Genomic DNA, 137,412 nt, shown 5'->3' with positions numbered 1-137,412 from the left:
TAGAAGACATAATGTTGATCTACCATTCTTTTCGTCCTGATATTCAAAACCACAACATGTGTTTCACTATTCACTTGATATTTGATCAAACAATGCTCAAAAATATTAAAAATACTACCCACATAAATTTTTTGAAAAATATTGCAAAATTTATACTTTGAAGATTTCAGTAAAAATTTCATATTTGCATAATTTCACATTTAATTCTTATATTGGTAGATACAAATTATTTCAGTTTGAAATTACAAATTATTTAAGAATTCAATAGTTTTTAGAAAATGACCAAATACCCAAAATATTGGTATTCGTAATTAATAAATTTAAATTAAAACTCAATTCATCTGACTGACTTGAATGTTTTTTATATCTGTTATTATTTATTTTTATATAGATATTCATTTCCATTTCATTTTGATTTTCTATTCTTTTTTAGTTTGTGGATGGATGAGCGAGCTTTTTTCTTGGGCGATTGCTTTTTGTATGAGGATTTTAAGGTAGCATTCAGCTTTTCATACTTTATGATCAGTCACTGTGATTTGTATGAATTTTAAGGTGATTTACAACTCATGGAGAGAAGAAGCTGTTGATAAAGATAGCATGACATTTGGTATCGGTAATTGGCAATGGAAGGCAGCGATAGAGCCAACTTTAAAGAAGGTCATGGATAGGTTTTCAATCCCGGGATTGATTTATATGCAATCCCGATTGAATTGATTACATACATTTTGATCCCGATTGAAAACTCTAGTCATGGACCACAATTGATCTGAACGACCAGCGAAGTAAGTGAGTAAGGTTAATTACAGTTTCCTTAGTGAGGGTTCGCTAGACTGTTGTTTAATTTTAGACCAACAATTTAAAGTTGGATCCGAAATATAAATTTAAGTACATTCCTGTCAATATACCTTAAAAGCAGGCTATACGATTCAGTTTAAGAATAGTTTGTCAAAAATTGCAGGCAATTTACAGGTCTGCGCATCCAAAATGAAGAAAATGCAAGACTGTGGTTCTCGACCGAACTCTTAAATTTAGTTAATATTTTTAGATTTTAGAATTTTAGCGCATGAAGCTAACTATTCAAATTGAAGACTACTACCCCAAAACCCTTTAGACACGCTTTAAAAAAATAATTTAGGACTATCAAAAACGAACAGGCATTTAGCTCTATTTAAGTAAACACCGCTAAACTATCGAGTCAATTCAGATTTAAATTATTGATGAGTTGTCGACAAGTTGACGATTAAGATTAAGTTTTGTTACGTTCAGATACAGAATTCAATAATACAATACATAAGGTACTAATGCTGATCACAAGATCCAAGTTCGATTCTTCAAAATTAATTAAAATTCTGATCTTGGTTTCAAAATTGATTTTTTTTTGGTTTTTACCTTAGGGTAATGAAAAAATACAAATTTTTAGAAGCCCACCTCCCTCCCCTTTGGTTACAAAATGGCCATACAAAAAAAGGTTTTTGTTTAGACTGTTACTAAATCCCAGACCGTCACTGCCCCACATAACCTCATGAGCGATAGATAAATTCATTTAGAATCAGTACCATTTAAGTCAATCATCGCAAATGTAGCAACATCTCACAATTCCTTTTCCATCGAATAACCAGCAATTTTATTTAATTTGCACCAAGAAAGGTAGTCGCTGCAATCGAGCAGCATTCATTATTCTCACTCTCAGTGAAAAATTAACACTGCATCGCGGCATTTAATGCTTAATGAATTTTTTTTCATTTAACACAACAAATTTATTAATTGTTTTAATTTTTTTTTTAATTTTTCGCCTTACAACACACAAACACGTTGAGTGGAAATTGCCCATATTATTCATGCCACCCGTAAACATCGTCATTTATTTTCATTCCATTCAATTATTGAGCGAATCAGTGTTGATGGCAATTTACAATGAAATTTACCACAATGAAATTTTTATGTTAATTGATGCATTTATTACCTTGGCTGCACATTCGAAATTGTTCGTTGAATTAATTAAATAAAATATTGAGTTAAAAAAAAATAATATGTTAAGTGATAAATATTTATGTGGGGGTATTTAGTTGGAGTTATGGGATGTTTAGGGCGCATTTTGGGGTGCAATATTGGATTTTTGGATGGGAGATGGTTGTTTTGGTCTTTATAAATGAGTATAGGGGGTCATGGATTGATAATGTTGAACTTTAAGAGCTCTAGAACTGCTTTATGACAATCTAAAATTGAATTGAAGAAAAATTCTAATTTAAATGGGTTTTATAGATGAAATTGACTCTGTATTACTAATTTGTTGGAAAGGACGCTAGAGTCCTTAATATCCCGAACTGGCAGAAGGTTTCGAAGGATAGAGCTGTCTTCAGACAGCGCGGTAATGGGCCCTCGTCCGCCCCAGCCAAGGAAGTAAGTAAATAAGTATTATTAATTTTAACCTAACCTCTTAAGCATCTAATTGCACTTCATTGCATTGCTTCATCAATTGTTATAAGCCCCAAATAGCACAATTCGGTTAAAATCTCAAAATTCGGCTCTAGCCAGACTGACGTAACTCTTGTGTAATGTGGCATGCCGGATTTATATCAAATTCCACAATTAGTCTGACTAACACTTGTCAGGAGAGGATTTTTGCTATTTGGAAAGGACAAATTATGTCATGATGCCAGACTTATATCGAATGCCCCACTCATTCATAGTCACACTGGCCTAGGAGCGAATGGTTGCTTTTCGGGAAGGATAAGTTGTGTTAAATTCCTTTCCTAAGATGATGCCTTTGGTATTGGACATTGACAAATGAAAGCCAATGTTAAAGACAGCTTGAGATGTCATCTGAGGAAGACCATGGCTCATAATTGACCTGTATAACTACCATCTTAAGATTGCATCTGATGCTGGCTATCTCTGGCTAATCATCAGCACTTCATCACCCAGCCCACCCAAAATGCCTTTAAAAATCACTTAAAATATCCCAATTTTTAAAAAATACTCTTTCAGCCACCGATGTGTGGCCTGCTCACTTGCATCTACTCTCGTGCTGCAACACTCTTTCATTGTTGAGTCGAGATAAATATGAAAAATAAATTATTATTGAGAGATATTGCGTAATTATTTATTTTAATTTTTTATTTATTATTAATTTGAATTGCGTTTATTGTGTTGTGCCATAATTGAATGGAATATAAGAACATATGGTGTGAATTATTGAATTATCGATGATACTTAAATTAAATAACCGAAAAATAAACCGCGTGTGAGAAAAAATTGGGTATTCACATTTTTTTAATTAATAATAATTTGGCAATACGCAATTTGGATTCGATTTTTGGGTGATGTAATCGACATTTTATGGAATATTAAATTTGCATTAAAAATTATTTTGAGAAAGGAAAAGTTGAAAGAAATTGAAATTATTAATTTATGTATCTTAAGATGATTATTTTGTGATTTGCAATTTTGTTGGTAAGTTGAGTTTGCAATGAAATTAATGGGAAGATTAGACATTATGTGGCATTATGATGGGCTTATATAGAGTCATTAGGATAGTAAGGAAGATCATTGACCCAGAAAGCACACTGAGATAGATGAATGGCTAAAATCCGGCCTAGGTTGATTTGAATTTGGCCTCAGACCAGATTTCATCGAATATGCTAAAGGCGCTAAAGTCACGCTGGTCTGGGGTCATTTTTTCGGCCATTTCTACACCGTGTAGCTTTCAGGAACTGAAAATGATGCATTGTATATTATCCCCAGAAAGTACAATGTTGACTTAACTCTGAGTTTGAAGATGAATATTATCAAATCTGGCTAGGGACCAGAATTACGTTAGACTTGGGTCTGATTTTCAGCTTTTTCTAGGTCATATGCCTTCAAGTAGAGATACACACCCTACTTTAATCCTTAAAATTGATTTTATGACTAAATAATCTTAAAATAATATCAGAATTTGCAAAAAAATTCAACAAATTTGACTAAATGTTCTTATGGCCATATCTTGGTCATATCCAATAAAACCAGTTTAAATTGTACTTTTATACATTAAAATATCATTTGATAATTTCTTGCATATTTATTATAATTTTAATAAAATTAATAAAATTTTTGTTCCCAATTAATATTGACTTTATTAACTCCAATAAAGATAATGAAGATTTTACAATGCACATTACTACTACTTTTTATTGCATTTAACAAAAATGTTTATTGAATAAAAGTGCATTAAAAATTGTATTTTGCTGAAGGAAATTCGAGTCAATTCATTAACAGGAAAGATCGAATGAATATTGATAAAGAAATTTATTTTAAATTAATTGAGTAAATTAAAGACACAAGAAATAAGAAGAATAAGACACATAGCAGTAAAGTCAGTGGTGGGGAACTTTTAATATTAGTGGTACACCTGGGGGTCGTTCACTTGTTACGTTCAATTTTTAAGGGGAAGAAAGAGGATCTTCGATTTTGTAACAGCTCAAAAATGGGTTTAAAAATAAGTGAATGGTTCCTTCTGGTGGTCAGCTGCACACGACATATGGTTCATAATATTTCCCGCAAAATTCTAGAGGCACACAAGTGGACCGCAATAGTATTTTAGCTGGGGAAGAGACACAAGCTTGCTATACCACGCTTGACTGGAATCCACAAGGAAAATGCGTCCTGGTGCTCCAAGAGCAAATATGGTGTAGGAAGTAATGATGAAATGCGATTTTGATGTCAAAACTAAGAATTTGTACAATTTTTGATGTTCGGCCAGCAATAGAGTCAAATAGAAGGCCTTTAATATCAACTTAGACTCCAAGTCAGAGCATGGTTCCATTAAATAAGTATGTACTAGTGTCCCGCGGCACACACATTGCGCTCCGTTAAGTAAAATGCTTGATCAAGATCACACCTTAACCTCACATATTTTATGACAGTTTTTCAAACAAAATTCTGCATTTTTCTTTACCATTCAACTTCCATTTACCTCAACATCCACTCAACATTCTTCCAACGCAATTTATCACTGCATTTTGCACAACTTTTAAAAATGATGAATGCAATCCCATTATTTTATACATACTTAATATTGTTAAATATTGCATTTTATTTCACATTAATCAAATCAGCCTAACAAACTTATAAAGCCCAAAAAAGTACTTTATACCTTCAAAAAATGATGCCACAACAACAACAAAATATAATCATTTCCCATAAATTTATTTCATTTAACATACGATAAATAAGCTCTTTTAAGTAGCCACAAAACATAAATTGTGATGAACAAATAAGTTTTTTTTTATTCATTTCCACAGATGCTCTTTATTTTTTGATGGTCATTTAAATTCGTATGATTATGTGAATTATCGATCAATGTTGAGTGGATTGAATGGAAGTTGTTGATGTTTGCGTGTGTTTGTGTTGTAAAAAGGAAGACGATCGTTATACTGTCAAGACTTTTTATATATTTTTGTATTCAATTTACTTTCTTTGTTTGTTTTTTGAGTAAATTGAATTTGGATATTTTGTTGAGTTGAGTTTGGGAGATTTTATGATAACATGGAATGTATGGTAATTATTTGGACTTATTTTTATGAAAGTCAAAAGTAGCACAAATCATTAAATTGAACAAAAATCTAGTCTAAGAACAGCATTACTCTGATTTGGTTGATTCGGATTCAATCCGGCACCATACCAGAACTACCCCGGTCTAGTAACAAATTTTGGATCGATTAATTCACTTGTGTTATTCGTGGTAAAGCTTCCCGAAGTCTCGGTCTCGACAAACTTTCAAAACCAGGACAGAGACCGAGAATACTAAGAGGCCGTTCACTTATTACGTTTGCTTTTTAGGGGGAGGGGGGTCTAGAAATTCATTTATTTGCGTTACGTAATAAGTGAACTAAGGTCTTTAGGCTTGATAACTCTTCATTAGGGCTGTATATTGGCTAATTTATTGATCTACTTCTCTTTCCCTAATCCATTGTTTTCCATTTCAATGGAGTATCATGATTTACCCAGCAATACCCATAGTATGAAGCCTATGAAGTCCCAAAATGGACAAAATTTCATTATAACTAGTTGATGACAACTTAATGTCCATTTAATGACCAATTCTAATGTAATTTTGTCCACTCGAGATCTTCTTAATGCAACCTTTGCAATCATAATCTTAAGAAGCTTAGCAAGGCCTCTTAATGAGGATTGTGTCCTCCCACCACGTATACTAAGCCTTTCTTCTCATTATAACCTGTTCAGCCCCTCTATAGAACCGTTGAATGGATTTGAATCATTTAGAATAGAATAGAATAAAGACCAGGGTCCATCGATGACGAAAGAACACTGCGATCTACGACCTTTGTACTATGCATCATTTAACAACCTATTATATTCTTTACAAACAGTTTCAAATACCACAAAAAAGAATTAAAATCCCCAGAAATAAATCCACAACAATTACCATTTTTCCCATTAATTCATTTATTAAAAAATACAATTAAGTTGAGTCAAAACGTCAACTCAATTATTCAAAAATGTCATTTAAAAAAGAATCAACTATTTCAAATTCATGCAGCACCTATTCACATTTGAAATTATTATTATTATTATTATTATTTTAATATTTTATTCAATTTTTTTATTATTTCTAGCAATATTTTATAGCTCTTTTGTATATGCGAGTATTACGTAAAGAACACGAAGAAATAATAATAATTTATATTGTGATTATCGTTATTATTATTATTAAAAAACAAAAAAAAAAATAATATAATAGCGCTGACTAGTAAGTAAGTACAACAACAAATAATAAAAAGAAACCTTAGTGCCTATAAGATATTATTTAATTTCCGGTTGAAAATTTACTTTTTTTTCTCTATTCATGTACAATACACATTAAAATATATTTTATATTAATTATACTTATTCTTTATTTCTCTCGACTGTTATTATTTTCATTTATTTTATATGTGCTGTTTCTTAAGATGTTTTGAGTTTGGTTTTGTTATGTTTTGATTTGGCTGTCATATTTTGGGAGGATATTGGGAATTATTTATAAGATTGATGTGAATATTTGGAGATTAAGTTGTAGTTTCAGCATTAAGATGCAAAATTAAAGGAAATTTTGAACAAATTTGACTAAATTGTGCTACATTTATGTAAAATAATGCAAAAATTGAAGGAATTTAAGTAAAATAATGCTAAATTAGATAAAATAACGCAAAATTAGACTAAAATATCCAAAATCAAATTCAATTTTAAATAAATGATGCGAAACTGAACTAATATGAGGCAAAAGACATAAAACTGAACTCAAAATTTAACAAGATGACGCAAAATTGAAGCTAAAGTTTGACTAAATGATGCAAAAGTGAAGCTAAAGTTTGAGCAAATGACGCAAAATTGAAGCTAAAGTTTGACTAAATGATGCAAAATTGAAGCTAAAGTTTGACTAAATGACGCAAAAGTGAAGCTAAAGTTTGACTAAATGACGAAAAAGTAAACTCAAAGTTTGACTAAATGACGCAAAACTGAAGCTAAAGTTTGACTAAATGTCCCAAAATTGAAGCTAAAGTTTGACTAAATGATGCAAAAGTGAAGCTAAAGTTTGAGCAAATGACGCAAAATTGAAGCTAAAGTTTGACTAAATGATGCAAAATTCAAATTTAAATTTTGAATTACAATTTGGAATAAATTATGGAAAATTGAACCAAAAAATACGGAATTAAATAAAAAGTAATTAAAAAATGCGCTCTAACCCCCTCAATCTAAAACCAATTAACTCAATAATTCACATTCTAACTTTTTTCTCGTATTTTATATATTTTATTCACGGCAAAAAACCCGACTACAAAATAAAACAGAGGTGGAATGAGTGATTACAACAGAACAGATAATGTCGTTATCTAAGATACAATTTCAACTATGTATACTTAATATTAGTACTGTAACTATATATATATATGTACAAGTAGCGTATTGTTGAACAACAAAGTAAACGAAAAAAAGGTAAAATAAAAAATCTTTAAACAGAAGAAATAATAAATTATGAGCGTAAATTGAATACGCCACACACAAGAAATGAAGAACTATTTTGAAAGTATGTAATTATTATTGTTTTGCTGATTCACATGTCTAATGTAAAAATAATAACAATAAAAATAATAACAATATATATAAAAAAAAATTTTTTAATGTTTTTTCGTTCATACACAAAAAAAAAGCAAATAATAAATATATGAAATTATAATATTAAATTCATTTTTGTTTTCCTTTATTTTACGTCTTCCACAAGCGCGTTTTTTTTTTTATTTTATTGAGAGTTGAGCTGTATAGAATAACATTATTGTTATTATAAAAAAAAATTTATATTTATACAAATTCACTAGAATTGGTGGCTTATTAAGATGTGAGTTGCATTATTGAGTGAATAAAAATACATTAGAATTAGACATCAACTGGATATGACATCAGCTAGATGGCAACATATAAGATGTGATAATCAGTAGTAAATTTGGATTTTTTAGTATTTTTTGGGGAGATTTGAGGTATGAATTTGTCATTCAAGGTGTTTCTTGAGTTTTCAGTCATTTAGGCAGGAAAAATGTCTTTAAATTATTAATAGGACTCAAAATGAAGATCACTAGCTTTTAGTATCCTTCTTGAATCATCTAAAAACGCCAAAGATCCTCAGAAAAATGTTAAACTACTAGTTATACCTAATCCTACTTCATAAACATATTGATGTAAAATTAATCATTACCCAAATTTTTGCTAATGTTCTAGTAATGACTCTTAATATTTTGACTTTGGTTAACAGTTAAAATCGATTAAGAATCGAATCTGAATCAAGATTACATAAGAGTTCCCAATGATTCGATTCCAACATACCTTTCTGGACATTCCTGAATTGTCTCGAAAACAATCTTGCATTATCTAAATCTCCTTGTCATAAGGACAACAATTTATATAATGATTCAAAAGATAGGCTTCTGATAGGAATTGAACCAATGTTCTTACAAAGAAAATTCCAGATACGATCTGTTGGCTTACAAATCTGTCAAAGAGGCATTACTCATACATTGGCAGAATCGCCTATATATGGTTCGATACCCCAGATTCAACTCTAACATGAAACCATAATGAGAAGACCTTTAATCCAATGGTGAGCAACTTTTACTTTTCGCGGTACATTTTACGATAAGTCTGGACCGAAACTGCACATGAGCTTCGGTTTATGACATTTCCAGAAATTTTTGGCGGCACACTAGTATGCCACAGCACAAATATTGTTCACCACTGCACTAACCATCCACAATTGTTGAAAATTATACAAACATTAATATATATATAAAATTTAATTCTTTTTTTTCGGGAATAATAAAAATAAGAAAAAAAAATGTAATTTAAATGTACGTAGTATAACATAAGTCATAAATACAGCAAGAAAAAAAAAAGCAAGAGTAAAATTGTATTAAAATTATTGCCTTGGCGTCAGACAAACATTAAAAGGGTTCGGCATTAGATAGATGTGGATGAAAAGAGAGCATAAACATGAAAATGTTTTTTCTATAAATGAAATTTTTATGATTCTTAGAAAATAAAAAAATTTATTAAAATTAAATTTGTTTAATGGAAAAAAAATGTAAAGGAATGCATTGCAGCCCTGTGTGCATGACCTCCAGTACGGGTTGGATCATTTCTTCCGCTTACACTTCATGCATATGAAGCAACGAACAATGTTGTATGAATATATTCCACATTAAATATTATAATATTTATTTTATTGTATTTATTTTGATAATTTAAATATTAAGTACTGTAAAAAGATCTGTAAATAGCAAGTAAAGAGAAATATCTTATCTTTGTACAGTTCACAAGGTTTTTTTTTTATTTTCTATTAAATAACTTCTTATATGTGAGCACTTTGTGTACACAACAACGTAAATGACGTGATTAAATATATATTTCTATTACTTTTTATTATTTTTGAGATTTTTTTATTTTAAAGATTGTCAAGATTTACTGTCGGTCGGGCTCTGGATGACAAAATTAACGGAACTTGGTCATTAAATTTATTGAATAATAAAAAATCTTTTTTAGTGGCAAAAGAACAAAAAATTTTAAAGACATTTATTGCATTTTTATATGAAATGTTTGTGGTACTTTTTGATTGTGTCTAGTCCAGGGGGGCTTTTTAGGGTATCCTGAAGTTTCGGGTTTGATGAAATTTGAGAATCGAAAAGAAGACACAGACGGAGACTAAGAAGGATACTGAGACCGAGACAAAACCAGGACCGAAACCGATATTTTGGCCACAAACCGAGATAGAACCAAGATCGAGGCCGAGATCTATACCAAAAACGAGGTCGCGAGAATCCGAGACCAAGACAGAGACCTATAACGATACACAGTACAAGATTGAGACCAAAACCGAGATCGATACCGAGACCGAGACCGAAAACAATGCCGAGTCCAAGACACAGATCGAAATCGTGATCGGGACTGATATTGAGATTAGGAACCGATCTGACCGAATTTGAGAACGATATTGCAATTGAGACTGAGACTTAGAACGGATTTTGCTGAGTCCGAAGATGAGATCATTGCCAAAATCGAAATAACGACTGAAGCCGGGATTCGGACTGAAGTCAATTCGGACTTCTAGACATTCTCTTGAATTGTTGGTAATGGTCTTAGGAATCCTTAGGATCTTTATGTGTTCAGTAATCAAAACACATTCCAAATTTGGACAAAATTCTTCAATTTGCTAGATTTTATCCAAAATAATTCCGAAGGCTCTGTCTTCTAAAAATGTCAGATTTTGCTCTTGTGTCCATTCATAGGCTAAAGAACTCATGGAATCAAGCTGTCGATAGAGATAGTATCACACTTGGAATTGGTAATTGGCAAGCGGTAGCCAGCGATAGAGCCAGCTTCAGGAGCCGACTAAGAGAGGCAATGGATCACACTTGATCTGTACGGCCAGCGAAGTAAGTAAGTAAGTCCATTCATTTGAATCACCGATCAGAAAATCAGTCGGCTAAGCAACAAGCCCCTCTCAACTCTACTAATAAGCCGCTTCGCTTCCTTTAATCTTTTTTTATTTTTCATACAAATTTCATAAATATATTGATAAAGTTCATAATAAGAGAGCAATCAAACAATATGTCTATAATAAAAATTGAATTTGAAATGATTAAAAAAATAAAAATAAAAAAATAAACAAGATGATAAGGATTTATTATCGTATTTTTGATAATTTTGCTCTCACTATAAATATTATTGATGTGTGTTTGGAATTTTTAAAAAAATAATATTGAAATTGATTAAAATGTTGTGAAATTTTTGCTATTTGAAATTTGTTGATTTGAGAGATTAGAGTGTGATTAGTGATCGATGACGTCATTGTAGAGTGAGATTTTATTATTTTGAAATAATTGAAAACAAAAAATATTTTTAAAAATTGTTTGAAATTTTTTGAAAATTGTTTAAATTATTTAAAAATTTTAGAAATGTTTAAAAATTATTCAAATTATTTTAAAATATTTTAAAATTTATTTAAATTATTTTTAAAAATTCAAATTTTATATTTAAATATTTTAAAATTTATTCTAATTAATTTTAAAAATTTTAAAATTTTATTCAATTATTTTTAAAATTTTTAAAATTTATTTAAATTATTTTTAAAATTTTTTAAAATTAATTTCAATTATTTTAAAAATTCAAAAAAAAAGTTTAAACCAAAATTCAAATTTAATAAAATCAATTTTTATATTCAGAAATTCCAATTTAAACTCCCTCAAAAACGCATCTCAAGTGCTTCTCATGCGGTTCGAAACTCAATTCCTCATTCCCATAAGTGTCATTTTACAGTTCATTAACTGCCTCAAAAATCCAGTCAAAAATCATAAAAACTTCACTTCAAACTGATTTTAAAACTCTTTTTCCATTAATTTTTCTCTCCTAAATTCCATTAAAATTTACTCAACAGGCATTCATATCTCTCGATAAAGTGTAAAATTCAATTCTGGTTAGGTCAATATGCAGCATTTTTTTTATTATATTTATTTTAAAGAGAAATAATTATCTTGAACAATATTTGATTAGTGATAAGTGCAATCTTAAACGTAAATTCTAATATATATAATATATTATTAAAGTAGCAAGTGTTGTTAGAGATGAGTGTAGGGTGCAACATTGTTATGTCAAGTGAGTGATAAGTAAGTGAGGAGTAATGTGAGAATTTGATTGATGATAATTACTTGAATGGAATAATAAAATGTGTAATAATTGAATTAAAGTTTCTTGATTTTTACATTTTTAATCAATTTTTGAAATTTTAAAAATTTTTAATTTTTAAATTTTGAAATTTTAATAAATTTTTAATTTTAAATAATTATTAGAATGTTTTAAATTTTAAATATTAAGGGAATTCCAAATTATTATACCTGATAAAATTTAAATCATTTTTAAATTTTAATGAATTTTTCAATTTCAACTAATTTTAAAAATTTAAATTTAAATTTTAAAATTTTAAAAAATTATAAAGATTTCAAATTTTAATAAATTTTCAAATTTTAGTAAATTTTCAAATTTTAATAAATTTTCAAATTTTAATAAATTTTAAATTTTAATAAATTTTCAAATTTAAATAAACTTTTAAATTAATATTCTTAACATTCTTTAAAATCTTCAAATTTAAATTTTCAAATTTAAAAAAAATCGTAAATTTTCAAATTTTTAGAAAATTTCAAAATTTTCAAATTTAAAAATTTAAATTTTTAAAAAGTAAAAATTTTAAAGTTTTAAAATTTTCTATATTTTTAAATAATCTTTTAAATTCATAAATTTGCATAAAATTTTTAATTTCAAAAAAGTTTAAATTTCAAATTTTAATTGCAATAAATTTTCAATTTTATGAACTTTAAAATTTAAAAATTTTAAGTTTAAATTTTATAATTTATTTAATTTTTATTTCAATTTTTTTAAATTAAAGATTTAAAAAATTCTAGAAACAAAAATTATTCAAAATACAAAAATCCTTGAAAAAACCCTAAAAATCACTTCTTCGCTACCCCATTCAATTGACACTGTCCATCAAATTTCCAACAAAATGCAACAAATCATCAAACCAAGACATCTCTTGAATATGCTTCCATTCTCATCCACAAACAAAAAAACCACCAAATCAACACAAAACAAGACTCAAAAAGTCAATTCCATTGATTACATCCATAACTAGCAATCGCATTCAGTTAGTAACAAATTTGTCTAGACCACATGCCGTTATTCATGTTCTTAAAAACATTAAAAAAATAAAGAACGCGATTGAAAAATAAAAGATTAAAGCTCAAAGCATTTAAATATATTATAAATAATATTAACTATTAGACTATAAAAAAATAAGAAATAAGAATAGAAATGAACAGACACTTCCAACTAGTTCATCGTAAACTATTTGATTATAATAAAACACAAGAAAATTGTAAAAAAGAAGTGAAAAATAAAAGAATCTCAAACTGTCTGTTGTGATAAATATCAAAGGAACCCTTTTATGATTTTACCGCCCGTCTTCGTACACATCACACACAGCGACGACTGATCTGCTGCACTGTGTGAGTGAGCGTATATGTAAATAATATTTGAGTATGTGTTCCTCAATCCACCCGCAATTCACATGAAAAATTGTTATTTATAAAATATAAAAAATTTCATTTTCATCATCAACATCATCATCGTGTACATACATATGTACATAAATGTAAACATACCACATGCATTTTTCTCTTCCTCTTCATTTTCGGATGATTTTTCATTAAAGAATTCTCTTTTTTATTTCATCCTCACATGTATTTAAGATTTATATTAAATCCGTATATATAAAATGATTTACTTTGTTGTAAATAGACTACTTCAAAAGAAACAAAAAAAAAATTATATCTGAAATCATTGAAATTATTTTTTTTTTCTCACTCCTTTCGTGACTGATTATTTTGAAAATGAATTTTAGTTTTATTGGCAGTTTGGATTGAGTTTCTCTGAATAAGACAAAGTGCATCCAGCGATAGAGCCAATTTAGACATTAACTGAGAGAGACAATTGAGCACAAATCAGTTAATCGATTCAAAATTTGGCAAATCGACCGATGTCGGCGGCGATGCCGCAGTTTTTTATCGGCCGCCATTTTGAAAAAACAAACGGCTTGCCGTTTTAATCACTCGCCGTTTTTGGCCGACCGATAAAATCTGGCCGTTTCACAACTCTGCTCGATTTTAACCCGCAATTTAGCAACAATTCAGATTCACACCGTATTTGTGCCGGATTAAAACCAACTCAGGTACTAAGTTGGAATCACACCTGCCTGGGGTCAGGTTTTTGATCGATGAACCGATTTAAGCTATTTGGGGTCTATGAATTTGCTTTGAAACTTAATTATTAGCAATTGCAAATGAGGTATTTCGATTAGGAGCCGTTTTAAATTCATTCAACATGTAATTCAGTATGAATTTAAGTTTATGACAATTTTACGTCATTCATGAATGAATTCTTTCAACTAATCCACACTTGTGGTGTCTCATAGGAGTGGAATTTGGAGTATCGAGTCATAAATAGGAGAATTTGCCAGTCCGAAAGTTAAGGCATCTTTAGTCGAGTGTTAAGCAACAGATCGGATGTCTATATATCTCGATTGTGAATCTGTGGTTCGATTCTCACCAAAGAGCAATCTTTCAATCATTAATTCTTCTTCACTTCGCTGGCCCTACAGATCAATTATGATTCATGGCCGATCCCTCAGATGGTGCCTAAAACTGTTTCTATCACTGACTACGGTTTACTAGGCAACGAAATTGTCAATGGTCAAGTGGTTAGGGCGTCGAACTGGCTACGACTTGCCGATTTCCAGACTTATGTTCGACTTAAGTCGACCTGACTCCAACATAAAATCGAGTAGACTTCGAGCTCTGTCAATTTCTGATATTAAATGCAATTAAAATTAAATCACTTTCGATTATTATATAATTATGCCATCAACATGCTAATACTATGCATCCTTGATGCTATGTATTCTACCAGAATAAGTGATGACATTACGACTCCATATTATGATGAAATTCTTCTATTAAGGGTAGTGCTGTTCGGCAAATAATTTGAAACTAAAAACCCAATAAACAAGCGTAAAAAGCGTTCAAAGAATCAAAAAATATTTAAATTTGTTACTTCCTCATTTTTCTTACACATTTATTATTCGTAGAATTATATTTATAAATGAGAAAAAAAAAAGTATATTTTTTTGTGTAGCCAGTTATATGTTGTATAGATTTGAATAATTAAAATTGAGTTTTGTTTATATTTTAATTTCTTTCATTAGAATTCTTTTTTTCTTTTTTTTTTGCTTCTTTTGCTCTTCTTTAAAACTAACAGCAACAGCAGTAGTAACAGCATCAAGGTTTATATTTTTATGTAAATTATATTTTTTTTTCTTCTTTTATTCTTTTGATCATGATTTCTTGACTTATTTTCATTTCGATTTCTCGTACGAAAATTTTCACACCTTATAAATCATCACTGTTTGAGATATTCTGCTTCTTATTTCACATCTTTGCTTATTTTTTAAATTTTTTTTTGTGTCGGATGGTCTCAGAAAAAATGAATTTTTTTTTTGGGATATGGTTGGTCATCCATCGTGTGATTAATTATTATGAGTTGTGAATATTTTTGATTAGATGAATGGAAAAAAAAGGGTTTTTGAAGTTTGAGGATGATGTGCAGCCTGTGGTGCAACTAGCAAGCTGTGATTAGGTTCTCTTTTGATGTTGGTATGAATGGACTAATTGCATCAACATCTATATTAATTTTATTATAAAACATAATATTAGTGTGAAGTTGGTATGAAGCTATGATCATGTGTTGGATGCAATTTTGAGGAGTTTAACACATGATATGTCTCAATTGCTAGGTAAATTCAAGGATTTACTAGTATTTGAATCAAAGTTGACAGGATTCAATAAGAAGGTGCCTCCAAAAAAGGAGCCGCCTCTTTTGAGTCTGGCTTTTTGGATTTTGGAGTCTCCTAACTATCATCTGAATGATTTTCATGTATCTGAGTAATTTTCTTGGCAAAATTTTGCACACAAAAATTGTAATTAGGCTCATTGCAGAGTCCATCAGGTTCATGACGTTCTCGTGTTCTTATAATGTCTAGATGTCCCTAACATGAAAAAAGACCGATTTTAGGTACCTTAGTGTATCTGTAATCTGTACAGTGAATTTGTACCAGGTGCTGAGGATTTCAAGTCGTTCGTGTTTGATTTTGTGTCTTAGTCCAACATAATCATAAGACCTGTGCAATGAAATTGTATAGAGAAAGAAAGTTTAAGTGAACAATGTGCAACACTCTCTAGAAAGCATCGGTAACTCAATAGGTAAGAGCACTTGACATGTAATTGAAAGAAGGTGGGCTCAAGCCTCATTTGAGCTATGTTTCGGTGTACTGAACAGCCTAAGTTGAAGTAAGATTTCAACAGCTTGGATCACTATAAACTGTGGGTCTAAAGTGTTAAACTTCATTCACTCAAGTTCAGAGATAGCGTCTTCAGATCAGACAACTAAGCTCTTCAACCATTTCACCTAATATAGCCAATCTCAAAATTACATCTTAAAGACCCCGAAAAACAACACCGTGAACTGCTTAAATTCATTTATCTACAAATTTGTCCATTAACAAATGTGTTGTTAATCAAACTTTTAATTTTTTCTCCTCATTTTATTTAAAAATTAAAAAAAGTAAGAAATGAACTGAAGTGTGAAGGAGACAGCATGGAGATTAAATGGATGCGATAAAGAAAAATTTCAGGCACTTAATATTTTTTTTTTTTATTCCACATGCCACTTTAATTTAAACGCTCTTTTATGTTATCAAAATAAAGCCTGCCTTAATCTATTCTCGGATCTATCTTTTTTGTTTGTTATTAGTTACTTTCATATTGTCACGTGGTACCCAGAATAGAGACACAAAAATAAAAAATTAAATTCTCGTCCTTCATTTATTTCTTACGGGAAATGCACACATAAAGAATATTTTTTTGATTGTAATAAGAGGGGCTAGTGCCGATGCTTGTACAATTAATTTAAATCTTCTTGTCGTCTTCGAAGAAATTTTTTTTTTTTGCTAATTACAGTTTAATTAAATTTCTTTATTTCTGTCAGATGAAACGAGGATGGGGTGGCAGAAGGTTCTAATCAATGTAGATGGTAGTGGAGGGTTTGAGGGGGGAAGTGTATGAAGTAAGGAGGGATGGATGTGAATTAAGCGCATTTATTGAGAATTTTTGAATTTTTTATTGGTTTTAGATTTGAAATAAATTCTGTTTTTGCAGAAATATAGTTGTTTTTATTGTACATCTTACAAAATGTACCTGAGCAGCACAACCTGGTACCTGAGGTCACCCTAAGTCACCCAGCATTACCCAATGTCACCCAGTGTCACCCAGTGTCACCCAGTGTCACCCAGTGTCACCCAGTGTCACCCAGTGTCACCCAGTGTCACCTAGTGTCACTCAGTGTCACCCAGTGTCACCCAGTGTCACCCAGTGTCACCCAGTGTCACCCAGCGTCCCTTAACATTAACGACTAGTTGCTCTTATGGCATCAAAATGGCTAGTTTTCATACATTTCATAGCAAAAATTTAAATTTGCTGTATTGATCCGCTCATCGAGCAGTTCTTAAATGTAATCAAAAATAAATACATGTCTAGACTACCATATAATGCCAAAAATACCTACTATATGGTATTAAGACAGAATCGAACTAACTTAGTGCCTTTTATTTGCAATATTCGGCTTTACATCGATCTGACCCCAACCTGGTACTGAATATTTCACCTTATTATTTCAAGGCACTTCCCTAACAAAGTCCTTTACCCATCCTTAACTTTCCCAAAACGCAGATTCTTCCCCATCATCTCTCAGACTCTTTTTCGTTGTTTTTCTTTGCACAACTTTCCACAAAATGGTGAAAAAAAGGAAGAAAAAATTTTTTTTTGTTAAATAAAATAAATTATATTGGAAATTAATTATGGACTTTGACGTAAATAAAGGAATGGTTGAAAAAATAGCATTTGGGTAGTTAAGTTAAAAAAAAGGGAGAGTTGCTTTTAATAAAACAAATGAAATTATTTTTTTTATTCATTCTACCAATTGTAATTTATGTATTTCAACAATAAATTCTTTTTTTTTTTTCATTTGTTTTTTCTTTTCTTTTTTTTCTGTCGAGTGATTTAGAAAAAAAAAATTGAATTTTTTTCATACTGTTCCAATATTGAAAAGTCCTTTCAAAACAAGAGAGCAAAAATAGAGTTTGGTGTGGGAATTGTGGGGAAAAAATACGAGAGAAAAGAAAACAATTATTTTAAATTATTTATCTTGGGGTAGATTTGTTAATTACGAGTACGAGAATATCTTGTTGAAATTGGCGTGTATTTTTAAAGATAATTGTTTTTTAAGAGATATGTTTGACTAGCTAAAGAGACGTGTTTTTTTAAGGATTTGAATTATTTTTTAATTAATACAATTCCATACAGTTCTATATTAAATTTAAATTTTTGAAAGAACTGTCAATATCAAAGCATTGAGTAGGGTATTGCTACTGAATTACCACGACAGAAATTATCAAATTGATCTGAAGAATTATCAGAATTAAGTTCATATTATACCTTATCGCGTCCAGTACAAACATAATTTCGTCTTACTTCTGATTCCTGGATAAAGCATATTCAAGTTTGAGTGATTTATAGGGTTTGCCAAAATTGGATGCGCATAGATGAACAGATGCAGAAAACTGCAGGCCTGCGCATCTGGGCGAACCCTAGTGATTTATGTCGTCCTACTTCAGGTTTTAAAATAGCTAATTTTTAGAACAATTGCTCACATCAAGCTGACTTCAAGGTAGTGACTTGTAAAGCATCGTTAAGAACATAAAGACCATGAAATCCCAAAGAATCTTCCCTGACATTATTACACTTAGGATTAAAAAATTGTCAAGTAGTAGTCAACGATTAATACACATTTCTGCTCCATCTAAGAAAGACCATAAATTGCAGTTGATCTGTTAAACCAGCTTACACGCTTACCCAAATAGCACAAGTCAGTTAATTGATCAAAAATCCAGCACGAGACCCTCAAGACTCTGAACTAATGAAAGACTTAGTTTAAATAGAATCAAACTGTCCTGGTGTCAAATTTTGGATTGATTAGCCAATTTATGCTATTAGGGACACTTCATTTGGAGTTAATCCAATTGGTTGGGGATACATCTGGGGCAGACGCCCTCAGATGGAGCTTTTTACTGGCTATTTTACTGGATTTCGTTAGCAAATTTGCAATACCAAGTATGTCTCTATCAACAGCATAAATTAAGTACAAGTAGAAACTCCCTACCAGCATAGTATGCAGTTAAAAGCAAGTAAAAGTAAAAATTTCTCCATAAAAAAAGTCATGTCTGATCCCATTAAACCATTGCAGCATCCCAAACATCTCAATTTTAAAGCCCATCATCCATCAACTACTGATTAAATACCCTCAAAAAAACTCAATCTGTATTATTAACTCATTTCATCCTTTAAAGCCAATGATTTTCATCAACCGCATGATAATTGCCATTCAACAACAACAAAAAAAGGTAGCCCACAATTAAGCTTTCCCATCCACTTTATCATGTCCACAAGATATATAAAAAAATTAATAATTTTTTCATCATTCAAGTCAATAAGCCCGACTTGTCATGATGATAAACAAGAGTTTATCAAGGACTGAGAAAGTTCCCAAAAATTAAAAAAATGAAAATTCTTACCAGATATATTTGATGGTGCAGCACCTAGCCATGCTGAATTCTCCAATAATTTTGCCTGCAAAAAAAAGAAATAAGAGATAAAGATAGCCTTTAGTGGTTTTGTTCCTTTTAATATATAATTTAAGTAGATATTGCATATTATATGTTTATGATATGATTCCCATCGATCCCTAATATTTAATTGTTTCTTATCTCACTTCAACCTCATTCATTCATCCATTCAATTGGCTACAATATCTTCATACATACATACATATATAGACACTTATCAATAAGTATTACCTTTCAATTTTATTATTGAAAAGACTTAAATATGTGTACAGCCACACTCACATGAGTGTGAGGTATGCATTTGGAGAAGTATTATTGATGCATAACATGCAAACCGATTTTCAATATTATTTAATGCTCAATTCAATAATATATTGTTATTAACTCTGAAATTTAATAAGACTATCGATAAAATGACGTTGAATGCAAATTTTTCAATGAGCAAAAATTACACCTTACAATAACTTTATATATAGATGTGAATGTATATCCTTTAGCCATTAAAATGCAAAAAAAAAAAAAATATTGTTCATTATATGATTTAGAGAAGAGGGGAATAATGGAAAAAAAATAATATAAAATCTCGAGAAGTCGATAAGTTGTGGTTTAAAACAATTTTTATAGCTAGTGATTAAAGCGCAATTCTAACAAGAAAATATTATTCAGAATTATGAGTTATTTGGAATTTTTATTAATGATCGAGATTTAAACGATCGACCTTAGGCTTGTTGAATATTCACACTAATCTGTAATGATATAGATCTGAGGTCTATACAATTTGAAGTTTTGTAATTTAAAGTTTGACTCCTAAACCCTCTTTTGAGTACGCTCCTGATAGTGAAGAAATAATTTCACGAAATTTATTGTCTTCAAATTCACACTAGTCTTATGCCTCATTTTTTGCCATTTCTTTGTCTTGTGCGTTTTCGACAAGAATTCTGACAATTTTATTGTCATCTTCCACACTCAATAAAGTTTTGAATTCAGATCTCAAAGTTTAGTCAAATTTTATTAATGTTGAGTCAATTATTAATCATAGCTATTATGATACCTTTTTGACTTGGCATACCTAGCAATAGCTTCATTAAGATTCTTGATAAGTATTGAAAATTCAATTTTGAACGTTTTTAATAGGTTTTAATTTTTAAGACATTTATATAAGACAATATTCTACTAAATGTTTCTTGATAAAGCTATCAGTTAACGTTTCATAGGCACTTATGCATAGATTGGTAGCGAAACTAGCAATAAGACACTTTGAAAAGTACGAACAATTTATTTTATATTTTGCATCGTATTAATTAAAAATTGCAAAAATTACATATTTCGACAACTCTACTCAGAAAATTTAAATTGAGTTTATGATTTCATATTCTAATTATCATGCTGTAAAATGAATTATAGCGACAAAACTGCAAAAGCTAATACCAAAACATTAATATGTTCTGCGAAAGCCCCCAAAATATGTCCTTTGTTAATTAAATGTACAGTAATATTTCTTATGCTAACAGACAAAGAGCATGGTTTCATGGTTCACAAATATCACTACATTCTCTAAATTCTAGGTTGGCCAGAGAATTTTCAAAATATGGGACTCAAAAAATCGGGACATGTCTAAGTTTGACACTATTCGGATTCTTTTTAACAATTCTGAGTATTAAAATTCAAGAAATTATTTAAATTAGGTTTGAAACTTGCAAAAATCTCATTAAACTAAATTCGGTCCATTTTCCTATCAGGGTTAATTACTATAAATCTAATAAAACTAGCTAGATAATATTTTAATTTATTTTAATATATCCAACATAAGTTCCAATTTATAGCAAATTTCAAAATATTTTCCACATAATCCCTCCAATGTCAGTCAGTCAATCCAATTTCATAACCACAATTAACTGCATTAATTTTTCACATTAAAAAAAAAATCAACTTCACAACAATAATAACAAGTAATATCAATAATAATAAACTCAAAAGAGTCAATCAGAGCAAATATGTATAAAAAAAAATATTTTAATTTGTGATTTTTATTGTAGCATTCGAGCGATTTAAGATTTGCATTTAATTGATATCATAAACCTTTTTCGTAGAACTCAATAAGCAATTAAATTAAACCTTTACTCAACAAGCAAGTTTTGCCTGCTTTTAGCTTGCAGCACCAAGTGTGAGGTGAAAATATATCTCGCAGATATATATATGTAGGTAGATATTTATATACAATTAATAATAATTATCATGTTTTCCCATTAAATTTGTTACCAATATCAATTTGAGATTATATTATAATGTCATGTACATATATACATGGTGTGTATGTCTACAATTGACAAGAAAATTTATTTTCTGACATTTGAATATATGATAAGTGTATTTTATGCCTAATTATCATTTTACTCATCCCTATCCCATACCCTCACCCCCCTGAACCTGATGCTGAGGCAAAATGCACTCTTTTAATTTTTAATATCGGAATCATTATCTAATTGCGAATTATTATTGTGAAAATCTTATAATGGTGTCTGCAATCTCACTTTTAGCTATAGCATTTCATATTAAATGTCCTCAATTAACTAATTATTTGACATATACACTACAATTTTGTATGGTTTTGAAAATTATATGACAGTTTATGGGCTGCTATTTTGTGTACTTGTGTGTGAATTTTATGCGATGTATGAAAAGAAATGAAATAAAGAAAAATATGTGATTGAAAATTGAATTATGAAATTATACGGATATTGCACTTTTACAGAAAGAATAGCAATAAAAAAAATGCATTGCTGAAAATACGGTAGGTTGGTGTCATGACCTTTTTTTTAAAAGTATTGAATGACTTTGGAGTGTATTTTTTAATTTGCTGGAGGCTTTTGTGTTGGTGTGAAGTAGTTTTGTAGATACTTTGTGATTTATATGAATTTATAATGATTTTTCGAATTTAGGAACTGATAATATTGGGAAATATTCTTGTTTTGTTGATATTCAGTTGATAAATTAGGATGATCAGGTAGTGTTAGGTACTAGAAGAATTAAATTGTGAACAGTATCAAAAAATTCTGATTCTAAAGAGTACTAGAAAAAGGAATTCCAGGGAGTATTCAATTAAACAAGTTCTAAGAGTACTAGACTAACTTATCTAGCCCCAAGAAGTATCAGATGAATCTATCTAGTTGTTAAAGTACTAGATTAAACGAAGATTTTCTAATCTAAAGAATACTAGATTAATGTATCTAATTCTAAAAGGCACTAGATTGTTCAATCTACTTCTAAGGAGTACTAGACTAGCTTATCTACTCTTAAGCAGTTACTAGATTAATCTATATAGTTCTAAAGAATACTAGATTAATACATCTAGTTCTAAAGGAAATAGATTGATCTATCTAGTTTCTAAGGAATACTAGATTAGCTTATCAATTCTAAGGAGTTAATCTATTTACTTCATAGAAGTACTAGATGGATCTACCTAGTTCTAATAAGTCCTTGATTAATCTATCTAATTTTAAGAAATAGTAGATTGTTCCATCTATAGAGGACTAGATAGTTTATCAGGTTTTATGGAGTAGCAGATTAATCTATTTAGTTCTAAGAAGTACTAGTCAGTTGAATCTAGTTCTAAATATTACTAATAAACTATTATTCAGTAGAATCATAAACACTCATGTTTATGGAGAATCAGAAGAATCTAGTCCAATAAGGGACTAAAAGACCTAATTCTTCGAATTTCGAATTCTTAATGGATAGTTTTCATGTTTCAAGAGGATAATGCGGTAAAAAGAGCAATTATACCCAAGGTTGGACCAAGTTGTCATAGTTTTTACCTTCCAGTTACACACTCTAATCAAACCAATTCCATAAAACTCCAACTAAATCCCCTCAAAACACATTCTCCAATCAACATAAAATTGCACGAAATCTACATAAAAGCGTAAAATTATCAATGACATGCCATTTAATAAATTTCACGCAGATCTACAATTCAATTCGTCATTCACATTGACATACACAATTATTCTTTAAACCACCTCAATAATATCATTATTAACTGAAGAAGTGAGCACCAATTTTCTACAAATTTACAGATCGTGTCAATAAATTTCGAGGCAATAAAGGAGTGCATCAATATTAAGACTATGTTAAAGTGCCAACAGCAAACAACAATCAACAATAATAATGACATTAAAAAATAAAAAAAAAAATTGTATAAAAAGACTTAAGACATCAAATTGATGCTAAAAGCACACTCGGCTGATGGTAATAAAGATTGAATTGCTTTATATAATAGTTTTGAAGGTGCATGATTGATTAAAAATGTAATTTATATAGAAAAAAGCAGGGAATGACGAGATGATCGTAAAACTTTTATTTTATATTTATATGTGTACATATTTTAAACAACAACCCCATCACATGAAAACACGTGAAAAGAATAGAAGTAGAAAAAAAGGAAAAACAGAACATTTACATCCGTTCCAAAAAATACTCAATAATAATGCTCTTAAAAAGAAACTCCGTAACTGTTCCGTTGAAATATGAAATGTAATAAATTTTTATAGAATTTTTTTTTTTTATTATTTTGTTTTATTGCAACTTATAAAAGTGGTTCGATATTAAAGAAAAAAATTTATATTTATATGAAATAAAATTTATATATGTATAATGTATATGTATATCGTTTTTAATTAAGTTTATATAAATTTTTTTTTTCTCTTTTTCTTTCTTTTTTTCGTTTTTTGAAGTTATATTAAATTTTTATGGCACATTTTTTGCGAGATAAATGGTTTATTGGAGGCGGATTGGAATGAGGATAAGATTTGGGTAATGATCTCAGTTTTAATTTCTACAATAAAACAATTTTGTTTTAAAAATTCGAATTGATTGTGATAATAAAAATTAATTTAAATTTAGTTTAGTTGAAGTTGAGTAAAAGTCACTTTGAGTTAGTGTAATTTCTTAATAATTTAGCTTGATTCAGTTGAAATTCAGTCAAAATTTAGCTACAGTTTTGCTGAATTCAGCTGCAGAATTGCTTAATTTAGTTGCAGTTCAGTTAAATTCAGTGACAATACAGCTTAATTCTTCAAAAATTCTGTTTAAACTAGCTACAATTCATCTCAATTCAGCTACAATCTCGCTCAATTAATCTAGAGATTTACTTAATTAAACTACAATTCAGCAGCAACTCAGCTAAACTAATTCTCATCTGGATTCAATTAACCAAGGTAAATTCATCAGAAATTTAGTTTAAATTCAACTCTTTTCAGCTGCAATTTAGCCTTTAAGCAACAGTTTTAGTTATTTAAGCAAGAATTAAGCTCAAATAAGTTCAATTTATGTTAAAATCTACTCAATTAAGCAAAAATTTAGCTCAAATCAGTCATAAAATTGCTTAACTAAATCGCAATTCAGCTGTTTTGTAGCTCAATTCCATTTTTAATGTATCTCAATTTAGGAATAATTTAAATCCAAAATTTTGTATAAGTTTGACATATTGAAGTGCAATTCAGCCATAAGTATCTAAATTCAGCAAAAGTAAGCAACAATTGATCTTAATTCAGCAAAAATCGGCATTAATTGCTCTCATTTCAGCTGAATTTGACAACAATTGTTCTCAATTCAGCTAAATTCAGCAACAATTACTCCTAGTTGATATGAATTCAGCAACAATTCCTCTTGATTCAGCTTAACTCAATCACAATTTAATCAAGATTGAACCCATTTCAGCCATAATTCAACAATAATTCAGCTACCAAAATTTCCCATAGTTCACACACACAAAATTGCGCTTTAGTCATCAATTTCATTCAATAATTTAATAAAATTTTTTTCTCCTTCTTTCTTCACTCTAAAGAACTCTGGCGCCGTCTGAGTTGTTACAATTTCTCTTCTTTTCATTATATTTTATTACTTATATATATAAAAAAATATAAAAAATTTTGATGAGTGTACATTAAACTCTATGAATTTATAATATCCATATATATAAAAACGATATTTTTTTTTTGCTCATTCATTTCGTTATATTTTATTTTATTTTTGCATATCAACTGGAAGAGAATGCCAAAAGAGGAAGAAAAAGAGTGCATATTGCAAATGTGCAGGACTCGGCTTGGTTTAATAGTTTTATTGTTTTTTTATATGGTTATATGGATAGGAAGAAAGCCTTTGAATTTTAAATTTTGTTCACTTTTTTAATGGATGCATGATAAGGTCAGGTTGGCTTGTTAAGTGCTGTTTTACTTTAAATGAGAATTGCTATACAAATTCATTTAATTTCACTTCGTGTACACCTTGTATAGTATAGTTAATGTTGTATGATATTAAGTATGGAGGAGGGGAGGGGCAAGGGAGAGGCAAGGGAGGGGGAAGGGGAGGAAGGGAGGTCGGAGTGGAAGTCAAAGTTGATATTAGATTAGTGGTGGGCATGGACAATCTTTTATTTTTCGCGTTAAACCTTAGCATAAGTCATGACCAAAACCGCACAAGACTTATGGTTTATGGGATTTTCAACCATTTTTGGGGTCACATTACCGACATGCAGGTTCCCCACCACTGGATTAGATACTCAAAAATTGATAATAAATCCAAAAGTAGCTAGATTCATCCAAATTTGAATCAATTCAATAAATTCCAATAAGATCTAAATTTCATTCCAAAATTGACCCCCATCAGAACCCCTCCTACACCCACCCCTGCACTTTCAAATTTCCCATATAAAAAAGCTCAATTTCAAAGTCCAAACATTAAATAATTCTATAGATGACACTAGGAATAGTAAGTGAACACAAATCACTTTATTCTGACAATTATGACGTGCATCAAACATTCTCATGATATATGTGAATGTGACCACGTTTCCGTTGCTATTTTTCTTACTCGTTTTTTAGTTTTATTATATAACATAAAACTATTTCTTTATATGAATTGAATTTATTATGTTTTGAAACAAATTTAAAAAAAAAAATTGTGAAATAGCGATAATAGTTTATGGGATGATGTGGAAGGTGAGATGAGGAGGGGGGAGTTGGGTGTGGAGTGATGTAGCGTGGATTAACGATTAGGAAATTGAAGTTGTGAATATTTGAGGAATTATTGATGAATTGATGAATAAATTGAATAATTTAGCATTAAATGTGAGTTTGATTGCTCAAAACTAGAGTTTTAGAGAAAAAAATGACAATTTCCGACAACATAGCCCCAGTGGGACTCAAGCCTACGTCCCCTGAGTCCCCATCAAGTGCTCTTACCTACAGAGCTACTGTAGGTTGCTGGAGAGTGTAGCATTAATGAGATTATGACTCTATACAGTGCTTATTGCACTACTCTCATCATTGTATTGGACCAAGGCATAAAATCTAGGGTTCGTCAAAACTGTATGGGCATATGCGTGCATACGCATACTGTATGCGCATACATTTGTACTGCATGCGCATGTATGCACATGTATGCGCATATTTGTCGAACCCTACTAAAATCCAACATTAATTCTAGATTCTAAGCTATTCTAAGCTTCTATAAATGCACTACTAAGGTCCCAAACTGATTATTCTCTCACAAGCTAAAAGCATGCATTTTATGGAATAGAACTACCACTACGGTATCTAAAAACGGTCTATTTGCCTGTTAGAGACCCAATTCTATACCATTAAAGTCCAACAAACATTTCCACTCAAAATAAAACGCGTTAAAATCATCTTCACAATTTGATGCATTATTGAATTCAATGAAATAAAAATTTAAATTCTTTACTTTTCATTATTACCAAATAATAAAAAATGAAAAAAAAAAAAATTAAATTTTTTATTCTACGAGAAATGGACATTAAAGTTTGATTGATAGCAAAATTGCTATTATTGAGGAAATTATTGTAGTTAATTGAATGTCTTGCCGGATATTATGTACAATGAAGTGAGTAAGTGAGTGAGAGAATATAAAAAAAAAATATTAACTGAATAATAAAAAATAGATAAATTGTCCATTCAGTGCCGTATGGAAATGCCCTTACAACCCATATCCACTCGGTAGTGACGACGTTGATGACGAAAATTTAATTTTATTTTAATTATTATTTATTTTTTTTCTACTTTACATTGTCTTCTCTTTTTTTGCATTTTCTATGGCACAATTTTAAAACTATCCATTAACTTGCGATGAATTTTATTTTTTTATTGTAAATATTTAATGAAGAAATAGATGGAAGGTGATCGTTGAATGATAAAAATATAATTTTATTCCACACCTTCTTGTATATTTAATATTCAGTTCTGATGAATCAGATTGAAAAGTTAAAGAGTTTCGATAAAGGTAGATAAGGTGAATGGAGTGAAGAGAGACTAAGGTGCATATTAAAGTTTGAATTTTGAAATTAAATTTAAAAAAATAAAGAAAAATTTGAAATTAAATTTAAAAATTTAATTAAATTTTAAAAATTTAAAATTAAATTTGATATGAAAGTTTAAAATTGATAGATTTTACAAAATAAAATTAAGTTTTAAAAATTTAAATCTAAATTAACAAATTTTGAAATTTGAAATTAAATTAACAAATTTTGAAATTTGAAATTAAATTAACAAACTTTAAAATATGAAATTTAAAAAAAGATGAAATTTAAGTTTTATTGAAAAATTTAGAAAATAAATTTTAAAAAATTTGAAATTTAATTTTCAAAAATTTAAATTAAATTTTAAAATATTGAAATTAAATTTAAAAAATTGAAAAATTTGAAATTGAATTTAAAAATTTGCAATTAAATTTAAAAACTTAAAACTAAATTTAAATTGAAATTCAATTTTAAAATTGATATAAATTTAAAAATTTAATAATTTAAAATATTTTAAATAAATTTAAACTAAATTTAAAATTTTGAAATTAAATTTTAAAAAATTGAGAAAAATTTCAAAAATTGAGAAAAATTTTAAAAATTGGAAAAATTAAATAAAATTTTTAAAATTTAAAAAATAAAACTTATAAAAATTTGATATTAATTTTAAAAATTTAAAACAAATTTTAAAAATTTCAAATTAAATTTATTAAAATTGATATAAAATTTATTTGAAGATTTGATTTATTTTGAAGTTTAAAAATTAAATTAAAAAATTTTAAAATTAAGAAATGAAATTTTAAAATTTGAAATTGAAATTTTAAAAATTTAAATCAAAATTTTAAAATTTGAAATTGAAGAGAAAATTTGAAACTAAATTTAAAAATTGAATGAAATTTTAAAAAATTGCAAAAATATAAAAAATTTAATAAAAATTCAAAAAATTTAAATTAAAATTAAATTAAAATTTGAAATTTCAAAAAACCCACCCAAGCCACCTCAAGACAAACCAACCACATTAATCATTATAACCCTCAAAATCACCTCCAACTTTTCACTATAAATTTCACTAAAATTATACATTTATTATAAAGTAAATGAATAGCTAATCAATATCGATTATTCTCTCCATCTCCCTTCCCATTATCCGTTTATTCAGTTTATCAATAATTGAGTGATTAAGAAAAGTCACTTAACTTTATGTCAGTCTATCGCTAAGTGGAATATATATATATTTTTAAACTTGATTAAATAAATACAAAAAAAAAAGTTATTCTTCATGTTAAATGAGGTATAGATGTATGTATATGTATGAACATTTATTTATAGCGATTAAATTGAACAGAAATGAAAAAAAAAATTCATCAAAGAAGAAAAAATTTTCTAAAGGAAAAATTATCAATTAATAAATTTTATTTAAGAAACACAACCCACCGAACATCACATATAATAAAATATAATGTTCATAACGTAATCGCTCACAACTTTTTTTTTATTTCTACCTCAATAATTGATTAGATATCTAAAAAATTCATGTCAATAATAATTTTTTTTTTTTGTCTGATTCAATATTGTAAGTACATCAGTTCCTCTTCTTCCATCCTTCCTTCGTCTCCCCCAACCACATCATATTCACCGAGTCCATTTATATACATATGTAATGCCAAATGGCTAGTTTTTCCATGGCTAATGAATTATTAAAAAAATATTTATAAATGAATATATGGAAGAATTGGTAATGTGCATATCATGTGTATGTAGATAGATTATATGAATGTACAATCTGACGATATGAAAAAAAAAATAAATTGTGGCGGAGAAAGAGGAAATGTGAAAAAATATATATAAAATATGTTTTATTAGTTGCGAGGATCTGACTGCAATGAATAAGAAATAAAAAGGGTTTTAAGTGCAGTTTTTTGAAAAGGGGTGGGCGTTTAGAGTGTTTTAGAATAGTAATTTTTTAAGGAGATATTATCATGCAATTTCAAAAACTTTTCAATAATTGTAATTAAAATTGAAATTTTTGTCCTGAAGCTATGAACTAAGGAAATTAAAAGTCTACCGATAAAAAGAGCAGTAAGAGCATTTAAGTAGTTTAGAGGGTTTGCAATTTTTAAGAAGGGTTTTGAAATTTGCATTGCAAGTTAATAGTTGTAGAGTGTTGAACTTGAAACTCCCAGTTTAGCTACACTCTTGCTATTGATCCCAAAAGTGCAAGGTACATCCGAGTGGACCAATATGCGTTAGAACTTGACATTAACTTTATATTACATATTTCCCTACTGACTAGTTTTAACGTATTTTGATCCTATCGAGATACAAAAGGTAAAAATTCTGATCTCAGACTAACATGAAGGCTGTTTGAGACTAGATTTCACAGTATATGGTTCTTTATCATATTCACACCAGTCAGACGCTGAATATTTCAACCATTTTTTACGATGAGTGATCTATTGTGTACTAAATAAGAGTTTCCTACTCAATATAGTCTGAATAAGAATTAAGATACAAGTATCTATTGAGAATCGGAGTCAAGTGTTCAGTAAAAGACTGCTAAAGAGACTCATCTAGTCATTTAACTACAAAAGGATCGTTTCAATCAGGAAGATTCAATTGCAAATTTTAAGACACTTCTCTTATCCATTATATTACATAACAGCATGGATTTTAGAGGCTTAACCTTGAATAATACAAATATCATGATTAAATTGACTTATTAACTTCAAAACCCTAATATTGACTGACCCGTAACCTGTTTCTTGCTATACCGTTGAACAAAGTTACTGTTGAGATAAAAATATGTCAACAATCATCAATTTTGAATTTACAATGCAACTAATATTCTTATTTTACAAAAGATTCTATCCTCGACATCGCTGTGCCATCCGGCTTGCGTTTTGAACATTTCCAGCCAGCAACCCTATCCAATGCATTATTAATGATTTCATGCTTTCAATAATTCTTAGTTGATTCTTAGTTCCATTTCAACAAAATAAACAACAATTTTTAATAATTTTTTAAAATTTCATAAGTTCACCAGCTTTACAACCCTTGCCAGTTCGTTAACCATCACTAAAAAAATATATATATTTAATATACACAGCAAAAAGAAATTAAATTACTAGTCGTAATAAAAAATTTAGCTTGTAAAACCGCCGCTCTTAACAAAAATATAAAATTATATTTTATAGAAAAAAATATAAAAAAAAATGTTTTTCCTTTCATTAGCCGTGCTACACACACATGTGTGTGTGTAAATTCGATTGCGCTAGTAACCACCAACCTTACAGTAGCTGTAAAAAAGGAATGAAAATTATACGCACATAGATACTAATATTATTAATAAGAAGTATAAAATACAGAATATCTACACACATTAAAAACATAAAAATGTGAGTATACATGATTAATGACTTATGTTGTTTGGATATGATATTATTATTTAAGAAAAAAAAAATTAATATACATTTATATGAAATGTATAATAGCAGCCACCTATGCTTAATGTACATTTTCATACAGTTTTATTTTTGTTCTCTCCTCGGTTCTGTTTTTGTTCTCAATAGAGAATTTCGTACGAAAAAAAAAATTTTTTTTTGTTCACGTTATGACTGTGAGTATATATCATAAGGAATGGATGGGAGGGGTGGTAACCTTTTTGTTGATTTTTGGGGAAACAATTTTGTTTGGATTTTTTGATTTTTCAACTAATAATTCAAGGTAATTTCAAGGCTAATCTGGAACATAAAAATTGAACGTTATACTATTTAAGGTTATGGAACAAATTAACAGAAAAGGGTTAAGTGATGTATATTATGAGACACAGGCAAATGGTTAGAAGTACATTACACAGCTAAATTGCATTACTCAGAGGTGACTCAAAGGGCCAAAGTGTGCCAAGCATAGAAAAGGCAATATATAATTCCAAGTCCAGGCCCAAGTCGACATAACTTTAGAATGGAGCTAGATTTGACTTATTCGACTACACTTCAGAGGCAAGATACCTTAAGGATACTATTCTTCAGCTTTTCTATGTTGTGTGTCTTTCTCAACTTGCCTAATGCAGAAAATTTAAATTTTTTTTCCGTAAAAATGGGTCGAAATTAGGCGTTATGTAGCCATCAGTGTACCTACACGCATTGTTGTTAACGCAGTAACGTAGTGGCGCCCTGGTTACTTCGTTATGTTGCTCGAATGTTGGGTTTTATGGAATAGTAGCCAATTAAGTCAACTTTTTTAAAAAAGAAAGAGGAATTTCAGGTTCTGTTAATCAGAAATAGTAGACCCTAATTGCACAAATCAATTGAGTGGATCGGATTGTTATGAAATCAGGCCCCAAGCCGGCGTTACCTAATCCAGTATCAAGTCATTATCTACTGGCTTGAAGTCGGATTTTGGATTAACTACCCGACTTGTGCTATTGGAGAGAGTTCCTGAATGACCCCTAATTTCAATCAAGAATTCTAAATTATTTCAAATTTTTACTTCAATTCAAAACAACAATTCAGTAATTTCATAGCCAACACCTCACCATACTTCACATTAATGTTCATAAACCTTAAAATTTTACACAAACATTTCCCACAGTAAAGAAAGTTACCATCCTTCGTTAATAACATATATAGTCAACATTTTGAATTAAAAAAAAAAAGAATTATTTATTATAACAAAAATGTGCTTTGATATGTGCTCGGGTATATTATGATAAATTGTAGAATTCTGTCGAGTAGAACGCAGTTGAGGCGTATATACGTATAGATATAAATTTATATGTGATATACATTTTTAATATTTTTTTATTTTTTTCGGGTTCGTTACCAAGGCATGTTATTTTCAATAATTGTAATTAATATTGTTTTTACTTTTCTTTTTTTATACTTTTTTTTTTGTTCGAAGAATATGGGCATGTCTGCATTACATACAGCTTCATATTTATTATTAAGTTTACTTTTCATAAATTTCTTTTCTGATTAATTCACGCAATGAATAATTGCAGATGATGACTTTTTATTATTTATTAGCAATTCTTCTTATTTTTGCTGTCTCACCTTCCCATTTTTCAAGTTTAATTTATGATAAATTTATTGACTTTTGAGCAGTGTTAATCAGTTATATGAACTAATGTACATTTTATTTAAAGTTATTCTGACTTTATAATTCTTAATTTTTAGAGGTTGAAGAACTTGTCTAGTTTAATTTTGGGGATTTTATGCTGTTCTAGCTACGTCATACTCGGTTTATGAGATTCAAGATACACAAATTATGGATAGATACCTTGCATTGATATACTCTGTCTCAATCAAGGTATATCATTATGCAATGTGCAGAGTTGAGGATTTGTCGTCTTAAAACAGGAACATGATTGATTAAACATATTGGAACCAATTGCCAAACACTTCTTCCGTTCAAATTTGTTTTTGGATAAAGCCAACATTCTACATCATCAAAATACTACTCAAAAAATTACCAATACAATATTATTTATAACTTAAAATTTTAGTCATCTTCTCAAGTAAGCTGCCAGACACACGAGGTAGAAATGACCAAAAATCCGACATTAGGCGCGATTCTGTTTCTATACCAGAATCAATGAAATTCGGCCCCAGATCAGAGTTAATTCGACCTGAAGTAAGATTTTCTGTCATTTCTATTATTCTGTCTCGTTATCAGGATGGAGATTTCCAGAGAAAGCCCCAAAAATTTATCGAAACCAGGATTACGAGAAAGCAATAATTCTAAAATTTTCAAGGTAATTGCCTATAAATCCAAAAGTTTTGAACTTTAATTTGGATTTTCCATGTTTCAACACTTAATATCGCAAATCTTTTAGAGATACTGAATTTTTTTTCGGAAAACCCAAGTTTCACTTATAAAGAAATAGCAAGTAAATCCATATGTGCCACTTTATTTTCAAGTTGTTTGATTTTTGATAATTTTTTTGCAAAATTTTTTATTGGTGTGATTAGGTTTTTTTGTGATTTAACAATTTAATTAGACTGTCGAAGTATTCTAAGTCGGAGGTTCCAGCGAGTAAGTAAGTAACTAAGGACAATTTAGTTTGTGTAAAATAAGAGTCGACAAAACTCAATTTTTGGAGTTTGACTCCAATGTAGTCTAATTCTACTGGAGACTCTTCTTTAGAGTCCGATTTATTACGTCTCAGCATCTCTTTGTAGGACAGTAGGATAATACACATATGTAGATAAAATTTAAGATGATTTGGGGTCGTTCACTTATTATTAAACGAATTTCTAGACCCCCTACCCTCGTTACAAAATCGTAGACCCCCCTAAAAAGCGAACGTAATAAGTGAACGGCCTCTTTAAGCTTAACTTTTTAGGCCTTATCTAGAGTAGACCATAAAAATTTGTAGAATTTTGTTCAATAATCATAGAAAATTAGAGGTTTTTGGGTATAGCAAGCCTGTAATGTATGTATATAGTGAAATTAACGGCAAACAATAGCACCTTGTAAGGAGGTCAAAGCTGCACATAATAAAATATTTCTTTACTATATCGAATCATAACTACAACAAAGAACACCCCCTTCCTTCCTTCATATAACCTAAAAAAAACTATTTTCACTAATTGACTCAACATAAAACACCTCAATCAACAATTATTCATGAAGCTAGACTACCTTAACATAACCTTGATTGCGACGTGATAAACGCTAAAATTTGTTTCATTAAGAAAAATAAAAACAACGGCAAAATATATTAAAAGAGTGAGTTGTGAGAAATAAAATATAAAAAAAAAAAATTTGCAGCACCGACAAAATTTTTTTGCTTAACAAAAAAAAAAAAAAAATAAAATAATAATAATAACATATTCGTAGCGTATATACTTATAATAATAATAATAAAATATGAATATATATAGGAGTAATAGTGTGCAATGTAATGTGCACAATGGAAGTCATAAAAATTATGACGATAATTTGTCTTGATTACTAACAAATGCTCTCTTTCATTTCCACTAAACAGGCATCGCTTGTAGCTTGTTGTTGCCATTTTTCAACTTTTTTTTATTTTCTACAAAAAAGTAAGTTTTTAACTTACATTTATAATATTGTACACAACATTCGTCATTAATAAATATTCAACATTTACATTTTTTTTTTCTTTCTTTTTAAGTTTTTGAATTGCAGCTGTAATTAAATTTATTTTTAATGTGCATTTTTATGGAATAAATAAAAAAGTTTTTTTTTTATTCTGTTATTGCTGCTGAATGTTATGCAAGGGCACTGAAAATACATACAATTTTATTGTTTTAACTTTAAATTATTATCTTGTTTTGGAAATGTTCTTTGAAGTTGGGAAATAGGGTGGGTATGAGGCTTTTTGGAATGAATTAGTCAAGAATTAATATGAATTCTGGTCTTGTTCATAAATAGTTTGGTATAAAAAGAAAATTGAATGGACGAAATTTGGACTCTCAAAACCTCTAATAAGCTCATAAGACATTAACTCATTTTAGTAATTAATTTTTATGTCAAGAATCAACACTACTTATGGACTGTTTAAAAAAAAGCTTGCAAAATGGTGTATTTAAGGAATCTTTTCTCAATCGAGTATTTCTCAAGTTATTGGACAATTTTCCAGAAAATTATGAGTATTTGTCTGAAATCGAGAGCTACTGTATTAGCTTTAAACAGATAACAAGGAGTAATTATCTAAATGGACGTGTTCCTAGTAAACTGAATCAATTAAATTGAATAATCTCAATTTTTGAGGTATAACTCATGAATACATCTTTGTTTTTGGCATAGAATAGCTTTAACGACATTTATCGAAAAGCCATGAATCAATGACCCATATCACCAACGATTTGAGACAGTTATAAGCCCTTTCGGAGGCCTAAGTCAGATGAAGCACCATTGCTACTTCTGTTTCATTCATTCTATCACACAATTATGATCAGTTCTATGAGTAAAATTTGGTGATTCTTATTAGATAATTTGATGAATTTAATTTGGTCGATATTTATCAAATTTATGACGATTGATTCCAAACCTTAGCTCGAAGTCGACTCTAATTAAATATGCAGTTGAGTCGACTTGAGTCAATATTTTTACACACAATTCAAGTCGACTTTTAGTTCTTGATTCAAACTCTTCACAGTTGCATGACCCACGGTATATGCAATGAATGTATTCAAAATTTGTGTGATCATGATTCATATTAATTGAAGTGCATTGCTCAATCAGAAAAGGAGCACTTGAATCTGATTAGATATTCACTAGAATTGAGTTAGAAAATTTGCCATGAGTAGCTAGATCCTAAATATTTGGTTGTTGTATCACTCCTTATAACACTAATCTCTTTTTGTGAAATTCATGAGTTAATGACCCCAAATCTTCACTTCAAAACGAAACAACACAACTATCATCATTACTTTTATCACACATTACACAAATGATCATCAAAATGCGCTCTATTAACAGACTTTTTATTTCACAACTCACATTTTACAGCATGCAAAACAATTTATTTCTTACATCAAATACAAAAGCGTGTTTTAAAATTTATTATTATAATATGTAAGTAAGCAAATTATTTCCACATATTTACTTAAGTACATACTTTCATTCACTGCGTATTCATTTCGAGTTCAGTTGAAATAAAAATAGAGTTTTATAATAAAAAGTAAATAATAATTGAAAGAAATTTTATTTTATAATAATCGAGAAATTGTACAATACGATTCCAATATAAAACAACGCGCTGTTCTCATTTTATTATATTATTTTTTTCAGGAATTTCTTTCTTTTGTGAAATTTTTTATTGTATTTATATTTTTTATTTCATCTATTGTTATTTTATATTCTCTCTAATTGTGATGCAATCGACTTCGATGTAAGATAAAAATATAAGAAGAAAAATGCGTTTTAGATTTATTCATTTCGTTCACGTTTGTTGGATCTGTTGATTTGTAATTATTTGTTTATTTTAATTGTAATAATAATAAGAAATTCTTTATGTTTTATTGTGAGGAGAATTCTAGCGGAAAAGTTGCTAATCAGGGAGAATATATGATGAGAAATTTGTGAGAAATTGTAACGAGTTTTTAAGAATTTTTGACCTTTTGGAGGTCTTTTATCAATTTCTTTCAATTCAGCTATCAAATGAAGCTCAACCCGATTAAGACTATAGGCTCTAGGGCACTACCATGTCGCCGTGTTAGCTGCAAGACGGGCAGATACCCTGAGAGCAATGTAAATGCTGTTATTGGCAATTTTGATCTGTTAATCTTACAAATTAGCCAACAATGCTTCACCTTTGCTCTAACAAATTTGCCTTAATATGCATAACACATCAACTAATCAGACATTTAATCTAAAACTCCCAAACATCACCTCAATCCAACCCAGAACACCTCACAACTAAAACCTTGAAAAATTCTCAAACAATTCTCATAAAAATCCCTCATTTAATTTTTATTTATTTTTTTCATCTTATTTCACTTCCATAAATCAACTAGTTAAATAAAAAAAAATATAATTTCTCATAGGAACAAACAATGACTATTTGTATCTATCTAACGGAGCCCTTTTATACTTCACTCGAACTAAACGACAGTTCTTCTATTACGTAATGACTGAGATCGTGCATTTTAAATAAATATTAATATTATATTATTTTGCTTTAAATTATTATATTCGCAATAATTGTGTGTATGTACATTATATTCATACATTATTATGATTGAAGTCTCAATTAAAATATTTTGAACGTAACGAAACGTATAAAAAATTATGTTTGTGGTTGAAAAAATGAGAAGTGCTTTGAACTTCTGTGCTTGGTTTTTTGATATTGGGGAATTTTAAGAAATTGAAGAATTTTAAATAATTTGCTCAAATCGCAAACGACGAAGAAATGACAATCGACCCTCAGATTAGATTTACGTCGTCCCATGGCTAGATTTTTTGCTATTTTCTGATAATTTATTAAATTTAACATATAAACCTGAAACAAGAGTAAAAATGTCCCAATAATCCGATAAAGAGTCGACCTGAGTCCCCATTTTATCGCTTGGAATTAGGGCTGATGCTATTTAAAATGACTGATAATTTGGTCGTGATCTGATGCCCTGATCTGAATCTGGTTTGAGTCCGAATTTCATCAAAAGTGACCTGGTGTCGAAAACTCTAATGCCATAGTTTCTATCGTGTGTGCTGGTTTCTTTGGACATGCTGGCTTTGGAATTGGTCGATTGTAAAACTGAGCATCCCTAGTCTGATCGTAACGCCACTATATTTTAGACCAGGTATTCTGGACAGTCTTATACTTCATCTTTTAACTATCAACGTACATACGTATTCAGTCACATTGCTCGAACGCCATTGGTGTATTTAGCGGTTACAGAGGATACCATGAGAAGGTATAATACACATGACATTTGATCAGCTTCCTAGTCAGACTTTGGGTTACCCAATCTACCCGGATGACTATCATATCCCGCCCGTGAAATTTGTACAATTTCATAAGAATAAACATCCTAACATACAAAGAGCATGCTTCATGGTACAGAAAGATCACTACAGTACCTACAAGTGGTCTCTTTGCCTGTTAGGAAACATAAAACTAACTAAAACACACAAAATCCATCAAAAGCACTCAACTCAAAAAACATCAAAAAACTGCCTTTATTTTATCTACACACGGAAGAAAAACTTTAAAAAATAAAAAATTAAAATATTTTAATGCCTTACTGACTCACTAAATACAATGCAAACACAAGAAAATAACCCGAGACGTTGCAAAACAAAGCAGCAACAAAAAAATAATAATAATAAAATGAGATTTAAAAGAAATTTATTTATTACAAGGGATATTTAATCAGAAAATGTTGTATATACAACAATAAGTATGTAGATATTGAAATTGAAAAGAAACGCACAATTCATGTTATTGTTGAAATAAGTATTTTTACGCATGGGTAAAGTATTAGCATGCACATTTTTTTATTATTATTATATTACTTATTATTATTGTTATTTTGTTGTTGTAGCTTGCCAGAAGGCATAAAAAAAATTTTTTTTTTTTCGTACTTTTTTTTATTATTTTTAAATAAAATATATATTTTTTCTGTATCATAAATCAGTAACAAAACAAAAGGCATAAGCTGTATAAAATGTTACAACAATCATTATTATTATATTCATTTTTTTTCAGTTTTTTTTGAGCTACTTACATTCAATTCGTTGGATTTTGTTTTAGTCTACAACAAAAAAGAAATTAACATAATATGAAAGTATGTACATACGAGATATAGATTAAATATATGTTTTTTAAGTATTATTGTTAGATATTGAATTGAATAATGCGAAAGTCATTGCTGAGAATTTCATAGCTTAGATTATCTAGTCAGTCATGCCAGTTGGTAAGCATAAAAAACATCATCTGATATCCCAAAATTTGTATGCAATGAAGTAGCAATTTCAGTTAATAAGGCTATCGAGATAACATCCTTAATATTTGTTTTAAGCTATTGCAAGTCATTTATGGACAATTTAGATCAACTTTTAATTATTTATTGCTTCTTACTTTGTTGACTTTAAAATTTGAAATTATCTAAAACTCATTATAAGCGCAATTAATGAGTTTAATTTTTCAAAATTTTGACATATGGTCAAGATTAAATGTGCGTAACTGAATTTTGAGTGACACGCAATGAAATTTGAAGAGCTTAAAAAGAAATTATAGATTTTTGGATAATAGAAATTTATTGGAAAATTCAAGGCACTCGTCAAGTACTTGTATTGATTATGTAAATGAGGTTAAGAACTTTTATAATCTGAACATTGATCAATACTAATTACATGACGTAGAATAGTGATGAAAGAATGTCAGTTTAATGTGGATACGGAGAAATTGTACAAACTAGATAACAAAAGCCAGCAACAGAGTCAGTTGGTAGGCAGTTTGTTGTAGCCTAAGTCCTACGCAAGAGTGTGATAACAGTAAGTATTGATCACTACTAAGGACAATACGAAAAAGAGCCACTCAATTATTTTGTAATGCATAATTAAACCTTGTGATTCTCTTGCAGAGAAAACTTGTAACTGTGAATACTCCGACTTCCAACAAGCCACATAAAGCAGAAATGTATTTAATCTTGCCCCAAGCAAAAGTCAAATTGACCCAGCGTCGCATTTTCGGCTATTTCTAGATTTTATGCTTTTTGGGGATGTTAGCCAACCCTATCAATGAAAAGTACATACAGCATAGCCAATTTTGACAATAATGATGCACTACCTATGAGTTTGAAAAATACAAATCTTGCAAAGAAAATGCAAAAGCAACCCGAACAATAAAATACGAAATAACTAGGGAAAAAAATCGGGACACTTTTGCAAAAAAATCTGGAAATTTTGAAGTTTTGTCAGGACACAGGAGCAAGGCTAAAAATTTCAGCAATGTCCCGACAAAAATATAGCAGAGCCCTAGAAATAACCGCACTTGTCGCTATAACTATTAGTCGAGATCAGCTATCACGGATCCGTAAAGGCTTCTTTAAATCTTGCTGTTATTACGGCGTCAAAGCACTGCCCTAGCAAACACGTTGTGGTGTTCGGACAAGGGTTTTCGAAGAAAAATCTTTCAAAAATTTGGCTAATGTCCAAAAATGATGAATTAAGCCGTCATTCTAAATTGCTCACGAATGCATCATTGGCAATGATGAATTAAGGCATTAAAAAATAAAATTTTGAAAAATTTCTGCATTTGCCTCAAACATTTTCTTGAGAATGTCAAGTGCAATGCATTTGTTAAAGCCAAATCCACATCAACACTGCATCAAGACCGTGTCAAAGAATTCATCAATTTTCTACATTGTTTCAAGACAAAAGGTCTAAACCCCTTCAACCTCAAATATATAGAATTCTAGATTAACCTCTCGATACGCATCATTTAATCATGTCTGTCTACACTCATCTACATCCACTATCATTAATTTGCATTCATCATCCCGTTATAAATCCCAAAAAACCTATTCCAAATTACCTTACAACACGCATCATTTTCAAGATGAAAATTATGATATTCAATAAAATAAAACAAAACAAAAAAAGTTCACAGACATATGAGTAAAAGTACGAATCTTAAATTATAGTGATAACAGCAGAAGAAAAAGGTTGCGAAAAAAAATATTGAAATGGAAAAAAGAATAAAAAAATTTCATGTTAAACAATCATGAAGACAAAACAAAAGAGAGTGAGAGAGATGGAGAGAGAAAAATTCAGAGAAATAAAGGCAGCAATCAATTGTTATCCAGTCCAGAAGCCTACAATTTTTTTTTTATAATTTAAATGTTGAAATCATGTTTGGCGATGGAAAAAATAAAGCTCATAAAAAATTATTAATAAAAAAAAAAATAATAATTCAATGCTCAAAGTGCAGATGTGTGTATGTCCGTACGTATGTAACATTAATAATGTGAACGAGAATGTAGACATCGTACAGCACAAAAAAAAAAGAAGGCTATTAAGATGCATGAGCAGAACAACAGCAGACACACAATTTGCATAATCATATAGTTTAGGTCAATCTGATGCTCGGGCAGTTATTGAACAGTAGCAGCAGCCCAAACAGAAATACAGTAGCACTTGCTGAAGGGGAGCCTCCTTGCATTTTTTTTTTATTATCGACCATTAAGCGAATTAAGTATTTTTTTTTTCAACTTGATATCAGACTATAATACAACACTTCAGACTATAATGTGCAATGTATTTCGTTGCTGCTTGCTTGATTCTTTTTACTTCTGTTTTTTTGTTTTTTTCTAGTTTGCTTTTATGTTAAATGTGAGTTTTTTATGTTTTCTATAATACAAAGTTTGTTGCTATTATTAGTGCTACTATATTTGGCAAGGAGTGGAAGCTTTGGGAGGTTTTTGGTGGATTTTGGGAAGTTTTGAGGAAGTTATTTGGTTTTCTGTGAAGTTTTGCTTAAATTGCTCAGAATTGCAATAATTTGCTCAGTTTTGCTCAATTTAACTCAAAATTGTTGAATTTTTGATAACAATTTGCTAAGTTTTGCTCAATTTGACTTAAAATTGATGAATTTTTGATAAGAAATTGCTCAGTTTTGCTCAATTTTGACTCAAAATTGATAAATTTTGCTTATAATTTGCTTAGTTTTGCTCAATTTGACTCAAAATTGATGAATTTTTGTTAATAATTTGCTCAGTTTTGCTCAATTTGACTCAAAATTGATGAATTTTTGCTAAGAATTTGCTCAGTTTTGCTCAATTTGACTTAAAATTGATGAACTTTTGACAACAATTTGCTCACTTATGCCCAATTTAATCTAAAACTGATGAATTTTTAGAAATAATTTGCTCACTTTTGCTCAATTTATCCCAAATTTAATAAAGTTTTGCTTAGAATTTGCTCAATTTGTTAATAATTTGCTCAGTTTTGCTCAATTTAAACTAAAAATTCCTCAGTTTAGCTCAAAATTAATGAACTTTTTATAAGAATTTGCTCAATTTTGCTCAATTTTATTTAACTTTCAATTCCCAATTCCATTCACAATCCAAAGTTCCTTGTCCTAGACTCTTTATATTCTTCTTCTTGATATTGTTATTATTTATATTTATATATAAACTGCACGTGTTAAGAAACAATTTTTTATAATAAGACCAAATAAAAGAAGCAAAAAAGTAAAAATTCACAAAGTAAAATGAAATTGAAGTAAAAAAATCACATAACGAGAATTTAATTTAAATTGTATTGTTGCTGCATTTACATTCATTATATGTATTACACCCCACTATGCCCCCCAATTCCTTCTTTTTCTTATGCATTTCTCTTCTTCTTTTTTCGTTGTAATCAAAGTTGTTATAAAAAATTACTCGTAAAAAAATATATAAATTTCCTTCCCGAAAACATACGAATCGACATAAATATGTGGAATATATTCACACAAGAAACAAAAAAAAAATTGTTTTTAGCAGGTTTTTTAAGCCTTTTTGATGTTTTCTGTTAATTTCATTTTGGGTGTCTTCAAATATGCTAATTTCAGGTGTCATTAAGAGACGTAATACTTGAGACTTGTACAGGATATTGGCAGCTATCAAAATTAATTTCGTATAATTGTCGTTTTATTTGCTAAATGCTGTTGCTGTTTGCAGTCGCAACTTGTGAGTTTAATTGGTTTTTAGTGTGCTTTAATAGCCATGTTGTCGTTAATTTATGGATTAATTTGTAGATTGTATAATTTGGAGGCTGTTCAATTAGGGGTATGGGGGAGCCCGAGCAACACAAATTAAAAAGGCTCTCTTATGGACCCTAACAGACAAAGAGCATACTCATGCTTTTTTGTATGTTGGGGAGAGATTTCAGGGCTCCGTTAAACCTCTAATATTGATGCCAAATGGAAGTCGTCTACATTTAGCAGCCATTTTGACGCCAAACGTAGACAGTCTGAAGTTGGCACTCATATTGACGACAAAAAGGAGACGGCATCAATTTGGTATTAATAAGAGAGGTTGAATTGAGCCCAGTTGAGCCTCAAAAGCTCCAAAAGGAACCTTCTTAATTTGTGTCGCTCGAGAAATGCTGATGAATCTGATTTAAACAATGGTCACAGGACTGAGGCTCTTATTTTGTAACTAGGACTCGACTAAGAAGGTTACAGGCCTGTAGTTTTCGATTTTACCTTTTAGGCCAAGTCTACCGAGTCTGCAGTTTTGACCAAACCCTATCTGTAAGCCTAGCAAGCAAAGAGCGTGCGATCAACGCTTAAGACTCATGAGTCATGATCATACTCATCTAGTAAATTTAAGTTGAGCAAGTTCTCAAGAGTTTGCTCTTTGTACGGTTCCTTGGGTCAATTTGAACAGTCTACTAACTCAACACCTCAAAAATGCGCTCCAACACAACCAAAAAGATCATTAATCTCCTCAACTATGCCAACTCATTCCTCTGTTTTCAACATAATTTGTATAGTAAGTGCACATTATCTAACAATTTAATTCAAAGCAAAGAAGTAAAAATAAGAATAAGAAGACGTCGAGAATTTCCTCAAAATGTTTTACTTTTTTTTCATGTTATTTTGTAGCCTACACATTGTGCTTATTTATTGTAAGAAACTGAAATTATATGTACATATTGTTAGCGTATCTATGAAGTTATTTATTTTATAATAAATGAGAATTTTTTTTTCTTTTTTTTCATATACAATATGATTATTATTTTTAATATTATTATAAAATCCGCACACCTTGCCTCAGATAATTACAATCATTTCAATGTTAAATTTTCTGTGTGTGCACATGCATTAATTGTAATGCAAAGAGTTTAAACAGTAAGAAAATATAAAAATTTAAATTAAAATGTTGCGAATGAGTAGGAAAAAAAATTGTAATTAAATTTACACACAAGAAAATTAATCTTTTTATATATTACATTATTATATGGGTACGAGGGGGTAGGCTAGTGTGGATTTTGAAGCTATCTAGCTTATTTGCCACTGTATTGAGTTTGATCGAACATAAAAGGGGGCTAATGTGAATTTAGGACTTATCTAGCTTTTGTGTACTTGTATCGACTTTAATTGACCATCCAAGAGACTAATGTGGATTTAGACTTATCTAGCTTATGTGCTCATGTACTGACTTCAATCGAACATGACTCTGACGACAAATCTCCTGGTCGAATTCGATGTAATTTCATTTCTAGGCCATCTATCCTACAAGAAATCTTAATAAACCCCCTCAAATCTCATTCTGGCTTGCTTTTAGACAATCTACCTTGCAATATAACTCCACAAAACCTCCTAGATCCCCCTAGAACCCCTTAGAATCCCATAGAAGAACCTAGAATCTCCTAGAACTCCTAAAACTCCTTTAAATCCCCTTGAACCCGCTAGAATCCCCTAGAACCCCCTAGACTCCTAGAACCTCACAATACCCATCCCATCCCCTTAATAATCTCACACCAGTCAACCCCCTTAATAACTTCATCTTATTCCCTCAATATCCCATCTCATGTAGACAATTCTGTCTTGATTAAAAAGAGATTTATTCTCAAATAAGTTATTAATTACAGTAAATTGAAAAAAGGTAGTAATAGAGGTTGATATAATTAAAAAAAGCAAAAACAATCCATGATGACTTATAACAATGATGATGATGATGTATTTTTATTTAAATTTAGTACTTAATTGTGTAAAAATAATTATTACATCGCTAGGTAAATTAATAATAAATGAGTAAAGGGGTTCAAGGTTTATTATAAGGCAGAGAAATAAAGTTAAAATTATGGGAAATATTTTATTGAGTATTGAATTGCAAAAAGTTATGATTTGGAGTTGTGAATGGAGGTAGTTGAGGGAGATGAGAGGTTGTATGGGTAAGATTGAGGGAGGTGGGGGGTCATAAGGTCATAATTTTATGGAAATTGTCTCTAAGGTGACATTAGATGCTAAAATTCTGGACTAGGGACAGTAGATGTGTCAGGTCCACAACGAATACCCATTTAGACCTCTCTGACCCCTCCCTGATGCTGAATTCTTCACAATAATGCTTTTAAGGTCGAATTTTCATGTAAAAACCCCTCAAATAATTCCTCATTATACCCCCTCATCCCACCTACCTCAATCCAATTTCCCCAATATTAATTTCAATCAATTATAATTTCTATCAATTTGTCCCAAATCACCTATTAAAATCCAACAAGTCAAAACCATTTGTCAATATATTTATCGAAGGCATTACCTTCAATATGTATCCAAGACACATAAATTCGATGTAAATTGTTATCGACCCATTTGTATGTATATAATAACCATTAATCCTATAATTTGTTCACTTTTTTTTTTTGAAAGCTTATAATCATAAATCAGTGCTTGATACTTTAAGATGTTTTTGAGAAATAAAGAGTTTATATTCAAGGTGAGAGAACTGATTAAAAAAAATTAAAAAATCGATTAATATATTGTGCATTGAATAATCAATTTAAGGAAGGCATTGGGATTTTTTTTTATTGTTAATAAGTCTATTGTGTTTTTATGACATGTTCATGATTATTATATGATAGAGATATAATAATGCATACGTAAATGGATATGGAGTTTTTATTAATTGATATCTGTTTTGTTGTATTATTTCGGGGTATTGGGAGAGATTTATCACAATTATGTGGTGGACTTTTGATAGTTTTAGCTTCTTTTTTTGGGTTTGGTTTATTGAGGAATGGGTTTGGAGTTGACCTGAATAACACAAATCGGTTAGTACAGGTGCTTGAAGTCGACTCAGATTTCATATGGAAAAATCTACTCAAGTCAACTCGAATCGAAAAATTCAAATTTGAGTCGACTTTGAGTACTGGTTGATATGTTCAAAATCTTGAAATCAGAGGCTTAGCTAGAAAATTTTACTAGAGGAATCCGATTGGTTTTTCTGAAATTTTCTCGGAAAGGGGACCCGTGCCCTTAATGATCCCTCCTGGCTACAAACCAGCCTGCATCAGATCGTCGTGATGCTTGCATATTGCCGTATTTGTAGGAAATCTCCCAGATTCGTCAACAAGTCATGTCAGACTGGCAAGTGAGTAGCTATCAACTTTGTTCCAAAACAGAGAGGGAGGGGGTGGGGTTACATCCCTGAAGAGTGGAAATGTATTTTTGACTAATTAACCGATTTGCGCTTTTTGTGGGCTACCTATGTGCCGCCAAAAAAGTCTGAGAATGTCATGATCGGATGCCGTGTGCAGTTTCAGTCGAATCTTGTAATCAAGAAGTACTGCGAAAAAGAAAAGGTTGCCCACCATTTTAATAGAGTTTTAATTGTTTTAATTTTAATGAAGCATGGTTAGAGTATTTCTATGTCACAATAAAGAACCAACTCTAGGACCCTCCTTCAGTACACATTATAGCCCCACACCTCATTCCACAACAGTTTTTGACGAATAAACACGACTATTTCATAAAAAACCAACAATAAATAATTCAATCATCATAAAATAAATTCTTGCACTACTGCCAGATTTCTAAGAATCACACAAATGTTCCCATACCCTCACACCTTCGTTCGCTTTTCAAGGAAATTTTGAGAATTAATGAGCTATGATACAAACACACATTTGTAACTTTTGTTCATTTACAATGTCTACAAACGATTCCGCTATTCTCAAGACGAAAAAATTTCTTCTTAATTGCAATAAAACATAAATAAAAAATATAAAATGTAAAAGTACGAAGAAAAATAGTAAGTAAAGAAGATCAAACGAACGTGAAAATGTTCATGTGACTAAATAAAATTTTATACAGTTCGCATGATGCTTTGTTGTCTGGGGTCTTGTGCATGATACTTTTTTGAGTCAGGTTTTGATACTTTGGGTGAACTATTCAGTCATGCTATGTTATTAATATATATGAACGATTCATAGATGTAAATTATTTTATTGTTACTCTAAAATAAATATGAAGGAATTAGAAATACAATGTATAGACATGGCGTGATATTAATGACGGTTGTGGCTATGAAATCTATTATTTAATAGAATTAAAGAAAAATGTGAAATTAAAAAATTAAATAGGAGAGACTAATTAACTAATTTAGAGAAGATAATTGCAAGTCATGCTGGTTTTGGGATGTAATTTATTATAGAAATTATGGGAAATTGAAATTTAAATGGTTTGAATTTTAAAAAAATTTAATTTTAAAAGGTTTGAATTTAAAAAAAAATGAAATTTAAAAAATTTGAATTATTAAAAATTTGAAATTTTAAAAGTTTAAATTTAAAAAAACTAGATTTTTAAAAAATTGAATTTTAAAAAAATTGAATTTTAAAAAATTAGATTTTTAAAAAATTGAATTTTAAAAAAATTGAATTTTAAAAAATTGACTTTTAAAAAATTGAATTTTAAAAAAATTGAATTTTAAAAAAATTGAATTTTAAAAAAATTAGAGATTAAAAAAATTTAATTTTAAAAAATTTAATTTTAAAAAATTTGAATTTTAAAAGAACTGAATTTTAAAAAAAATTAAAGATTAAAAAAATTTAATTATGAAATTTGGATTTTTAATTTTCATTTTTTTTAAAAAATTTGAATCTTAAAAAACCTAAATTTTAAGAAAGTTTGAATATTTAGAAAATTTGAATTTTAAAAGCATGAATTTTAAAAAATTTTAGTAATTTTGAATTTTGAAAACATTTTAATTATTATAATTTCTATTTTTAAAAATTCAAATTTATAAAAAATTAATTTTTAAAAAATTTTAATTTTCAAAAATTTGAATTTTAAAAAGTTTCAAATTTTAAAAGCTTGAAGTTTGAATGTTTAAAAACTTGAGTATTAAACGAATTTGAATTTTTACAAAATTAAAATTTTAAAGACTTTTCAAACACCAAGAAACATTTAAAAATCATCTTACTGCAATCTTTTCTGCCACTGCAGAGCAATAAAATTAATGTATATTCATACATATTATTATTATTTAAGTATAAAGCAAATTAGTAGAGCGTGTAATCGATAATGTTATTATTTTAAATGGTGCAATGTTATACTTGAATCAAATTATGAATATGTGTATAAAATAATTTGATTATAGTCTCAATAGAATGTCACATATATAAATATAAATATAAAATACAATAGTTGAGCATTGAAACTATCTAATTTTCTAAATAAAAAGCAAACAAGCAAAAGTGGATTTCTTTTTTAGAATAAATGAATAAATGGATGCTGTGCATTATTAATATTGAGTGGTACTAGTGGGTGGAACTGGTTAAGTATGGCAATGTTATGACTGAGGCTATAATCGAGCTAAATACATGAAGCTCAACTGTGCAGACTTTATGATCAATTATTGAGTATAATGTGGATTTCCAGCTTAATTATAGTTTGATGAATGAGAATTCTAGAGATATCTTGGCTCATGCCTGGATTTACAGTATGTATGGAGGGGAATTCAAACCAAACATATGATAAGAAATGTTCATGTAGCTCAAAAACTGTAGGCTGTGAACTTTAATTCTTATGCATGTGATCAAGTGCATGTGGGGGAGGCCATAGTTCACAACTGATCTGACTGGCCAGCGAAATAAGTAAAATAAGTAAAGTACATCTAATTTACAAGAAAACCGTAATTTAAAAATGCAATAAATGAAAAAATTCAAGCGTTGAGTCTCGAAAAGTGTGTCCTGGAAGGATTTGTGGTCAAAAACACCTTTATTTCCATGAAATACTTCAATTTAACACGTTTTTTTGGATGTCTACAGTATGTATCCCCCTTAAAATGACGGATAAATTCACTAAAATTCAATTTTCTAATATAACAATTTTTGACCCCCAATTTCAATAATTCCTCAAGTATTCACTTAATTCCAGCACACAAGTGACCATAATTCTATAACATCACACATCACACATCCTCTTAAACACATTCCTCAATTTGTAGCTGTTAGTTTTTAAAATTCAATAAAAATTTATCCTCTCCTGTCTAGGGTTGGGCAAATATACGTATATATACGTATATATACGTATAAGAACAAAAAAATATACGTATATATACGTATATGTATACGTATACAGATTTTTCAAATCCGAAAAAATACGTTATTTATTTTGTTAAAAATGATCTTAAATGCTCAAAATAGGAAGTCAAAAGTGGTTATTACATTGTTATCTTACATCCTTTAGCATTTAAATGTCCTTAAGTTATGATTTATGGTGAAAATTAATTAATTTTGTAAAAAAATAATTTTTGTCTGTTTACAAATTTTTGTTGAAAGTTTGAATTTTTTCGACCGTTACAAAAATTTTTACTTTTTGACAATTTTAAGCATTTTAATAACATTTTATAAGGAACACAACATTATAACAGTTTCAATTTTATTGCTGTTCAATTTGTTACTAAGATCATTGTTATAATTACCAACTTTTATGGCTTTTGATATGTAACGGAAAAAAATTTGAAAAATCTGTATACGTATACATATACGTATATATACGTATACAAATTTGCCCAACCCTACTCCTGTCCCATATCATAAAATCAAATAAATTTTATTTCTCAATTCCAAAGTCAATTTTTTCTTCCTCGACATCCTCAAATACACAGCAACAAAAAAATTGTTTTTTTCTCACTTTTTAACTCACAAAACAGAAAAAAAATTTTTAAAATTTAATTATTCGATATTCATAAATGAATTTTCATGTACAACATTCGAGTACAATTTTTGGGTTGTAATCAAATTTATACATATCTCAAAAAATATAATTTATACATTTTGTGTCCAATTTCTCTCTATATGTGTGCCTGTGTGTCCCTTCAAAAACATCTCTAACGTTGTTCTCATTCCACTAAACGTGGAAAAATTGAGCAAAATTTAAATTCACTTTTTTGGGGGTTTTTACTACAAGACCCGAAACAACGTGGACCAAAAAAACATTTGGAAAATTTGTGTGTGTATGTGTGTACGGCTGACTACTCATGAGAATGAGAATAGGAAAAATTCTATAAAATATTTAGAAAATTTTCAATTTTATAATATAAATTCGAGTCTGTGGGAATCTCATTCTGCACGACATACACATTGGATGGTGAGGGCTGAGGGGACATACAATAATTTCCTCCATAACCATAGACACAAGCAACAAAAATTTACATATAAATATTGAAAATTTGGAAACGACGATGTACATACACTCTTGATAATACTCGGTTTTATGACAAATTATCGATGCTGACCAAAAATATAAAATAATAAATTTATGCGAAAATAAAATTATTCTTGCTTGTGACTGTGCTGTTGCACTCTATGTCCATTTAGTTTTTTTTTCTATTCTCCTAAATCTATTTTTCTTTATTTTTCGTTAGAATAATTGCTGTAGTTATTAATTTTGTTGTGTTTTATTTATTATACTATATTTTTAGAAAAAAAATCACTTTTTTTACTCCTTTTTTTGTTGTTTAGTTGATATGTGATGTGGAGAAATTATTTACTGTACATACACTGTGAATGTGTATGCAATGAATTAGATATTGATGAATTTTTTAATCATTTTCTATATGTTATTGTCAAGGTGTGATTACTTTTTGAGCTGAGGCTTGTATTATTGAATTAAGTTGAATTTTTAAGATTTGAGGACGAGTGAATTTTGTCAAATTTAGGGATCGTTCAGTTAAATGAGTGTGCTTATGAGTATACTTAATCAATATAATTTATCATTCCCAATATTGTGAGCATGCTCTATGAAGTGGATAGTTCGCAAAATTTATATTGTTAGTCACACTTCCCTCTACATTTCTTATGTGAAATAAGAGAATTTATTAAGTGATCGGCACCTTAGTTAAGTACATCCATTATTTCTCATCATAGATTCATATTGTCAATTTATAAGACAAATTCTATCATTTCAAAAAGAACATGACATTATAAAATCGGAAAATAGTGTCCTCAGATTAGGCAAAATCAGACACCATACTAGAGTCACGCTGGCCTAGAACCCTTTTTCGATTTTTTTTTTGACGTGTGCTTTTCGGCATGTTCTGTCAAACCTAATATTATAATACATAAGAGGGCAAATGTATGGGGTAAAAAAGGTAGATTAGTTGGTATAGATTCAAAAAAAGCTGCCTTGTGTAAACCCCTATTAAGAGGTGGCTAAAATTCTCAAATTCCATATGTAGTACAAGAATGTCCTATTTCATTGATTTTCCTTCCTTTCCAGCCCTATTCTCTTAAAAGAATTTACCACATCAGATGACCCCCAAAATTATTAAGAAGGATTTTAAATACCTCAAAAGTAAATAAAGTCAGTAGCAAATAGGGCACAGATCAATGGCCATTATTTTCTAAGAAAAAACACATCAAACATCAATTACAATTCCTGAAAAATATTTACTCACAATTCTTACACAAAGCGGCATCAACTAAATGTATTTATTTAAGATTCGCACATGCCTGTCAATTGAATTTGTAAGTAGACATATGAATATCACTTTCAATTTTATTGTTGGAATGATGAATTGGTTTTAGTGTAGCTGAATAGTGGGAATTAGCTAATTGATCATGAATATGACCTCAGGTTGACGTGAGTTTGACTTGATTCCGGATTTATTCGAATTTATACTGGAATCAGAGTCACACTGGCTTGGGATCAGGAATTTGTTCATTTCTACAACGTGTGATTTCCGGGAATGTACCCAATTAGCCCAGTATGACTCTGTCTTGGAGCCAGATTCAGTCTGAATCTATCGTGACCGTGGCTTAGAGCTAGATTCAGTTTAAATCCAGAATCCAGAGTCATGCCAGACTGGTGTCGGATCTTGGGTCAATTAACAATCTTGTGCTATTTGGGGTCATTCTCTAGATATTGAGTCTTTTAAAATCAATACCCAACCGCTCAGTCAGACACACTCAATTCTTTAAATATTCAACAAATTTTTAATTACTATTTTGTAAAGTATTTGTCCATTCGAATAAAAAAATCTTACTAATTAATTCAAAAGCACATGTAAAAAAAATAATTATAAATAATAAAAAAACTTTCCCATAAGCAAGTCCATCCCTTGAGAATTATTAGTAGCCGATTAGATATCTCCACAAATATAATAAATGTGTACAGATATCCATGAATTGAAGTGAATTAGAACTTTTATTCTCCACATTCATTTTCATGAATAATTGATTAAATAATATCTAACGACTAAATGCGATGACGTCACAATATTCATAGTGGACGATTGAACTACAATAAGTTTCTAAGGAAAAAGGGGTTTTTTCATTTAGGGGTGGGTAAAGGAAAAAAAAAATATAAATTGTGTGTAGTTTTACATTACAATCAGTATTTTTGGAATATGAATATCGAACTTATGATATGTGATAAATATTTTATTATATTCTATGAAATTTTTAGGTTTTGACTTCTTTGTTGTTGGTATAGCTTGATGGCTTTTGTGGCTGAGAATTGGGTTAATTGAAGTGTAGATTGAGATTGGCTGGCTGTTAAAGCTTTATTTTTGATAGGGATTTTTGAGTGATTTTTTGAAGATTCAGTGATGCAGTGGGGGTAGGTACTTGAGAGACAAAATAGAAGAAGCTCAGCCATGATTTATTTCAGGGTCTGTTTACTTATGACTCTTTCTTGAAACCCTTTTACGTAACAAGTGAATGGCCTCTTAAGGCTCCATCATAGACACATTTGCTGATACCAAATGACCCCCCCCCCCCCCAAGGAAAAAGACTACAAAAATGCTCGCTTTACGCCTCTAATATTCAAAAGCCGATAAACATATTCATTAGAGTTTTTGACGTTTACAATATGAGACTTTATTCGACCTAACAGTTCAATATTTCCTGTCCTTAATACCTTTTTTTTTACGCAATTTAATATATCTCCATCTCACTCATAATTATTTTTATTATTTCTCTAAATTTCATTTGATTGCGAAATTATTTTTGCCGATTTTTTTTTATTATTCAAGCGAATTAATAAAAAAAAAAACAATTTAATTAGAGTAATTTTTTTGTATTATTGTATGAAAATGTGTGTTATTCATACTTATAATAATAATTATTTTTGTCTCTATCTCACTCACTCATTGTACATATCGAGAGCTTTTGCTATACATATTAGCAAATAATTACTTCGGAAATTTGTATTGTGTTAGGAAATTTTTTTTATTTTTCTTTCTTTTTGCTTTTTTAGTTCATATTTCTTTCATAAAAAAAATAATAATATTATTATTAATGCTATTGTGGAATTGAATATTTGCAATTATTTATAAATAAGCTCTTTCTCTCACATATATATGTAATCTTTCCCTCTACTTGCTCTTACTTATCTTATAATTAACATACAGGGTTGGTATTGGGACTATATTGACATTTGATAGGAACTTTATGGAATAGTTTTTATAATTTGGAAATTAATTTTATAAATTTAAATTGAGTTTGTTTTAGAAATTTTTGAGAAATTTTGAAAAATTTCTTTTGATATCAAAATTTAAATCATAAAAGTTTTTTAATAAAAATATATTTTTACATCAAAATTTGAAATTATTACATTTATAATTTAAAATTAATAATTTTAAAATTTTGATATAAAAGCGAAATTTTTTAAAAATTTTAAATTTTTGTTGTTTTTTAAAATATTTTAATTAGATAAATTAAGTTTTTGAAAATTGGAATTGAAATTAATCAAACTATGATTTTAAATTTAATTATAAAGATTTTAGAATCTCTAAAAATTTGAAGAATTTTAAGTCAAAAATCTTAAGTTTTCTAAATTCTTGAAATTTTTTATTTAATTCAAAGTCAAAGTCAAAATTTAAAGATTAAATGAAAGTTTCGTTTCAAAAAACATAAACTTAAAATATTAAAATAAAGATTTTACTTTGAATTTTCAATAAGTTTTAAAAGATTTGGTTTGAGTAAATTAAAACTTGAAATTTTGATTTTAATCATTCAATTAAAAATTTCAATTATTATTTTTTATCAAAAAATTCAAAGTTATAACAAATTTTAAACTTTTACATTAAACATTTAAAAAAATATATTTTAACTTTTTTCTTAATTAGAACAAATTTTATTTTTTTTAAATTTTCGAAAAATAATTGAATAACTTTCAAACTTTCGTTGACTTTTAAATTTTAATTTCAAAAAAAAATTTTAGTAAAAATTCAAATTTAAAATTAATTTTCTCTTTAAGTTTTTCTCAATTTTCAAAAAAATATGTAAATAAATTTCAAATTTTATTTCTTTTAAATTTACAATTTTCTAAATTCCCCATTTCAAGAATGAAATCCCCGACAACTCTGCATATTGCTTAATAAGTTAATAATTATAGTTTCGCTGCTGTTGTTTCTATATACAGCCGATATGTATAATACACCGTACATACACATTCACTCGAATTATAAATCGCATTTTGGGAACAAAATGAAAATAATAGAAAAAAAAAATACAAAAATATAAATGAATAAAAAGTTTTTAATAATAATTTGCATTTACATAATACATATTAAATGAAACCGTCTGAATAATACAATATTTCTGCAGATTTTGATTATTAGATATTATTAATATTAAGACGGATACAGAAAATGTTTACACTCATAGAAAAAATTTGAAAATATGAAATTTTAATTAAATTTGATTAAAATTTCAAAATTTTATTACAAAAATATTTCAAAATTTCCGTTAAAATTTAAATAATTTCAACATTAAAAATTAGTCATTAATTTTTTCTCTCAGTGCCGGCCAATTAATTTACTTATTAAAAGTAATTCTAATTAAAATATTGATACACGTTACACACAGCACGTAGATATAATATGTAGAACGTGATTATTAAGCTACTCAATTTGATTAATCTAGGAATGAATGATATTGCGGATTTCATGAGAAGCAAAATTTTGTTTCTTTTCTAATAATAATTATAATATTTTAATGAATTTAATTAATTCTTGAATTTTAGAGATAGGAATTAAATTTATGATGTAGTGTGAGTATGAGCTGATTTTTGAAGGTGTTTGGTATGAGGAGGTAACCTTGAAATTGGAGGAGATGAAGTGTTGTAAAAGTGGTTTTTTAAGACCACTTAGAATGAATTCAGGTTTCGTATGGAATAGTGGCTAATGGACCTGAATAGTAGGACATGTTGGCTGAGGCACTGATAACTCAACGGCAACAGTAAGGAATCGCTTTGATGGCAAACGTAATAGCTGACTTCATCATCTGATGAAATATGCAATTTGCTCTATTGTGGCAGTTGAGGGATACTTCATAGGTTCTAGATTCAAACTCTAAAATTCAGGGGCACATCCAGACCAAGGAAGTCTGCTGCTAACCTATTTTTGGACTAAATTCTTAAATTTTCTAGGATTTTACCACGATTCAGAGTTGGCAGATCTCAACAATGGAATTACCTCAACTGGAGTCTGAACCTCTCTTTTTTCGAGTCTGAACTTCTTTGAAGGCATCTTGTAGGACTTTTGAAGTTTAATTGCTGACAAATTTGCCCAAATTCATCTTACATTCTTGCATCCTTAAAATTTGAGGATTTATCACCTAGGAAGACCATAAAGTTCCTGTGTTGGATGTATTGATAAGGACACCAGAGTTCTCAATATCCCAAACTGGCAGAAGTTATCAAAATATAGAGCTGTTTACAGACGTTCTCAAATCATGGTAATGAGCCCCCATACGCCCAAGCCAATGAAGTAAGTAAGTAAGTAAGTAAGTAAGTAAGTATCACTTCCAAAATTTCCCTAGTACAGTATCCTACACAATTTCCAAAAAATCACAAACAAATCCCCCAAAAAAATTTCTTCTCAGTGCAAATTTAATCACCAAAAAAAGCTAAAAACAAAGAAAAAACAGTCACCATTATTAATAATTGACATTGCAAACTATGCTTAAATTATACCCAAAAAATCGACTTAATGAACGAAACAGAAAATAAGAAATAAAAAGACGGCAAAAGTGGTTTCATTTAGAAAATGATAGACTTTGTAATAAAATGAGGCATGAGTGACTTCATCAAAAAATTATCTCATATAAAAATTAATAAAAACGATTTAATGATCACACCAGAGTGTGGCTTTCTAAAAAACGGCTGTTAATTTTTTTCAAAAAAAAAATATTTTTGTCGATAAAATTCAAATTTTTTTTGACCGTTACTAATACTTTTCTTCGTAACGGAAATTTTTAATTTAAAATAAGTTTAGTTCGAAATGTTTCGACAATTAAATGTCGAAAAATTCGAATTTGAGACGGCCACACTCTGGATCACACACAAAAAAGACTGTATGTATGACTAAATGTTAAGCTGTGTGATTTAGTCATTAAAATATCACATAAAGGCATTTTTTCTGCCCCAAAAAAAATGAACATAATAGTTCAGCAGTAGCATAAGCAATTCATGCTTAATAAAGCCCCGATCAACAAGTGACGATGACTATAAAGAGAAAGGTCGAATTTTAAGATGAATATGCATAAATATATGTATGATGCTTAACATAAAAAAAGAGAGGAACTGAATGAGAATGAGAAAAAGACTATTTTTTTTGTGTGCTGCTGTCTGTGCTTCTCTTGTAGAAAATGTTGTTGGACCCAGAGCACTGCCAGACGAATATAATAATAATAAAACAGCATGACTAACATTTTAAGGAGATAATAATCGTATGCTTTCCTATTATGTGAAGAGACACACAGCAACATACCACAATTGAGACTGATACAGATACGACAATGTAGGACACAAGATATCCGAGGGATGGAGACTTGGAAAGTTTGGGTGTATTGGGGTGGATGTGGATGGGCAATTTTGAGGTTAGTTTTTTTTATGTATCTTGAATGATAGGACTTGAATGCTGTAGCTTGAGTCCTTTAAGTTCAAAGAAATGGAATTTACTGATTCTAGATTAGACTGGGAATGGGATGGCCATTTGCAGCAATTTTATGTCCCATTCCGCGTCTCGTATCTTTGAGTCGATATCTATCTTATAAACTGAGTTCTTGGACATAATACTTGATTAATTGCCTAAAGTCCTTAGCAGGTTAAAGAGCGTGCTCTCAAGAGCAGATCATACTGAGAGTAATGCTTATGAGTAGTCCTAACTAGTGTATTTATGTAGAGTACGCTCTCAATGGCATTCTTGTTGCCTATTGAAGAGTGCATCGGAAGTGAAAGTTACTAATCCTCTTCCCTAACATACGAGCATGCTCACTAGGGACTGTAAGACGCTCATTGAACTTTTGCTTGTATCCTGGAGCTAGCTTACAAAAATTCAGCAAATTTTGACAATTTTGTAGGATTTGTCCAAAACTACAGGTCTGAGACCATACAAGATCTATAAGGTACAGTCAAAAGTTGCAGGCCTTCACATTTAAAACGCTAGAAATTCAGGCTAGAGGCTCTTCATCGAACCTTTCAATTTTAACCCTCAAAATATCTTAAAATACCAAAATGAGCACCATCATCCACATCCAGTATTACCATCAACCATGCCAAGTGTCCACCCATTTCCCCCTCAAGTACATAAACATAGCAAAATAAAAAAAAAAAACTTTCTGCTCTGTTTTGTCTGCCTTAAAATTGAAAATGAGAAAAGTGTCGTCTCCGCTCTTGTGTCGTGTTAGACAATTCATTGTGTGAACTTAAAGTGCTCCACATGTGTAAGGGAGTTTAAAAGTAGGAAAAAAAGAGCATGCTTCTTATGTATATATCGAGTGACTATCATTATGATCACACTTTTCTATGTTGTGTACGACGAAGGAACGGAAAATGAGAGAGAATAAAAAGATAGACATTGAGATAGGAAAGCGATTAGAAAGGTGTGATGTCAATTTGTCTTGCCGCATGGTCTTATGTTGACATATTACTTCATTTAAATTATAATGAAAAATATGGAATAAAATTGTATTTTTTTTTTTATTAAACGACTGCGGTTTGTCAACAAAGTCATTTATTATAAAAAAATTTGTTTTATTTATTATGAAATTTTATATTTTTTTTAAAAAAAAATTATTTTTTTTATAGTTTTTTTTTTTTTTTTTTGTTTTTATATTTTTTTTTAAATTTTATTTGTTTTTTTATTTTTTTTTTTATAATTTTTGCTTCCTCATGCGGCATGAGTTTGTTGAATTAATGCGGCTTTATTGATACAAAATTATTTTATTTTAACAACTGTATTTAATCAATTTAATTATTATCCTATAAAAGTTGAACTATTTCATATATTATTAAAATTATTTTTAAAAATAGGAAGTTAAACTCGTTTGATTAAAGGAAATTAAAACACTTGTCATAAAAATTTACGTCATAGCTTCATAAATTCATTCACACAACTCCACACGTGTATATCTACAATTTGAATCAACAGCTTTAATTGTTTATCATAAGCAAATAAATTATTTTTTGTTAATGAAAATAAATTAAAAATATTATTTTTGAAAATAAGCTGGAGACACGTGGAATGAAATATGAATTTACTGGCAAAAATAATGAAATTAAGAAGTTTAAAATTGTTTCAAAATTATTAATTTGAGATTTTTTAAAATTTAAATTTTAAAATGTAGAAAAATTGAAATTCTTTTAAATATAATTTTTTGAAATTTTTAGATTTTTGAAATCAAACAAATTAAAAGTATTAATTGTTTAAAAATACAAAAACATAAACATTTAAAACTTCAAAAATTCAAAATATTAAAATTTTCAAAATATTATAAAATTTTGAAGATTCTACTTCAAAAAATTGAAAATTCGAAATTGTAAAAATTTTAAAAATTCAAAATTTGAAATTTTTATAATTCTAAAAATTTAAAATTTGAATGTTTGAAAAGTTCAATCATTTTTTAAAATTCTAAAAATTCAAAATTTTATAATACATGAAATTTTGTCAAAATCTTCAAAAAATTAAAAATTCAAAACTGTAAAAATTCTAAAAATTGATATTTTGAAAGTTCTAGAAATTGAAAATTTAAAAATTCAAAAATTGAAATTTTTAAAATTGAAAACATTAGAAGTTGAAAATGTGAAATTTTTAAAAATTTTAAAATTTTAGAAATTTGAAACTTTGAAAATTTAAAAACTAAATAAAATAAAAGTCACAAAAATTTTCAAATTTAAATAAATTAAATTAAAAAGATATTAGAAGCTAAAAAATTCAAACCTTTAAAAAAAAACAAAAATATTTCAATTTTCAAACTACAATTCCATTAATCATTCTGAATTTGATAAGAAACAATCGCTAAAAATACAACATTTAAAATGTAATAAATCAGTAAAGTAGAAAAATATCTATTAATTATGACACATCACATGTAGTGTTACGTAAAAAAAAATAAGCATAAATGACTTAAATAGCAAAAAAAATAAGTGAAATGTAATAATATCAAATGATTACTTTTATTTCTTGACTTATTTAACTTGCAATACATTTCACTTCTCATTTTTTATTATATTTCTATTCAAAGCATAAAAATAAAACTGTTTAATCATTTCTGTACATTAAATTTAAATCAAATATTTCTTTATTTCCATCTTACGCAACGTCTTTTCATATTATTTGAATATAATACACAAAAGAGTATTTTTTTAACACATTATATTCAGTTATTATTTATTTAAGTAGCTTGAAGTTTTTAAAATAATTTTTTATTCCTCTTTTTTACTCGAAATTATTTGTCTTTAAATTGATTGTATTGAAAATAAGCGGCTGTGTAAATAGAAATATGATAAATTTAACATTTATTCAAAAACCCTTCCATATTCATATGCGGCTGGCAGAGTTGGTGCTAAGAATGTAATTAAAGTTGTTTAAATAATTTTAAAATTGTTTTCAAAAATTTAAAATTGTTTTAGAAATTTCAAAATCAAGTTAAAAATTTGAAAATTGATTTTAAAAATTGAAAATTATTTTAAAAAAAATTGAAAACTGTTTTAAAAATTTGAAAATTGTTTTAAAAAATTTAAAATTGTTTTTAAAATTTAGAAAACATTTTATAAAAATTTCAAAATTGATTTATAAAATTTAAAAATTGTTTAAAAAAATTTAATATTGTTTTAAAAATTTGAAATTTGAATTTAAAATTTTCAAAATTGATTTTAAAGTTTGAAAATTATTTTGAAAATTTAAAAAATTTCAAAATTGACTTTAAAAATTGTTTTAAAAGTTTGAAAATTGTATTAAAAACTTCAAAATTGAATTTAAAAATTTAAAAATTGTTTTAAAAAATATAAAATTGTTTCAAAAATTTCAAAGTTAAGTTAAAAATTTGAAAATTGATTTTAAAAATTGAATTTTATTTTAAATTTAAAAAATTCCTTTCAATACAAAATCCATGCAAAACTAGTTCCAACTCTTTCATTATAACTTCCTTCAACCTTTTTTCAGCCGCATATGCACATCTATCAATTTATAAATTTCATTTCATTATTTATTATTATATTATATCATACATATACTTTGCAAATAGGCATAACCTTCTTTTTAATATCGATATTCACATTCCAAATTTGGTGAGTCAATTGCAATTATCAGACGCACAAAGGCAGAAATTTAATATTATTAATATTACATTTCATAATTAGAATAATAATTATGTTAACGAAAATATAAAAACTTGTAATTTATTTTTTTATTATTTATACGCTCTCTTCTGTTTTGTGCCTTATTTCTACATTCCAATTTTATTTCATATTAATATTATATTTATTATTTTGAGAATAATATGTGTGTATGCACTTCCCGTAGGTATATAAAGTAGGGGAGTATTTTTTCTCGAGTTAAATAAAAATAAAAAAAAAATTGAAATGAAATAATAATAAAATAAAAATAAAAATAACATAAAGGAGCGAAAAAAGAAGCACAAAAGCTGTGTTTTCGTCTATTGAAGTAAGTCAGATGAGATATTACATTTTTATATTTCGAAAAAAAAAAATCTATAATTATAATTATTATGTATTTTTATGGTGCGCTCAAACTCGTAAAGCAGTAATATTGTTGGAATTGATAGGGGTTCTTAATGGAATTTTTTTTTTATCGGTGTATGAGTGTTTTTATAATGGAGATGCAAATGTGTATTTGTGAATTAAAATAAACAGAAAATATTAAAAAATTTAAAGTCTGTTGATTATATAGCAATATGTAAATTTGGCTTTGGATATGTGTTTATTAGATAATTTTAAGGTCAAATATTAATGTAAAATTAACTTGAATTAGAAATTTTAATTCAAGTCTTGATAGTTATGCATGCAATATTATAGATAAAATCGAGTACAGACCAATTTCCTCATTATCACTTCTTATAGATAAAGCTATTAAAAATGTTATAAAAAAGGTGCTTATAATGTAATTCAAAAAGGCTCAAAATAGTGGAAAAAGGAACACAGAAAGCATATGGCGTAGAAATATCACAAAAACCCGACATCTAGCCAGAATGACTCTTGTACAAGTTTGAATCGATAAAATTCGATCTTAATGCAGAGTCATGCTGACCTAAGGCTGCATTTTGGGTCATTTCTCATTTGGCACCGGACGAAAAAAAAACCCAACGAAAGCCGTTTCAAATCTACTTTGCGAACCAGAGTCCAAAATCGACTCAAATAAACACAAATTGCTTTAAATCCAGAAGATTTCTAGCCGATTCGTACCAATTTTATTTTTTCAAGTCGATTTTTAATCAATTCTGATTTCTATCAACACAATTTAGTGGTTATAGAATCAAAAATTGGCAAGCGGTAGCCTTCGAAGAAGAACAAGTTTTAGGTGGCATCTGAGGGAAGTTATGGATCACAATTGATCTTAACTGCCAGTGAAATAAGTAAGTGAGAGGCTATAGCATCGCTGAATCCCCTTTTTAACGGCAAATCGTAAGCGTGCCATAACGATAGTATTTACATAGAAGTCAAAACTGAGAATTTATACATAGCTTTGTGATACGGCCAGCAACAGAGTCAGATAGAAAGCATTCCGTGACAACCTAAGCTCCAAGTCGGAGCATGGTTCCAATAGTATAAGTAAGTAACGATAGTTTGACTGGCGTTATTGGCCAATTTATAAGGAAATATGTGAAATATGTCTTAAAGTGCCGCTAGGAGAGTCAAATTGGAAGTAGTTTTCATACAAAAAGTCGACTCTAGATTAAAGTCAATTCAAATAAGATTCAAAAAAGCCAAATTCGACTTAAAAATACTCAAATTTGACTTAAGAAATTAAGGCGACTTAAGTCAACCTAAAGTCAGTTCCCGTGTGCCCCAGCCAAGAAAGTAAGAAGTAAGTAAGTAAAGTCAGTTCAATAAACGAAGACAGTTAAGTTCAACTTCCAACTCTGATGTGAATTATGATAGTTCAACTATGATTGTTCAACTATCATAAAACCAACAAAACACAAAACAATTCCACAAACTATAATCCGCAAAAAAAATAATAAATCTATCCCAAAACTCAACAATCCGAGTAAAATTCATACAAAATTCATTTTTATCTCACAAAGATCTAAAACACCTTATTATCATTAACCCCATAAAAGTTAAAATTTACGACCAATCCATCAAAGCGAGAATCCCTAATGATCATCTATTTCTGTACATCTTGATATGTTTCACATTTTTTTGTGAGAGAGTTAAAGTATTTTATTAATAATACATTAATATATATCTAAATCTATATGAACTTGAAGAGTTCTACAGCAATTTCTTTCTTTTTTCCATTTCATTACCGTAACCTATTGTTTGTCTGCCTTGTTTCCATTCCAGATGAAAGATAAAATATAATAAAATAAGGCATAAAAGTAGTAAAAAAGGAAATATATTTATTTATAAATATATAGATGAGAATGTGAAATTGAAGTTTAAAAGTCAAGCAATGAGAAATACAAGACTCATAAGCTCGGTGATTTATGTTTATGACTTGGATTTTTGCTACCTCACAATCATTTTTTTTTTCTTTTTTCCTTTTCGCTTCGGTTTTTGTTTAAAAGCCAGCCAAACGATTCAATCTGTATTTTTTTTTTAAAGAATGTGATCAACAAAGAAAGATTAACTGCCAATTATTTGGCTTTAATGTATCAACCAATAAAAACGGCAACACTCTAGTGATGGTAGCAGCGGCTCTGCTTGTTAATGCTGTTGCTTATAGTTTATTTAATACACATTCTTTTTAATTTTTTTTAAGAGATCGTGTGTATATTGAATTTTTTTTTCTAGGTAAAGGTTGAGGTGCGAATGAGTCAGTTTGGGATGCGTAATGTGAATTGATTTGGAATTTTTGTTGTATTTCACATAATATTCAATTATTACACATCTAAATAATGATATAATGAGAACGGGTTACTAGCGTGACGTAGTGAAAAGTGCAAAACGTGAGCCTAAGGTCAAGCTAGGCCTAATTATGGAATTAAATTATATCATTTCGGTCCATAATGGCACAAAGTATTGATAATGCGAGAAATATTGTTTCAAGACCGATATGACTGTGGCTTAGCCTTAGACATGTCGGCTTGAGCAGTTAATTTCAGCACATACTACGCTATATCTTCTAATTTGATGTTTATATCCCATTACTCCACTATGAAGAGTCTACCTAAATAACACTAATCGGTTCACTGATCCAAAATTCATCACTACCTTAAAGTGACTGTGGTGCCAAATTGAAACCGAATCCGAACATGAATCAGAGTCAGACCAGCTCGAAGCTGGATTTTCAATCGATTAACCGGCTTGTACTATTCAGAATAGTTTGAGCATTACTAAAGCATCATTTATTTATTTTTCATGCTGAGTAGCTTTATAACTTTTAAACTTTTTATACCACCTAGCACTAGGTCTAGTGGTCTGGCGCACCCTCACTCGTAAAACAATCACTAGCCGCGAATCGCCCTAGCGAGGTTTTTTTTTTGCACTAGGTCCACATGAATTTCGTTTACATGTAATTTGTAATATATTTGTAATTTGAAGGCTAGCGTGCCTCTAACTTAGTGTTGCATTTGATTTAAATCTGGCATCATGCCAAAGTTACGCCGGTTTGATGCCAGAAATTGGATATATTAACTGGTTATTCCTATTCAAGGTCTTTTCTTATATCTCCTAACTTGCAAATCTTTTAAATCTTCGACCCACAAAATTATTCTCTATATTCTAAAATATCACAAAAGCGTCCACAAATATGACTCAGTAAAACTTATCTTGAGCCCATTTATAGAACATGATAAGAAATCAGTAGATTAACAAAATAATTTCTTATTTGGTTGTATTTGTAAATTTTTAATCTTTTGTTTCATTCAAAAATGGCTACAATTTAGTCCATTGTTCCTCAAGAAAATGCGCCACAGCCTCCGTCACTCAAAAACTGATCAATTTTGATTATGTTCTCATTCGTATGATTTTTTTGACGACTGTATTGTGACAGAAATGTCATTGATTGTATTAAAGTCGATTTAAACTTCTTTTTCGAGTGCCATTCATGTCATCAGATTTTCTGTTTCTGTCTTCCGACTTCTTCCTCTTTATTTTATTACTATTTTCATGTATTCGTAAAATAATAAAAATTAAAAAGTTATTTTTCATGTATCTTTTTCGTCTGTCGTTGTTCCTTTGTTTTATAACGTCGAAAGATCATGTTGTACAATTCAAAAAACATTTATAATAACATAAATCTACAACTAATAAGATGAAGAACGTGAAAATGAGAGGAAGTGCGGCGGTAGATTGACGAGAATTTATGTTTGATGATTCAAGATTTTTGTCGGTTTTTTCGATGTTGATTGTGTGTTTGGATTGAGTGGAATTGAGGCAATCTTGTGAATTTTGAGAAGTTTTTTCAATTTTTTTTGAAAATTTTTCAGTCGATTTTTCAAAATTTTCATCAATTTTTCAAGATTTTCATCAATTTTTTCAAGATTTTCATGAATTTTCAAGCTTTTTATCAATTTTTCAAGATTTTCATCAATTTTTCAACATTTTCAATCAATTTTCCTTCAAATTTTCAACAAATTCTTCCCAAAAATTCATCAATATTCCTCAAAATCCATCTCAGTCCTCAACTACATCACCTGACGCTACCAAGTCTACAAACTAAAGCCAAATCTCCTCATCACAGAATCTATTCCCAATATTTAAACTTTACATACGAACCTCGAACTTATTTACATTACCACGACAAAATATTTAATTCTCATTCAGTAATTTTTTTGTTGTAAAAAAATGATTCACAAGAAGTATGAATAAATATTTAATTGAGTTTTGAGAAAAATATAAGAATTAAAAGAAGTAATTTCAAAAAGCGGTGACTGTACGGTCTAAAAATAAGAGAATGACACCTATAAAAATTGTATACAATTTAAACTGTTTTTTGAGATTCATTGTTCTTTAGTGGGGTATTGTTTATGGTGATGGGTTGTGATAGGGTCCACCCTAACTTATATGGAGGATGTTAAGGACTTTATCATAAAGAGAATGTAATATCTAATTATGTTCTTGATTATATTTCAAATTAACATAAACTTCTATGAGATTAAGACATCTAAATGAATTCCTTATAAGCACCAGCCTCACTTAAACATTTACAAGACTAACAAGACTTACAGTTACTGATATTATCTGTTACAAACTGACAATCTCGTCAATAAATAGTAATGATTGACTTTGAAATGCTTATAAAGCAAACTAAAGTGAATAGGCTTTGATAAGATGGACATGTTGTTAGAAGACTTTGTAACAAGCTTCGGTAAATAAGGTCTATAAATCATACTTTGTAGACGACATAAGATCACGAAGACGGTGAAAGAACTCAATAAATAGAGCAGAATCAGCTCTAAAAAGTGAGAATCTTGAGACTAGATCAAGATATCCCAGAATTATCAATTTAAGAGAGGCTATGGATCGCAATTAATATGTATAGTAAGCGACGTCCCGAGTACAAATTAACCCGTAGGTACTCGATTTTGACATTATCGACTTTAGAGAGCCTTTAGAAAGTGAGAAATTTTGTGATTGGATCAAGATATACTAAAATTATTTTGATCTCCATTCCGTCTCAATTTCGAGAATTTATATAAGTTGGGTCATTGAAATCTCTTACTAAGAAGATTCAAGAGTATTCAAAAGGTTCTGGACGGCTTCTTTAAAACTATCTGAAAACTGTTACCCTAACATTCAAAGAGACCGCTTTTAGGTATAATGAATGTATTTGCAAGCTCATTGTCTGTTAGGGTAAATTCTTCACTTTTAACTCCTTAAAACTTAACTACACCCAATTCTCTCTTTAACAACCCCTCAAACACCTCTCCCGAAGAAGCATCATCAAATTCATAATTTTTTTTTATCACAGCTTCTTTAAAACAAATCATCACCAAAACTTTCTTCACGTTCCTTTCAACAGAACCACTTTCTCCTCATTCAATAAAAGCCTTTTTACAAAGATACTTTTCATTCCTACTCGTGTATTTCTATTTAACTAAACTTTTTTCATTCATTTCCAAGTCCTTTTTTTATGTACATAAACTGTTTCTTCTCTCCTTCTTGTTTTTCATGTCATAATTAATGAATAAAGACTTTACTTTTAATTTTTTCATAATTGTCGTCATTAAAATTTTTGTTTGAAATGCGGTTTTGCTTTTTTTTTGTTGTTGTGTAAGGTAAAACTAGGTCTTAATTTTTTGTGTTTAAGTGGACTTTTGATGATTTTTTTGTAAGGCGTTGAAGGAGCAACTTTAATTAAAGTCTTGTTAGCATTTTGAATGGTGAGAATTATTTTTTATGATTTGTGCTGGCTAATGCAGGGGTTCTTAAATATTTGTTGTTTAGAGGGCAACACATTAAGGCACATATGAAGTGTAAACTTGATGTAAAGTCATACTGTTCTGAAGAGTTTGGCGGAAGACTTGTTACAGGAGCATTGAGTTACTATTAATATACTAGACATATTTTGAGTTGGTACTGTACATTTTCATATAAAGTGACCATGTAGGGGACAAATTAATATTAAAATGCCTATGATGTCGGATCTAGCATTTGTCTATGGAAATTAAACCCAAATCTAGACAAAATTTAGCCGAAATTCGGTTTATACCATGAATCACGGTTCTACCAATGACACCGATGTTGCCGAAGGAGAGTGAAATTTAAAATATCGAGTCATATCTAAGCGATTCGGCCAGTACTAGAGCAAGGCCTCTATAGTCGAGTGGGTAGAAACTAGACCCGATATCTGCAACCCAATCTGTTGTAATAACCTGAGTTCGATTCCCAATAGAGAACTTTATCTATAAAATTAAATAAAGTACTACCAATCTATCAATGATTCACACAGAGCCCACGACATTACAATGCATTAATTTAAAGGTTGATCAGAAGTCAATTCCTATACCCTAGCGCATACAAGCATATTCTCAATGAGCATCTTACAACACCGATGAGCATGCTCACTATTGTTTGTATGCTAGGGATATCATTTGCTCTATAATGGCTAAGATTCACCAACTTGATGGTTATATTGTACCTTAAAATGTATCACACATCCAAGCATATCCTCCCCAATAACCTCAAAAAGATCCCCTCAAAAATCCACTTTTATCAAGACCCAATTCCCACCCTTAAATATGCATTTTTATATCAATAACTTCCTTTTATTTCAGAAGCCAGTAACAATTATCAATAAGCTAACTCACCCGTTCTTCTTCACGAATCATCTCAGCAATACCAGGCTTAATTTCCATATCATCTGGATGATGTAATGACAATTGTTGCAATGCCAATGAGTCTAACGATGTCGGCAAATTAAAATGTGGAATATTATTCGGTGATTGTGATGGATGCGATAATGTTGCTGGATTTATTGACAATGGCGATGACGATTCTAAATTATCTGGTGATGATGTTGCAGCACTACTTCGTTCACCAGATGGCCATCGTCTTTTTCTTTGATTTTTTACCGCCTGCTGTTGCTGTTGTGACGATTGCGATTGTTGTTGTTGTTGCTGTTGCTGCTGTGAATTACTAAGTGCATCCATTGATGCCAATGATTCCCAATCGCGTGGCGTTATTTTTGCCTTTCTCAATTCAGACTTTTCCTGTTGCTTCTGCAATTGTTCCTCAATATCAAATGTCGGTACGGGCGTTGATGTATTTGAACGAGATTTTGTTGTCAAATCAACCGTCGGCGTTTGTTTTGGCCTTATTTGTGTATCGGATGTACCGACCGTTGCATTCTCACTATTAACTTCAGCCAATCCACGTATTTGCAACATTTCAGCAATTGCAAGCAATGGACTTATTTGATCCTGATTCACATTAATTTCACCCTTATACATGAACTCGACAATTGCCTTTAATTCTGGCCATTTAACATCACGCATAATAATGATTGGATGCTGACATGGATTATCAAAAAATAGCGATTGAAAGTATGGACTACATGCTGATAATACAATTTTGTGTGCCTTTATTTGATTACCATCGCATGCGAGTGTTACATCAACAAAGGATTCACTTTGTAGCAATTGATCGAATACACATGTTAAATTTGTCTGATAATTATTCCATCGTAGACAAAATTGTTGTGGATTGTTGTTGCTTTTATTGTTATTATTGTTACTGTCGTTGTTGCTCTTCATAGTGAATTTTGATGACAGGTCGGTTGGTGGCTCCTCACAATCTTGAGATCGATTTTCGGATATACTTAATGGTGATGGATTCTTACTCGGTGGTGTATTTGACGGCATGATTATGATTTTTTTTATGCTTTTTATGCTGACTTATTTTTTTATGCTGTAAAATTTTTCATTTCACTTGAAAAAAAGTTTTCTGTTTTTTCACTTCACTTTCTAATGTTTTTATGTTGTGACTTATGCTTTATGTTATGAATTTATGCTGTTTTTAGGATGATTTATGTTGATGGTTGCGCGATTTATGTTGGATACTGAATTTTTAGGTATGACTGTATTTTTCACAATTTACAGCATAAATTATTATGTTGCTATGCTTTATGCTGCGTTAAGTCTATATTCACAGATTCTGATAACTTTTTAAGTCTTTTTGTCACAAATTATGTTGCACCAAACTTATTTTTCACTGCTGCACTTTCTGTTGCATATTTATGCTGTAGATAATATTTATGCTTAACTTTTTTGTTGTACACAACTTTTAATGATCAACTGCAGATATTTTAATGCTTATTAATTTTTTGTTTTATGTAAAAGTTTTGAAACATATGTTTTTATGCTGCACATGAGCTTATGTATTTGATTCACAAGAGTCTATGCTGCACATGAGATTTTTTTTTATACATAAAATGCTCAACTTTTTGTTTATGTTTAAGATACAATTTTATGCTATGTTCTGCACTTTTTTACACAATTTATGCTTCACAGTAGGACTTATGCTGCCGTAAATGAATTATGTTGCGCTTAAAAGTCTTATTGCACTGAAAAACTTATGTTGCTCATCAATATATTTCACAGAGTATTATTATGTATCATTTATGCTTCTTCAACTGTTTTATGTATCATTCGTGTTCCACAAATTGTTATTCTTTATGATTTATGTAACTTTTTTTATGTTTTCACTTAGTTTTCTGTCATGTTTTTATAACACTTTACAAATTCGCGTGCAATTTATGCTGAACTTGATTATTTTTGGATATTATTCACTTATTAATGTCTGATGATCAACATATGTTGCTTATGTATCGACTTATGCTTCAATAAGTCAACTTATGTACGAAACTATGCACCAAGTGACATAAAAGCTGTTCTTATGCTGCATTCACTTTTCAATTTTCACGATATCACTTCACATTTATGTACTTCTCTTCTTATTCAGAAAACAATTTTTTATTTATGTATAAAGTTTCTCTTGTCTACTTTTTCCTTCTTGTCTAGTCAAAATATTGTAGTGAAAATTCTCTAGACGGGATTTTCCATGTGACGAAAGTAAAAGTCGAAGCACAGAAAAAAAAAATATTTTTTTTTTTACTATCACTCTGTGTCTGCTCTGCTGCTTGGCTATATATGTTCTATCAATTTTCTATGTTTGTATGTATGTCGTCTTTATGTATACAACATTGGAAAGGAATCTCCTCGTCGTCTACAGATGCTGATATCTTCTTCGGAATGCAAAAAAAAAAGTTCTTGAAAATCTTCTTACTTTTTATGGTTGGATTCTCTCTCTCTCTTTCTCTCTCTCTCTCACTTTTTTTCACACACCATAACTTTTTACAACCAAAATAATGCTAGTTTTTCCAAAGCGTTGCTACTTATGCGCACCATGTGATAATACAGATGATGTTCTATTGTCATAATGTATTTTGTACACACACTCGATGTATATAGACTGTTTTTATGTACTTATTGGATGCACTTCTTTGATGTACTTTAGTTTCTGTTATTTGGATGATTTTTTTGTGTTATTATACATGTGATTGGAGTAGAATGAGTTGTTGTTGGATGGTTTGGAGGAAGTTGTTTGAGTAATTTGGATGTAATTAATTGTAATGAAGTAGAAATCACATTTAAGCTTCATTAGTAATTGAAATGGTTGAGAGAAATTGACTATTTTGAAATTTTATTTCGATTTTTCTTACAATTTACAGCAATTTTAATTTTTGGATATTTTAAGAATTGTTTTCTTGAGTGACACAAAATAGAAGATGAAACGGAGCCTTTATGACATTTATATGGAGTCTATTTAATAGTATGTCTTGAAAGCTTGACTGCAAGTGCTTAAAAATCATCGATTTGATTACTTGCTTTCAAGAATGTTTCAAAATAAAACGCAAACAAATTTAAAATTGTAGCCAAAAATTCAAAATTAAATTTCTGTAAATATGAATGTGAATTTGAATTTACAGTTTACTTTGATTAAGTTTTTCATATATTTTTCAATAATTGTTCAAATTTTATAAAGTTTTGATATCTTTTTTAATTTAGTTAGTTCGGAGTGAGTTTTTACACTTTATTGTAGGAATTTTTGAAAACTACAAGGAACCTTAAGCGGAACACCGGATTTTGTATTAAATAGAGGCTATTATAAAGTATCGTTTTGTGGTCTTTACGATACTTTGACAGCAAAAAATGAAATTAGTTCAAATGTATGTTCCAAATTTAAGTTTCAAGTGTCGTATTGGAAAATTGACTTAATCCGACAATCTGATACCAATACAACAATTTTAAATGTTTGAAATTGATTTCAAGTAATTCTAAAATTTAAAATTAGAGTTTTCTCTAATCTAAAAGATTTTTGACTTGAAATTCATAATTGTTAAAAATTCTAGCATTATTCACGTTTGTTAACTAATTTCGAACAGCACAATGCGTGTGCTAAAACAATGATACGTCGCCGTATTAACGCTATAACGTGAAGTTGCTCTGACTGTGCCGTGACGGCTTATAAAAACCAATTTTTACGGCAAAAAAAGCAGTTCACCGCAATGTGCTGCTCAGAAATATATCTTTACTTTAAAAACTCTAAAACAAGATTTCTTCAAAAAAAAAACCTTTAAAAAGTTTCAAGCATATCAAAATTAAATCTCACCAAACAAACAAAAGCAAGCAACGTGTTTGTTGTGTTGCTGTTTTTCAAACTATATGCTAGAAAAATTAATGTTTATGAAATTTAATGGTTATTGCATAATAAAAAAAAACTAACCAAAAATTACAATATTCTTTAATTAACTTTTTTAAAACAAAATGCTCGAAATATCCAATTTTTATGTATTATAATTTCACTAATTCATCTGGCTTTATATGCGCGGCAGTTCCTTCTCACAGCCGAAGAGATGAGAAAAAAATAAAACCTTTTTTTTTAATATTTTATTGTTATTTTTTTATTATTTTGATATTTTATTCCACTTATGATGCTAGACTGTGCTGTAAGATGCTTTTTATTAAATTAATATTGAACAAATTTTTATTTTTTTTGTCTCTCCATTTCTCTCACTTATTTCTTTACTCTTTCAATTACGATATATAGTTTGAAGCATGCACACATGAAGATAAATATTTCTATTTCATTACAATTATTATTATTGTTATTAAATTCTCTCTACTCCATCCACATGTATTAAAAGTGTTTTATATATTTTTTTTTTTTTCAGATATTGAATGAAACAAAAAAACAATTTTTATAAGAAAATATATAAAAAAATTATTTTTCATTTCTTTTTCTCCTCTTTCCATTTGAATTCATTTATTATTTAGAAAAAAAATATATAAATTATTTTACTCGGTAATAATAATAATGATGATGATATCCGAGCAGTATAGGCAGATCTTATGGAAGAATTTTGTAGATGTTGATAAAAAAAATGGGGGTTGGAATTTCTGTTGGATTTGAGATGTAATTAAAATTATGATGTTTAACTAGAATTTAGTTTTTTTATAAGAATTTTTGAACTTGTTGGTGGATTTTTTTAAGAATTTGAGTGATTTTGATAGAATAAACGAGTGCTTTGCCAAGAATCACAATTGATCTGTACGGCCGGTGAAGTAGTGAGTATTTATAATGTTTTGAAATTTAATTGAAATTTAATTGAAATTTAAATTATTCAAACAAATTTGTTTAAATTCTGACAAAATAAGTTGAGAACTTTAGAAAAATTTGAAGGATTTTTTGAATTATTTTGAAATATAAAGTTGCGAAATTTTTCAAAAATTGAAACTTTTTAGAATTTTAAAATATTGAAATTATTGCTAAATAATTTTAACAATTTAAATATTTTTAAGAACTCAAATTTAAATTTAATTAAAAAACCAGTAAATTTTAAAATTTCAATAAACCACAGTTTAAGTTTTGCAATATTTGATTGATTCTTTATAAAATTTGAATTTTATATTAAATTGAGTAGACTTTTCCATACAAAATTTGAGTAAATTCAACAATTTTTAAAAAAATTTTGAAATGTTTGTTTCGAATTATTTGAAAATTTTAAAAATTTTATTTTTTAATATTTTGTTATCATTCTTAAGAAAATCAAAAATTTGCGTTTTCAAAAATTCATCAAACTGAATTTTTATCTTTAAAACCATGATCATGATTATTATAGAAATTTCCTTAAAAAGCGTGGTTTTTAATTGCTAATATTAATCATCTAACTTTTATTGATATACCTAAATTTCAAGTAGGCGATAAAGGTTTTATATAAAAAATTTTTAAGGTTTTAAAAAAATAAAACTGTTTTGATATGGATTTTAAAAGTCTTGTTTTTAATTGCTAATGTTAAAAACTATGATGGAATTTTAAGAAAATTTTTTTGACTTTTAATTTTGAAGAATTTTTTAAAAATTATAATTTTTAAGAAAATTTTAAATTTTGCAATTTTTATTTCAAATATTTTAAATTTTGAATTTTTTAAAAAATGCAACTTCTATTTTAAATGAATTAAATTAAATTAAATTTTAAATGGAAAATCACCAAAATCAAGAAATTTAATATTAATATTTGAATTTCAAAATTTCAAATCTAAATCTCAAAATAATAAAATAATTTAAATTCATCTAAATTTATACAAAACTTCTAGGAAACATTTCAAAATTTTTAAGATGATTTTAAATTATTGAATAATTTTTATTAAGTTGTAATTTGACACTAGCATGCTGACAATTTTTATTGGGCATAAGATAAATATGTAAATTTGATGATGCTACTATTTGATTTTTATTGGATCTCCCACACGGCATTATGGATCTCATCAACACGCGTCTAGTGCGGGTCAATAGTGAAGATTGAAATTGTTTGAGATTTTTGAGTATTTTAAGAAATTTTAAGAAGTTTTTAAATTTGATTTTTGGGGTTTTTGAGGGAAAAATTGCGAAATTTCTTTAATTTTGTGAATTTAAATTTTTAATAATTGTTTTTAAATTAAAAATTAAAAGTCAAATTGAAATTAATTCTTGAATAAGTTAAAATTCAAATTTAATTAAATTTCTAGAATTACTTTTCTATTTTGTCATTCAAATCAAAAGCAATTATTATAATTTAAAATGTTAAAAATTTTAATAAATTTTTACATTTTTAAACAATTTTAAAATATTTTTTACATTAAATATAAATTCCGTATATTTAAAACAATAATTGTATTTAATTATCATAACTTTTTATGATTATTTCATCAAATAAAGACAAATATTGAATAATTTTATCTCAATTGCACATAACACAGAGATAATATGCCGCCAAAAAAAAAAAAAATATTTTTATGACAATTTTATTCTCTCTCTCGTACACACGGCATGACTACATATTTCAGAAGAACTCACTCAAAAACGTTTCCATTGAATTTTTATTTTATATTTATATTTTAAAATAAATGAATAAATTATTAGAAATTAATAATTTATTTGATTTTATTCAATAAAAAAAATTACGCAAAGGAATTGTATTTTTGATTTCATTTACATAAGTTACAATTTGAGATTATTAAGAACTTGCGGTTGAGTTGCTAGAGTAATTTGCAGTTTTTGCTACATTTTGTTGATTCTGAGGGGGTTGATATGAGTTCGAAGGTTGAAATTGAAAGGATTTTTGATTCAAATGGACATAAAACCTTTAAAACTAGTCATTAACTTGCCATTAACCTGTTATAAGGTATTTTGGTCAAATTGGGAAAACAATTGACTCAAATTTGTCCACTAAACCTGATTAAAGGGCCACCAAGTCACAAAACCTAAGAATTATCTCAATTTTCACTCAATATCACTATCACTTATCAAATCATCATCAAATCCACATTCAATAATATCACAAATCTACACCATCATAACATGAAGTCCATAAGACATTTCTATACCGCTCGGTATCTAAATTAAACCATACCAGAGCAAGATATATAATATTAAAAACAATTTACATTTGAGAATGAATTTCTTTAATTAAATATTTCTCAGATAATTAATTTTGTCTTTATTTTTTGTTGCTGTTGTGTTGCGCCTTTCTATTTTCGTATTTTATTATTCACTATAATATTTATTTTTTATTTTCCTTATGTCTTCTGTATTGCCTTTCCCCGCGCTTTTATTATTAATATATATTTTTTTTCTTGTGTAATTGTTTCAATTTATTATTATTTTTTATTACAGTTTATACATTTCAATAATAAATGTTTATTATTAGAGCCTCTAAAGAGCGACAAAAGAGCCGGGTTTGAAAATAGAACCGCACTAACCGAAATACCGACGAGAACTGAAATGTGAATGAATAGAAAAAAAATAAAATTATTATTTTCGATATTTTTTCTTTTTTTTTTTTTTTTGTTATATTCAACAACAGAGAGGAAAAATGTGAAGCACATAAGCGTGTATCGTGTGCATGTGAGAGAGAATTTTTACTCACGAGAGAGGAATTTTAACTTCGGAGTGAATTTTGCGGTTGTATTTGTGATTATATTGAGAGGAGCATAAAGCAACATAAGAAATACAATGCATTGATACATTGCAATTCTTTCCTATGTTGCCTTACTTGCTTATTTTTTTTTTCTCCTGCTGTGTATGAGCAAGTGTACGAAAAATTGTGTGAGAAAACTATAGAATACATAAAATATAATACATAAAAAAATTTCCCCACCTTTGAATATTTTTTTTTTTATTTTTTCTTGCCCAGCCTCTTAGTTTTTTTTTCATTTTTATTCAGTGTATTTTATTCAGCCTCGATAATTATCATTTAAAAATAAAAAAAAAAATCATCTACTTGATTATCTCTCATTCGATTTATCTCTCAATTTACTATATAGATATATATATGCGCTTGTATGTCCGTAATGTTGATGGATATATGGAGATGATATACACAATTTTTTTTTTTTATACTTTTCATTGATATTTTTATTATTTATTGACGTTTTAAGTCATCCAAGTTATCATCTAATAAAGTGTTACATATATATTGACTGCGGTTGTCTCAATTTCCTGATTCAAGGGATGGGAGGTGTCTGCAAATGATAATAAAGGCTGTTGAATTTCTGGGTAGTTATGAACAATAATTTAGCGGGCCTTCGTGATAAAATAATATAAAAAAATTTTTATAATGTAAAATTAAATAAAACTGCATAAAAACATGAAAATTGAAATAAGCTATGGTGAATGTTACTTATTTTTACGAAATTTGGTAAGATAACGGAAGCAACAATTTTAAGATTCAGTTTTTAATATTTTTATTTTTATTTAATTTAGTCAGGCCTATGGGCCTGTTGCTTATTAAGCAACTTAACGTACTTTATACGAAAAATTCGGTTCAAGTCGATTCGTTTTAATTCGAGTTGAATTAATATCTCTCTCTTATTTTTTGGCATTTTCTGAAATATGAAAAAAAGGCCACATGTTATTGAGATTTAGCGACTCTTCGATAAATTCCTCTTTAGTTTTGGTCTCGGACTCCGATACAAAATTCGAGTCGAAGATTCAGAGCTCTACTTTAGGGCGATACTCCTAATTTGTTTAACTGAAAGCTGGACTTGGGCACTAAATTGACCTACAGTTTATAGTGGGATCAGAACCTTTTAAATGAGGATTCTCGAGATTTAGAGAGGCTGTGAGCCGCGTTTCCACCATAGTCTTCGAAAAAATGCCCAGTCTTGAACCCATGATCGCTAGATTAGCAATAATTTGGTCTAAACCATTCCGGAGCTCCAAAGTACTCCTAAGTAGTCTTAAAATTCAAAATTATTTCTAAATTTGTGAATTCTAAATTGCTCTCGCTTTCGATGAACTCTAAATACGCAATGGGCCCTCATGCGCCATCGTCAAGGAAGTAAGTATTCTCAAATTTGAATAAAATAATTCCCGATTACTGGGGTTTCTAGCACTAAGATCAGACTACCTAATCAAAAGAATTGAGTAGGTAGGTGGATCTGACAATTTGCTTACCTTTTGAAAATCAAGTGTGCTGTAAAATCTTCAGTTTGATGTCTAGACATTGGAATATGATTTTTAAAAATCATGGTAAACTTAACATTAGCAGAAGTAATGTCATGCATATCTGTACCATTTACCTCTGGTTTGATTACCATTTTGTTATATACACATTGTTGGATTATCTATGAATCACGCTACACTTGTCTGCACAGCTCGATTTCGACTCGTATTTTGTATGAATTCGACTCTTTTTTTCTATAGTTCGAAGTCGACCTGAATATGTAAAGAAAAATCGACTTGAGTCAACTCGACTCCATACAAAATTTGAGTTGATTTCAAGCTTAACTAATGTGTCCTGAATACTACTTAGGTCTGCTTTAAATTCGATCAATATACCTGAGTGGACAAAAATACATTAGAACTAGTCAATTGCAGAAATTTGTCAGATCCTTTTGTAATAAGGCCTAGGCTGCAGGTCAGGCATGATTCCAGCCCGATCGGCACATATTGAAATGTTGTTTTCGCCAAGTGGCAGCCACTTGGCTTTAAGTATACGACCGACTCAGTGGCAATAGTTCAATTTGTGCCGATCGGGCAGTAGTAAGTCAATTGCAGGTTAATGTCCAGTCGATGTCTTTTAAAAAATATTGTAAGTTGAAAAATTAATATACCTAGGCTTGTAAAGTGTTGTAATTCATTGCAATAAATGAATAAAACTATTTATTAAATTACATATTTTAAATGGTTTTTATAAAAATATTAAAACCAACAATAACTTTAACTTAACATCACCTCAACAGTTCCCATCACTATGATCTCCATCAACAATACAATGTTGTATCTCGAGACGATATTTAATTACCTTGTATCATTCAATCGAGATATTTAATTGGTAAAATTTACAACTATACGCATTACGGAGGAGAAGAAAAAGTTGTGTAAAAAAAAAAATCTACACACAATAATAATTTCCTGCAACTTTTTTTTTATTATTTTTTATTTTGTTTATTGTTGTTTTTTTGATTTTATTGCGATTGCAACATGCAAGGTAAAGTAAGGCAAAAAAAATTTATAAATTAACACAAAACAAAATCTATAGAGAGTGAGTTAAAAGATATGATGGAGAATAAATGAAAAATAAAAGTTTTTTGCTATCGATACGCTGTAATTCGAAATCAAAAAAATAACAATTTTATTGCAATAAAAAAAATGAAGTTGCAAATTTTTATAATGAAAGTGAATTGTTGTGGAATTTTTTAAGCGCAGCAGGAAATGAATTAAGTCTTTGTGGATTATAGAGAGTATTTTTGTCTAAGACTTACTAAGCCATGAAAAATGCAGACTTGGGAAAGACCTAAAATCATCCCACTTTTTATTCTTTATTCTACAGCTGATAAAAATCAAAATAACAGTTTTTTTCCTCACACGTTGCAATTATCTTAATAGATTTATCCAAGATTTATCTTTTCTTAGATACTAAAGTAATAGTGTGTTCTGTTAGGGTGACTATTTAGAAGTTTCAGGTTTGAATCAGTGATAAGAACACGTGACTTAACACTGAGCTTATCCAATAGTCCTGAACATCACACACGTATTAAAAAGTTGCATTCTCAATGATGAGGCCACATTATATTTTGAACATTGCTATACCTTGTTGCCCTTTAATTCTAAGTATTTATTGAAATATTCAAATCGAATTCGAGCTCTGGTGTAACGTCTCTTTGTATTATATTTAAGGCTCAGACACTTATCTTTAAGTTGTACACTAATCTATGAGTTGTTCAATTTTCAGGATTTTCTTCTATTTACTAAAATTTAAATAAAGTTCTAGGCTCATCGGAATCAATTTCTAGAACCTTGATTCGAATGTTATTAACTTCGTTACCATATAACATGTTCTTTATCGAAGTTTGTGGATTCTAAAGGAATCCAAAAAAGGGGCATCTACTAGAATCCGGACTCCAAATAAAAGTGAATCATTCACATCGGAGTCCTGTCACTTTGGTCAAAGAAGTAATCTATTAATATCCTAAATAGCACAAGCCAGTAATTAGGGCATTGCTATTCGCACCGTATTAAGTACAAGCCGTTGAGGTGCGCTGTCGACTTTAGTTGGCTATAATTTGACATCAGAAAATAAAATTTGCTTCACCGTGCCGCTCAGGGTTTCGATCGAACAAGAAGATCAACTCTACTCCTCTCAAGTATTTGTGAAATTATTAGGGTTTGCCAAAATTAGATGCAGATAGATACAGAGATGGAAAAAACTGCAGGCCTGCGCATCTCGGCGAACCCTAGAAATTATCAACAAAATAAATTCTAGTCACCCTAGCTATGACGCAAAACAAACATTAATTTTTCAGGATTATGAATTGTTGAAGCTTATCATTTCATTGCTTTAAGAACTGTCATAGAGAATCTAGATAAAGTAAATCAAATTTGATAAGAACATTTTTTATACTTTTTATATTTTTTCTCAATTATTATCTGTAGTGAATTAATTTTTATTTAATTGAATTAATTTTGATATAAAATTTATCTTGGGTTTTTTCTTCGTGAATTAATTTTCATATGCTTTTACTTATCATTGCCTGGAAACATTAGAATAAATTACTGAATTTTGTTATGAGATGCTTTAGTTTAGTGGTGGCCATTTTTGAAGAAAGTAAAATTTTAAGTCCGAATTTTGTTTGCGAAAGATATTTTTTGGTACAGCGAAAAAGAAGCAATGACATAATGCTTAAAGCAAAGGTGGGCAACATGTGTGCTGCCAAATATTTTTGGAAATTTCATGAACCATATGCCATGTTTGGTTTATTGATTGATTATGATTTATTAACCCTATAGGGCAGATTAGCTTTATCAAGACAAGATAAACAGGATATTATTAAGAAATTTTGAATGAAATTGTGATAAATGAAAATTTTGAAAATTTTACACGAACGTGTATCATGTTTGGTTTCGATCAAGACTGGCTCATTACTAGATGAGATTGTGGGTCAATCGACCCTCACGACCTAGGTTGAATCGTTGGGAAAGCTTAGTCTGATTCGGGTGCTTTTTTGCTGTTCCTAGTCACACCAACTCGGTTTGTGTATTCGCAAAACTCAAATTGTGTCTTGGTACTTGGTATACTCTAAGCCATGCAACTGAGCGGAATGGGAAGAAGCATGGAAATTGGGGGATTTGTTGCAACTTTATTACAGAGTCTAAATTTTGGGTCGTTATTTTGTTACAAAGTATTACGGTAGAGTCTAACAAAATTCAAAATCTTATTGATAAGGACCATTTAATTTATTTTGGTTAAAAGACCCAGCCTTATGAACTGGAGGCATTGCCATTAGATAAGCACTAATATTCAATCATAAGTCTATAGATGTATAATTATTTAGATGAATATCTTGTAATCGGAACAGAATCGTAGTGGTTATGTACATTTAGGGGATTGAAGGGATACAGCAAAAGATGATGATACATTGTAAGCTACCAAACCAGACCTAAATCTTCAAAATTAAATCAATCATCAAAATTACCTCCAAATTGCAACCTGCAACAATGTAAGTAATGAAAGACAAAATGATTCATTCAATAATTTCCATTTTCAAATGAAATAATCAAAATAAAAAAAAATATTATTTCAGTTCAAACTAAAGTTTCATTAACTTTATAAGCTACAGCAACAACAAGACTGTATTAAAAAAAATAAATAATCATCATGTTCAATAAAAAAAACTTTTCAAAAAAAAATTGCAAGGTGAATAAAAGAAATAAAAAAAAAATTTAAAATTCAAAATAACAAAAAAAAAAAATTGGAAATAAAAGGAACGAAGAGAATTTTATAATAAGCTTAAATGAAGAAAAATTGTAAATGCAAAAATGTGTGTGTCCGTATGTGGAGTTGCATTTGTGTAGAGCACATGTATTTGCACCATTTATTGATACATTTTTCGCGTTAAAACCACATATTCTCTATAGAAATGCACTTCCATCTAATGAAATGCAAAAAAACAATTTTGCAGACTGCAATTTTCTCATAGAAAAGTTGAAGGGAGGAATTGAAATAAAAAAAAAAAGGAATTGCATTGTATTTATCATTTTATGTTTTCGGCCATTTATCAATACATTTGTGCATATTAATGGTTTGAAACTTCCTATCGCAAAAAGGCTCCGAAAAACTTTTCATTTTCAACTCATTCCTACCTCCTCCCTCCGTCCTCACGAAAATTCATCGTTCCACTTTCTCGGCGAAAAATTTTCCAAGCGAAAATTGCGAAAAGGATTTACACATGAAGTAAAGAGAGATACTGTCGATGCGAGAAATATTTTCGATGAAATTTCAACAAAGAATCTTTGAGGATTGGATGGATTGAAAAGTCATTTTGTTCGACATATGTATTTACTTAGTGCTGAACTCACTGCTGACTAACGTTCACTTCAATGTCACTCAGCAGTTATTTCCACAATTCCACTCAATACTGAATTCAGCAATGACACTCAGCACTGAATTCAAGAATGTCACTCAGCATTGAATTCAGCAATACCACTCAGCACTGAATTCAGCAATGTCATTCATCACTGAATTCAGTAAAGCAACTCAGCACTGAATTCAGCAATGTAGCTAAGCACTGAATTCAGCAATGTCACTTAGCACTGAATTCAGCAATGACACTCAGCACTGAATTCAGCAATGCCACTCAGCACTGAATTCAGCAATGTCACTCAGCACTGAATTCAGCAATGCCATTCAGCACTGAATTCAGCAATGCCACTCAGCACTTAAAATCACTGAGCTCAATGCCACTCAGCACTGAATTCAGAATATCGCTTAACACTGAATTCAGCATTGTCACTCAGCACTGAATTCAGCAATACCACTCAGCACTAAATTCAACAATGTCACTCAAAACTGAATTCAACAATGTCACTCAGCACTGAATTCAGCGATGTCAATCAGCACTGAATCCAGCAATGCCACTCAGCACTGAATTCGTTAATTCCGTTCAGCACCGAACTCAGCAATGGTACTCAGCACTAAACTCATCAAGGCCACTAACACTGAACTCAGCAATTCCACCCAATACTTAGTTTAGCAATGTCACTCAGCCCTCAGTTCAGTAATGAAATTCAGCACTGAACTCAGGAATCGACTTCAGCACTGAATTCAGCAATGTCATCCAGCAAAGAATTCTTTATTTATTCATTAACAGCTCTTAATTCAACAAAATGATCCAATAATATCCACAAATCTCCATCATTAAAAGTCATAGTCTTAAATGCACCTAATACATCCAACAACCCTACTCGCATCCCTTCAATTCAATACATTTTTTATTTCTACGTATTTTATTCGTTCACATATCTATCTTACAAATGATGATGCTGATGATGATGACCATATGAAAAGGTATACCAGAGGAGTATAAAAAAAAGTCTACCTCCGATATATCTATGAAGATAGTGGAGAAGTAAAAATTGCATTCACCCATCCATGCACTCACTGCCTCATCTATTGATTCAATTTTCTATTTTCAATATAGCCATATATACACAATCGTCAAACAAAAATTTTTAGCCTAAAAATTGAATAGATATGAGTTGTAGAAAAATATCTATACTTATGTATATTTTATATGGTATTGAAGGTAGGCATCAAGCATTCGTATATATATTTATAGACAAAAATCTATCTATCTATTTAGTTAGCCCGAGCAATGTGCAACTATTATAATAGAATATTGTATGAAAGACAATAAAATATACAGGCTATAGTACAGATGAGATGCAAGTACCTCCAAAAATTTCAAACGAACATACGTACGAGGAAAACTCTTTTTTTTCTCTTGTCCTATTCTATGTGTTATTGTTGATGATGTTTTTGTTGGACTTTTTTTTTTATTTCTACAGAAGAAGCACTTTGCTTTCACTCATTTCCTCCCTGCACGTTTACTCGCTCTCTAGGTTTTTTTATGTGTGGAGATGATTGAGGGAAGTTTGCGCATCTTCCATGCGGAAGGATGTTTTATGGGATTTTATTCAAGACAATTTCTCAGTTCAGCTCGACTGCTTAGTTTAGATCGACTTGAGTTAAGCTCGACTTCTGAGTTCAGCTCGACTTCTGAGTTCAGCTCGACTTCTGAGTTCAGCTCGATTTCTGAGTTCAGCTCGACTTTTGAGTTCATCTTAAACTCTGAGTTCAGCTCGACTTCTGAGTTCAGCTCGACTTCTGAGTTCAGCTCGACTTTTGAGTTCAGCTCGACTTTTGAGTTCAGCTCGACTTCTGAGTTCAGCTCGATTTCTGAGTTCAGTTCGACTTCTAAGTTCAGCTCGATTTCTGAATTCAGCTCAACTTTTGAGTTCAGCTCGAGTTCTGAATTCAGCTCTGAGTTCAGCTCGACTTTTGAGTTCAGCTCGACTTCTGAGTTCAGCTCGACTTTTGAGTTCAGCTCGACTTCTGAGATCAGCTCGACTTCTGAGTTCAGCTCGACTTCTGAGTTCAGCTCGACTTCTGAGTTCAGCTCGACTATTGAGTTCAGCTCGACTTCTTTCAGTCGGCTTCTGAGATCAGCTCGATTTCTGAGTTCAGCTCGACTTCTGAATTCATCTCGACTTTTGAGTTCAGCTCGACTTCTTCAGTTCAACTTCTGCTCGACTTCTCAGCTTCAGTTCTCGATTCTGAATTCAGCTCGACTTTGAGTTCGTTCTTAGCTCGACTTCTGAATTCTCAACTTTGAGTTTAGCTCGACTTCTTCTTGTCGAATTTTGAGCATCGCTCAATTTTCAACTGTATCAATTTACATCGACAAAGCCCACAAATCAGCACGGCAGTCAACGACTTCCAGTCGATAGTCTAATATATTTTTTTACTCTTAACCAATTTCTACTTCATTTCGCCAAAAATGTTTCGCATCTATGTCCAGAGATACAGTATTGTATATATAGACGTACAAGTATACATTTTTGAGAGATATCACATACAAAAATGTGCTTCTGGGAGGCACAATATACAGAAAAAGAGAATATCAGTAAAAAAAATATCCATTTTTCATGTTTGTGATATCAGCACATACATTTGAGTATGAATTGAGAGAAGAATGTACTTTTGCTTACTGCTCTCAATATAGCAATAGTCATCATATAAAATGTGTATTTAAAGTCCGATCATAAATTTATTATTATTTTATATTTTTCAACATAATAGAAAAAGGAAAAGCGCAAATACGCATAGAGTGAGAGAGAGAGAGGAGCATTAGGGGAGATGTACATACATATGTACATACATAAAAATACGTTAGAAAATATTTTTGTTGTAGAAAATAATAAAATTGAATGGATGGAGATATGCACGAGACATTATTTAATTAATAATAGAAGATGCGTTACTCAGTGTTCAATCTAAATGGGGATCAGGAAAAAAACATTGCTTTTATTGTGCAGGTTTTTGAATGGAATATGTGAATCGGTTTGTCGTTCTGGGTTGTAAATAGTTTGTTGATAGAGGCAGATAAAGGCATTAATTGAATCTGATGGGACAGATAGCATTATGGGGTGGTCATAAAAATTCAACTTTTTTGGAAATCAAACGGTTTCATGGGAAAAATTCAACCAAAAGAATCAAACTTTACTAGAATTTCTGACATAAACCTAGTTTCTTCAGTATCAAATACTATGCTGCACCAAATATTATATGGTTTATATGATTATAAAGTAACACCAGATTGACGAGACTTTAGGAAATCGTCCTTTAAAAGGGTTTGTTTGATTTGATAATATTTGTTACTGCATATGTCAGATAAATTTCAAAATTCTGTCTTTACTGGAGTCAGGACTCCTCTGACTTCATGCATTCCTTCCCGATTTAGTAGACTCAAGTCGAGTAACATAGCAACAGTATTAGTCACTGATTTCGTCACATTCAACGTCTTAGTTGCTGAAGAATTCATCAATAATACTTAAAATGCACAAATAAATGATACAATTACAGTTGATTTGTCAGAAACACAGAGTCATAGCGTCAGTTAAACAGTTACTCGGAACCTCATCAAAATTATTCATAATTCACGAATTAAAAGTATGATCGATTAGTTAAAAATGTCAGCGGTATTAACAAGGTTACAATCTATTAATTGCTTGACAATATTCACCTAATGCATTTAATTTCTAATGACAAGCAATCTGTTCCTACGTCAAGCGTTTGTCATTTCACATCTGATCCCACAAAGTGGGGTTTTTAGTCTCTATTTGGAAATTTTAGTATTATCGGTATGCTTTCTCGCTACCGGGATCATGATATCCCGGGATTTTCAAAAAACTTCCCTATAGTAGTAAATTACAGTTATTTTCGGGAAAATTTATCGGAACCGAGAATTCGAGAAAGCATTTATTGGTACTTTGCACTGCTGCTGCATGTATCCCTAAGAGTCAATGAGCATATTCGTCTAAACGAGCATGTAAATGAGTATATTCAATTAAAATAATTGAGTATTGTCAATATTACAGTACCTAGTAAGCATGCTCATTGGTACCGTAAGACGCTCACTGAGCACATGCTTGTATATTAGAGAATTTTATGAGCATTATCATGAGTATCTCCCTTGTCTGTTCGAGCATTTCGGTACCATTCCTGAAAAGCCTAAACATACAGAACAAAAGAGTCAAAATTAATTTCCCAAACTATTAAAACTAACTTTTATCAAATTAACACCTGAAAAAAAATTCGCTCTATACCCATTAATTAAGACTAAAAAGGTTGACAGTAAAAAAGCAGCACACACAAAAAAAAATCTTCAATTTTCTACACACAAATACACCATATGGAAGTAGCACACATACACACAAACAAAAGCATCCCAATGCCAATTCTCGGGGTGCAATCAACAATCATGATGATGATGATGGAAAAACCTTTGGGCGAGATGTCGAGGAATAAAAGAGGATTAAATTTGTGCATGATACGAGTGTGCAGAAAATTTTCATATATAAACAAATAATAATATAAATGAATGACTGATGAAATATTGTAAAATTCTCCAGTATTTATATGTATGTTAGTTGCTGTGTGCACTTCCAACAACAACAACAAAAACTCATTCCAATTTACGATAAATTTAATATTTTTTTTATATTTTTCACTCTCATACCATGTTGATGCCTTATGTCCTCTCCATCTGTAGTAACATCAGTAGCAGCATGTAAACATGAATGACGAATGAAAAATCCATCCATTGTCGCCTCATTCTTCAACATTTTTGCAAAATAACCCTCTTTCCAGTGAGCATGGGGATTGGTCAAAATGGGGACAAAGTCATATGTCATAATTCATAATAAATTCATTCTTTTGATGATTCTTTCTATACTGACTGACTCGGCTGTATTTATTTTGAATCGTACGAAAATTTTCCTATTTTTCAATCATTTAATTTTGATCCCTTTTTTAGTTGTTGATGATGGGATGGACGTTAGGGGGGTGTTTGAGAGAAAATTGGACTGATTAGGATTGTTTTAATCTTTTGAGAATTTAGAATAGTTTTGTGATGTGATTGTCTGGTGTGTAGTATTTTTTTAATGAGTTGAATTGAATTTTTTATAATTCTTGATGTGTTCTTTTATTGATTTGCTTAAAACTTACTAAATTTGGTAGACATCAAGGTAGTTGAAAAAGTGCATTGAGACAGCTTTTTAACTGTGTCATGGTAGCTGTTGCCTTTGACTAGGCATTACCGAAAATAATATACAAAAGTAAATGAACTCAATTTTTTAAAAATTGTTAAAATTTATAAAATTCAAAAATTGAAAAATTAAAAGTTTTACTTAAAATTTATTAAAATCTTAAAAAAATAGAAGAACTTGAGAAATTGAAAAATTAAAAAAAAATTAAGATTTTGAAAATTTTTAAAATTTGAAAAATGAATTTGAAAAATTAAGAATTTTAAAATAGATTTGAAAATTTAAGAAACTTTGAAAATGTAAGAATTTGAAAATTTAAGAAATTTGAAAAATCAAGAATTTGAATTTTAAAATCAAGAATTTGAAAAATTTTGAACTTAGAAATTTAGAAATTTGAAATATTAAGAATCCAAAAAATAAAAATTTCTAAAATTTGATATGATAAATATTAAAAAAGTTGCAAAATTTAGAAAAAGAAATTAAGAAATTAGAAAATTTTAGAACAATTGAAATATTTGAATTTTAGGAAACAAAATTTTCATCTTATTTAAAAATGTTTCAATGTTTCTAGTTTAAAAAATTTTAAGTTTTACGAATTTAAGTACCTCATTTTCAATTTTAAATCTTAAGTAACTGAATTTCTGAAATTGGAAAACTTTAAGAAAATATAAAAACATTGTTAAAAGATTTAAAAACACAAAAACTCAGACAGAAATCATCTAATTTTAAAATTCCAATAAAAACCACAAAATTTCTCCACATACAAATTTACAAATTTATTTCACCTCATTCTCCTTATTCTTAATTTACACAATCGAGTAAGAAGCTATCATGAACAAGAATCAAAGAAGATTAAATGTATTTCTTGACTTCTCTCACTTCTTCTTATTCAACTTTTTATTATTCTTCTTACTTTCTTACAATTACTTTACAATTCTTCGTCTGTCTGAAATCCAAAAAAAAAAAAATATTTAATTTTTAATTGCTCAAGGGTTTTAATCGTGAATACTTTCGAATATATAAAAATTTATGGACGAATCATGTTGAGGATATTTTTTCATGATGATTATTTTTATTTACTTTACAAAATAATACGGAAAAGATTAATTCGCTACTCATCATTAGGCATGAAAAGATGAACATGTGCTTGATATTCCTCTCTCGTCTTGTGCTTACTCTCCCGACTTCCTTCTTTCACTTTCTGTCTCTCATTCAAAATCTTGAAAGAAAATCTTCTCAATGAATTCTCAATTTTGTTGATTATTGTTGTTGTTGTTGCCTGCTTCTGGTGTGTTTTTGTTTACTTTGAAGATCTAAATCAGATTGTATTACTGGATATACATGCAAGTGTAGCGCAACATGATTTAACTTTATTTAATTGTTGATTAATTCTTTTTTTACATCCTGGATTTATAATTAACCATTTCAAAAAACTAATTAATATTTCAAATTATTTAATCAATAGTCCGTCTGGCCAACATTCCAAATGTCAATTTGTAAATAGCATTTGAAATAAAGTCGATGAAGTTTTGCATAGTATTGACATGTCGGCGATTGTTTCGTATTTCAAATATAGATTTGTGCGGTAAATTTACTTTTCTTGATAAATTTGGACTATATATGCAATCGTGAAGGTTAGAAGGATGTGAATTTAGATTTTAACTGTTTCATTTATTGAGTTACATTTTAAGAGGGAATGGGAAATTTGAGATTATGTAAGAATATTTATTTTATTGAAAATTTGTTCCTAGAGTTCCAAAAGAGTCTAAAAAGGAGTAGTTTGATGTAAAGTAATAAGCGTACTATTTCAGTTATTGAAATTCTCACACGACACTAGCGATACTAATATGCTGCCAATATTTTTTGAAATGCCATGCTACATGACGTTGTGCGATTTTAGTCGAGGTATACCACAAAGGTCTTCCGCGAAATTCAAAATTTTGCTCTATTTACCTCCTAGCTCTAACGGCTTTTGGCCATCTCGAAGATCAAGTAAACCAACTAATTATTTATACCTGAATTTACAGCATGTTCACTATAGAATATTATGTGGTTTGGATAAAGAATCTAAGACTATATTCCTTGTGTATTAGATTCCCAGGTCTACAATTTCTATGACAATCTCTAGATTTTAAAAATCGTTCATTAAAATCTATGGGAAGATTTGATATGTCCCTAAGGAAAGCATATAAGCTAGAAATGACTAGTGACTTTTTAAAAATTCTATGTTTTGACGTCGCACTCTTCTATGCTATCACTAAAAATGTTATAAAAACATGTCTTACAAGTTAAACATAAATCCGATTCAAATTTTACATGGAGTCAAGTTGTATTTTCCATACAAAATCTCATACAAAATCTAGATCCGTGACTAATCTTTTAAATGTTGGACATCATAATTAGGCAATTTTCAATAAATTTGAATAAAATCAAGGGTTAAAGATGAACGAAGATGAGTTGATATGTACTGTTATTTTCGTATAAATCTCTAAATTTTGATCCTAAAATAGTTCCTTCTTCCAAAACATAAATGCATCACCACACAAAATATTAAATTCCCCTAACATATACTCATTAAAATCTTCCGAATCCACATTTTTCTTATTTTAAGAATTCAAGATCACAAATCCAACAAAAATCATATCTGCTTCAAAGAAGCACTAATATCCATAATATATAACATGTCATAAATATTATAAATATTATTTTTCTAACAAAATTTTCCATTTCCAAAAAGTAAAAAAATAAATTTTTCATATTTCCTAATAAAATTTATTTATTTCCATTTATTCATTTCCCTCACGCAACACTCACAAAATCGTGAGTTGAAAAGAAAAAGAATTTTCATCGAAAGATCAACGGGCTTTGATTTAAAAGCGATAAAGTCAAGTTGAAAAAAAATATCTAAAGAATACAAATAAATATATATATTCAGGGTTATCTGATGGATGGAAAGCTGATGTCGATTGATGAATGATATTTTCTTTTTTGGATAGTAAGATCAAAAAGAACAGAAAAAAATAAAAAAAATTTCTCAACGCATCAGTTGAAATTGATTTAAGAAAGAACCTCAACGTAAGACGGAAAAGATATTTTATTTACAATTTTTCATATTCATCATACACATGTGCGCGAGTATGGAGATGAAAGGGGAACAGAACAGTAGTGAGCATCAGACATCAGTAGTTAGATGTTGAGAGTTAAGAGAATCTGAAAATCTACATATTTACATTATTATGTTGAAGTTAAATTAATACCAAAAAAAGAATCAAGAAGCAAGTAAGATTATTTAATATATTTTTATATATTTCTCTCATTTGTTCTTCTTGTTCGCTTTCAATTTTTAATGTGTCTGATGATGTTTCTTTTTTTGGAAGATGTTTGGAAATATGATCGCACTTTGGGGTCGTTTACTTGTTATGACGACGATTTTAATGAGAAATACTGACTTGTGTAGTTTTAAAATTAAAAAAAGAATTCAAAATCTACAAAAAAGGTCTGGGACGGGAGTCCTAACTTATGAAAAAATGATAATTTGTAATAAAATACTGTAGTCCGTAGAAAAATTGTGATGTTTTTTGGTAAAATTACTGCAAATTGCCGTGATATTTGAATAAACTATATTGTGCCTTTGCAGTAATTACTAGTAGCTACTTAATTCGCTGGCCGTACGAAACACTTGTGATCCATGACCTCCTATAGATGTCGCTTAAAACAAACTCTACCGTTGACTGCCGTATGCAAATTTCCTATTACAAATGCAATATTATCATATGGTAATTCCTAGTTAATACTCAAAAAATCATTAGAAAATTGGACATTTTTTTACAAAACTTCCGCGGAAGGAGCCATCAACGGAAGGTAGACTAAGTAAGTTGCCAATGCGAATAGACATTAAAGCACTAAGAATATCCATTTGCTTCCAAAGTTTTGAAGCTGTTGAAAATAACTATTGAAGCAAACACACAGAAATTGTCGGTCGAGAAATTATGGCCTAGCGAAACAGTTAGTTTTAAGCATCTAAAGCATTAAAATTAGTAGGGTTCAGAAGCATATGCTTAGTTTGACCCTGTCTCATCCTATTGTAACTGAAATCTGAACAGCATTGTAAAATTGCCAAAAAGCTGAGGTGTAGCATTCCTAAGTTTGTTCTAAAGTTACTATTTGGGTACCCAGTGTTTTTCCAAGTTTATAAAGAAGCTGTAAAAACTAGTCAAGAAATTATTGCCTAACAAAACATCTAGTTTTTAAGTGTCACCTATGGGAGATCATTGGATCATCCAGATGCGCAGGCCTGCAGTCTAAACCAGAGTTCGATGTTGATTTGAAATTTATATAAAGCCGAGTCGACTTGAGTGGACTTTTCAATACAAAATTCGAGTGGATTCCGAACACTGATTAGGCTCCCTATACAACCAGCAAATTAATCAAAAAAGCCTTTTTACTGGCAATCATTTTATTCATTATAAATCTAAATGCGCTTCATACTCACCCAAATCATTCCCAGCGTATTTTCCGTGGATAAAAATTCGAAAAAATCTTTTTTTACCAATTTTGAAAAGAAGGAAGAAAAGAAACAGTTGTTGAATATAATTCTCTCATTTTTATATTTCACGCATTTTCATATATATTTACAATCTCTTATTTTTATTTCATTCCTTTATATTTTTTCTTGTATTATGAATCGTCTGTTCCCATAATTTATATTTATTATTAAAAATATCAAAAATAATAAAGAAGGCACAAACGGCAAACTGAAATGAAATAAAATAAAAAAATCAGTAAAAGAAGCCAGGAAAGAAAGAAAAAATTATAGATATTGGAAGCCGATTCATTTCAGTCTTGTGTGTATCTCTTCTGTTCATTCTGTTCGCGCTGAGATGTGGAGGAACGAAGAAGAAGATTTTTTTATAAAAATTATATATATATGAATAATAACAGAAGCATATAGACGCGCTTGAAAAATGTATTAATAATAAAAAATTGATCGCAAAGCGATTAAACATCTCGCCTGTGCCTGTGCCTGTATATTTGAGAAATATTATTTTATGAGTTAAGTTAGAGCATTAATTTTGCCTTCGACTTAAGGTATGAGATCATGGATTTGATTTTTTTTTTTGACTTTGATTTTATTATTCATATTTATTCTCTGGTCGTTTTTTTGTTGATTGTGATTGCTTAATTTTGTCGATTTATTTTATTTGATATTTTGATTATTAGACTAAGGTTTATTGTCGACTTTTCAGCAGTTGTTGAGCGGTGTCTTTTATTTTTGATATCGATTTTACTCTGGGCCTTTTTGTTGTCAAATTTTTAAAATGAAATGTTAATATTAAGTTGTGAACAGATTTTGATTGGAACTAAGGGATCATTTAAGAATGAGGTGTGAGTGTTGAGATAAAACCCGAATGATATCCGAAGTAATAAAGAATCATTACTTCTTGAAATTTGATCATCAAAAAATATAATAATTTAAATATGTCTTTTGTATTTTTATTAGATGGTGGCTTCAAAGTGAGATCTCAAGTTAAGAACGCAGCAATAAGATGGGTGACCGAAAAAAAAATAAGTTTAAAATTTTCAGAAAAAAAAATTAATAATTTCTACTAACACACATACTTAAAAAAATTCAACTAACACCAAAAAAAAATTGGTTAACTTAATTAATTTTTTTGTTTTTTCATGATCACTAACCCGAAGTTCATGATCACTGATCACGCTCAGGATTGGATCATGTTCATGATTGCGTCTGATTAGATCAGTGACCACAAAAGTGAAAAAATTGCATGCAGTTTGCACTTGCATGTTATTGAATCAGGCAATAATGAAGCAGTGATCATAATCACAAAAGCGCGATCGCGTCGGTACCGTCCGTCATCTTGTATGGATATGATGACATCATGATCAGTTTCATCATCACAAATATCGCATCTGAAGCTCATTGCCTGTTAGGGATATAGACGCGCTTGAAGTATTAATAATAAAAAATTGATAAAGCGAGCCTGTGCCTGTGCCTGTATATTTGAGAAATATTATTTTATGAGTTAAGTTAGAGCATTAATTTTGCCTTCGACTTAAGGTATGAGATCATGGATTTGATTTTTTTTTATATTTTATTATTCATTTTAGGTCGTTTTTTTGTTGATTGTGATTGCTTAATTTTGTCGATTTATTTTATTTGATATTTTGATTATTAGACTTTTTATTGTCGACTTTTCAGCAGTTGTTGAGCGGTGTCTTTTATTTATATTGGGGCCTTTTTGTTGTTTTTGAAATGTTAATATTAAGTTGTGAACAGATTTTGATGGGAACTAAGGGATCATTTATGAATGAGGTGTGTATAGGAAGAGATCACACGGTTAGCCAAAGAACTCAAGGAAAGAAGCTGTCAATAGAGATAGTATCACACTTGGAATTGGTAATTGACAAGCGATTGCCCTCCACTGAAGACCATGAAGACTCAATTGAACTCCGAATAATATGTCAAACCACTTTACTTTGGATTCTGAATTCCGGAATCCAAAAGTCCAAAAAGTCGCCTTTGAACTCCAGCAGTAGAGTTTGCCAACTTTGGTGCCAGCTATCATGATTGTAATATGTCTAGATAAGCAAATCATTTTTTAATTGAGACACGTGTAGTTGGAACATTATAAAGCATTATTATCATTATTATTTGAATTAATCAAAGTATTGCACTTGGTATTGAAAATTGACAAGGGAAAGCTAGCAAAAGAGTGAACTTAAGATGCCATGTAAGAGAGGTCTCAAGCCAAAATTGATCTGAATTGTCTGCAAAATAAATAAAATACAAAAATTCTTAGCAAAAATTGTAAAAATCTCCAAAAAAAAGATATGAAGATCTTAAAATTGGATCTGCCGGGTATCGATCCCGGTACCTCTCACATGCTAAGCGAGCGCTCTACCATCTGAGCTACAAACCCAAATACTTTCATATTTTCGGTTTTGATTTGACACATAAATAAATTAGAGTTGAAAGTTGTAAAGGTGATAACGCTTAGTGTTTTTTCTCTCTCTTTGAACTGCTCTCATACGTTGACTGAGATTTGGTTTGTGGAATAAAATGTATGGTTTCAATTTGATTTTACTGATCCTCTAACAGGCTAAGAGCATGGACTCATGGTGCCAACATACATACCATTATAGTACCTAGAAGCGGTATTTTTGCATTTAAGGATTTTTAACTTTGTCTTCAAGTTCCATTGCTAGAAGTCGACTAAAATGGATTAGTGAACTAAAGTTGATTCAAATTAATATGCATGTTTTTAATCAGAGCTCGAAGTCGATTTGGAATTAGTATGGAGTCGAGTCTAATCGATGTCTAGTCGAGGTCTAGTCGAGGTCTAGTCGGAGTCTAGTCGAGGTCTAGTCTAGTTCTAGTCTAGGTCTAGTCGAGGTCTAGTCTAAGTCTAGTCGAGGTCTAGTGGAGGTCTAGTCGAAATCTAGTCGAGGTCTAGTCGAGGTCTAGTCGTGGTCTAGTCGAGTTTATTCGAGGTCTAGTCGAGGTCTAGTCGAGGTCTAGTCGAGGTCTAGTCGAGGTCTAGTCGAGGTCTAGTCGAGGTCTAGTCGAGGTCTAGTCGAGGTCTAGTCGAGGTCTAGTCGATGTCTAGTCGAAGTCTAGTCTAGGTTTAGCCGAGGTCTAGTCGAGTCAATTTTTCCAAACAAAATCCGAGTCGACTTCAAACTACAAAAAAGCTCAAAAATTGACAATAAAATTCCACAAATTTAAATTTATTAAATATTTATTGCAATGAAAATCAAAAACAATTTCCTATCTCATATTTTTAGCACGAAATCAACAAACAAAAAAAACCTCTTCCTTAATTAATAATTGATTAGTTTTACATCTAATAAAAATATTTTTTTCGCTTCAATTAATTTTTAATTAAAATTTCCTTTTACAAAAATAAAAAAATAAAAAAAAGAGTCAAGAACAAGAGAAAAAATTCAATAAATTTATATGAAATTCAATTCGGTCAATAAATTATTTCCCTTTTAAATGAGTAAGCGGCAAGTAAGCTAACATCTGACGTAATTTAGTATCGAATGTAATTTTTCAAGATCGCTTCCAAATAAAATTTCATTTCTCCTATAATAATAATAATAATATTTTATAATTCATTAATTCTCATATATGTATTCTGACCCTAGCTGTAGCTTTAAATTTTTCCTCATATTATTAAGAAATACAAAAGAATACAGCACAAAAAAAAATCGAGAGAATTAAGTGTTGTGGCAATTAAAACGAAGCGAATAAAAAAAAAAAAGTTTTGCTTACGTAAATGAAATTTTAAAATAAAAAGAAGGCAGCACAAAAAAAAATTGTTTAATGGGAAAATAATAATTTCGAGAATTAATCAATAATTAGTATAATATGGAAGTGATTAGAAATATTCACGTGCAATCTGCATGCTATGCTGTTTCGATAACAAAGTAATTATATATTTATTTATTTATTTTTTGTACTTCTTGACTGTATAAAGATTGTTAAATACATATTTATGACTACTTGAAGAATAGCGATGCTAAATAAATATCTACTGAACATGATCAAATAATATATGATTTAAAATAGCTAATTTAGATGTAAGCATGTTCAGTACGCCTTTTCTTGTCTTATAGACTGCACAAAATGATAACAGTTAGGTGTTCATGAGGGGGGGTCCATTCCAACTTTGAATCAAAATTTATCGAGCACAACACAGTAAATTATGTAAATAAACTCTAGTTCATTGAGACCAGAGCTGCGCTAGAGCAAATTACGGCTTATAATTCTATTGCAGCTGATACTTTGCATCGGTAATTGACAAGCGGTTGCCAGCGATAGAGGTTGCGAGATGATGCAATAATGTACTTTGAATCAATAATGTATGACAGTGAGTGTATCGAGACTTCTGCAGTCAGGTAGACCTACCAGTTCAAAGCGGGATCAGAACCACTCATTTGATGACATTACTGTCTGTAGCTTGTAAAGGAAATCTGTGAGCCCTCAAAATTTGAAAAATAGCATTCGAAAAATTCCTACTGTTGAGTCTCGAATAGGGTTTCTGAAAAACGGCATTTTTAAAAAACGGCTGTTTCCGTTTTTATCTGAAAAACGGCCGTTAACGGGTCCGTTTTTTTAATGGAAGGGAAACAATACGTTGCATTCAAATTGAAGTCCTTTTTGATTTGCCAGTATATGTACACCTAAAATTTACTTCTAAAAGTAAACTGCAGACCAAAAAAATTGACGAATATTAACTTTTTTAGTTTAAATTTTTATTTAAAATTTTTTTTGAGTCGAAAAATTATTAAAATTTTTGAAAATTTTCCAAAAATTCATAGAAAAAGTCATTTTAAATAACGGAAAAACGGCTACCAAAAAACGGCCGTTTTCCGTTTTTATTTTTTCGAAAAAACGGTCCGTTTTCCGTTTTCGTTAACGGCATCAGAAACCCTACTCTCGAACCCATGAACGCTTGTTCAGTATCACAATAATTAGGTACGGAAGCACGAAACTATTTCGCCACCAAGCCACTTCGACTCACATCAATGACATATCCAATATAAATGTGGTGAATCGCCATACATTCCACTGCAAATCGAAAAGTGTTAACGACACAATATTGTGCCACAGACTATAGATTGAGAAGCTCTGAACCATAACATATGCCATACCGTCTTTGCCACCTATAATAAATCAAAAATCTTCTCTACCTTATTTTTCTTATCAAATTTATTCAAAAACAACTCATTATCAAAATCACTTCTAATCACATTGACCCCAAGATCTGTCTGAATTCGGAGATTATGCGAATTAAGTTTTAATATGAGCTTTAAATACATAACTAGTTCAGGTATGAATATATAAAAGTATTTGGGTTTGTAGCTCAGATGGTAGAGCGCTCGCTTAGCATGTGAGAGGTACCGGGATCGATACCCGGCAGATCCAATTTGAACTCTTGTATCATCTTTTTTTTTGAAAATTACAATTTTTTTGCAATTTTTTACACGAAGATGTTACGTTATTGTACTAGGCGTTTTGTATTAAAGCAAGGCAGCTGAACTTACAGCTCAAAATTAGCCAAAATCCACCATTATGTAACCGTCAGAGTATCCTCACGTCGAGCTATCAACTCGACAATATAGTAAATGCATTACAGTAAATTTAAAGCAACAAAAATAGGCAATACCCTCATGAATGTATGAACGTTGCTTTAAATGTAAAAATGCATTAAGCTTATTTACCTTAACTTAAACAGTTTAAACCTTCATTAATGACTACAAATGAGAAAATCAATTAAATCAGGAAGCTGATCATTAATGATAAACTGTCTATTTTAAGTAATATTATAATTCAACCTTCATCTTATTTTATCAATAAATCATGCTTAAGTGCAATCATTGTTCATCTGGATTTTATCATAACAATTAAGTAAGTTAGATGATTATTTCCTGACCAAATTAAATTCCATTAATGTTGTTGTGATTTAATACATATTATTGTGGAGCATCTGACTCGACTAGCACATGCCGATTAACCCGAACAGACAAAAAGAATGCTAATGATTATGGACACAAAATTAAGCACATTGTTGTAATTGTTCCTTGGCTTGGGCGCACATGGGCCCATTGCCACGCGGAGAGAACTTGTAAACCCAGCTCTGTTCTTTGAGAACTTCTCAATCAACTTCAACTATATCAGTTAAGATTATTCATCATCATAAGTGAGTATGCTCATTGTATGTTAGGATCAGGTATCCAAAATCAGGCTTTAGACTAGCGTAACTCTGGCATATTGCAGGATCTGGTTAAAATTTGGTTTAAAAATCGGAATATTGCCAGAATCACGATAGTCTGATGCAAAATTTGGATCGATAAACTTACTTGTGTTATTGGGGATAATTGACCATGATTTTGTAAGCAAATGGTACACATTAAATTCAAGTCGGCTACAAGCTGATTAAATCCTTGTTTATGGTATCAAGTGAGTCGAGGTGGATCGGTAATGGAATGGTTTATGTACTGCGGTACACTATAATTGCAACACCTATTTTGTGCGGTAGTCTGACGCACCCTCACAAGTTAAACAATAATTAGTCGTGAATCTCCCTAGAGCAGCTCTGGATCTCTATAGATCTGAATAGCTAAAAGTTTGTATTTTTAATGGTATCAAATTTCATTAATGCGCTCTATTCCAGCCCTGAAATTCTTCTCACATCCCACTCCAAACAAGTAATTTAATTATTATCAATCTCAATTAATACAATGTATTAAAAGACCAGAGTGAATATGAAAAATAAAAAAAAAAACATTAATAAATTTATACCGTAAATCAAATAAGTTTATTTGTGCAATCTAAATGACATTGTTGCATTAAATAGTTATAATGAAGTTGCATTTATTTAATTACACTTTTTTATTCAGCTCATTCTCTGTGTCGGAGTCACTTGCATACTATATATGCAGATATAATAATAATAATCATCTCTCAAGCCACAATATGGGGATAAAATGTGAATGTCATAAAAGTGTTGCAATGCATTGACATTGTCAATAAAATTTAATGAGTTATTGATAAAATCAATCTTTTTGATGTCGAATTTTTTCGTCTATTTTTCAACCTACTGACTTTTTTTTTATATGTGCTTAAATTGGATGGACATTGAAGCTAATATTGTGTACACATATTATTCATTATCGCTGATCATCATGATTATTTGCAAAAGTGAAACTGATATAAATTAATTAGAATGAAGTTCTCTCTTTTTTTTAATGTCAATTAATAGAAAAAATAGACTCTCTCAAAAGCTGAGCTTAATTGATAAAAAAAAATAACAATATTGAACATACAATGTGAATTTAATGAATCAAAAATATCAACATTTTATAATTTTATTTTTTTTACTCAACTCAACTCATCAATTCATTATTTTTTATGTGATTTCAACTAAAATTATTGATAGGGAATACATGATGACGGTTTTTTATAGTGATAAATAACATGTGTGTGTTTTAAAAACTATGGAATATTTTGTAGTTTAGTGGGAAGGCACATGGTGTAGATAAAGTGAAAATGCGGCCCCATGTCAGTCACGTTTAGCTTAATTTTACTTAAATTCTTAAAGGCGTTGACTAACGTTTCATTTGAATGAAAGATTTCTTCTTCTGCAAGGAAAGCTTCATCCGGATGAAAGCAGATGAATAAAATTTAACAGTATCAATGGATTGGATATCCTCAAATCCAGAAGCTCACTCAAGGTTTAGTCACATCTTTAGTCTTTTCAACGTTATGTGCTCCCTCAAGGTGATATAAGATCATTGTATTTACAAAATATGAAAAGAGTTTGAGAATTAGAGGCCTAGAGACGGTAGAAACCGAGAGTGCGTAGCTGATTAATCAAATTCTTGTCAATTTTCATCATTTTCCAATTTAATCAAATCGACACTTTTGGTTGGAACTTAAATAAATAGCTTGAATAGAACAAATCGGTTATTCGATCCAAAAACGGGGACCAAACCAGTGAAATTCTGTAGAATTCAGCATCAAGTCAGACCGGCGTGATTTAATCGAATTCATCAAGTCAGAATCATCCAAGCCTGGACCTAGGGACGGATTTTTGATCGATTAACCATCTTGTACTATTTGTCAGTGTTGATATGGATTGACTTTGAAAAAGGCATTGCCTTTGACTTTGCAATGATTTTGCCTTTTTAAAAGTCAAAGGCAAGATATCAACACTGTTGTTTGTGTAATTCTCGAAGATCAACAAATCAACTGATTCATCCTTATAATATCCTGGTGTCCTCTTCCCCTTATGAACGTAATTGAAGAGATTTGACACGAAAGACTTTCTTAGGAAGTACCAACCAGAGCTCGAAGTTGATATCATTGAAGTCGACTCATGTCAACTCATGTCGACGCAACTCGACTCAAATGGAGACTCTGTTTGTTTTGAGACGACTCAAGTCGACTCGAGATGACTTCTAGATCTGCCTCCAACTATCAATCTAGCTATTATGATTTGTTGTCGATTTTCTCATGAGAATTCATATTTCTTTCAAATAAACCATAAATATTTGATCAATCAAGATTAAATATCGCTAAATTAATTAAATTCCTAAACATTATTATGAAAGCCATGCAAAAATCACTTTTACTCCATTAGCTTAACAGCTCTATTATCAATAATTACCAAAATATCAAGTCTAACCGAGCCGAATTCCCTATCAACATTTTAAAATCTAATGGCATTCCATATCGCGTCACATATATATTTATATATATTTTTTTATAATTCTCAAATTGACATGCCTGAATTTCCATCTATCCATCTAGCTATCTATTAGTAATATCAAAAAAATATTTATATAATTTTAAACAGCGCGAGAAAGGCAAACATATCGAAATTATTATTGATTGCGAGTGATTGTAAAAATTATTAATTAATTAATTTATTTTTGTGTAAAAAAAGAGATATGAGTTTTGATAAGAAAATGAACGTTTAATAATTTTTTGTTCCTACATCATCATGAGCAATCGCGATATTTTAAATGGAATTTTATTATGAAACTTGGAGAATGTTTGATGAAATTTTGGGTTTTTGGGTGGAATGGAGTATGACTGCAGATATTTTATTAATTCTATAAATTTGAAATATTTGGTCAGAAACTATTGTAAAAATTATGATTTTTAAAATTTTTAGATTGTAAAATCACAGTTTTTAAAGTTTTTAAATGAAAAAATCCTAAAAATTGTAAAGTACATCATTTTAGAATTTTGTCTTCTCCTGGCGGGGTTTCTGGGTATTCGAAAAATAGCATAATATCTTGACTAACTTAAAAAAAGGACTAAAGTACTAAAGAATATCATGGTATTTGAGCAGCCGAATCTAGAGTATCCAGCCACAAAATGAGCAAATCTGCTAACGCAAGAGTAACGCCTCTTTGGACCAGTAATTAGGCAACCGACAAGAAATCTGTATCTGTGTTTTGTGAATACGTTGGTTCACAAATAACGAAGTATGATTTACGCTAGAGACTGATCACTCAATGATTATGTAGAGTGCTGTCGATGAACTCGCAAATTCTCATGACATTACTAGGGCATTATAGGGTCCTTCGCTTATTACGACATGGAATCTGAATTCTGTTACGAAAATTTTTATAGGTAAGTTAATGTCCAGTTCTGACCTCTCGAGGTAATATGATGACTAAAATGACGTCTTTACGACAATTTAAACGCACAATGACGTATTCATGTTAGCACTAATTACTTACTTACTTACTTGCTTACTGCTACAGGTGTTCATCGCCCTTCAGCCCCTTTTACCCAACCACATGGTGCATTCAGGTTGTACTAAACCGTCCAAACGGTGCGGTACTAACGAAGAAGGTTGATTGTGAGTTTGGAGCCTGAAAAGCCCATCCTCGTTAAACAATCAATAACCACGAGACGTAATAATATTAACACTCCTCATAATAAACATTTAAAAGACGCACAATTTCGCTCGACATTTTATTTAGTGACTAAGGTAATGTACGTCAATAGCTCAATAATCTTCATAAGCCTATACTTAAGATAAAGCTATTATAACCTATTTAAGCCTTTTAATATTGATTAGAAACTTTTTTAAAAATATTACTATTATTTTTTAGCTAATTTCTTTGACATAAAAAGATAAGATAAAGTTATAGCATTTAGCAATATAGCAGCTTGACATTTTAATACATCTGCGAGCGTTTCACCTTCAAAAAAATCAAAATTTTAAACCGATCACAATTTAATTCCTCAATAGACAAATAATTAAAATTGATGAGTGCTTAATTAATTTTTTTTAGCTACGCAAAACGCACACAAGAGTATAAAAATGAAATAAAACAATAAAAAATAGATAATATGTTGGAGTGGACGTAAAAAAAAGAAGGAAGAAGAAGAAAATGGCAATCAATTTTGATTTTATCGACATAGATACAGTCAGAAAAAAATGTATATATATTTATATATGAAGATATTTTTATGTGTACACACAGAATATTCAGCATCGATGATCTTGTACATGCGTAAGAATGAAAATGGGAGGCGATTGATTGGATTTTGGTTTTCCGCATTTTCATTCCAGTGGACGTGGAGATTTTTTTTATATATATTCGTACATATGCAAATAGAATTGGTATTTAAATATTTTTTTTCATTCATTCTGCCTCTGCTCTCGACTCAATCTGCTGTACTTGCTACTGCTGTGCTGTATGTATGAAAAAAAATTGGGAGGTGTTTTTTTTGTGCACAGGAATTTTTTTTTCTAAATTAATAATTTATTTCATTTTTTCTTCTCAATTTTTTTCACAGTTCGAGAGTGCTTATAGATTTTAAGCTATTAAAAGGAAAGTGCCTTTTTCTGCACATCTGCACACACATCTATGCATGTGTACGTAATATGCAAAAGCTTTTTTCAAATAAAATTCACCTCCTCATCAATTTCATTTCGATAGTTTTTTTTTTTTTTTTTATTTTTACTCGTTTCTCTTCTCCTTTCAAATATTTTTTTGTGCTGCTTTTTTTTGGAGGTTATTAGGGAGTATGATGGGGTGTTGTGATGACTTTTGTCTGACTGGCTGATTTGGTTTTTACTCTGGTTTCTACAGACTTTAGATACATTTTCTACATATTTTCTCACTTAATTACTTCAATTCAGATCAATTGTCCCGGAAAGCACTCAGCTTTAAAACGGTCCCGAACATCCGGCACCAGGCTGACGTGACTCTGTCTCCAGGTCAAATTCAAGTTAACCTTAGGTTTAATTTTCGGCCATATTTACGCCATGTCTCTTTATTAAGCATAATTTACTGCATTTGTTATGACGTTTCTAGCTGATTATTCAAAGTAAGTAGAAGCTGGCTTTAGATGGGTACTCAGAATTTTTTGAGCATTTCATCAACAAACCAAGCCTTGCTAAGAAGTTCTGCTCATCAAGACATTGATCGAGAAGTTATTAAGATTATGAATGGCTGGATAAGTCACAAACTTCGAAAACGAAACACTGTTCTTCAGTGTCATAAGTAGAATGGAGACAAAAACTTGTTTCGGCTCTTAGTTGGATCCTACGGAAATAAGGAATAGCTTTGTGATTCTTCAAAAGCATTATAGCATGTAGCAGTATTTTGAGAATATCAATTAATTGTAAAAGCAGAGAATTTGTAGATCTGCTTTGTTTTTTGGCTAGCAATACAGCCAGATGAAACGCCTTTTGCACCAATCTAGGCTCCAAATCGGAGCATCGTACCAACTTTTATACGAAATTACATGAATTTTGACTCAAACCTGTTCCAAACACACAAGAAGATCAATTTTACCTACCAACATTCATCAAAATAAACCCAAATCTGCTTCAAAAATGCGCTAAATTCTAAATATTCCAAAATTGCATCCGAAAAAAGTTTTCCTGTGTAGCTAGCCATCGATGCCACCACATTCACCCCTCACTCTCCTCGATTCCTTTTTATTGATATACACGAAACATGCATTTCTAAGCGATACTTTTCTATATATGTATAAAAATCTATTTTTCATTTCAAAGTGCACAAAAAAAAAGGAATTTCAATGCTGCTCCAAAAAAATATGTGCAGAATGAGGAGGAGAGTGAGTTGAATAAAGTAAAAAAAAATCTCATCTAAAACTACAGTCATATATGCATATTCACCATGTTTTATATTATATCTACCTACCTACATGTGAATTGATAGAAATGAAAAAGATGTACCGCTTTTCCTCATTCTCGGCTCACCCCGAGTTGCAGCAGAATGAAACAAAAAAAAAAAAATGAGTTAAAAAAGAAGGAAAAGGAATAGAAAAAAATATATATTCGTAGGTAGAGATAGTTTTTATGTATGATCGAATGCAAATATCTTTTTCTGTTATGTTATATTGATGTCTATCGAAACATGCATGATATAAAAGCGAAACGAATGGCAGATGACCAGTGTGTCGAGTCATAGGTGCATTTTGAGTCATACATAAGTTCTCTTCTTTTTTTGTGAGAAGTTTGTTTGGATGAGGATGGAAGGAGTCGATTATGAACTTCTGGGTGGAAAGAATGTTGTCAATTTTTAGTGTTTTGTGTTCATTTTGTTAAAGACTGTAGACAGAGGCTAGCTTAATTCATAATATATGCTAACGTATACTGTGAGTATGGGTTAAATTGTTCGATCGGAGGTTTGACGTGAAAGATTAAGAATACCCTAAATATGCGAGATTTTCAGCTTTTAACCAAAACATTTCTCATAAAAGTGTTTCTAATTCCAAGTCTAAAGGTTTTCTTGAGTGAATAGGGTTCAATGGGCTGAACTACATGTCCAGAAGACCTATTTAAGCTATTTTACATAAGGTAGGGTCAAATCTTACATTGTAGATGGCAAAAGTTCACGAGGATGACCAAATAATTCATGTAAAGAGCTGTTAACAGAGATTGTATTGCATTTGATATTAGAAATTGGCAAGCGGAAGCCAGCGATAGGATTAGATTCAGGCGATATCTGAGGGAGGACATGGATCACAATTGAACCGTACAGCCAGTAAAGAAAGTAAGTAAATAAAGATTTTGATTTCATGATGTAAAAATGATGTAAAAATGGCTAGCAATCCAGGATCAGGCTTGGGTTAGTCTGTTTGGGGTCATGCAAGCTTATCTCATGCAAGACTGAAGCCGGTTGGAGTGTGGAGTCTAATCTCGAATGGAACAGGTTGAGATTAGTCTACCTTACGTCTATGTTGTAATGAACTTGACATCTGTTGAGCTTGCAATAGAATGTCAAGTTTATAACAAGACTTAAGGTCGACTAATCGGAGTCTGTTCCACTTGGTTATATTGTCATATTTCAAAATTATAGTAAATTTTAATAAATCTAATAATTTATTATAAAACCAATTAAAATTTTTGTAAAAATAATAAAATTTAATCCATTTTTTATTACCATAAAATAATTTCAATAAACAATGACATTAACAGCTTTACATTGTAAATTATCACCTTCAAAAAATTACATTTTCATATTTATCAATCTTTATTAGTTTATTTTGACGTTGTTGATTAAAAAAAAAATTGATGTTAATGTTACAAAGTTAAAAACTAATGCAGTTAATTATCTCAATAAATTGCAACTTCTCGTGTTCATATCAAAAAATTGTAACAGATTAGAATTTTTAATTGATATTGATGACACTTATCCAGATCTAGTAAAAAAATTTATAAAAATTCCATTAATTTGACATGTGCTGCAACTTTATGACTTCCGAGCTGTGCAACAAAGTTGTTGGTACGCTGATACGTTGACGTGTTGGAAGCTGAATGGTGAAATGATCTGGAGTTGCTGTCTTGGCTATGATCATTTGAAGATCATCTATGTCACTTGAAAAAGCAATGCCATGTAGGGCTACATCAGAGACAAACAAATCTCCTGATTATTACTGCTTAGATGGACAACTTAGATGAAAAATGACAAAAGTAGGGTTCGTCCAAAATAGCAGGCCTTAGTCGGATTACAAAATACAGCTTCAGACGAATTATAAATCAAAGCCTTAGTCGAACTATAAGACACAGCCTTAGACGAACTATAAGACACAGCCTTAGATGAACTATAAGACACAGCCTTAGACAAACTATAAGACACAGCCTTAGACAAACTATAAGACACAGCCTTAGACGAGCTATAAGACATAGCCTTAAACGGACTATAAGACACAGCCTTAGACGAACTATAAGGCACAGCCTTAGATTAACTATAAGATACAGCCTTAGACGAACTTTGCATGAAATACAAGCCTGCGGTCCTTGGCCGAATCCTAGAGAAAATCAATAAAAATGACCAAAACTGCCAAAATTGTCACCTGAGCTCTCCGTATCCATGATTACAACATTCCCATTAACCACAAAATTCACCAATTTAATTCAATACATCCCCATTTTCGGCACAGTAGTCACTTCCTTCACCCCCTTCAACAACAAAAAAATTCCTAACATCGTTATGAAAGTACAGGAAAGATTTTTCAATATGATATACCATCCATATCTCTAACTCACTCCATCCAAATGTGTGCCTATATGCGAATGTGTGCGAATATCCAAAACACAAAAAAAAAAAAAGAGTTTCAATATTCATCAATGCCATAGGACATGAACGTAGACCTCTCACAACATAAATGTTGAGAAAAGAATTTCGTGTCTCGGGGGCAGAAGCAGCAGCAGCAACAAAAAAAAAACTTTTCGTGTAGATTTTTGCAACAGAAAAATTTCTGTGCACTTTTTTTTTTCATCATCATCATTTGATTGTAGTTCCTTTTTTGCAATTGCTACTGAAGAATATAATTTGATTACCATTTATCCCATTCCTACTCATGTCCACCGATTTTTTTATTTTTTGCTTCTTCTGTTGTTTGAGTAGAGCAATCGACAACTTTGTAATGTTTGTATTTTCTAAATATATATCAACATTAGATTGGAAGGTACATGACTCGTTCCTTTACTTTTTTTTCGATGAAAAATTGCAATTTTAATGTTGTTACACTATAGGATATGCGAATGGGGGGTTGTGTGGACGGGGATGGGACATCAAATGGATAAGAGAAATGATGTGTCTGCTGTAGACTCATCTATTGCTCTTTGTGCTATATGCGCTTGGCTTTCGGTTAAAAAACTTTCATTAAGCCATTCGTCGTGAAGCATCGTTTGAGCAATGGCTACTGACTATGTCTTCTTCCAAATGGCCAATAAATAATTTTCTGTGTTTTTTGCACGATATCTGTATGAGTATTTGATGACTTTTTTTTTTTTTTTGGGAAAAGATGAAGGCACGAAACTTTTTTTTTGGATTTTGCCAGAAAGAAAATTAAATTTCGTATGTAAATCAAAATTAATTTTTCAGAAACCTTTTTTTTTTGTGATTTTATACTTCGTTTGCTGGCTATCAATAATTCACGGATATTCAACGGAACATTTATTTAGGATTTTTAAGGTTTTAGCTTCGATTATCGTAGGTAACGGTTCTATGGGGGTTTCCAAGGAACTTCTGCATAAAGGCTGATGATGGAGACATGTTTAGAGCTTCAGATAACAATTTAGAGATATAATGGATCATAGATGATCTGTCCGACCAACAATGTAAGTAAATAATCAGGTTGTGGAACGGATCATTAACTTTTGAGCATTTTTTGATAAATTCATGATAATTTCTGATAATTTATAGTTTTTATCAGTTCCGCGTATTTTGAATGCTCAAAAACTTTAAATTTTACCTTTGGCCTAAGATTTCTGGTCCTGGACATTGGGAAAGTCAACTTTAGTCCACTCAATTCTTTATGGCATTTGAATCGATTCAAATCTAGACTTCAAGCTCTTGTAAATTTAGATCCAAAATTCGGATTATCCCAAATTTGAAATAGGATTCTGCAGGTTTGCAGTCTGGGACAAAAATAATCTAAGGAACAGCTGAAAACTGCTTGCCTGAGCATCCAAAATTCATCTAATGAAAAGCTTCGTTCCTTAAATTATTTTATTAAAACCATTTAATGTCCCAAATTTAAGATAAATTTATCTCTTTTACAATTTTAAAGCCGAAGCTTAAATCATTGCTAATTTGGAACCAAATTCCAATTTTGTGAATTTCCATCAACAAATCCACAATCATCATAACCTCTTCTATCTCAAAATCTAGCTAAAAGAATTATTTTCAAATTTTCATATTTTTTTCAACACATAAAAAAATAAACAAGAACCTTCAACTGTCAATTGGAACAATAAAAAAGCACAAAAAAAAAGTATTTTCATTTTCGATTCATTAAATTTTATATTCGAAAACACGAGCTTGATATTTATGAAGCATGTGAAACATTAATTGTTTTACATCTACAGCCTTTTCGACTCGAATATTCATGTTTATAATTTCATGAGGCTGATATGAGAAAAGCTTGAAATTTTAATAGAAAAAAAAATTGATGGCTTGTAAAGTTCAAATTAGAATTTTGATTTGTAGGGTTAAGTTGTACATGTTGGGTACATGTAGATGTTGTCAGTTCAATGCTTAGATATCTGAATTTGGGACAGGATTTACACAAGATTCATACAAAATTGGTTTCCGTGTGCAAATGCGAAATATTTGTAGTCACTTACTGCATTTAGCCTAACTATACCAAGTACCAACCCCTATTAAAACGCAGAGTAAGGAGAGAGCAACGCTGACAAGCAACTAATATATTTAAAGTGAGGAAACTTTTGAGAGCTATCCTATGCCTGTTATTGAACTTCATCTTCTCGCGGGGAAGATCATTAATTCAAGCCATATGTAGAAGCGGAGTCAAACAAGGGTCTGGTTATGACAGGATTTACGTTGACCTAACAAGTCGTCATGCTTTAGCCAAACGCTAAGAGACCCAACTAAAGATTCGGACTTGAACTAACAATGAAGGCCAAGGCTAAATTGAGAGGTCATGGATCACAATTGATCAGTACGGGCAATGAAGCAAGTAAGAATTTACAAAAAACGCCATGGATGAAATCCAAAACAATTTTGGAACGCAATACAGTAAATCTCATATATTTGGCTGATCTCAGGGGCATATTTGGACCTTATTTGACTCTTAATCATCCTCATGCTCCTTATACACCACTTAATTTCGCCTAAGATAATTGCTGGTTCCTTGTTGCTTCCACATAGCTTTGTTATAACATTTTAACAGCAAGCATTCATACACTCGGTCTAATTTGTCATTCGAGGGTTTAACTAACTGACACTTACTGACACTTACTGACTTACTTACTTCTCTATACGTACAGATCAAATGAGAATAAGGTATCCCTCAGTTTGCGTCTGAAGAAACCGCTTGCCATTTACCGATGACAACTACATTGCTACACTTACTGACTTAAAGCTTCCGAATATTACTTAAATCTGTTTAAATCCGCCATACAATACTATGGCACTAAAATATCATTAAACTTTAATTCATCGTGAGAATTAAGAAATATCCGCGGACTAAATATCTCATGATCATCCTCCAATTTTTTTTATTGTTCTAAATAAGTAAAGCAAAAAAAATCTTTTTTTTTTGTTAATATAAATATATAAATTCTCTCGCCTTCCACTACGTTCATCCATAAATATTTAAATTTTAATTTTCATATTTAAAATGAATTTTTTTTCTCGCTTCTTTTTATTCTTTTCTCCTCTTTTTTTTAGTTCCATTCTGTATGACTCACACTCCTTTTTATTCATTCAGCTCAACTCAACTTTTTTTTTTTATCAACTACATGAGATGGTTTGGCTGTGTAAATGAGGCAGCATGCATTATGAAAAAAAGTTGATGAAAAATAAATAGCACAAGAAAATCCCCGTGAATAAAAAAAAAAGAAAGAAATTGTATAAATATATATTCGTGTAAATCCTCGAAGCCGTAAAGCAATGGCTTTAAATAAAAGATAAAGGAGAAAAAATAACTAAAAATAAAAAATTCATGAAAATTCAAAAAAAAGCATTTATGAGAAAGAATTTTGTGCTGTACGTTAAGCGCATATCTTGTGGAATATGGATAGTTTTGATGATCATGTTGATGTCGCAATGATGCATCCAGTTGCAATGTAATTTTAGATGTCGGAACTCAATCACATTCTAGATAAACCATTGTTTTAAGTGATGTTAAGGTCATCTGAATCTAAACTTCAATTTTTTCGATACATCCAAAAATTAATCACACAACGAATAACTCATGGTAGTCGCTAGAGCATCATTACGTTGTAGTTGTATTAACGGCAAGACACGAAGGTACCTTGACACCACCGTTTGCGATGTAAAACGAGATTTGGGTTTAGGAAAAAAAATTCAAATTTTTGTGGTGGGTTGCATAATTTTTGATGCAACAATATGTCAATAAAAGGATATCTATCCTTTAAAAACGACCCAAAAGCCAATTTTTAGGACGCCCTCGGACACGCGTCCTTTTAACAATTACAATTTTGTGGATACCTAAATGAAAATACCCTAATTTTCAGTTCGAGGGTAGGGTACTTTAGTGCATTAGTGCTTTGCATCATAAACCAGCCTAAGAGCTCTAATTTGACTCATTTGTTACAGGTTTGTATGCCAATCGATTGAGTTAACTTGTGTGACGGAAGTAACACGGCATGAAGTGTCTGATTGCTCTGAAAAATTGTCAGAATTAAGTTCATATTGTGTTCATTTGCGTCGATCAAAAAAAAAAATCGCGCTACTTCCAGTTTCTGGATATTTTGAAGTTTTGGCGACTTATTACGTGGGACTTCAGTCGCACATTAATTTCGTCAATCCAAAATCCAAGCATCATACCCTGCTTCATACAAATTTGAACTTTTACTTTAATTCCCTTAATCACATAACCCTCAGACAAAGAACCCAAATAAAACTCTCTAACTCCAACAATATTTTCCTAACACAAAAAAAGCACACTTAAAATAATAATATAAAAAGAAGTAGAGAAAAAAAAAGATGATTGATGCATTATAAATGAATGTTAAATAAGATTTTTTTCGTTATTATTAACTCTCATTCTGTCTATGTAGGCGGAACAACAAAAAAAAAAAAAGTATGTGAAAAAAGTTAGTGAAAAATCGTAAAAGCTTAAAGAAAATGTAAGTAATCTGAATGGAGTGGAAAAAAGAAGGAAAAGTTTAGAAATTAATTGCTTACAGATTTATAGAAAGGATGTGGATATTATTGAGAGGAATCATATGAAAAAAATTACAGTATAAAATTCGAAAATCATGTCCTGCTGATATGATTTTGGAGTGAGGATACATTTTGGCAATTCTAACTCGAAGCCAGAGTGACGCAGAGTGACGTTGGCTTGAAAACGTAATCTTCCTCCTTTTTCACGCCGTATGCCTTCTAGGTATTGTTGTTAAAGACTCTCACTTCTGTTTGTACTTACTTATTTACTTTACTGACCGTACAGATCAACTGTGATCCTGGACTTTTGTTAGGCAGCGTCTGAAGCTGACTACATTCTGCCAATTAGTTATACTAGGGTTTTCAATCCTTAGGAAATCGGGATTGAGATTTGGCTCCGGGATGAAAATCCCAAAACAATACCAAATGCTAAACTATTTGTGTCATCAGCCTCCAAGCTCTTCAGAGTCCTTTTGAGACTTACAATTCAGATTATAATTTGATCGATTTGTTTTAAATCCGGCATCATGCTAAATTTTTGCTGGATTCTGAGTCAATTAACTGACTTGTGCTTTAAATGGAAGACTGATTTTCTAACTCTATAGAGTTTCATGATCCAGCGCACGTCATTGCATTGTATGTAGTATAATTTGTGTTTAATGCTCAAATCAAGTTGGTGTGACTGCAAACAACATGTAACCACTCAAATTCAACTTGAATTTCCAAGAAATCGAACCAGAATCGGTAATAAAGGAAGCCGACTCTCTGTCACCCGTCCATCGCTGTTAATTCAATGCCTAACCTTTAAACTATTAACATCATCAACAATTTACTCTGTCAAGCTTCAGAAGTCAAACAATTGTTTTCAAAACTTCTATTTCAAGGCTTACGGTAAGATTAAACAACTTGTGTCTAAATTATCAAATATTTTATAATCACTTGAATATTCTTCCCCATTTCTAAATGTCCATTTCTTATAGTTCACAGTATAAAAATTCCATAAATATTATTCATAACAAGTAACTCGTGTGAAAGTCATTTGTGTGTTTCGATTGACATCATCAAAAATATCCTTCGACATAACATAATTCATAAATAAAATAAGGCGATAGAAAAGAAAATTTTCAGCTTGACTTCACAAATTAGCTCATTCTTAACATTCACCTACACAATAGTTTGATGAATCCAAAAAAATAAAAGTCGTTTTGGATATTCATTCACGTGTGTAAATCTTTTTCATTTTCTACTTAATGTTTCATGATTTTTTGTTCTCCTTCCAATTTTTTTTTGTGTTTGGAAAAAATTCTAAAGTTTTTTTTTTCTCATGAAAGTTTTTCATTTATGCATAAACCCCTTTTTTTATATCGCCTTATTACATGTATATATGTATTTTCTCCACGAAATGCATCAATAATTCACAAACAGTTTTTACTGTGAATTTTTTTCTCTTTTTTCTTGCTTCTTGTTTTTATTTTCTTGTTTAATAATTTTTTTACATGTTATTTAATAGTGGTTAGATGGGGGGGTGGCATGGTTGATGAAATGTCTTGGTGGCACAGAGGTCTAGTCAGAGTTGGAAGGACTGTTGGAGTCAGAGTTTACTTTTTTTTGAGTCTGATCTCTATTAAAGCCGGATTTCACTAGGTTGCACTTTAAAACAAATTTGAAAACTCGGTGCATAGTGTTTCAGAACTATTCAACACTTTATAGATTGGAAGTGCGACCACGGAAGCATGTGATCATTCTCATTGTCTGTTAAGCTACTGGAACAAGATTTCAGAGATTTTGAATTATAAACTTAACTTGGCATCTAAACCTTTGGCTACAAGAACGGCCGAAAATCAAAACATAGCCAGATTTCACTCTAGACCTACACAGAATTAGATAAAATGGTCTTAGGCTAGAGTCAAGTTAACTTGGGGCCCGATTTTCGTCTACTCTCCAAAGTGTGTCTTCCGAGTAGTAAGTGAATGACCAGTTAAGTCTTTTAAGAAAAATCTAAAGTCGAAAATGGGTTCAGAAATCATCGACTTTACGGAGCAGCCAACTTCAGCTTGAGTCCTATAATGAGCTTCGAGCCTTTTCTCTTGATTACACTGGTAAGACTCTTGAATGTAATCAAGAGAAGAGTCTCAAATTTCTATGTAGCACTATTGTTGATCTCAGATGAGCCCTTAATCAGAGGTTTTTAAAAATCAAGAATTAAAAACTAATAAGCTAGCGTAGAAACCCTAACGTACAAAGTGCATGCTCGCATTAATGAGCATACTCAAAGCATAATTTTTTTTATTCAAATGCATGCTCATAAAAGCATACTCAGAGTATGCTCTTTGTCTGTTAGGGACAGTGATCTTTAATCTCAAATTGTGAATAGACTAGGTTTGTACAAACAGATGACAGAACCAGTACCAAATGGATCTGTTTTTAAGCCAGAAGGGTCAGATTTTAGGCCAAGATTTTCAAGTATAAAATACATAAATTCATCAAAAGCGCATATTTCAATCGATCATGAAAATAATAATCCATCACTAATAATTTAGTATCATTAAATATTTTATTATAAATAAGTTGACGAGTTATTTTATGAATATTTGATAACAATAAAGTAATTTGTTCCTAGTCATGACTTTCAGAAAATGACTGAGTTCATTGAAATGACTTTCAAAATTTATTTTTCTATGACAAAAATTACGTAGTTTATTTAACTAAGCCTAAATGTCAAGGTTTTTTGTTTAAAGAGGATTTTTGGGGGTTTAAAGGATTGTAATTAATGTTTTTGAATTTGAGGACGTTTATTGAGTTTTAATAAGTAAGTTGATAAATTGTTGATAGAAACAGTTATCCTGAGAGACACAAAGTCAGAGGCGAAGTACAAGTGGAGTCCATGTTAGGCTTTTCAACCCCAGTATCAAAATGGACTGAATCACGGAATCGATCCTGGAAATACGGACAACTCGAAATAGAATTCTGATTCTGTTTGTCTTCCAAATGACTCACAAATGGAGCTTTGCGTAGGGTGGAAAGAGGATTTTCGCAAAAAATCAGGATTTTTTTTTTTTTTTTAAATCGGGACATTTTGGAGCTTTGCCAGGACACAGCAGCAAGGGTGAAAAGAACAGCAGCGTCACGGCAAAAATACAACAGATGGCCGCCCTAGCCTTGCGTCGCACGAAAATGCATTTCAAATTGAAAATTGAGGGAGGTAATGGTTTACAATTGATAAATATGGCTAGTAAAGCAAGTAAGTAGACAAGCTAATATCCAAAAACTCTACAATTACACAGCAAAATCTAAAATTTAAAGCAAAACATCCTTCCAAAAAATATCAAATTTAAAACGTCAATCCATCAAAAATTAAAGCTACAATTTTTTCATTCTTCACACAAAATCACTTCTTACGTCCAAGTGTGAGAACTGAGAAGAATGCTATAAGAAAATGATAATTTTAAATTAAAAATTAAAATATAAAAGTCCATTTGGTCATTGATTTAGATATATAATTGAAAAAAAGTACTTAGCTACATGATTATCATGGCACATTCTTGATAATTTATAAGGAAATAATAAAAAAAAACCGTGTATGGGGGGGTAATTGACGTAACTTTGATGAACCTACAAATTATTATTGAATTTTAAAAATATTGTCACAAAACTGACATTTGAATAAGTCATGAGCAGCTCAAAAGTTTCTGATTTTTTTTTTTAAATTCCCCAAATACGAGCATAAAAAATAAGAAGAAAATTGACATAATCCCGTCTGATTTTAAATTGCATTAAAAAATTATCAATTTTTTTTTCTTCCACAATTTCCAAAACTCCTCCGTAAAATGTACATTTATGTATGTACATTTGACACATTTTAGATTTCAATTACGCTAATTTTAGTCTCTAATTAGAGTGGTTTCTGAATGATTAATTATGTTTCGTCTGCTTACGCTTGTTTATTAAGCAACAAATAATAAAAATATCAATTTTATTTCTACCGTGATAAGCAAATGATCCGACATAAATGGCATGTATGTGCAGCAGTCAGTCCAATTGAGACCTTCACAAATAAATTTAATTTATTGTCTAAATATTATTATTAAATTTATAAATTTTCCATGTCAAAGTATTTGGTTATTATGGTGTGTTTGAGGTGGTATGGTGGAGGTATGATGGAGGTATGGCATGTAGGAATGATTTAGTGTATTAGAATAATTGAAGGAATTAAAGTATATTTATTAAATTTCTGCATTTTTTTCTAAGGTTAAAGAGGAGCAGGGCGGTATTCAAGAGGGGTTTTGGGCGGACTTAGCGCTCTCTTTTGGGGAAAAAATCACAATTCTTCTCTTTCCAATTTCTCTTGTCCATTCAAAAACTTTCAAGCATCACTGATTCCGTTCCTGAAGACAAATTTCCCTTTTTATGCCTAGTGTGACTTAGAGCTCCGTTAGGCAACCATTTAAAAGCCATATGAATTTCGCGGTATATTTTATAACTACATAGACTCCATATGAACTTCAAATTCTACATTCTGTTCTTATGGTGCCAAAATACTTGAACTATAGCCTGGTGTCACTCTGAATACATGAAAAATGCTTCATTATTGTTCATATTTTTCTAAACTAACTCACTAACTCTCAGAAGATCGGGAATACCAAAATCTTACTCTGAATCTAACTAATTGTCAATTGTATACCTTCTCATCCCTACCATCCAAAGAAAGTACTTCTTAGAGCCAAGTAAGGCGAGAATCATACTCGGAAGCATGTTAGACTGTTATAATTGAAGAAACAAAGCTCTCGAGTGTCTCACTAACTCTTAGGGGATCGGGAAAACCGAAATTAGACTCCGAATCTAACCAAATGTCAAATTTATACCTAATTCTCCTTACTTGACAAAGAAAGTACTCTTAAGAGCAAAGTGATGTTAGAGTAACGCTTAAGAGCATGCTCAACTGGCATACTTTAGGAAAAAAAGCTCAAGAGACTCTTATTAGCTAAGCATTATTGCCTGTTATAGCATGACCATCACCTACCGTTAAATACACCGATGGTTTCCGAACAACTTGCCAAATCCTAATAGACACAAAAAATGCTCTCGAAAGCTTACTCACCTTAAAATATACTAGATAAGATTATTCTGCTATTGAGAACACAACTTTTGCCTGCTAATGAGTAAGCTAATGGATAGAGTAAATGACTATCCAAACCTCCACATCCGAAAGGAGGCAACCCCACAATCAGACTAAGGATGATTTGGGAGGTTTACATTGAAAGCATCATAACCTATTAACCCAATCATACAAACACAGCATCCAATAGCATCCACGACTACGATTAACTAATATCACAAGTCAAACGTCATTAGCCTCATCAATGCATCTCTACCCCTCTTAACATCAATTAATTACTTTCATCAAAAAATAATCATCGATGAAAAATAATTTTTTTTTCCCATGAATGCACCATAACACATGTTGTGTGCATGCAAATAAGCCTCCAGGAAAGGATCTATTAGCGACTCAATTGAATCACAACAAAGCGACTATTAAGCTAAACGCTACCGGGGAGGCTAAAAAATGGTTCATAATTCAATTGAATTGACAATTTTTTTTTAAATACCTCAAACTACTGCAACAATTTTTTTATTTTATACGCTGGCACTGTCGCGTTGAGTGACTCATTCTATTCGCGCTTTATCAATATCCTCCTCATGTATTGACAAATATTTATGTGAGTAAATATACCCGCGCGCCTTGATGCCAATACACACATATATGTTGTGAATTGCATCAGTGCATTATCCCGACTATCCGGTATCAAAATATCAATTGCACATAATGCAATTGGCCCACTGTTGTGTGTATGTATACACAAGTTTTTTTTTTTTTTTTTTAGGGGACTTGATTTGGTGGATGTTGGATGGGATTTTGGATGCAGTTTGTCTTGAATTTGGAATTAATTAATTTGGTAGAATTTTTGAAACTTTTAATAAATTTTAGCGTTAATTTGATTAGTTTTGATTAGTTGTAGTCAGTTGATGAATCATAAGTTTCTTTTACTGCCTTAGGATGACATCCACATGGGAGAAGGCGTTCTGAAGCTCCAAAAGCTAAATTACTCCAAAGGGGAAGTTCTAAGAGAATGTAAATTAGATGCAAAAATAGATGATTTTTACAAAATTTATGAGAAGGTCGGCAATAGAATTAGATGGAAAGCCGTTTGTTGTGACCCAGACTTCACGTCGTAGCATGGCTACAGTAAGTATATAAGTGAATTGATGATCAAATTTAGTTCAAATTTACTCAATCAATCAAGCTGAATTTTCGTTCGATTTTCTTCAACTTTGATCAAAAATTAGTGATTTTGACTCAAATTTCGATCAGATTCGTTGAACTTTCGCTCAGTTTTGCTGGGCAATAGAGCTTTTAACACTTTTTTTATCATCAAATGGAATCCGTGTCTGTTGATGACATAGCTTTAGAGGAGTCTTAAAAGCTCCATGATGGAGCCTTTTTCAGTTGTGTTGGTCGCGTTGGGTTAATTATTGCTCAATTTTAGACAATTTTTGCTCAAAATTGATCAAATTACAAAAAGCTACATTTTCATTAAATTTTGAACAGTTTTGCTCAGTTTTACTCATATTTTAGGCAGCGTACCTTAATTTTGTGGCTCAAATTCCATTATAAACTAAATGTCTAAGTTTTATCAATAAATCTATTAAATCCTAATTCGTTAAGCTGTCAATAGTCTAGAAACGCATATAACGCGCAGCTTTGAATCTTAGAGGACTGATCAGCTAAAGTTTCATTGTTATTTTTACAATTTGAACTAAATTTTCAGTCTAATTTACTAACAGTCTCCTAAAATCGTCTTATACCCATCACCCAACCCCCATAATTTCCAACTTAATTTTTATAAATTTTTTTCAACTGAATTTTTTTCATACAACAAAAAAAAAATATTTTTTTGTTATTCCGACTCGATTTGAAAATTGCGGGCATGTTTGCCGGCATTTATTCCCATTGTGGACGGAAAGAAAAAAAAATTCACAATGCAATTGCTGAATGAGGAAAAAAAGTGCATATACCGAAGTGCAACAACAATTTTGGCCCAGGCTGAGAAACTCCGCGGTAATACCGCGGTATCCATACAAATACCGCTAAATACCGCAAAATACCGCGGTATTCCATATAAATACCGCTAAATACCGCAAAATACCGCGGTATTCCATATAAATACCGCCAAATACCGCGGTATTTCATATAAATACCGCCGATCATTTATAACTCAAACACTTAAATAGAAAATTGTGAAAATTCTATTTTCACTTTGGAAAAAGTCTAATTTCACCTTAGTTTTCTCAATCCTAAGTGAATAAACCTCGGAAAAGTCGAATTTTTCCTCATATTTCTTATTTTTGGATAAAAATCTCTCGGAATAGTCGAATTTTGTCCCAATTTTCCTAAATTATAATGAAAATTTCTTGAAAAAGTCAAACTTTGCCTTAATTTTTGTATATTATGATAAAAATTCCTCGGAAAAGTCGAACATTGCCTCAATTTTCCTATATTATGGTAAAAATTCTTCGGTAAATCCAAATTTTGTCTAAATTTTTCAATATTATGTCGAAAAACACTCAAAAAAGAAAAGTTTTACCACAATTTTCCAATTTTTTTGGTAAAAATTCTTTAAAAAATCCAAATTTTGCCTCAATTTTCCTGTATTATGTCGAAAAACTCTCAAAAAAGCCTAATTATACCTCAATTTTCCTATATTATGTCGAAAAACACTCGGAAGAGTCCAAATTTGCCTCAATTTTCCTATATTATGATGAAAAACTCTTGGAAAATCCAAATTTGGTCTCAATTTTCAAATATTTTGTCGAAAAACACTTGGAAAACCCAAGTTTTGCCACAATTTTCCTATATTGTGGTGAAAATCTCTCGGAAAAGTTCAAATTTGCCTCAATTTTCCTATATTATGATAAAAAAAACTCTTGGAAAATCCAAATTTTGTCTCAAATTTCCTACATTATGTCGAAAAACACTCGGAAGAGTCCAAATTTGCCTCAATTTTCCTATATTATGATGAAAAACTCTTGGAAAATCCAAATGTTGTCTCAATTTTCCAATATTTTATCGAAAAACACTTGGAAAAGCCAAGTTTTGCCACAGTTTTCCTATATTTTGGTGAAAATCTCTCGGAAAAGTCCAAATTTGCCTAAATTTTCCTATATTATAATGAAAAACTCTTGGAAAATCCAAATTTTGTCTCAATTTTCCAATATTTTATCGAAAAACACTTGGAAAAGCCAAGTTTTGCCACAGTTTTCCTATATTTTGGTGAAAATCTCTCGGAAAAGTCCAAATTTGCCTAAATTTTCCTATATTATAATGAAAAACTCTTGGAAAATCCAAATTTTGTCTCAATTTTCCAATATTTTATCGAAAAACACTTGGAAAAGCCAAGTTTTGCCACAGTTTTCCTATATTTTGGTGAAAATCTCTCGGAAAAGTCCAAATTTGCCTAAATTTTCCTATATTATAATGAAAAACTCTTGGAAAATCCAAATTTTGTCTCAATTTTCCTACATTATGTCGAAAAACACTCGGAAAAGCCAAGTTTTGCCACAATTTTCCTATATTGTGGTGAAAATTTCTTGGAAAAGTCGAATTTTGCCTCAATTTTCTCATGTTAAGGCGAATAACATTTGGAAAACTATAATTTCCTTTCAGTTTTCCAAAATTAGTGTGAAAACCCCTCAAAAAAGCAAAATTTCGCTTTAACTATTCAATATTAGGGTTCAAAACTCTCGGGAATGACTATTTTCGTATAAATTTTCTTTTATCAGGGTGAAAAACTACCGGAAAATACTATTTTCCATCTCAATTTTCCCATAATAAAAAGATAAAACCTTATAAAATGCGATACCGCCAAATACCGCAAAATACCGCGAAATACCGCCAAATACCGCGGTATTTCATATAAATACCGCCGATACCGCCTAGTTTCTCAGCCTGGATTTTGGCAGTTTTAATGCCGACTCATTCCACCAAAAACTCGACAAGTGAGTCACAACAACACAGAATAAAAAAAAAATGAAAATTTGCAATTTTTACCACAGAAAAATCACTCACTTTTGTGGTAACAACTCCGCTTATTCCTGCATTTTTTTTCGGCTATGTAGTGAAAGGGAAAATTGCAATTGCAATTGATATTGTGAAAAAAAATCGGGAGGGAATTATGACGAGAAATCCCCTCACTTTTTGTGTTATTGCACTTTTATTAACTGGACGGAGACAAAGAATGGCAATAAAAATTTCTGAATGCATGTAATGCGACGATTTTTAAATTATTTACAATTTTCATCAATTTTTTAGATGTAAATTTTTTAATTTTTTTTTTGTCCCCGTTCGTTCCTCACTCTACGGCACATAATTCATTGCACCACAGCTTAACACTTTTGGATTTGGAATTTGAAATTTTTGTAAATGCATTTTTGATATTTTTGGTAATTATGGGAAATTGGGTTGAATGTGATTTGAATATGTTTTGGGAAAAATGGAAGTATAGCTTGTTATTGTTATGGAATGATTGGATATTTAAGAATAAAAAAAAAAAAATGCAACTTTACTTTTAAATTATTAAAAAGAATAATGAGGTAAAAAAGTAGCTATGATGAACAATCGCCTAAACTGAACGCAATTTAAACAGTTTTTAGGATTCGAACCTATACCATTTACATGCTTTTTAATTCATGATTTAAATCAAATCTTAGATTGTGTTGAATCTGATTTTTAAGCAATATAGTCTGAACATAGCCTAATAGCCGTATTGGAAAGCGATTTGAATGTCTAGAGCTGGATCTATTCAAAGTGACCCAATCAAGATTCTTTTTGATCTACCTAGAGCAGTGGTGGGTAGCTCTTTTTATTTCTTGAGACACATCTTGATGATTAACTATGACTGAAACCACATACGACATCCGAATCATGGTATTTTCAAATTTTTTTGGCGGTATTTTTGTGTATTACAGCACTCAGGTTTCTCACCACTGCTCATTCTCGAGTTGATAAACAAACGTTAGAACTAGACATTAGCTGAATATAAGCTCACCATCAACAAGTTATAACGTGTTTTTCTCAACTTGAAATTCTATATACTGGAACATCCTATTGTCTTCTGTACACATGTTGTACACTTGTACACCCATCTCAAGCAGTTAACTCTAAGAACTGTAATGATAACAGCATCCTGGAACAGCTAATATGATTTATCATTATGACGTGATCGGTGCTCATCTAAATTCTTTACACTGTGGTTAGCTTTCTTTTATTTTTCGGCACACATAATAAGGGGTGTCTAGAAATTCGTTTTTTTTTTGCATAACATAATAAGTGAACGGCCCCTTTAAAGGACCATAAATCGTTCCCAGTACTTTTCTTTCGAAGACGTCATGGATTCCCTCTTCCGCTTGTGCAATTATCCTTCAATTCGTGAATTGTCTTAAATTTCAAAATTAATAGCCAATTAATAAACCTCCTGAAAAAATCCCAAAATATTAATGTCTGACGCACGCACATCCCCCAGTTAAATTGTCCACATACCGCAATTAACAAATTGATTGACTGATTACCACAATGAACATAAATTGCATTAAAATTACACCAAAAAATGCACAACCCAAAAAAAAAATTGGCAATTCTTTATGCAATCCTCAATACCATAAAATTTTCAACACGACCAGAACAATAATCTCGATAAAGTTACTCAATGACATATTGATAACATGCAATAAATAAATATGTATATAAAAAAAGAAATATATGGTATAAAAAAAAAATCTGTAAAGCCACAGAATTAACTGCGATCATATGCACATCGACCGGAGAGGATTTACGCGCATATTGCAACTGCATGTGGTCGCCACAGTTGAATTGTGTTGTGCAGTTTTTTTATGTATATTTTTCAAAAAAAAAACGCAATTCACACGCTTTTTTGCACCATCGTGAATGCAATATTTTTTTATTCAGCAATGCCTGTCTCTCTTCATACGCGGAAAATGATATTGCTACTGCACCCACAACTTGTTGCACATTTTTTCATTATTTCTCATTTTAACCTCCCCACCCACCTACCGACCCCCTCCATCAACATCACCTCATGCTGATAAAGTCATCGGTGTTGTCACGGTTCATAGATATGAATAGTAGCGCGATATATAGCCTCCGTGCACTGTACAGGGTAGTAAGCTAAATCGCTTCAATAATTAACAGACATTTGTGATAAATGTAAACATCAATGATGACTACTCTGTATATGTAGTCAGTAGTCAATGGAGTTGTAAAACATGGATATTGCATGATGCACAAAATCACGGTCTTTAATGCCTGTTTTTTTTTTTTTTTTGCTCTCTCGACGACTCTTTTATTCTGTCTCTTTTTAGCTATAGCTTTGCTTTGCTTTCTTGTGATGATGCACCATTGTCGTCAGTTTGGATGATGATGAGTCAATGGGTTGTCTAGAGTGTCTTGGTAATTGAGTGGAAGAGTTGGTGAACTTGTCAGGAAATTTTAGTCGGTTTCATGTAGAGAGCTTTAATATTAGACATAATAGGGGATTATGGGATAGTTGTGCACTTAGGAATTGTAGTCTTTGGACCACTCCACTACCAAGACACTCTAGACAACACATCTTATGGTTTGGAAGATTCTGAAGCTGCCAGATACTAGTCAATTGATTTTGAATCATAGACGTATTTTAGAATCCTTTTTGGGTTACTCGATCATGGTATGTCTCAAGTAAGTAAGATTGCTTACTTACCTTCTGATTATGCAATCCTAAGCGATAGCCTAAGCGGTAGCTTGGACGAGATACTTTGCTTAAATTCTAGAAATTCCTGAAAGATGTATAGTAAGACACAAACTCGATCCACACACATTCAAAGAGGTACCACACACATTCAAAGAGGTACCACAGCACAGTGACGATTGTATACTGTAAGAAATGTAGAGAATCAGGTAGCTATAGCTAATTGGTGGTTACTTGACTGACTCTAAGTAGAGTATACTGCCCGAGAGGTACAATATGGTAAACTGCATATTTTGCCATGAAAAAGGATCGAAATCAACTCTAAGGCTGCCGTCAGAGCAACATTGCAACTCATCGTTAATAAGACGACGCAGCAGTGCTCAAGCAAATACAAAGTGCTGTTCGGGCTGTCGTGTCTTCTCTGTGGTAGCAGTTTATCGTCAGGTAATTATCCAACGATCATTAAATTCGTCACTTACCTCTCAGGATACTTCCGTCAATATGTGCGTATCAGATGAGCCCCTATAGGCAATCACACCACTTTTAGACACCGTAGTGATACATCTGTACCATGAAAGCATCATCTATGCCTATCAGCTAGCATGATGCGCTCACGAGCTTATCCACCAATAATAATTGCATCCCAACTTCCAACCTAATCTCCATTATTAATTCAATATTTAAAAAATTGTAAAACAATTTAATAACAAAGAGAAAAAAAATCTGTTTGTTGTGCATTTATGGATAAATACCTACATAAAATGTTAATGATAATTGAAGTTGTAAAGCACGAGAGATCGCACAAGAAGACGAGTCATGACTTGTAAGTACTCAATATTGAATTATTTTATTATATATATATTTTTGTGTATACTCGATATGCTATAAAAGGGCATTAAAGAAATGAAAGCAAAAGCCAATAATTTCTTTTAATATTATGCATATTGATGGGTTTGCTGATGTTCGGTTACATCCAATGTAAATTGTAGAGAGAGAGTTTAAAAAGGAAAGGAAAAAAATATATTCTATGAGCTTTCATAATGGGCAACTTTGAGTGAATATAATGTGGAGTGAGGAATGGAATGAGATGGAAAAATGTTATTGCTAATAAAGTTCAAGGGATGGATGGCTTTGAGATGAAATTTGGGACATGAATCAAAAGCTAAAAGGATGCATAATTTTTGATGGCTACGGACTAATAATGTCTACTAGGGACAGTATTAAGGAAATAAACATCGGGTACTGTAGTTCCTAAAGGCTAGGGAGTCTTGGTTTCCGTCTCGAAAGCACTTAATGATCGGTAAATGTTCTTTGGCATGCTAATGTTAAGATAAAAATTTATAGTCATATGAGCTGTACGACATTATGTGTCAAAGAATTGAATGCTGCATGCAAAACACAAATCGAGCTTCGTGAGGCACGTAATCACTTAGGCCTCTGATGACAAATCATTTTCTAACAGGCAAAGAGCATAATTTCATTGAACAGTAGAACAGTTATGACTTCTGATGCCATGTCATCACCTAACAAGGAAAGAGCAACCTTTCATGATACAGAAAATTCAACCTCACTACCTATCGTTTTCAGGTACAATAGTGATCTTTTGGTACCACGAAAGCATGTGATTTGTCTGTAAGAGTAGGAAGCATCTGACTAAAGTACTATGGAATCTTTCGAAAATAGAAATGAATTAATCCATTATTTACTAACTTACTTACTGCAACCATGTTCCTATGTGGAGCTTAGGTTACAACAAAAAAACTTTCCATCTGACTCTGCTGCTGGCTCTGTCACCTAGTTTGTACAAATTCTCTGTCTGAACGTTGTGCTGACATTCTTTCATTACTGTTCTGCGCCAAGTAGCTTTTGGAGCTGGTCGCCTTTTCCTTTGTGGATTCGATCCAAGAGCTGTGTAACAAACTTGTGTTTCTGTCCCAGCAATGACATTTTCAATCCACTATCATTATTTCAATTTAGAGTCAGATTTGTCATGGATTTGACCGACACTTGACCGACACAAAACTTTCACTATGATACATTTTTGAACTATTTTTCGAAATGTTCTGTTATGGAGATTTCGATGCATCTGGTACACCGAATATTCTGCAGAATTGGGTTACAGAATTCTGCAGAATATTCGGTCTACCAGATGCACCAACCCGTTATGGATCACCAGTATTAGGTCAGTAAAACAACAATAAAAGAGCTTCTGATGACTTTGTTCGGAAAGTTTCACAATTCTGGATGACGTCAATGGGTAGTATGACTCCTTAGAAACAAGGAAGGATTACATAGAGGACATACTATTTTTAGGAATAACACCTGATTGCATAGCATCTGATAACCTCACATCTTCCCACTCCTTGTAATCTAGTCTTTAAATAACATTTTATTTGCTTATAAATGGTTTCATTAGGTGTGGTTCTGAGACTTTTCTCAATTTTAGTCATGAAAAATCAGTAAAAATGCTTCTTTTTTTAAAAATTGAAATCTTTTCATGATGAGAAATTGAAAACGATTTTTATAAATAAAAATACAACAGAAATAAAGTTAATAAAAGAGTTGGTAAAACAAAAGTAAAAGAAAATGAAAATGTTTTAATAATGCAAATTAAAAAATCGATTTAAAAAAAAAATGTTTATCGTTTTTTTATTATGAATAAGCAAGCCACACATACACACATAGGCAAAAATATAAAGTCGAAGGAATTGTATTTGATGTTAATATTTTTCATTATTATTTTAATAGTTATTGTACATACGAAAGCAGTGCTGATGTAATCGACAATAATTGTAAAAATGTGTACATAAAAAATAATAATAATGCATTTTGATATGGACATTTTTTTTTGCAGTCGGAATGTGGAGTGCATATACACATATATAAATATCAAATGTGATTTATTTTTAATGATTTCAAAACATTTTGTACGTTTTTTTTTTATTCATCCATTATTTGCTTTTCAAATGAAAATGATACAAATTCAAATAATGAACTTATAAAGTTGAAGGTTGATTTAGTCAATCAGTAAATGACGCGCGGGAAATGAATTTGCAAATGACAATTGAGAATTTCTTTTGAAAACTAGTTGAATTTTTTGAAAGGGGATGAAAAATCTGGTTTTGGGAATTTTGCTGTGCTGAATTAAATTTCTATTGTTACTTTCTTACCAACGGTGAAATGACATCAGTGGCTGAAAGTTAGGGCAGTGGCGAACAACCTGAGTATTGAGGCACATTGATGAATTATAATACTAAATTGGATGATGTGATGTTGCCGCAAAAATGTCTAATAGTTGAGGTATGCTCTGCCATAAAAAGGTTGTACACCACTTGTGTAGCAAACGTTGAAAACCGTTGATCTCTTGCCAAAGTCACAAAATCTATTGCTTTTACTCTAAATATTTAGGCATCTTCAAAATATACTTACTTACTTACTCTATCCGAGTTCCTATGTTTAGCTAAGGCTGCAACAAAAGGCTTTCCATCTGACTCTGTTGCTGCCTCTGTCACCTCTCTGTTTATACAAAGTCTCTGCCCGCACGTTGAGCTAACAGCGCGTTCTTTCATCACTGTTTTGTTCATAGTACTTTTAGGAACTCCTGGCCGGTGTTTCTCTTACGGATTTCATCTAAGAGCAGTCTAAATACATTGTCATTCAGTCACAGATCATCTTAAAAAAATCGAAACATTTAATTTGCTCCAAAAATGGTATTCTAGAACAGCTAACAATGTTCTATATAGTTTGAACTTTTTAAAGGTCAGTCGCAATAAAATTAGCTCATTAAAATCTTGTTTTTTTTCTTAATGTCATCAATATTAACTCATCCTAACAGCACAAATCAGTTAATCGATCAAAAGACTGGTCTCCAACCTGTATGACTCTAGCGTTGTGCCGGATTTAGTTTAAAACAAACACCATGCCTGAGTCACATCGGTCTGGTTCGATTTCAATGCGTAATCATACTCTAATATCTTATCCTTTATTTACAAATTTCAATTTACGTCGGTACAATAACGGTATCATTCTAGAGTCACGACGACTTGTAGCTGGTTTTTGGATAGATTAACTGATTTATACTATTTGGGTTATCTCTAGCCTACCCTCAATTTTTTTCTATTGCCAGACATTTACGTTAGTAACAGAGTCCTAAATATTTAAGTCAGTAATTATATACCTTTTTAAAAATTTATGAAAATATAATTTCTAAACACAAAATTCTATCGATGTCACAAAATAAATGTACGACTTTACGTCTATAATTTTATAATTGCTTAAATAAGTACTGTCATAAAATTATAGGCATTTAATTATTTCGTCAAATCAATTAATTATTCATATTAAAATTACTAATTTAAAAATTCTAAGTATGAATAGCTGACATATTTCAAATTGTGAATTATTTATTGAAAGTTGACATTTTTTTTGAGAATTTTTTAAATATTTAGTTTCTTTAAGAGGCACAGAGGAATTAAATGGAGTCAAATTTAACTAAGGCCTCCTAAGGGGACATAAATTGCCGAAAATTGGGCTCCTAACTAATGTGACTCTGAATTCAAGCTTGATTCGATAAATTCTATAAAATTCGAATTTTTCAAGGAAGAGTCAAATTTGCCTAAGACGGATTTTCGGCCATTTTTGCGCCATATGCTTCCCGAAATTATGAATATCAACAATAATTGACTAATTTTCCAGTAAAATGCATAAAAAAATATTTTGAGATTCAATCTGAAGTTTATTTTACTGGCAATTAACAAGAAAATTGCTGATTCGCAAATAATTGTAAACAAGCAGCTTTGCTGCCAAAAGAAATCAATAGTGGATCATGGCTTTTCACCTGTCGTTAAGAGTTGACTATATCTTAGTCTACCGGCATCAACTGAATATCACAAATTGGTTAATCGATCCAAAATCCGACTTCAGATCACATGTGTCTGACATGTTGCTTGATTTAAATCATATCTAGCAACCATTCAGAGTTACACCGACTAAGGGCCGCATTTTTGATCAATTAACCGATGTAAGCTATTCTGTAGTCATTTTTACGGCATTTTTGAAACAAACGACTGGCCATAGATCGGTTGGTTGTCTGGTTTACTGGCTGTCTGGTTTGCTGGCTGCTAGGTTTGCTGGCTAGCTGAGGATGAGGCGCGAGATCTCAGCAACTAGATATCCTAAAGAGTTCTGATATACGAGGACTTTTAAAATGTTTTATTATAAAAATCCAACTATCGATTTCAAAATTCCTTCAAAGCTTGCAATTAATTTTTTAAATTTTTCACATATCCATAAATTTAATGATATCTACCACATAAATTCCTGTAAAAAATTATTAACAACCTCCAAAAAAAAATCGACATTTTTTTATCCACGCATCATCAAAAAAATTCATCATGTCTCAAGCACCGACGAAAGGAAGAAAGGCATAAAATATACGAGAGCAAAAAAAAAAAAGAAAATTAATAACAAAAATCGATACTTTTTTTTGGTTAATGCCCAGTAGCATCGATGAACGAATCAAAGTTAATTGTTATAATTTTTTATTCTCATTGCTACGTGGTAGTCTGATGAGCAATTTTCATATTTTTGTTTTTGATGCTTTTTAAAAAGGAGTGTAGAGTTGAAAAAAAAAAATTATGATATTCAGGAACATAGGCCGTAGGCAAGTCTGATGCACTTGACCGTTGTCTATAGTGAAACTTGATACACTAATGATATGCGAACAGTTTAATTCGTTCATTAAATAGTTAATAAGAATCGATTCCTTTAAAAAAATATTCAAAATAAAATGGGGAGACTACAATGTAGTTAATGTGAGACATAATGTCGCTCTACCTTCCATAATTTAATTTTAAATTCAACGCTTAATTTTATATTAAGAGTCCATTTTTTTTTTCGCTCATCGACTACAATTTTGTGTAATAATCGATGAATATAATGGAAAAAAGGTTTAAAATATTTTTATTGGAACTTCCGTGCTGTAGATTATGAGGCTTTTGGATATTATTTTAATTTTTTTTCAGAGTTCGCACAATAAACCATTTTTTAGGCATTTTTGAAGCTATTATGACACACTAGCTTCGAAAGAAAAATGTCATTTCTGCCACAATTCACTACTTTATGAAATCAACAATTTTTTAGGATTATTAATGGCGCAAACAGTGCTTTGCGGCACACAAGTTGCCCATCACTGTATTATAATAGCGTAGCGTAGCATAGTCTGAGCAATAATTCATTGCAGCTTGTCTTATATTAGTTACGAATTCATGCAATTTCAGTAAGAGTTTGGAATCAATCGTCATCTGAGGATAGCCTTCGGTCAAAACTGAACTGTGCAGCCTGAATAGAAGGTTTGCAGTGGAATTCTGACTAAATTCAAACACTATAAATAATTAGGGTTGAACAAAATTGTATTCGAATATATTCGAATATTTTCGAATATTTGCCCAACCCTAGAACTATTTAATCCTAGAATCGGAATATATAGACCAATATTGTAGACTTAAGCACTATAACAAAGAATTTTAGGTCCTACAGCTTTACCAAATACAACAAATGAAGACTCTAAATACCCCAAAATGTCATATCACTCAAACACACACCAAAACTAACCTGGAAGTCGCCAAACCTTCATAAATCAGTAAATTATTTCTCTTTTCTTTCTTCCACCATTTCCCTCAGTCAATAATTTGAATAATTTTAAATTATCGTTTAATGATTTTTTGTGCACAACAAAATAAGGCAGCAATAAGAAAAGAAGCACAACAAATTGTTCACAAAAAATTTTTCATACTTTATCGTAGCTAAAAACACAAAAAAAAATGTATAAAAAATATAAGGTAACATTAAAAACAAAGAGCCATTGGCTGTCAGGAATTGCATGAAAAATTGCCTACATCAAGTTCGGGGCGTGATTAAATAATTCAAGAATAAAACTATATTTAATCAATAATATGTTGTAGCCTCGTCCGGCCAGTTGCTGCTCTCCTTTTTTCATCATCATCGTGATAACACATTTTTTTTTTGTTGCTGATGCGGCATTGTTTTTTATGTAAAAATAAGAATTTTAATGAAAGAGAAGACACAAAAGCAAAAGAATGGAAATTTTTTATAAAAGAATAAAGGAACAAAATATAGGTGCAAGACAAGCTGCAATGAATTATTCTTTTTGAAAAATATAAAAAAATGCTTGACAAAAATGGCTTATAATGGACACTTTTGCAGCTAATAATGACTTAATTGAAATGGTAATAAATTTTTAGAACTGGAAACTGATGGAATGTTTGGAAATTACATTTTTGAGACCATTCCATTTCCAAAAAAAAAAAAATACTTATTGAAAAATGCTGTCAATCATGATAGTATTGCACTTGAAATCGGGAATAGGCAACTGAACTATTTAACTAGTGACAAAGTAAGCTTTAGACGGCATCTATGGAAGGTTTTGGATCACAATTGATCTGCACAGTCAGCGATCTTCCTTTTCCCCTCTCTCCTCTCCTCCATTGTCCCAGACAATGAGTATACTCGCCCAAATGAGTGTGCTTATGACTGAGTATACAACTGAGTATGGCGCACTCATAGGCATGCTCCTTGTCTGTTATGGTCTAATGTTTGCATTCGGTAACAAAGAAATATGCTCGTCATGTCAATCGAAGATTAGATGATGCTTTACATACTTACTTTATTGATACTAGATGATGCCTCAATATTTAAATTACCAAGTACTGACTTTCTGGATGGAAAAAGATCTCGAGGTAGAACAAAGAGCTCATGGGATTCAAGTGTGAGCAACGATGCAAACGTGCTGGTAATTCCAAACTGTTAGAAGTTATCTAAAGACAGATCCAGCTTTTGACGAAACTCTGAAAGCGGCAATGGACTCTCGTGCCAAGTAAGTAAGTGACAAAAAATTGCCAGCTGAACGCACGATCGAAAATTGTGTCTGAAAAAAAAAGTTTCAAAATTGAATGAAAAATGCACTAAAAATTACAACCGTCCCCTAACCCTAACAGGCTAAGAACATGCTTTCGTGATACAAAAATACTACTGCGGTACCTAAAACCGGTCTCTTTGCCTGTCAGAGTAAGAAACCATTCCTTTATTAAATAACGAATAAATGCAACGACGGTATTTTAGTTCCGCCCTAAACAAAGAAGCGTTGAGAGTCAAAAATTGATTTTTCGCGTTACATAATAAATGAACCATCCCCAACTAAAATACAAATCTAATTTTTAGAATTATCGAACCAAAATTTTCGGCTATTTTGTGATGTTTGTGCAGCAAATGTCCTTAAGGGACAATTTTTGTCACTTCTAAACATTCACATTCACATTCATCACAATTATACGTATGACAAGCCATCAAGTCATTTTATTTATCGTCTGTAAATGCAAACATTTAATTCCATCTTTTTGCTTCCAGGCTTTCCTTCCTTACTGCTTGTTTTTCTGAGAAACCAACACAAAAAATATATAAAAAATAATAAATTTTGCTGGTTTAAATGAAAGAAATATCTAATATAATTGGCACTGAATATTTTTCATCCTTTTTTATTCAGAAAATACGAAAGCACACAAATGTGCATATACATATACATGTAACGTTGGGGCCCCGCGCAAAACATAAAACATAAATTTTTATTAATTCAATTTATGTTTCTTAATAAAACATATTCCATATATTACACAACAAGGCTGCTGCGATTGTTTTTGTTCTTTCAGTTCGCGATTTCAGCGCTTTTTGGTTTTTGCAGTAGCGCAGGGGATGGAATGTTTTGGATGATTCGGGGTTAAGAGGTGCTATGGGGAATTTTCCAGTAGTTAAACTAGAGCTAGAATAGTGGTGGGAATGGTTTCCAGAATTTTTGTTCTCGTAAGATTTCGGGAATCGGGAACGAGAACGGAAATGACCTTCTGGATTATGCCATGTGAGTTTTCGATAAAAGCTTGAAACCAAGGTCTGCTGCGAAAAATAATAGGTTGCTTACCACTGAGCTAGAAGGTTATAAAGTTGATTCTATACAATCTTAAAGTGTATCATTCATATTCCGTGAATAAATGGTCGTTATATTGCACTACGAACAGTACGGAATTCATCATCATTTTGCTGACTTTATTACTTACTTCACTGCGTATACAGACCAATTTTGATCCATGGACTCTCTCAAATACCGCCTAAAACTGGCCCTATCGCTGGCTTCCAACTTCTTGCCAATTTCCAATATCAAATGCAATACGGTCTCTGTCAACAGCTTCTTTTCGTGAATTCTTTGAACGTGCGATCTACAATGCCAGACTTGAAGACTTTATTTAAAGGAGCTAGTTTAGGCCTTCTTACAACATGTCCAACCCATCGAACTCCGTTTTGTTGAAATTAATATTATAGCAAGAAGCAAACATCAAGCATTAGCTTCTATAGATCAAACTGAATTCATTGAGACTAGGATAGAGTTTGGTATTTTAGACGATCTTGTTACTGGCCATCACATGGCATCGATGATATAAGACTAGATGTCTAAACTTCGTATAAAAGCGTCAACTTGCTTTCTTATGAAGTTTAGGTCCACTTTAAGCTCTAGAAGTTCAAAAAGGTGGCAAAAGTATCAATTTTGTACTGTATTGAATGATGAGTAATATTCAAGGTGCCATTAGAGTTCTCGAAAGTCTCAATTTTTTTAAAAATAGTCAACCAGACTTCTAACGAAATTCAAATTCAATGATGGAATACAATGAGCTGATAGTAGCTAATAGACTTCTCCAAATGCAGCATAAAAAGTAATCATATCCCCATCAAGTTCCCATCCCTCTCCCACCGCTTACTAAAGAGAAAGAGAAAACGGCAAAATTTATTTATATATTTTTTTTTTTGCAGCAAGAATTTGTGTGAATATGAAAAATCATGAAACACAACTTTTTAGTGTATGCCGAGATGAGAAATAAAATAAAATAAAAATCGCTGCCAACCTGAGAATGTAACATGTAAAAAAGCAAAAAAAAAAAATATTGTAATATTTGCCATACAAACGTCCAGCAGTGAAAAAAAAAATCATAAAAAATTATAAAATAAATAAAAATTAAATTAAAAAATACATCGTATGACTAGCAGCAGTTCCAAGCAGTAGCAGTAACATATATGAATGTTTGTAATATCGATCTCTGAGGAGGATGTTAGAGGCAACATATATATATACACTTATATTCATCCCTTCTTTTTCTAGTTCCAGTCTCATTTTTTTTTCGTGTATTTCACATCGCAGAAATTATAAAAAAAAAATTTCGTACAGCAGTTGATCCAGCATGTATGCATCATCTACATATCTGAAAACGCTTTGTGTATACATTTCTGCAGAAATCCCCCTTTGAATTTCTATATATATATAATTTTAATTTTTTGCAATACTTACAGAAAGGTGTAGGGTGCAGTTTTGATGCTATTTTGAGGTTATGTCTGCTAATGATGAAAAATTAGAGTTTTATGCTTTTTGTTTGATAAAATAAGAGAAAAATCAGGAGTGGGAAGATGAAGAAGTCATTTATAAATAGAGTTAAGCATGTAAAGAAAGGGATGGAGGTGTAGAATTGATTCTGATAGATTTGTAGAGCAATCTGGAAGTCTAGATTCCAATTTATTGGTATTTATTCAGTTTACTGTGCATTTTCTTAACCTAACGTAGTTAAAATAGCAATTTGATTCTGATCATGAAAAAGTACAAATTTTCAAATGCCAGCATTCACACTAAAGATCATTAAGCGGCCATATCAAAGCTAACAATAAACTAAGCATTGTGATCCATGATAACTCATAAATGTCACCTTAAACTAGCTCTTTTTGCAAGTTATCACATTTTACAGAAGCAATTAACTCCTTACAGTTTTTGATCTAACAGAAAAAGTATAATCCGGAATAAAGAATCCCGAATTGAAATCAAACTCATTTCATCCGATTTTTGATTGTATGCCCACACTACTGAGCTATAGGTAGGGTGGCCAGAAAATGTTCGCAAAATATCGGGAAACTTTTGAAAAAAAAATCGGTACGCTTCTAAATTTAACACGATTGTGGTTCTTTTGGACCATTTTGAGTCTTAATATTCAAAGAACTAGTTAAATTACGTTAGAAACTTGCAAAAATGTGGAATTGGCTGGAAATTCGTTACCAAACTTGCATAGTTCGGGCCAAATTCGATGATATCTGACCTCAATCCAGAGTCATGTCAGTCTAGGTAAGGTGTTTTGATCATTTCTACACTGTGTGTATTTATGGTATAGTGTACATTTTATGCATCTCCCTTACTACTGCACTCCCAAGTATATACCGCTAATTGACTATTACAAGAATCATATTCCATTAATAATTGACTCAAAATGCGCCTTCTCATCTCAAAACCCATTATCATTCCTTACCAAATTTTTCCCTATCATCTACGATATATTTTATATGCAAAAAAAATCCGCGCATTTTTCTCCCTCCTTTTTAGCAGAGTAAAAAAAAATCAACGGTCATATGTAGATGAGGAGGAAAAGAGTCTCATCCTTAGTCATCATCGTGGACACATAAACGTCGCGTGAATCTACACCACCATCACCCATACACCACCCACCACCAAAAAAAAAAATAACCCATCATCTTCCCTTCAAGTTATGCTGCTTTTTCGCGATGCAAAAAAATTTTACTCTATCCTTTCGCTGCTTCTACCTCCATAAAAAAGCAGCAGAGAGAGAGAGTTTACATACAACACATTTGAAATGGATATATCTATGGACATACATAACATTTTGAGGAAAAAAAAAAATTATGTCCAATTTAATTTCTCGTTCTCTTCGATGTACATGAATGTGTATGGACACCCCCTTTTTTTAGGATTTTGAAATTCTCATACTTTATGCAAAAAAATACGAATTTCGCAACACAAAAAAAAAGTAAAAAATTTCCACCCTTTACGAATCTGCGACTCGCATCTCTCTTATTCATTGCTGAATTTAAATCAGCATAAAACGACGACGAGGAGGAATGAAAAAAAAAATATTCGACGGCTTTTTTTCCTCTACGGCTCTTTTGTATCTCTGCACTTTTTTTTCCCTCCTTTTTGGCGAGGATATATGCTCTTCTCAATCTACACACGGGACAACAACAAATGATTCTGTCCATTGCCTCCATACCGAACTACTTTCAATCCACTGTGTGTGAAATGCGAACAAAAAAAAAATAAAAATTGTGTACAATATTTTTTGTGCTATACGCTTGATGCCTTTTTCGCAATAAATGATTTTTTTTTCTGCTTCTGCTGCTGTTGCCTTTTTCTTTTCATAACTTCCTACCTCCTCCCACACCTCACTCGCTGTGCCTTCTATTTGCCATTTGCTATATATTATATTGCTAAATGCATAACATCGTAGACTGCGATATAAATATGTAGATATTTTCTAGCCTGACTGTAGAACTGGAGAAGGCAGCGAGATGAATTTTTTTTTCTCTGTACGTAGTCGACGCAACGGCAAATTGCAAAAAAAAAAATAAATTTTCTTTTGTTAAGTTTGGATTGGGAATGGTGTGGATACGTGACGCATTTTTAGTGCTCTTGAGAAATGTCAGAAGATCACTTTTTGTAGCGAGGCAATGGTGTTGCTGGTGATAATGCTTGCAGTGGTGTTGCTGATGGTGAGTTTTAGAATTTTGCATTAATATGAGCCAGTTTTAGTAATCTATAGATTAAATAGGACTGAAAAATGTTGATGACGGAGTAACTATTTGAAACCTGAATATCATATTTGTCAGATATAGATTCTAGTGTTCTTAAGGTATGAGTGCGTAGATAGGTGGACTAACTAACATAGAGAATTATGTATCAGGCGCTTTTGTATCAACGAGCTTTTGTACCAGTGTCTCAATGCTATAAGTGTGTGTTCTTTCAAACAGGTATCTCTTATAAATTGACATAGATATAATGTAAATTAATACAAAGTCTTAGACCGTTGAAACAATTAAGACTTTGAAGATAGGTATGGAATCATATGGTTGGTTCAAGCACGTAGACAGATGCGAATTCAAAAGGTCAATATCATCAAAATGAAAGATGTAAATAGCTGAAAGTAAAAACTACATCAAATAGGAACAGCTTAGTCAGGCTTATTTAAAAATTTTGAACTTCGACTTCTTCCCTTTGATAGCTTCTGAAGCCTGCTCTTTCGATAGAAGCTTATGTATTTCTACTAAAATGTTGCTGGAAAAAGGCTCAAATCTTTTCAAGTCTCTGGCAGAACTTTGAATAGGACATCTAATTTTTCAACACAATGATTTCAAATTTTTTTTTCAAAATTCGACTGACCGGTTTTTTAGTAGGTTTCCATTTACTTAATCCTAATACCAAGTGCAATTTTATCTGTATCAACAACTCTCTTCAAAATGCTCTTTAGGCAAGCTAAAGGAACAAATGAAGAGGCTCAACACTTAAATTTCAGTAAAGTAGTCATTAAACACGAGCAGCTCTTCAGGAGAATATAGTTTGTAAATGATAGACATCATTTATATTCACTAACTTGACATTAAACAACGCTAATCACATCTGCACCATAATTACGATTCACACATTTTTATGAGAATTTTGAAAACCACAATTGATCTACGAGCTTGACAAAACTTGCTAAACATGCAAACTATTAGGGACGCACAGACATTTCCAGCTTCTTCATCCCCAAAAAAATAAATCTCTTTAAAAATCTAGAAAAATGTTTGTATTAGTATTGCACACATAAAAGTGTGTAGAAATGGAATAAACAAGAGATATAGCATGCAATTAGGGAAAAGGCAATGACTATAACGTCATATGCCGAAAAAAATAAATATAAATATAAATAAGAAGTAAAAGGTGAAAGGGTACGGCCATAATAATGATAATAATTTTCTTCAGCATCATCATCATCAACATCATCATCATAATTCAGTTGTTGGATGCTAAAAAGTGCTTTAAATATGCAAAGGACACAAAAATTAAACATTTAGTAAGTCATGTCAAAGGCTTTCTACTCCTTTTTTTTTTGCTCTGTGCTACTTTATTTATTTATTCCTGCCTGAATATTGTTGCAGTAAAAAGGTTCCAGCAAGCAACAGCAGCAGCAAGCACTTTGATGAAGAATTTTTTGTTTTACTGTATAAATTTTTCAAAACCAGCACCTTCCCTTTGTTGAATTATTGATACGAAAAAAATTTCTCCGCGAAATGTTTCGCAATATTTCGAGCTACTGCTGCTTTATATCGCGAGGGGGGCAGACCAGGCAATTTTGCTGTATTTTATTTTTTTGTTCATCCTTTTGCGATTCTTTTACGATGACGACGACGATGGTGGTGGTTGTGTGCGATGCAGAAGAATTGGATAGGTTTTGCTGTTGGGCAAAATTGTGTGTCCAGCGTGTGTGTACTGATGCTGCTGTTGCTGATTTTTCTATTCCTCTATTTTCTATGACGGCGTTTTTTATTGCAGAGTAATATGTATGATGAGATTTAGATGTTTGCATATAAAATGAATGGAAATGATGAATTTTTTAAGTTTTTCTGATGATGGACTTTTGGGCATGTTTTGGGATTTTTTTGTTGTGGAGAAGGTTTAGAGGAAGAAATTGGAAAATGATCACTATGCGGGATTTTAGAAAAAATTTTTATGAACGGCTTAAACTAATGGATTCGATGGAAGCTTAGATAGTAATTCAGTGAATTTTGAATTTCCTTAAATTCTGGCATAGAATCTAAAAATTTAATAAACTGAACTAATTCTGTTCGAA

At 30.5% G+C, this 137,412-nt stretch overlaps 1 protein-coding gene and 2 non-coding genes across 3 annotated transcripts; 1 reads left to right on the top strand and 2 right to left on the bottom strand.

The window, feature by feature from the left end:
• Positions 1 to 19,745: 19,745 nt before the first annotated feature.
• On the bottom strand, positions 19,746 to 75,802 carry LOC139094272 (protein bric-a-brac 2-like). Its single transcript, XM_070649096.1, has 4 exons — positions 75,454 to 75,802; positions 68,313 to 71,022; positions 39,380 to 39,406; positions 19,746 to 19,871 (listed from the first exon to the last, which is right to left on the bottom strand). The coding sequence occupies exons 2-4, from the start codon at positions 69,363 to 69,365 to the stop codon at positions 19,746 to 19,748; spliced, it is 1,206 nt and encodes a 401-aa protein (XP_070505197.1). The 5' UTR covers positions 69,366 to 71,022; positions 75,454 to 75,802.
• An 18,215-nt stretch (positions 75,803 to 94,017) lies between these two features.
• On the bottom strand, positions 94,018 to 94,090 carry TRNAA-AGC (transfer RNA alanine (anticodon AGC)). Its single transcript has one exon. It is a non-coding gene; the product is annotated as a tRNA-Ala (tRNA).
• A 2,938-nt stretch (positions 94,091 to 97,028) lies between these two features.
• Positions 97,029 to 97,101, top strand: TRNAA-AGC (transfer RNA alanine (anticodon AGC)). The gene has a single exon. It is a non-coding gene; the product is annotated as a tRNA-Ala (tRNA).
• The last annotated feature ends 40,311 nt before the right edge of the window (positions 97,102 to 137,412 follow it).

This window comes from Chironomus tepperi, unplaced genomic scaffold, assembly GCF_022539635.2.
Source record: "Chironomus tepperi strain 1889 unplaced genomic scaffold, CSIRO-AGI_Ctep_v1 contig_1, whole genome shotgun sequence".
NCBI classification, from domain to species: Eukaryota; Metazoa; Arthropoda; class Insecta; order Diptera; family Chironomidae; genus Chironomus; species Chironomus tepperi.
This window is presented reverse-complemented; position numbering and strand designations above follow the sequence as displayed.

What these genes read in the sequence shown, in the direction of transcription:
- LOC139094272 (XM_070649096.1), bottom strand. Translation starts at nt 69,365, where the DNA reads ATGCCGTCAAATACACCACCGAGTAAGAATCCATCACCATTAAGTATA. An exon ending in TGATTCGTGAAGAAGAACGG is followed by an intron (nt 39,407 to 68,312) that starts GTGAGTTAGCTT and finishes TTTTTGTTGTAG; the next exon opens with ACTAAAACAAAATCCAACGA. An exon ending in CAAAATCCAACGAATTGAAT is followed by an intron (nt 19,872 to 39,379) that starts GTAAGTAGCTCA and finishes TTTTTTTTGCAG; the next exon opens with GCAAAATTATTGGAGAATTC.